Source organism: Chaetodon trifascialis, chromosome 10 (genome assembly GCF_039877785.1).
Source record: "Chaetodon trifascialis isolate fChaTrf1 chromosome 10, fChaTrf1.hap1, whole genome shotgun sequence".
NCBI classification, from domain to species: domain Eukaryota; kingdom Metazoa; phylum Chordata; class Actinopteri; order Chaetodontiformes; family Chaetodontidae; genus Chaetodon; species Chaetodon trifascialis.
Genome location: NC_092065.1, coordinates 19158953 through 19303131, shown reverse-complemented (window position 1 = coordinate 19303131; position 144179 = coordinate 19158953). Strand labels below are relative to the sequence as shown.

Below are 144179 nucleotides of genomic sequence, written 5' to 3'. Positions count from 1 at the left end.
GGGCAACGGTGGGGCTGTGCTGGGGCTCTTTTTCTGGGTTGTGGGGGTTATAGGAGGCTTTTCCAGGGTTTGGGTTAGTGCTGGGGGCCTCTCTAGGATGGACAGAGCTTTGTGGGGGGCTTCAACTGGACTGAAGAGTCGGGGAGCTGAGGCTTCTTGTTGAGCCTGAGCTGTAGAGGAGGGACACCCTGAGCCTGGGGCCTCATCTTCTCCTGGAGGGTGCTGCTTGGTTTCAGCTACTGTCCCTCCACAGCCCGTCCTTCCTCTCTCTGCCTTCAGCTCCTCCTTCTGGACAGCCTCCTTCTCCTCAGCTGTGTCACTGGCTGGGTGAACAAGACAAGAATATGTTTAGATCACATATAGGAAGATAAATGTCAAACCAAAGAATAAGAAAAACACTAAGCTATGAACATGTGTAATACTCCTCTCTCACCCTCCTGAGCTCTTTGTGCGTCCTCCCCACTGGATGGGTCTTCAGTGCAGGTGGGCAGGTCCACTCTGTTGCCCCGGAAACGGATGGGTGATCTCTGCAACACTGCCTTCAGTTCTAAGAAAGATGGAGATGGAGACCAAGAGCTCATCTTTAATTATCACTAAAAATAAACTCAAACTGGCAATGGTACATCAGAAGACACAGTCTGACACACACTCACATTTAAAGCTGCATGAAGCAGTATCTAGATATTTATAAAAGAGAAGCCAAATCTGTCAGTTGAGTCAACCAAAAACTGATTGATGCACCTTAACAACTGCGTGTCACAGAGATCTATGGACCATTGAGTTAAGGCTGGTTCACATGATGTGTTATCTGACCTCATGAGAAGGCAAATGCCACAAACGCCACACTCAAAGGCAACTCAAAGGCAGAGTATTACGCGAAAGTCATTAAAATGTGGACGACAGATTCAATTTCTCCTATGAAACGAAAAGTGAATGTTGATTTCTTTTGTACATAACTAACGTACTTATTTCAAGCCAAACCGTGATCTTTTCATAAACCTAAACTAATAGTTTTGGTACCTAAACTTAACTGCAACCGTTTCACAACCTTTACCATGAGTTCATTATGACTGTTAGGAAGCTTAATTTTGAAAGTGTAGCTGGATGTTGCTAATCAGATGTTGTATATCTATTATTGCTACCTTGACCCAACTCCTGCATCTTGAAAAATTATGCTAAAGGAGTACCCAGTGCTTTAAAATGTGACGAGTTGGGAGTGAGAACATGTTGATTATTAACAGTGAGCAAGAGGTCTTCAAAGAACCTGATTCAATGAAACCCTGAGGACCCAACCTGAAAGGATCAAGACCTCACATTAAGACCCTTCAGGGTGCTACATTGCTGCTTCCTGTTCCCTTTAACACTCAAGAACCAGCCAATTATATCTTCTGAGCTTTAGCTATAGCTGTCTTGATTGGTCTCCAGTGTATCTGACTTGGCTGAATCGATTCCCAGAGGACATTTTCCAGGCTTGGATAAAATGCAGTCTGAGTTTGTCGGGCTAACAGAGCTCAAGTTGTTAAATGTGTAGGATCTGTAGTCTTGGTAAATAAAGTGCTTTCACAGAGTTGTGGTTTAATGTAATCTTACATTGTTTTCATATTGCTGACCTCATGGTTACTGCTGTTGGTGTTCATTGTATTTAGCTTTTTTATGTCTTCATGAAACACTTCGTCAAAGTCTCACCTTGTGTCATGGCCAGAGTGTCCTCATGGACGGACACGGCCCTGCGTTGTGGAAGGGGCTTCATGTGTTGCCGTGGCTTAGGAAGACTCTCTGAAAGTATGCAAACCACACACAGATCATAATTCAGATCATATGATAACTAAATGCACTGTAAATATAACCAAACCACTGAATGCAACCTTACAAAAAAAAACAGGTAAAACAGGAATCTGTCTGTCTGTAGAGTTTAATCTCTTCCTGAGCGGTTTCACTGCATTTCACGCCTTGATTTGTGTGATTCTGACGACTCCCACACGGTGCCCATGTGGCTCGCACGTGACCGAGTCATCTAGTCTTATCAAGGTGATAATGACCCAGAGATGTTAAATGTTAACAAGGCGAGGGTACAGGCTATCGTGAGCCTCCTCTGATACACCAGAGTTAGCGGCTCCCTCTTTCCAGCTGACAGTTTCACAGTCTCCCACTGATCCCACACTGACTGGACCACACCTCACCTGATGTCTCAGAAAAGCTCAGTCAGTACAAACCTGATGTGGATGAATTATTCGGTTTTAAAGAGATCAGTCTCGCTTACCATCGGTCACTGATTGTGCTTTCTCAGAGCGATCCTGTGCGGTGGGACCCCTCCATGGAGACGGGGCTGGAGGAAGCAGCTCTTTCCTGGGAGATGAAGCTGTCCCTGCACCCCGGAGACCCTGTTGACTTCCATTCTAGGGATGAAGATCAGAGGGCGCTCAGCGGGATGTAAAATGAACAATATGACTGCTGTGTCAACATATGGTGAACAATTGTGCCACATAGCAATGGTTTGTGGTCAAACTCAATAATGTGTTTATGAGCTCCACTGAATAACATAAAAGCAGTGTAATCCAACAGTCCTGCAGTTAATCGTTTCAACTTTACGGTCAGATTGGAGGTTGTAGTTTGTGCTGCCGTTGAACTGTATTGTGTTGTGTGTGAGGGGTGTTTTAGTATTTAGTTGACCCCCATTGATATGAAAGGAGTGGAGAAAATATTAGAATCAACACCTTGGTTTACCTCATAAACTAGCAACTGAGTGCATTTGATTGCGCTTGATAATTTTAAGGCAAGCTGTTTGAGTTTTTACAAGGATTACAGAGATTTATAGTAAGATTCTTTCTATTATTCATCCAAATTTGAACATAAGCAACAACATAAGATATTCCTCCTTTAATTTTACTAAGTCTGCCTTTAACATTACTGCCACCTTGTGGCTTGTATTAGTCTCTGTACCTAATTTGTTTTTTAGAATTCACATTACAAATGAAATGTATTTATAAATTCAACCTCTTTAACTGTACATTTTAACTATATGAATAGCTACGAATTATTGCATCAAAGAACTAAAGATACAACTACAGATACAAATCTAACTGATCTGTTTGTTTTCGTATATCATTCTTACATATTCATGATCTTTTTTTTCTCAGCGGTGTTGCTCTTTTAATATGAACTTTCCAGGTTGATATGAAAACATAAATTGGATGACAGCTTTACTACTGGATGTAAAGCAGTAATGAAGGATATATGTGAGCGAGCGCTGCATTACCTGTGCTGTCGTCTCCCCTGGCCTGCCATCATGAGCGTGTGCTCTGAGCTGCACTCTGTCTGCGGAGCTGCTGGAAGGAGGAGCAGAGGAGGGGCGAGCTCCTCCGCCTGCAGGAGCAGCCGGAGTGGGGAGAGGAGGCTTGGCTACAATGGCAGGTTTGGGTGGAAGGGGACCAATGGGACGCTCGGGGAGGGCGGGCTTCAGGTGTAGAGGAGGGTCTGGTCGGATGGGGTCTGGTGCTCTCATAGGATGCCTAGGGTCTGCTGGAAACAGAGGGTGAAAGCGACAGTAGATCACTAGGAGACACTGTGAGTGATTCAGGCTGGGCCAATCAGTGACTCCAGGGAGGACAGATGTTCAGGCTGGTGCAGGCTAGAACACAGAAACCATGGCACCACAGCAGAGATCCTCCTCCGTTGTGTTGTCACAGGCCTAGAGACATCAGAAAGGGTGTGCTACACACAGACTGTTACATCACACAGCTCAGGCCAGAGGCCATGGTGATGATGTCAGTGGCTCTTTTCCATGTCACACTTGCTTTGCTTTGAGTAATTTTAGGACAACTCTGTATTGTATATTATGGTGGCTAAAAACAACATGTAACAGGTTTACCCATTACAAAACACATTATAGAGCATTTTATTCTTCTTTTTAGTAAATACCATTGATATTCTAGTGTCTAGGTCACTATTAGTTTATCCCTGCACATGGGAGTATTTTTATTATTTTCATTTAGAAACAGGCATAGGTAGCACTGATACCTGATGAAGTGGACATGGTTCTGGGCTTCATGTATGTGGGAGGTGGTTCAGGTTTGTCCAGGATAGTGCCTAAGGGAAAAGAGATAGTAGATAGTAGTGGAGCCAAAGGACGATTTGAATCCAAGCTGTACATACAATGAAAACAATATGTGCAGCGAGCTTAACTAGAAACCATTCTATCCACACAGCTGTAGGCGGTGGGCCTGCAAACAAGTGTTTGTGATGATGACTCAAATTAAACTAGAAAGAAGGAGAAGGCACCGGCTGGCACATGTGAGATCGCTTTAATTTGTTTGTATAACTGGATTTTTGCAACACTGCTCAGAACACATTAGAACTTATTTATAATTAATTTTGTTCCCACAGTCAGATTCAGCCAGTCTCATTAGAAGATGCCAACGTCAATCACAGCCTATTCACCGCCACAGCTCACCTTGGTTTTACACTAAAAGCATATTTGTGAATCACTCATTTAATTTGCAAGACACAAAAGGCATAATTGATTTATCAGGCTTTTGTTTTGACTCATTTAACACTTTTATGACAAATACAGTCCCATACTTTTTAACTTGAATTTGCATGGCACTGATTGGTGTGACTATGATGGAGACACCGTACACAATAACACACAGCGCTCACCTTCAGAGTTGGCCTTTCTCAGCTCTTCATCTTTGTTCTACAACAGACATGTTGGACAATATTAATTTAATAATCAACTTGGTGATAAAATTTGTAATGACTTACATCACAATCTTATCCTTCTTGTTAAAAAATAAAGGAAAACAGGAAAATATTACATTAGAATATGGACAATATGACAATATGTTTTTCTTATGGGAAAATTCATGAATTCTACAGACTGTGAGCTTAAAGTAATAATACACAAACATTTACCACAGGACAAAGGACAGATTAAAGGATAATTCACATGTATTTCTACTGTTACTTCCCATCAGTTAGGAAAGCATTATACACATCAAGCTATTTGCTGAGACCTGGGAACATGGAGACAACACTACAACAAAAGCCTGACAGGTCAAGAAACGTGAGCAGTCAGATGGTCATGCAGGTTGGAAACAAATAAGCTCATCTTTGTTTCCTCTTCCAAGTACATTTATCAAACCTGTCTGTTTATTTCCAACCTGGAGGATTGTGACTGCTCATGTTTTGACTTCTTGTTAGTGATGTCACTGTGTTGCCTGCCATTAGCTTGATGAGTACGGTGTTAGGAATGCTGAACAAAACTACGAAAATAAGACCAATTATTCTTTAAGGGGTGAGGAGACCCCCTCCACGTCCCCAACATTCAACCAAATAGATGTTGACTGATTGTGGTATCAAATATCCAAGAATAGCACACGCTGGTATTAGTATCTAACACAACATAAAGTGTCAGTCCCAGATCAGAGTATAACACCTCATCATGGTGTGTGTTCACTACAGTAACATCCCTTTAGTTAAACAGACGCAACCTGAATTAATTGAGAACTGGTCAAATATTCTAAAACATGTGAAGGTATTTCACACTGTGTTACTATTTATTACATCAGAATGAAGTGTGACATTTCAATCACGTTAAGGAACCCCCACAAATTTCAGGGCCAGCCAAGGCTGGCAAAAGCAACACTTTTTCAATAATCCGTATTTATAAAAAGCAACCAGTCATACCCTTCACACCCAAACCCACAGCCGTCCTACCTGGCTTGTCTTGGTGTCAGCAGGTGGAGTTTTGGCTACGCCCATTCTGTGTAGCATCACCTGAAGCCTCTGTTCAAAACTAGGTGTGCTCTCAGATGCATGTTTCTGGAAGATGACACATGAACATTTAGAACAGTAAACGTGAATGCTCTCTCTCTCTCTCTCTCTCTCTCTCTCTCTCTCTCTCTCACACACACACACACACACACACACACACACACACACACACACACACACACACACACACACACACACACACACACACACAGTTGTCTGATAACTGTGCTGGGGACACAGGGGCCCTCTACAAGAAGGCCACAGCTGGCTCTGCGTCCTGCAACAAGCTGCTGCAGATGTTCTACCAGTCTGTGGTGGTCAACGCCATTTTTCATGCTGCTGTGTGCTGGGAGATGCTATGAAGCTCAATGACCTATATGTTTAGAAAGGCCTGCTGAGTGATTAGAGCAGGAGTTGAGCTGGACTCTCTGTAGGCGGTGATGGAGAAGAGGACACTGTCCAGGTTGGTTAGCATCCTGAACAATGTTTCCCACTCTCTCCATGATGTGGCCATCAAACTTTTCAACTGATCCCTGCTCTGTCGCAGTCTGGACTGAAGAGGATGTTGAGGTCTTACTACACTCCCTAACTACACATACAACTACATTTCTGTCACACTCATGCTCTGCTGTTTGGCACTTTCCAGACATGAAAATGTAAAATCACTGGTTTAATTTATTGTGTGCATTGTTTATTATTTATTGTGTGTGTTGTCATGCAGACATACAGTGGTTGACTTTAATATTAATGATAATATCTGACAGTGCACAGGCATTGATGAAAAGAAGTTAAGATGGAATCTTCTCTTAGTTCTTACTAGCTCACTTGCTGTATGTATAGTGTTATGCTGTATAGTCATTTAATAGTCCACTTTGGCCTGCATGATAAGACAAAATATAGGGAGAGAGTGATTGGCAGATTATTACTGTGTTTGAGAGAATCTCTTCAGCAACTTAAAGGCTGTTTTGTGGTGTCTGCAAGTTTATTAAACTGATTTTGTGCATAAAAGATGATACAGTGATATGAAGAATAAGATGCATATTTCTCCTACAGAGGTACTGGTCTAAAGGCAATAATTAATTCCAAAACTGTCAGTGAAGCAATGGAGCACAGTCGGTTCACAACAGGAATTTAGTCTCGGGGTCTACCATAGGAGTGCAGGGCTTTAAGGTCATTGTGAAAATCAACACTTGGTGCAAATGCTTCACAGTAAATTTTATGTGCAGGAACTGCTGAGTTTTATTTACAGTATCTTGTCCAAGGATACTTGGCCAGGGATCAAACCACCAACTTCTTGTTCGGTGGACAACTGGCAATATATAACCTACTTACAAAACAGGGGGGCAATAGGAATAAAGGCCTGTCTTGAATTTTAAGTCTGATTCTCAGCAGTAATTAAGAATTTACAGGACTTGCTGTTTGGTGTTTGTTGGTGTTTGAGTCTCATCAAGGGCCATCCCTTCCTCTCATCAAGGGTAGCATCCTACTAGATGATCTGACTGTGTGTGTGTTCAGTGTATTGTCAGACTGACCTTACTGTGTGTGTCATCCTTGTCTTCAGGCTCTAATCCCGTCAGCAGTATGAGACTCTGGCTCTTGCCCTCCCTGAGAGACCTCTTGGTCACCTTCAATCTCCTCTCTCCGTATGGAGTCCCTCCCAACTTCATCTCCTTCATCAGCATGCCGCTCCTCTCCTGCTCAGTTAGAGGGGAAGTGACAACAGGACTGGGGATGCGACCCGGCAAGACAGGAACTGCCTCTTCTTCCAGGTTGGAAAGCGTTGCAGTGGTGAGGTCAGGGCTTGTGGCGATGGTGGGGTGAGAGGGAGTGGTCTCACTGGGAGGCGTCATCGTGGTTAATGTACTGGCAGGCGCCATCGTTCCCCTCGCATCGCCTGCAAGATGGTGGCTGGTGGCAACGGTTCCTTCTGTGGTGGTGGCATCATTAGAAACGTTAGCATCCTCCACTGACCTTGCCCCTCTCCCCTTCTCTCTCTCCTTGTCCCTCTCCCTCTCTCTCTCCCTTTCTTTGGCCTCGCGGAGGGGTCGAATGAGGTCTGCAATGGAGGTCCTTTTGACCTTCACCCCATCTCCTCCTCCCTCTCCCCCTCCTGCCTTGGTGGCTCGGCTGGCTCGAGCCCTCTTGAAGGCAAAGAAGTCGCCAAACTTTTTCTTGATGTTTTTGGTGGGAAGTGCGGTGGTGGTGGTGGTGGTGGTGGTAGTGGTGGTGACAGAAGAGAGGGCAGGGGGAGTGGAGGATGTAGAGAGGGGTGGAACATCAGTGGATGTAAGGGATGTGTCAGTAGATGGGATAGAGGGAGAGGTGACTGTGGTGGTGGTAGAGGAGGTGATATTGTCAGAGGAAGAGGAAAAGAGGGTTGAAGCTGAGGGGGTGGAGCTTGACTCTGAGGGAGTGGCTTGGGCAGGGTTTGACTCCTCCCACCGGCCTTTTCTGCAGCAGGGAGACAGCAGAAAGAGCAACAGACAAGAAGAGACACTCAGTACTACAACTACTGCTACAGGACTCAAGACACATGCTCAGTTCAGGTACACAACAAGAAAGGTCATGCAAACAGCACACAGAGCAAAAATGTCTCGGAGATTACTACTTCTTGCTCCACTAGAGGCGAGGCCTGGTATGGTGAAGGTGGTCATTTGGTCAGTCTGTCAATCTGCTCAACACACTCGTCTAGAAGCAACATCATCCTTAAAAACTAATGGCTGGACTACGGTAAAATTTGCTTGAATGAGATTAAGGCTACGTTTACACAGACGATCTGAAAAGAAAGCGCAAAATTGGCGTTGCGTTCTCACTTTTCATTCCGCGTTTAGACGAGCATTTTTCGGGGGAAATCTGCATGCATATGCAAGCCTGTGATGTAAACGTGTACGCGACGTGTGCAGATCCAGAGGATGTAAGGGACGGGCTCTGGCAGATCGGAGCACAGTTTTGCGTTTTTACCCTTTAGACGGGAACGTGACGGTGGAGCGTTTTTAAGATGTTTTCACCGAACGTTGTCGTGTAAACGGGGCCTTAATGTCTCAGAATCTTGCCTGTTATTCCACTACAAGTCAAACGTATGCAGTATAAACTCTGCATACGTGACACCACTTAATCTAAAATGAAATGATGTGTGGACAACTCATTCAGGCTTCCAAGTGATTAACCCTTTTGATTTCAATGTTTCATGCAGACTTGCTAGCACTCCGTGAACCACGTGTTTTGGTTGTCCAACTGACAGAGCCATGCCTATAACGGTGCAGGGCTGTGAGGAGATTTTTGGCATTTTGACAAGTATACAGTTCTGTAATTTTGTCTTTGTAGTGAACAGCAGCTGTTGATCTCCTGGTTTTGGTATGCGGCTGGTGTCGACAAAGGGTAAAAATGAAAATGTAAAATGGACACCAACAAAAGGCCAGTCATTGCTCATGGTTCTGTTCATACTACACTGGATGTCTGACAACTGCCCCTACACAGACACGAAAAGTATAACTGAGTTGAAATTGTCACACCACATGTGCTAGTAAGTATTCTATGTATAAACTAGGTAAGGAACCAGGTCAGGTCAACCTGCATTAATGACCATGAGAGAGGGTCACTCTCCCCCCACATACACTACAACCACCCGCTATCATGTGATCACAGTCAGACTGATGTAATGGGTTCCTGTGATGATGCTTGAACCAGTTACATTCACTGGTGAAGACCATGAAAAATCCAGTAAGGGACCCTTTGAATTGAGATTATTTTGTCACGCACCAACCTACCTGCTCCTGGTCGCCACTAACACAGCTTTGGTGCTGACCAAGAACGACGTTGAGCGGATGGATACATGATGAGGGCGATATCACAAACAAAAACCAACTTGATTGACTGAGTGGTTTCAAAATGGCAGTTCATTCATAGAACCATCTTATTCATTTTGTGTTCAGTGCACTGAAACAACAAGCTCAGACAGGTCCAGACCAGAGTTTAGACAAGGAATGTGAGTTTACATGGTGTTACACTGAAGGGACGAAGGGTTTGTTAAACACTACAAAAACATTCACCATGCGATCTACACATACAGCAACAAGACTGAAATTACAAACCTGTTTTTTACATAACAATACACCCTCGTCTCAGCAGTTATCAGGGACGCTATAAACTTTTGACAGTGGGCACTATTATCACTGTTGTTAGTGCGTGATTTTTTTTGTGTTAATGTATGTAACTATAAAGGTGGCAGGATACCAGAAAGTAAAGCAAAACTGGTCCATTCACACAAAAAACTCCAGATCAAAATGTCACATTGCCTTTGATTTCCAATTTCTAACGTCCAGACAAGTCAATGTGCTCTCGACGGCTTTCCTGTCTGAAGCGCAGATGAGGACTGGTAAAGCTTGGGGAACGTTGACAAGAAGAAACATAGTATATACCACACTGACTATACATGCTCCCTCACAAAAAAATTGAAAACTTGTTTGAAAATATTCTAAATGATCAGTAACATCAGTTACTTAGTATTGCACTTCCTTGAAGTTGGGGGTTTTCACAATAGACAAAGAATAAAATATGAGGGTAAGAATTTCACCAAGATGCTCAACCCTTCAAGAAATGCACACAGCTGGTATTCAGAAACTGTGCCTTTAAACGTGGCAGCGATACAGTCACCACCCTCAGCCATGTGGCTGCAGAAACACCTGCAGACCTGATGCAGAAGTAGGTGATGCCCGCACAGGCCTGTGAGAGCTGACCAATAAGAGCAAACTGGGCATTTCGGAGGGGGGACCTTAAAGAGACAGGCACTAAAACAGACACCTTTTCAGACAAGAGGGTGAAAAGTGGTATTGCAATGGATGGAAAATGGAAAAATTAAGTGTTTCTTGAACACCCCCCCCCCCCAGCAAAACAAACAAACAAACAAACAAACAAACAAACAAAAAACATGAACCTGAAAGTGAGTATAATGGGACCTTTAACTTCTTTTTCTGCCACATGGTCATTTTTCACTGCTGTCATTTGACACTACTAGCTGATTTTAAACAATGTTTTTCTAGTTATATTTCAACTTCTATGGACTTGTGTTTTATCATTGTGGGTTGCATTTTGTGGCCATTGCAGGGCTATTTGTTTGGACAGTTAATGGGTGATATTACAACTTCTGATTTGATCTGATGGACTACGTCACGCTATGGCTCGAAGCAGGACTCAGATGCAGAGACTTGTGTACACAATTTCAGCCTTTATTAAAGAAGTCTGAAAATCCTCTGGGCAGAGTGTAAAACGAAAAGGCTATGAAACTTTCCTGATGAGTGGTCTTCCCTACAGGAAATCACCCGGCTATGAAACATATACAAAGAAACAAGAAAACAAAAACAGGCTATGAAAATATTACAAACTGAAATCGCTCCAAAGGGAGGAATATCTATACTAACTAGAGTAATAAAGCAAAGAACAGAAAATCACTCCAAAGGAGGAAAAAACAGATCCAACAAAACAATTTAAGCTACAACCAAAATCACTCTTAACGAGGAAAAACCTATGTCTACAAGAAAACTTTACTGGTGTATAAAGGAAAAAACAAAAAAATCACTCTTCACAGAGGAAAATACTCTAAGTCTATATCTACTAGAAAACTATACTGATCTATAAAAAGTACAACGAAAAATCACTCTTTACAGAGGAAGACAACAAGACTTCAAACGTGGATCTATGGCTGTGGCGAAGAATGCTGGCATGATCATACAAAGACGAAACACACTGGCACAAGACAAGGGAAACGCAGACTACTTGAACACATGAGGGCAATGGGAAACAGGTGGAAACAATCAGGTAATCGGGAAGACAATCAGACTGGAGACATGAGGAAGGGCAAGTGACCTGAAACAAGAGGTGTGTTACTTTTCAAAATAAAACAGGAAAAGACGAGACAAAAAACCCAAAACAAGACAATACCTCACCGCGGTGTGACAGACTACTGTATTGTGTATGTGTACAGTATCCAGAATCACTCCCTCTTTGAAAATCAATAATATTTAAAAGACTGCTGAATTATACTTCGGGAATCAATGCACAGACACCTACTGAGCAAGAGCTCTCACTGGGAGGCCTGTGTTTTGTCTCTGCCAGAGGTCAGACACATTAATCTGTGTACATTCATGACTGAAACTGTCTACAAGAGAAAAGACAGAAATTTACCTTTGTGTTCTTATTTGTCAGATTAATAAAGCTGCATGTACGAAATTTTTATGATATATTATAGTAAGTTAAGTTTTAGAAGCCCATTCTCAACCACTCAGAATAAAAGCCAGCAGACGCTCTGCAGATTTACAGATAAATATTTAACTTGAGATAAACCAGGTATACAGTCACATACTGTAACATGTCGAACCCTCTGCTTGTCTTTCTCTTTCTCTCTTCTCCAGCTCTCTTTCCTTATTTTTCATATTTCTATTTCATATTTTTTAAGTAGCTTATTTTTAAGATGTACAAGGACAAACAAACATAGCAAAAAAAAAAAAGGGTTGCAGGCATTTTCATGGGACATGAGAGCTTTGTACTGTTGTGGGGAGAGAGAGCACAACCCACAGGTCTGACCCCACTGACAGGCCTTTTCTTCTGTTGTTTACATGTATACCACAGACGAGAGAGACACGTCACACATATGGGGATGTTGGGAACATGCAACGCCACAGTGGCAATCTGTCCTCCACAAGCAGCCAAAACCTGACTGTGCAAAAGTTCGCCAAGTTGTGTTTAGTCCAATTTTAGTTTACGTTGGTGGGCTCAGATTCAGTCCTGTCAGGCTGTGCTGAGGGCTGAGGTGTACCCGTATGTCTTTACGGTGTGTTGACCATGTCAAATCTTTCATTCGCTTTCTCTGACACTCACTATTTTTCTGACTGCTGAGCAGAAAAGGTCCAGAGCCAGAGAACCTGTTGTGTAAGTATGGCAGCCGGCATCTGTGAGTTATCGTGCCATTAGCTGCAGCATAACTGCATATTAGAGTTTTTAATATGGTAAATTTCATGTTTATTGCTTTTTCTGTTTTGGTATGTTTTGAAAAGGCAACATAAAATATAGTTGATCCAAATGTCGACAATTCTTTAAAATGATGTGGTATCTGTGGCCCCCCCTCAACACACTTCACAGTGTCATGGCACCCACTTTGGGAACGACTGGTTAAAAAAACAAAGAACAATTACATGCAATTTTCCATTTGGAAATTCAGCAACAGGATCAGTTCTGCTCAGTGATTGGCTGCCAGTGTCAATCACTATTGACACAGGTGTGGAGAGGAAGAGGGTTTGTGAGATTGATTGGGACTGTCAGTCAATCATAGCTTTCTGTCTGTTAAAATATATCCATGTGGTTAATTAATTTCAAGCTCTGATCTTAGTAGATATCAAAGATTTAATTCCCAGTATACTGATACCTTAAGTGCATATTTGGCAAAGAGAAAAAAAAGTGTGTGTGTGTGTGTGTGTGTGTGTGTGTGTGTGTGTGTGTGTGTGTGTGTGTGTGTGTGTGTGTGTGTGTGTTCAACTCACAGTGCATAGTCAGGGATGATTTTCTTGGTGAAGAACTCCTCTACTCCCTCATCCACTCTACCCATCCCCTCACTGGCCTCATTTTCTACCTTTGAAACCGGCTCCTGGAACAAAAAACACAAAATAACATTCAGTCGTACTTCTTGCACCTCTGTGTTCATGTGAAATTGGTCCATTCACATTTGTCGCAGGTCAGAGATATCCAGCTAATATTCCACTGCTTTCATCTCACAGCAACCTACAACCTTGTTTCCAGAAAAACTGGGACAATAGAAACAGAATGTGATGATCTGCAAAACAATGAAACCCCATATTTAACTGAAAATGAAAACATGTCAAATGCTGAAACAGAAATTTCATTGTTTATGATATCCTCATTTTGAATTTGATGGCAGCAACGCATTTCTAAAAAGTTGGGACCGTTGGGATCATGTTTATCACTCTGCTGCGTCACATCTTCTTTAACGACACTCTGTCAGCGTTTGGGGACTGAGGAGACCAACTGCTCATTTTCAAAGTGGAATGTTTTCTCCTTCTTGCTTGATGTACGATTTCATCGGCTCAACAGTTCAGGGTGTCCTTTGTCGTATTTTACGTTTCATAATCCAAACATTTTCAGAGGGTGACAAGTCAGGACTGCAGACAGGCCAGTTTAGCACCTGGACTCTCCCTACGTTTACATGCAGCAGGGTATTTTGGGAAACGGATATTTTAGCCCCTCTGTTTTCAAAAATAACATTGTGCACACAACATCGTTTTCAAAAATGTTGTCGTTTACATGAACCCGGATAAATACGCCGTGGAGCACATCATGACTATGCCAAACCTATCGGCACGAGTGTAAGGTCGCTTACATGACGTTAAGTATTTTCAGTCGCATGTTGTGACGTTTTGGAACCTAAAACGCCTTTTAACCCTGTTTACACGCCAACACATAACCGGCGTTTTCAGAAATTTACAAATGATCGTTTTCCATGAAAAAAACTCTTTTTGCGTGTAAACGAGAGGCCAAACGCATGAAAACATATGTGTTTTCCCTAAGTGTAAACTACGGAGCCATGCTGTTGGAATACGTGCAGAGCGTGGTTTGACATCGTCCTGCTGAAATAAGCAAGGCCTTCCCTGAAAAATGAATGGCATTAATGGGGCCTTCACAATATGCAGGTTACCCATGCCGTGTGCACTCATATTGTCAGCACAGACTGTCACAGAGTGGCGAACCCCTCCTCATCTTTCTAACAGACACACTCAGCCTCTGTGGGAGGCTCTTTTTATACCCAATCATGTCACTCACCTGTTGGCACTTCACCTAATTCACTGTGAGACGTTCCACCAGGTGTTTTCTTTTAGCATGTCACAGCTTTCCAGTGTTTTGTTGCAACTGTGGCAACTTTTTTGAAACATGTTCCTACCATGATTTTCTTAATGAGGATGTAATTTTCAAAAAACAATGGAATTCCTCAGTTTCACCACTTGATATGTTGTCTTTGTGTTATTTTCAATTAAATATGGGGTTTCAGTGTTTTGCAAATCATCATCTTCTGTTTGTATTTACATTTTGCACGCACAGTGTCCCAACTTTTTTGGACACAAGGTTATTTAATTTACATATTACTTTCCATACTGCGGGGTAGCTTAAGTAGTGAATTTCCTCGTATATGTGAGAAGTTTTAAGTGGCAGAGACTGAAGAATAGAGGTGGCTCAGTCTCTTGCATGCCATGGACAATCATTCTCATGTTATTCACTTTAGCCTGAGCAAATAAAGTGTGAGTAATGGCAATTGTCACCTAAAGGTGACAAGATTGCAGGTTCAAACAATACTGTGACACTTGGGAAATCTTGTTTGTGTATCTGTGTGTGTGTGTGTGTGTGTGTGTGTGTGTGTGTGTGTGTGTGTGAGAGAGAGAGATGAGGGAAATGAGGGATACAACCTAACAGCCAACATCATGATTCAGAACTCCTTTTCACAACTCTAAAAGCATGTTTTATCATGAAAAGGAATGAATTTCATTTTGTCAGACTCAGCTGCTGTTTATCCCACTTTGATATTCACCACATTGATTAGTTGTTTCAATAAAGATGAAAGGATTCAAACCTGTTGCCTCACACAATATGAGTGTATAACTAGAAAAGCAGAATATCATCTTAAATTTTAACATTTCACAATAATTCAACACAGATTCGCATCTCGTTAAAAGCTGAGAAAGGGATTAATTTAACAGAACTAATATAATACAAACATTAGGGTATTTAATTCAATACAGTGTTGTAATTTGACATCAATGAACCCTTTAACACGCTAATATTTATACTGTAACATTTCCCATCACCCCATACATTTCAGCTAATTTCTCTTTTTTGTCATTAGTGCAACTGTAGATTAAAAGCACTGTTGGGTTTTGAAATGAACGTGCTGAAGCTGCTGTGGACTAAGCAATAAGTAACTCGCATTCAGGACAGTTGTCATGTGTAAGCATTACTCTAACTGGGTCAAACCCAGTCTGCAGAAACACAGTTACAGCATATTAGCCAACTGGAGTTGCATGGATCAAGCCCTCTGCAAACCATTTACAACCAAAGCAGTTTTCATGGCTCTGGTCTGTTTCTACATGTGGCGCCACACAGTAACAGGTCACTTTAACTAATCTGTGGTATTACCCATTAAAGAAAAGTAGAATTAGCTGAGACTAACAAAAGCAGAATGATTCAAGCACCCAGGAAGGTAGGAGTTATGCATCAGAGATACAGTATTGGAAATTTCTGTCCACATATTTCTGCACAAATAACAGCAGAGTTAACCAGTTTAATGTCAATCAAAACCAAATACTGACACTATCACAATCAGTGCAGTTATTCAGAGAGCATTATATTTCTATATATATTGATAATCAAAACAAGCAATATGAAGATGTCCCCCTGGGCACTGGGACTTCACTATTATCTGCCATTCTACAGCCAAAGCGATACAGCAATTATTTGAGAAATTATCAGCGAATAATCAATAATGGAAACAGTTGTCAGTTGCAGCCCTGGTTTGTTTATCTGGTCAAACTAACTAAAATCTTGGGTGTTTAGCTCATCTGGCGCCACTGCGGGGCTTCCATCTTGGAATCAGTGTTGATTTTGTTATGAAAACTACGAAGAAATTGTTGACAACCTTTTCATGACAAACACAACACGAAAACACACACAACAAAAAACATGGATGGATGGATGAGTGGACCAAATATTTAATTATGACGTTACATTCTAATGCAAGGTGTTACTTAATGTCCTGCATGCATCTGCAGAATCACACTTCAGAGCTCTTGATTTTAAGATGTATCCTCTCCTGCCATAAAGCATCTCTTCCTCGCAACCTAAGAACCTGCTGATGGACACCAGTGGTGAAGGAAGCTGTCAAGATGAAGGAGGCCTTTCAGCCTTGGTTGGCCCAGGGGTCTCAGCAGAAGACAGATACTGGGAGGCCAGAAGGGCTGCAGCTTTGTCAGTCAGCAAAGTAAAAACTGGGGTGTGGGAGGACTTTGTTGAGGCTGTGGAGAAGGACCTTCGGTTTGCCTCAGGGAAGTTCTGGCAAATGATGCAACGACTCAGGAAAGGAAAGCATTTCTTGGCTCAGGCTGTTTTCAGCCCGGGAGGAGAACTGCTGACCCAAACTGGGGATATTGTCAATAGGTGGAAAAAGCAGTTTGAAGAACTCCTGAACCCAACCAACGCATCCTCTGCGGAGGAGGCAGAGTCTGAAGACTCAGGTGAAGCCTCACCCATATCCCTGGCAGAGGTGTCTGAGGTAGTCAAGAAACTCCTCTGCAGCAAGGTGCATGGTTGAGGGTGAGATTCACCCTGCACCACTGCAGGAGTATGGGGTACCGGGGTCATTACAAGTCAACCGGTAATGCTGGACGAGGGCTGGGCTATGTGATAGGGGATCGCAATAAAATTTACATCAATAATGATGATCAGCTTTGGACATTTTTACTCAATATAGATAGATCTAACAACCTATCACACAGCAGAAACAACAACAGCCAGTCAGTCTGCAGGGTTTGCTTTGCATGTCAAAGCCAACACCCATTTCCTAACACACAGCATTGTTTGAACTACTGATGAAGAACATGGATGTCCTCTGGAAAAGAGGAAAAACCACGAGTGGAACAGAAGGGCACAAAAGCAACATTTGGCTCTCTGCCTCTGTACCGCTGCCTGTTATCTCCAGGAAGGGGCTGATTGTGATGATATCAATACTGATCCATCCATCCATTTTCTATGCCGCTTATCCCTTTCGTGGTCACGGGGGGGCCGGAGCCTATCTCAGCTGTCTACGGGCGAGAGGCGGGGTACACCCTGGACCGGTCGCAGGGCACATACACACACCATTCACACTCACACCTAGGGGCAATTTAGAGTCACCAATCAACCTAATGAGCATGTTTTTGATCTGTGGGAAGCCAGAGTGCCCGGAGAGAACCCTTGCAAGCACGGGAAGAACATGCAAACTTCACACAGAAAGGCCCGACCCGGGAATCAAACCTGCGACCTTCTTGCTGTGAGGCACGCGCACTACCTGCTGCGCCACCGTGCAGCAGCCCTCAATACTGATCAATATGGAAAAAAAATATTGAGATCATATCTTCTGCAATATTGTCCAGCTCTGTGTGTGACTCTGTCAAGGTTGCCCCTTGTCTCAGACCCTATTTGCAATATTAATTAAACAAGATCTGAAGGTGCAGGCGGGATGAGGAGAGTCTTCAGTTTGGGAATTTCCAAATTGCGCCTCTGCTTTTTGCAGGTGACGTGCTTCTGTTGGCTTTCATCAGACCGTGATCCTCAGCACGCACTGGGGTGGTTTGCAGCTGAGTGAGAAGTGGCTGAGATCAGAGTTAGCGCCTCCAAGTCTGAGGCCATGGTCCTCTGTGGATTGCTCCCTCTGAGCTGAGAGTGAGTTGCTGCCTCAAGCGAAGGAGTTCAAATATCTTACGATCTTGTTTGTGATTAATGGTATGGACAGCATGAGATGGACAGGCAGACTGGTGCGGTGCCAGCAGTAATGCAGGCGTTGCAGCACTTCCAGAGAGTTTATGTATCATCTGCAAAATTGCATACAGTACAGCATGTTCCAGCCTCTTGTCGCTGTCAGTCTCTAATAAAGGCATAAAGAAGCCCAAAATAAATATTAAAAAGTGCATACATCAAAGATGGTAACAGAATACTTGAAAGATAAAAATGCATAACCAGGCATACACAGACTAAAACTAATTGACTAACAATAACCAAATTTGACTAGAACTTGTCTATTTCTTCCTTAGACTAAATCAAAATCAGGTGCCAAAATGAATACTTGGAGTCAAACATGAATGATAACAATGCAACGCTTTCTTGTATGACTGCAGTATTTGTATCTGTCTTTTCACTTTTTCCAGCTATGTTCATCATCCAGTGAAAATAATCTGCCTCTCTTTCATTCTCTGCCACCTCCTTTACAGCCACCTGTCTCTGTGTGCTACATGCCAGCATGGCATACAATTGTTGGCATACACACTCTCTCTCTCTCTCTCTCTCTCTCTCTCTCTCACACACACACACACACACACACACACACACACACACACACACACAACCACACACTTGTTACCAAGGGGCAAGAGAGCTGTCTCCACACACCAATCTGCACACCCACACACCCATGTTGTGGATGTGGATAGTCATACATACAGTATACAGGCTGATAAACAGAGTGACATCTACACAATTTCAACTGTATCCCTCTACCTCTGAAATCCTGTCAAAGGTTTTTACAGTTTTTACTGTTTATGGCAATAAATGTTGATGCAGTTAGGTTGGCATCTTTGGCTCTGCATTAAGCTGCTCTCTGCTTACCCAGCAAGCCTGCTGAATGAACAGCAGGGAACAAACACAGCTCCTCCCGTGGGTGCACAGACACACGAGCCAGAGCAGCAGCACACTGCACACACCACGGGCCTGACTAGAGCAGGTGGAGGCAAAGCTTTACTGGGCAGCAGATGGGGTGGAGAAGTTGGTGTTTTGGGAAACAGGAGAAGGAGAGGTCATGAGAATACACCACCTTGTTATGAAAATAACTAAGTGACCCCTGCACCTTATTTTTCATGATCTACTTGCTCAAAACAGGAGGTCGGGATGCAGGACTATCGAGTTCATAAACCCATGGTTTGATATGCATCGGATGATGTGCATTTAAGGGTAACACCCCCCCAACAACCCCATCTTTTCTGTCTTCCTTTGTGTGATTAATGTAATTTTCCAAACCTGGCTGGACCTCACCTGTCCAGTAGATGCCCTCACTGAGCTCCCAGCTTCTGTGAATCACCTGACTGGTCAGGGACCCTAGAATTACTAGAATTACTTTACCCCGTTGTGATCACTGATGGATTCGCAAATGACTTCCATGTCTTGCCCATTTGAAAATGGGAAAAATTCCAAAAATATTTTTTTTCAGGGTGGCAGAGGACTGGAATCCCTCCAAGTGTCCATGGTTAAAATGCAGGGAGACACACATGGTCAATCTCTAGTCTGTCACAGTATAATGATAATGGACAGTCTTTTATACAATTTGTCTCCAGTCCACCCAACCATGAGAGGAAAACCAGTCAAACATGGTTAGAAAGGAAAATTCCACACAGGAAGGACCAGAAATCGAGCTCTGTCTTTCTGGCTACAGGGCCACAGTACTGTGCCACATTTATGTATAGAGGACAGTGACTGCTGAGGCAGTCGGTGCTGGGTGGGGTCTTGATTGTAAACTGAAATAATGCTGTCAGTATTGCGTGTACTGGATTCTTCAGGATTGGTCACAATATACAACAGCAATGACTCCATAAAGCCCCTGTTCTGTAAAAATCCCAAAGTAAGTAAGACCTCACCGTGGTTCTTTAAAAAGTCTGGAAACTGTGTCACTGTGGAACAGTGTTCTTCAAGGCACCATAAATGTTTTATGCAGAAGCATTTGAGCATGATGCTTTATAGAACCTTTGTGAAAAGAGTTGCTTTTAGCAGCACAAAAGATTCTGCTACGGTACAAACCTGAAATGAAAAAAATCTCCTGATACAAAAATCCCTTTTTGCTAACAGCATCAGTTCATTATGCTGAGTTATCGTTTAACATTTCTTCATAAAAAAAATTCATGTTCTGTGCATACAGTATATCCAAACCACTAGCCTAACATGAAATCATTTGGAAACCTATTATTTGGGCATATGACCTGTTTGCTTTGGAGTGTGAAACAGGCTCCCTCTTTATCAAAGACATTTCAAACCCTTCAAGCCTGAGGAAAAACATGAAGAGAAACCTTTTTATGTGTGTGTGTGTGTGTGTGTGTGTGTGTGTGTGTGTGTGTGTGTGTGTGTGTGTGTGTGTGTGTGTGTGTGTGTGTGTGTGTTTTTGTTTCAGGCTCAAACCCCGTATGTAGTGTAAAGTTGATGATGTGTGTCCTAACATCAGTGGTTTGGTGATAATATTCTAACTTTAAAACGAAATGACAATATAAGAGTCATCCCAACAAAGAGAATGGAGGAGCCTGTTGGGGCTGCAGCCCCACCTGCTGGCCAGAGTGAAACACAGTGGAAATACAATCACTCTCTTCCACAGAGTCTGCCGTGTTACTCTGCAGTCGCCCAGCACCTTCTGCATTTTTTGCAAGTTTAGTGACCAAAATAGGTTCTCCTGCACACTTGAAAAGGGAGGGGTGAATTGAGGGGTATTTAGTTGGTTGCAATCTGCAACCTCACCACTAGATGCCAGTAAATCCTACGCAGTGGTCCTTTAAATTATCTGCTAAAAATTATCAGGTGCTTGTGGATGCATTATTTTATTGTGGTATGAAAATAACGGTAAATTTGAAGGATAAATACATTTACCTCTACCTCAGTGCCTTCACTGCAGCTAAACGCTTAGAGGAGCTGCCAAACATAACTGCGAACTCCAAAACAACTAAAAAATAGGCTCTATGGAAAAATGGGGCAGCCCAGGTGCATTTATGCAGAATTTGCACTGACTTTTATGCTAACTGGTGGTTTTTACCCTGTAAATTTAGTGTTTTTCTTATTATTTCTTATTTCTTATGAGATCAAAACACACTGAGCATAGAGGGTACTCACGGCTGCTGATTCTGAGGACAGGCAGGAGGGGGGACATCTAATGTAGCTGAAACATGTCACAGCATTTGTGTAAAACACGACAAAGTAAATTGTAATTAACCACTACATGTTAAGCCTGTATGTTCAAGATGTTTTTTCTTTTCAGTTTTGAGCGAGTCAGCAGCGGCTGACGTTAAATGTCCTCGATCATACGGATCACACTGTATGGATGGTGCACTACATCTGTCAGTTGTTTATTCTAAACAACAAACAAGTGTGAGTAAGCTGTCACTAACATGCACCGATCCAGGGCAGACCTCTGACTGAAAATATGTTCCTGTGTGTATGTTTCGAAAATGTCTCGGAAATGTGTTTACCTCATCAACTTCATTGATTGTTGTAAATATATCCTTATTTGCAATTTGATGCAGCAACATGTTTCAACCAAATTGGGACAGAAGCAACAAAAGACTGAAAGTTCCAGATATAATTATCACATAGTTGCTGCACCTCCACAGTTAACACAGTATAATAAAAGGCTCTTCCTCCTATTAGATGAAATGATGTCACACTCAAGCTTGTGTGCTAGTAGGCTAATGCTAGCCTATTCTAACCAAAGCTAACATGGTAATGATAGCCCATCTTGAATTAAACTAGCATGCTAACAGGCCAATGCAATCCTCTCCATTAGAATTAGTGAAGCGAAAATTCAAGCTAGCTGGTTAATTGGCAGACATGAACTGTGTAATTAGCCTTTATACTGAATGTCCAAGAACAGACACGCTAACTTTAAAGTTTCCTCTTAACTCTTCTTCTTCTCTTACCTTTAATCTAATATTGGAAAAGCCTTCCATCATGTTCCAGCCTCTTACTGTTATTTCTACAAAGGCATCACAATGTTGCATGCTGGCAACCAATGTCAGCAACGGCTAGTAGTTCTTTTGGTTTTGGGGAATAAATTTCAAAATGCATTAATAAAATCTAAGCACTGACGACCCACATCCGCTCATCACTCACTGACAGGGATGACTGATCTCTGCCAGACTGTACATCATCTACTGTAGTCATGTCTCATGGAGTAGTTTGTGAAAAGCAACACATCTTACACTGAATCACACACAAGACACAATTTATGCACACAAGGTCACCACAGATGAAGAGGAACCCTCTTTTTTTCCATTTACACAGTTACAACAGAGAGAGAGAGAGAGAGAGACCCCCATTAATCTGAAAACATGAATAATTGAGTTAGAGAGAGCATTCCCAGGAGAGAGTGACAGAGAGAGAGAGAGGGAGAAATCAGCACTGGGAACAACCCAGGGAACACCACTCCCAAAATGCATGTGCTGTTTCTATCACACACACACTCACACGCTCACACACACACACACACACACACACACACACTGAGCACGACTACATGGAGGAACAGAATGGCTACCATTATTACTACAGTACTATGGAAATGAATGCAAGAGAGCAATGGAGAGCCAAAGATAGATAGATAGATAGATAGATAGATAGATAGATAGATAGATAGATAGATAGATAGATAGATAGATAGATAGATAGATTCTCTTTCTTTCTCTCATATTGCCATCGTTTTCTCCTCGGGGATCCCTCTGTAGTCGTGCAATTAGCTTCCTACTTCAGCTACCCTCTATCCTTCATCCATCCCTCCTTTCCTTCCTTGTATCTCTCATCTTTCCTTCCTGCATCCTGCTTTCCACCTCTTCCTGTGGCTGTAGCAGGGAGCATATACGCCTCTCTAATTCTCTAACTCTAATTCCTCCAGCTAATTTTGCATGCACATGCATCATTGTATGTATGTGTAAATGTAAATGATGTGCAATTTCTACATGATTAAATATGTGTGTGTGTGTGTGTGTGTGTGTGTGTGTGTGTGTGTGTGTGTGTGTGTGTGTGTTTATGCTCATTGGTAAAGGTTTATGGGGATGTGTGTGTGTATGTGTTCTTACCTGAGGCCTGGAGGAGGGGGGCTGTGTGTGTGTGCGTCGCGGCCGTGGTCGGGAGGCAGTGTAGTGCCTTAGAGTCTGGCCCTGGGTGGGTAGAGGCTCCATGAGAGAAGCGGGGGATCCAGAGCTGGGGAGGGGGCCTGGGCTGGGGCTGCAGCCGGGGAAGGGAGCCTCTCGTCTCGGTAAGCCTCCGCGGCCGGCAGCCTCCTGCTCCGGAGCTCGAGCGGAGACAGAGTAAAGGAGAGGGAGACTGGGAAGAGGAATGAACGATGCTCCTCTCGCTCCTGATATTGCTGCTGCAGCATCCACTGCCGCCACCTCCCCCTCCCTCCGCCTCCTCCCCCTTCGTCCCGGGGGGGAGGGGGACGGGGAAGTGGAAGGGGAGGGGCTTGAGGCCTTGACTGACAGGGGGGTTGCTATCGGCAACTGAGGCAAGCCACACCTTCCTCCTCTTCCTCCTTCCTCTCCAGCACCTCCTTCCCTCTCCCTCTCTGCTCCCCTGTCCCTGATCTGCTGCTCCCAGTCTGCATCCAGGAGACCTGAGAGTGAAGCAGTATGACTGATGAGAGGAGAGATGATGAAGGAGGGAGGGAGGGAGGGAGGGAGGGAGGGAGGGAGGGAGGGAAATCTGGGAATCCAGCCCACGCAGTAAGCATGCTTTTTGTTGGAATGTACAGTATATATGTATATCTAGGGCAAGTCGAGCTGTATAGGAAATATATGGGGAGAATAAAACGGTAAGAAGGAGAAGAAGGGGTGTCAAGAGACTAGGATAGAGGGGGAGGAGAGACTAAACGAGGAAAGAGGGTGGACAAAGGGGGGCAGAGCGGAGCATACGAGAGAAATAATGAGTTAAGCACAGACATGCAGAGAAAAGAGGGGAAGCAGAGGAGCAGATGGAGGCTGCAGTCACACTGTACTGCACACAGGATCACAGTTATCAGCCTGTCACACAAACACAACACAGACACGCACGCACACAAGACGAGGGAGAATAATGTGGGGTTCAACCTACATTGTTGTTAATCTTTCAGGGACAGGGTCCCCTGCCGTCTAAATATTTCAGAGGCCTTTGAAATGCAAATTAGGAATGCATTTTAAGAAATAAAATGCTCAAATTTAGATTCTTTCTAAGATGCTTGATGAAATACTGACCTAATTACGTTCATGAGCGGCACATGTCAAACACAGATACACGGAAACACAAAAGTATAGTGAGCAACTTTTTATTATTATTATATTATTTCTATGTATTATTTTGTTTGATTATTACTTATTTTAAAGCTCCCCTCCAACAAACAAAAGGAGTGGGGCTGGGATGTTGTGAGCCAGAGCGTCCCAGACCCCCCCTGCCCTCCCCGCCATGTTTCCTCCTCCCCCCTGATCATCCCCTCCTCCACCTTCTCCCCATCTCATCTCTCCCATGGTGAAAGTCACTGGTGTGAAAGTAAACAGGCCATGCTCCAATTAGCCACACAGTGCTGTCTGCCATAGATGAAGAATACAACGGAACAAGATGAAACAAATGAGAGCAGGTCAGGGTTTATACCTGAGCCCAGTTCTTACATCCAACACCTTGGTATGGAGGTGTCATGGAGAAAAAAGAAATTACTAATCTCATTCAGCGCACTTGAACTGCTTAATAGGTACGACTGAACTAATCATTTGTGATGTCAAATGATTAAACTTCTGCTCTTTAATAGATGTTGAATCATGTCTTAATTTGTATTTTCAAAGTACTCTGTGCTCTCAAATCATTAATTTGTGATGCCAGATTATTTAGTTTGTGCTCTTGAATTACTAATTCTTGCTCTTAATTCATGTTCCCAAATTACCAAGGCATCATCTCGAAATACACATTTTGTTGCTCTTCAATTTCTTAACTTGTGATAATGAAGTATAAGAAAGGGATGAAGTTAGTATTGGTGGACATCCCCAGACGAGCTAGCCTGCCTCTATTCACCTTCATTACATCCCACTTTGTCCTCTCAACACTCTTTTTGATCCAGTTGTGATGTTATATTTGAGGTACAGTTTCAGCAATCCGAGCTAGCTTTGGCTGCCATCTCTCAGTTGCACATACTCCGCTCTGTAACCTAACGCAGTGCACACTTTACAGTGACAGTGGTCACTCTGATCTAAACCAGTTATGTTTCGACTTTGGATGAAATGACTTGAATATATTTCACCCAACTCTGCAGATCCCCCTCAGCTCAACAGAGCATTTTAGCATCTTCAGGAACTGTCTCGTCTTACAGGCCACGACTTTACTGTTTGCTTCAGTCTCTCTGCTCGCAGCAGGCAGCTGTTTTCAGTCAGCTGTACCACTGTACACTACCTGCTCAGCGGCAGACAGCAGACAGCCACAGGCAGGGGCTAGCTGCTGAACCCAGTGGAGCAGTGAGCAGCTATCGGACCTACATTCATCACATGGACACACACAGAGCTCCAAATTAATACTAATGTTGATCTTCGTAAAATCGACTGCATTCATAGTGTTTTTCTACTTCATCAGACAAGGCGCTTTACATTTCTTTGCCTCTCATTCATTCATGTTGTGGCATGTACAGGACTGAACGTTACACCATTACACCATTTTCAGTCTTTGTATACTTTTTCTTTTCCACGTTTGCCATTTAATGGCTTTTGCACCCACCCATGCAAACAAACTGAATTAAAATGAAAGGTCATTAGATTCAGAGGGAGTGAGAGACATTATTGATGACATAGTAATAGAGGTTGCATCTTACTCTTAATTGAAGAGGCAGGCCTCAGGCTCTTGGAGTGGAAACTATTTCTCCAAAATGCTGGACTGTACTGGTGAAGGACAGAGCAACGGAAGACTCAACACGTCAATGAATGAGTGAATAATGAATGAATGAGCAGGTAGGTGGGCGCGTGTCCCTTACGTCATCAGTCGGGAAGTTGCTGCCAGCCAGTTGGAGCTCTGGGACGTTGATTTTCAGAGGAAGACATGAATTTTCTTTTATAAGGCATTCCTAAACAGTCAGTAAAGAAAAGCATCAATTAGAAGCGTGACGCAATGAACGTGTTTACACACAGTGACAGCCGTTTCTCATAATATTAAAGATAATATAAATAATAATAATGTGTAATTATAATGATGATAAATAATCACTGTTGGTGCTTTCAATGAGAGTTTAACAGGACAAGATTTAAGGAGATATTCTTGTGTTTCATCTTTTTTAAAGTGACACACACAAACACACTCACGCATACATAAACCACAATACATACACATTTACCATTTTGTCCTGTGCCCTGGTCAGATCCTGCAGTACCTGTTCTATGATGCACTCAGCCAGAGAGACACTCAGTGTTTGTCTCATTTCACTGGATCAAAAGAAAAAGAATAGATGAAATAATTTGACTGCAGCAGCTCGAATTTACAGCAATAAAAAGACGAAATTGGATAATTAATATGCTTATGGTTGTATTTCAGTGCAGCGTGTATTTCTCATCTGTCTGCCTTTCTGTCCATGCTGTGTCTTGTTGTATCTTGTTAAACAGAAAACTCGTCAATGATACATCCAAGGTGCACTGAATAGCTAGCTAGCAAGGCTAACTGCTGCTAAACCAATATGTCTCTTTTTGGATTTCCATTGAAAACTGTTTTTTTGACAAAGAAAGTAAGAACAAAGATCTTTGTGTGCTTTTATGAAATTCAATACAATAATCCTGTTGCCTTTGTAAAAATGATTTTGAGCTCTTGGTGGTGTTTCAGTTGGTGTGCTGAACTGCATTACGTGGTTCAGTGTTTACGTATTTCCAGTGCAGTTGCCTTCGGAGAAAGACAAACAAATTCAGGTTGAAGCTTTTTCAGTTTGAAATGTTTTAGATTTACAGTGAGCAAAGACGTGAATAATCAGTTCATTGTCACTGAGTAGAGGCCATCTCTGATCCTGATAAAATGTGCAGTAAATAATTAGCATTCTGTTATGTCAATCTGTTACTGATATAATGTGCTGACCACAGTATTCATAGTTCCTGGTTCCTGATCCCAGTTACAACCTGCTCATCAGTCGTCAGAACGCGCAGTGTCGATGGTGATGCTGATCAAACTGACTGAAACAACACTGTCTCACAGAAATGTTCTTACCGCAGTCTGTTGCTGACGATCTGCCCTGTGTTCTCTACCACAGTGCTCCTCAGGAACATGTGTGTCTGTCTGCTTCTTTTAGACACACACTCTGACAGACACTCGCACACACTCGACCTCTGGACCACCCGTGGGCATGCTGCCTCTGCGCCCCTCATCAGGCTTTGAGCCAGCTCCTGGAACACACAGACTGGGACTTGAGCACGTCCAGGACAGACAAGAAAGAGTTTCCTCCGAACACCAAGCTGCCTGAACTGGGATTTTACACTCATTTTAGAGGCTCACTCAGGACTTTCCACGGTGTAACTGGAGCATGAAATCTCCACGTCTGTTGTAAAATAGTGACAACTAATAGAAACTGTTTTTAACAGAATTCTGCTCCAAATCCAGGAGCCTAATTAATTTTCAGGTTTTGCGCATCATTCAAAAATCTGCACGCTGAGATAATGCTCCCATACGAATGGGATTTCTATTTCTACTTTTCAGTTTTATATTAACTGTATTTCTATCAAGCGTTGAGCATTTATCAAGTTTGGATGTGCATGCTTTGGTCAACTTTTTGCATCAGTTTTGTGCAAAAACCATATATATAGAATATATATACAGAAGCACAAAATCTGTAATGCCATCCATTTTCTATGCCGCTTATCCCTTTCGGGGTTGCAGGGGGGCCGGAGCCCATCTCGGCTGTCAACGGGCGGGAGGTGGGGTACACCCTGGACCGGTGAAACGTTGCCGACACACAGCCCGCACCAGCCCGGACCGGTCGCCAGCCGATTGCAGGGCACAAACAAACAACCATTCACGCTCACACTCACACCTAGGGGCAATTCACCTAGGAGTCACCAATCAATCTAATGAGCATGTTTTTGGTCTGTGGGAGGAAGCCGGAGTGCCCGGAGAGAACCCACGCATGCACGGGAAGAACATGCAAACTTTACACAGAAAGGCCCGACCCTGGAATCGAACCTGTGTGTGCTTCTTGCCGCACTACTTGCTGCGCCACCGTGCAGCCCATCATGAACCATATCATAGTAATTGATAGACTGTTAACTGAAGACGTGCTTAACCCTCTACCCATTGTTGCTGCAAGATATGTTAATGATGTTCAATCCTGATCATTCTGTATTCATAATGTACTGTCACATTTCAGTAGCTATCATCTGAGCTGAATTAACTAAATAGGGTATATATTTCCTAGCTTTACATCTGATTGGATCTGATTGGATTGACTAATCTCGAGTGATATTTGCCGTGATCACTGAACAGTGTGCTTCAGCCTGAGTGATGAGTTGTACGGTGGGCATATTTAAATGTGTACCTGTATGCTTCTGTTGAACTCATCAGTCAGTGCAGCGGCAGTGTCGGCGAGGATGCAGTTCACCACGTCCCCATCGGAGGCACATGTCCTGCCGGCCTCGTACAGAGAGGGAAGCAGCTGCAGAGGGAGAGCCAACCAAAACACAAGCAGCATCAAGCATTGTTTACACTCACTGGCCACTTTATTAGGTACATTCACTCAATCTAAAGCGATCCAGGTGACCAGTTAACTCTCTGAGAGGTGTTTATTCAAATATATATTTACTACTGAGATCACAGTTGGTGTTAGTGTTGTACTGGACTGCATTATATGCAAATGTACCTTAAAGGACTCCCTGGCGTTGTGCAGCACCTCATGTGCTGTCAGGACGTCAGCCTGGACCTCCTGAATGTTGCAGTGGTTTAAACGTTGAAGGCTGTCCTCCAGCTGCCGACACACAGCCCGCACCAGCTAACATGGAGGATAAGGGAGACAGACAGAGCTGAAGATACAGAGCCGGGCAGACACTGTCATGGGGGCAAGAGGCTAGTATAGTTATTTAATAAGCCATCAGAGCCGTCAGAGAGCTTCACCTTTGATATGATAGGATTCAATTTGATTGATCACGTATTGATTGTATAATGAGTCACTGCTACACAATACTACTAGTTGAAGCCTTTGACGTTATTCACCACACGTCTGCATGTATGACAAGTGTAACTATTCTAAAGTGTGATTTATTTGGGGGTTGAGAGGAAAGCAACCAGCCCCCATGACACAGGCCCTGTTGCACAACTCTAAACCAACATAATAACTCCTGGTATTAATAACCTAAAAACGTGTTGCTGCAGGGCACTCTAATGTTTCTTGGTCACATGCGATGAACATTACATTGTTTACTGGAGTACCATTAGTCATTGTTACTGCTGCTGCTGTTTGCTCAAGAGCGTCCTCCGCACCACTCTTCACCTGCTTTGATTCTGCTCTGTTTGTGCGCAGCTTTAGCTCATTTGTTCCCAGTGGGCACTTGTGTGCAGTGTTCCCTGCAAGGTATCCATAATGAACCCCTAAGCTCCATGTCAGGATGCACAGCATTGCCACAGCGAGGAAACACGTATACTTCCATGTGATACTTCTTACCTTTTCTGAGTGTTGAGCTCTGAACACTTGATGAATTTCCACTCTGTCAGACTGTCTCTGGTTGTTTCTGTCTAAACACTGTTGAATCTGCACACACACACACACACACACACACACACACACACACACACACACACACACACGGTGAACACCGAATAATTATTTTGCTACATGTGGAAGCTAATAACATCTTAATCCTCATCCTTCACCACCACAGACTCGTCACTGACACAGAAAGAAAACCAGACATGATGAATGAACGCATGGATTTCCAGTACGTTATTCAGTTTCTTAAATATTTTCCTGATCGGTTCCACTGTCCAACACACTAACCACAGACTCACACACTGACCTTGTGCAGAGCCTCTTTTGTCCTGTCAGGGTTGCTACGGTAACTCTGTGTGATATCAGCCAGGGGGAGAGACACCTGCTTCAGAGTGAAGTTCCTGCACAACGTAGAACCGGCCATCAAAACTCACATGGATCCACATGGGGTTAATGGGCTGTGCATACTGTACAGCACAGTTTACTTCAGTTAAAACTTTCAGTCAGAGTGGCACAGACCCATGAACAGCAGTCCGTCTGTCCATCACTGTGGAAGCGTCTCAAAACTATTTGATGTTAACACTTTCATGATAATTGTCATAAGGATTTGTCCAATACTTCCTTTTATGACCAAATACCTGCAAAATGAATGGCATTCCCATCAGCTCCAGTTGTACTTGGTGTTCAGTGATATTTAGCAAATGTTAGCATGCTAATATGTTGAAGAAAGATGATTAATTAACTATAGCATAAGCATTATACCTGCTGAACATCAGCTTGTTAGCATTGTCACTGTGAGCTGCAGGGCTGCTAGTACGGCTGCAGAGTCTTTTTGATTGAGATTGTAATTTACATTAACAAAGAGGCCTGAAAGTGCTGAAAGATGATTATTGTTCACACAAGATGAAAAAATATCTTGCTGTGTTACAATGGTTAAAACCCACAATGTGGTCACTACGATGTGGGTTCGATCGATCGATTAGCACAGCAGGCCTTGCAAAGTGTTTGTTAGCAAAAATGCTTTTGTGGAAATCTTAGAATTAGCTGTAACTAGTAATTTCTGAAGGTGTTGACTTAAGCCAGCAATGGCTGTTTTGAGATGATCATAATCTGAGCAGCATGTTAGTCGACTACTGCTACAAGCATTAATCTTCTATTTAAGGATTAATCTACTTTTACTGTGTGATTTACAGTATACCTTGGCATGGGTGTGTACATATATATATATATATGTGTGTGTGTGTGTGTGTATGTGTATGTGTGTGTGGATGTATGACCTCTCCAAGGCATCAGCCACATCCTGGAAACCTCTGGCAGTTACATTGTTTCTGTCCCATGTTAGAGTCCTTTAAAGAGAGAGAGAAAGAGAGAGAGAGAGTTCATCTATAAGTGGTACCGCTTCCTCTAAGTCTGGTTGAAGTTGGCCTACAGTGATCATCATAGTCTTGGTACACCATGCAACATTGAACAATAGAGCGAGCACATTAAATACTGAACACTCATGCAGCCGTTCAAACGCTGAATGTTATTTTAAAACAGTGAAATGATGACATCTAGTGGCAAACAGCAGACCCACAGCTTCAGGACAATTTTAGTGAGATGTAATAAATAAATGGTTGAGCTGTGACACAAAAAATGTTCCAGTGTAGTGCTGCGTTGACATGAAGTGGAATAATTTCCATGTCAGTGTGTTCCAGAAACAGATACAACCATCGCACGTCCTCTGCTTATTGAAGGATGAGGCTGGCATCATTCAGTGAGTCACAAAATACTAGAAAACGAGATTAAAACGAAACGCGTATGTGTGTGAGCATGCACCTCAGTCTGGTGTTGCTCATCAGGGCTTTAGCCAGCATTTTGGCTCCAGTGTCTCCGATATTGTTTCCACTGATGTCCACTTCAGTCAGAGCGGCGTGACCGCCCAGAGCGCTCAGCAGGATGTGCATGCCTGCCTTCAGCTTGGAATCACACACTGATAGAGACAGCAATGGCTGTACACACACAGACACAGACACACAGAAATACATAAGAAACTGTGGAATTCTGTTCTGTTGCGGATTGGGAAAAAACATTTACATTGAGAACATTTATTCAAAAAGTTGGTTCAATAACCATCAAACTGTAAGTATAGAAATGATCCACAGAGCCCCATTTACTACAATGCAGGCTCGTATTAATGACTGAGAGAGAAAGAAATGATAGAAGTGTCACTCACACACTCTTCATCCTGAATGAGCTGAGCTATACGATGAAGAACATCAGTGAGAGCTCTGGTAGACAGACACAGTACAAGACGTATGACACAGACAAGAAAGGAAGAGAGCGTGAACTGAAGGACAGAGGAGAGGGAGAAACATGTTGGTGACAGTTCATCAAAAATTAGGCTTTGAAGCTTCCAGATACAACACAGTAAAACTGGACTTCTCATTTGCTGTCTGCTTGACGGGCTGGAGCGGGCAGAAGTATTGATATGCAAACAGCTGTTTTAAGGCATTTCTACATCCATTTATGGCTAAGGATACATCCACACGAATATGTTTTTCAAATGTTAACAACTAACATAACACAATACCCCTTCAATTCAGACTTTTAGAAAAGGAAGGTCCTTCCAAAAATGGAACAACCCATTTAAAAATGTGGCCTGTATTTTCTGTGGTTTTGAGTTGATTTTTGCTCCCACAGACATAAAGAGCTATTATTTCACTGAGTTTTAACTTTGCAGAAGCTTTGTACCACTTGGGCCTGGTGGACATACTGTAACCAGCAACTGTCCCACGTGCAGCTCAAATGACTAATCTCGAGTGAATCTTCAAGTTTTAAAGTGAAGTTGTCTCCAGCTGTCTGTGTGCAAAGGTTTCTGTGCATACATCCATGTAAAGAGCAGAGTCAGGCGCAGACTTGTTGGTAGACTAAAAGGATTGTGTAATGGAGTATGTGCAGCATGGCTGCACATGATGTTGCCCAGACCTTGACTTCATGGCAAAGTTTCTCCCCAGCGTGAGGTGTCGAAGAGAGTGACAGCGACCGACAGACAGAACCAGAGTCACCATGTCATTCTCAAAACCTACAGACAGACAGGGGAGAGAGAGGGAGCAGCACGGAGGATTTAAATTACTCCATCAGCATTAGACAAAACTGCAGAGAGGAAGTCAGAGCGGGTGGTGGGCAGCAGCATAGCAGACAATTAAGTCTAGTGCCATGAATATCACATTATAAGTGTTCTGCCTCTACGACTGCTCACTAACAGCCGTTCATTCATTCATTGAATAATAAATAAACTCACTCCACTTCCTGGTGCTGATGTAAAAACAACTTATGGAGCCAGGATGTTCTATAATACAGCAAGACTTCATGTTAATGTAAATGTACAGTCCCTCAGTAACATGAAGCCTTCGCAGCTAACCTTTCACTCCAGAGTTTGGGCAGCGTCCTTCCTCAATATGAAAGAGGTTTTTACAGAAGTAAAATGAAGAAGCTACAGTTGATAAGTTAACTTTATCACCTTGTTCGGTTTGTATGTCAAAAGGTTTTTTTTTATTTTTGTGCGTCTTGTGTGTCAGTTTGTTTTTGCAAACTTAGTCATCTAAAAAACTTTTTGTAATTGTGTATGCTATTTGTGGTGATAGACATATGTGTGTGTGTGTGGGGGGGGGGGGGGGTGTCCATGGATTGCATATGTTGTGGGGACATAAATCTGCTTACACAGTCACATTGGGGGGGGGGGGGACTCACCGCGCTTGTGAAGACAAAATGCAGATCTCCACAATGTAAATCATCACATTTTAGGGTGAAGACAGGTTAAGGTTAGGCAAAAATGTGTGTGTGTGTGTGTGTGTGTGTGTGTGTGTGTGTGTGTGTGTGTGTGTGTGTGTGTGTGTGTGGTTTTACATACCGTTGTCAGAGATATCAAGACTTGTGATGGCTTTAGCTTCAGAGATGTGCTCCTGTATCACCTGGGCCCCTGCTGAACGAAGCTACACACACACACACACACACACACACACACACACACACACACACACACACACACACACACAGGTATAACAATAACAACAACAACAACAACAACCTCTTGTTGACTGTGGCTTATGCTACAGACCATCACAAGTGAAAACAGGCTTTTTGTATTTGTGTACCTCACAGCTGCTGATGTCCAACTCTAGTCCAAAGAGTCGAGTGTTGGTTGCCAGACCCTGCAGTAATAACCTAGTTGCAAAACAAAACAATGCAAGTCAATATGTGAAATAAACAGATGTATACATGTGACAGCAACGCTGCTTTGGCACCTTTAACCCCTTAACCAGACTCAAGAACCACAGACCCCCAGCTGATGGGTTTTGTTGAAATGTGTGCAGGGTGTGTTGCAGGCGGCAGCAAAGCAAGCTGTGAACCTGAACTCCTTCAAAACTTCCCTTACGAAGCCTATCAGTGATCACAGATGCTCATCAATCATTATGGGCATTGCTGCTTTGAGTGACAGCTCGCTGCTAGGTTTCTGCAACTACACTTCATTCGGCCCACCTCAGCTCCACCCACAGGTGGAGTAGGGCACTGCCAAGGTGGTGACGGCCGGAGCCGGTGTCACCGAGCTTCTCAATGGCTCTTCAGAAACCTGTATGTGAAACAACTGGAATACGTAGCCTACTCACCGACAGTAGAAACACAAATATTGGGAAAAAAATGACCAAGTCAACAATATTGGGCGTGTAAAACACTCTGAAATGCTCTCGGGTTGCAGCCAGAATGTGACATTTGTGGTGATTCAATAGAATCATATCATAGTGGTACATGCTGACTATTTCATTTACTTTCATGTTAAACAAAACAGCTCATATTATATTGCATTTGTTGGGAGAAGACACACCTGAGAGCTTGTGGAGGTAGTTTGGTTGCAGACAGGCCCACGTATTTCAGCTCACAGCTCTGACTGAAGAACTCTCGAATGCTCCTGGTCACCTCCCGGACCTTTCTACAAAGCACAAGCAGCACATTCAAACAGTCATAGGCTGTGCCTATGTGAAGGAAAAATATGCCTATAAACATCAGTAAAAAACAAAAATGGTTACTATTGTTTAATTACAATGCAATTTACCAACCGCATCATGAAATTTTACTTTAATGGATTATAGCATCTGATTCGACAAACTGTCAGACTGCTTCCACACCTGCACGCTACTTTTCCTCAGTGTGTTCGTGACTCAGCTTGTCACTACTCATCGGCCGTCTGCACAGCTGCCCAGCGATAACCCTGTTAGCCTCGGTACACAAGGCACTCCCTCCCAGATCGTCTACATTCCAGCCTTTGTGCTGTTACAACATGTGTTACAGCATGAAAAGCATCAATTTAACCAATAAGGTTTATTAATGGCTTAATGTAATTTAGGTGTGTCCAGATCGCTGGGATCTGGTATCGTGCATGCAGGCTCATTAGCACACCTCATATAGAACAGAGGCACTATTAAAGCTATTATTTCCATCTTTTCTCCAGATGCCTGAGAGCTTGACTCAGTCATGCTATCTCCTCATTCTGTCTACTCTTGGTGTTCAGTCAACTGATGTTTTGGATTTCCTTTACTAAACGAATAAGCAGAATGACCCCGAGTTGTTTCTGTTTCTGCACAGATGTAAATTAGAGCTTTTAGATTGTCACTATGAAAATATGTGCAAATACATATGTGCAGAAGCAATGAGTCTATCTTTGCATCAACAATGCAGAGAGGATGTTAAGTTCACAGGGCTTTCATCTCAGCAGCGAACAAACTGAGGACCACTGACATTACTGAAGTGGAAGAGTGGAGCTGACCTGTGGCTGAAAGGATTCCTGGCCAGGTTCAGGTGCATAAGTTTGTAACAGCATCCAGCAGACAGGGACACAAATAACTGCAAGACAGACTTAGAGTGAGTGTTATGTATCAGAATGATAAGCACAGAAGATTAATGCACATTTAATGCCCTACTATTGTTTTAAATGGTCTGTTAACAAGTCATTCAGTCAACAGTAATAGTTCATTAGTAACAAACGTTGAAGATAAATACAAAATTAAGACTTTCAGGCAATTCCCAGGCTTGAGTGACAGGAAGTCTATAGTACCCATCACAAGTGTTTGTGTAAACTGTGTCTCACTGACCGTGTCCAGAGGGCAGTTGGTATCACTGAGGTCCAGATGAGACAGAGAGTTAGTGCTGGACAAGAACTTGAAGAGAAACTGCATCACACACACACGCACACACACACAGAGGCAAATTTTTGGTTTACTGGAACAGTTAGAGGGTCCATCCCTGCACATATAGCAGGATTTTCAGTGCAACAGTTAAACAATGTTCATGTCCCTTTAAATATTGCACAGACAGCATGTATTACAAGCCTGATTCGAAAAAAGCTGGGATGCTGTGGAAAACCTAAATAAAAACTGGACGCGGTCATTTTAAACTGTGTTTACAGACAACGGTTTTTCAAAGTGTTCTGTCTTCAATGCGAAACATTTCACATGAAACACACACAAAGCAGAACGTACCGTGGCCTCCTCTGTACCCAGGCTGCCGGGGTTACCAGACAGATCGAGGTGGGACAGAGATGCCGAGAACAGCTGAGTGGAGGACAACACCTGACTCAGACAGCCGAGACCTGGAAACAGACAGATGAGACCAGAAATGCAGAATTGGTGATCATGTGGCTGGAGGACGATAAGCGGATGTAAAGGCAGGTTTGTGGAACAATGCCATTATTTAGATGGAAATGACATTGATGGTTGACTACCCTGTCCCAAAAATCACAGTCCTCTCTGTCCTTTTGTCTCATCCTCCACCTCTGCCCAGCCTCAGTCTCTCTTCCTGTGTGTGTGTGTGTGTGTGTGTGTGGTTGAGTGGAGACAGGTGTGCTGAAGCTACAGCAGAGCTCCACCAGCAGCATCCCATCCTGTAATCAAGCCTCCATCACAGACTCAGCTCTGCCACATCCACCTTGCTAGATCATAGTTCCTACTCAGTCAGCCTGCGTTTCCAGGTCTTTTTAAGGCCACAGTGAAAACGCGGCTGTATTTCAGAGGATTTTTTTGACCATTTCACCAGATTTTTGAGCGTCTAAAGTTGCTTAAATAACTCATGAAACTTCTCTTGCTTGTCAGAAGTGGTGAGAATTTACATCTGATATGGATGCTCAGCTGGGGTTTAACAAGTCGGTTCAGCAGCACATCATGTTTAACGTAGACAGACATTTACAGGTTCTCACTTGAGCAAACGCCCCCCAGAGAATTAACCAGATTGACTTTGAATCGGGTCAGTTGCAGTCTAAAGACATTTATGATGCTAAACTGCAAAGCTTTTGACTTTTTAGTCTAATGCAATTCTTGTGGTAGCACAACAAATTTCAATGTTTGGCCATGCAAGAAGACGTCCCGGCCGGAAGCCCCCCTTGTTGTCAGCCCTGGCGCTCCCCTAGCTCGCCCCGTCCGCACACTTTCCCGTCCCATCCCGTAAGTTTTGCCCTGCAATAAATTCCTTCTTGATCCAAACTCCAGATCTCCGCAAGTGTCCTTGCCTCTTGAGTCTCACACTTGGGTTCTCATGCTAGCTTTAACACCTTGTTTACTGTGTGAAGGACGGAGCAGGAGGACGGAGAAGTCTGAGGAGGAGGTGTATGATGTCGTATAGTACGCTGTCCAGGTGACATCCATCTCTATACTGCTCTCCCCCCTGGTTTATAAAAGTACAATAAAAATACAGACCAAAATGAGTGGGTTGTGTGTGCTTGTGTGTACCTCTTGCGGTCATTGACACCCGTGACAGAGAAAGGTGTTTGAGTCCTTCAGCTAGATTCTCTAACTCCTGACTGAGAGCTATGACACCTAGAATTGAAAACACAACACAAACACAAAACGTGTACAATCCTTTATGCTTACTGATTCAAAGAAACACGAACGGAAACGTCACAGAGGACAGCAAATTTGGCTGTTTGGCTCAAGATGGATCATGGTTTAAAATAACTGGTCTGTGCTTGTGCCACTCAGCTGTGATATATAAAAAGCCCACCTTTGTCTTCGATTGGATTCCCTGAGAGGTTGATGGATTGCAAGGTAGAAGAGGGGTGCTCCCGTAGGGCAGCTGCCATTTTAATCGCAAAGTCCCTGCAGCAATAACAAGATTCCTTCTCAGTCTCAATCAATAGAAAACCAGACTTTAAACGAGATGAGACTCGACGGCCTGCTTAGACTGACATGTGAAAAATGTTTGAATCTTTCTTCAAACCCTGTGGTTTGTCTGTTGGCTATAAAGGTCACATCCTGTCCAATTAGTCGTGGGAATTGTGCAGCAGGTCTGCATTACTGGACCCCATTTTAATCATGCAAGCTCAAAGTGGTCAGTGCAAACTGCAGCAGGGCACATGCATTGTGTGGGTGTCTCCAAGCTGCTATTTTGGTTCATGAAGGTGCAGCAGCACAAAGTGCAAATAAGCAGCACGAGCGGCGCTTCAAGCATTTTCTCCTGACCTTGACGTTCTCTTTGCCCACCTGCGTGGTGTGTTGGTGCTCAGTGCGGAGCAAGAGAAAGAAGTGGGAGCTTCACAGAGCACGTTGTTTGTTTAAATGCACCTTTACAAGCCATGCTAAGGGGAGTGTTTGCCTGCTGTACCTGCCTTATTATATACCTTCGTATATGCATGCAGTCACACACAAACTCACAGTTTAAGTCCACTGGTCTCAAGTGAGAGCTCCTCCAACCTGGGAGATCTGGACAGCAGGAAGGTCAGCTGCTGCTGGACGTCCAGTGACTGAGGGGACGAAGACAGAGAGAGACAGAAGACCAAGACAAACAGGCTGGTATAACCAGGTTTCATTTTTACTGTTCCACACGATCAGTGGAAACTGTTCAGTGCAGAGAAAGGTGGAGACGCATCTCCCATAAATTCATTATCCATGAATCCAGGAACTAGGGGGGGCACTTGCAGGCTGCTGGTGGGTAATGCTCTGGAAGCAGTGAACGCAGCGTCTTCCTCTGAAGTGTCTCATTCAGTTTAAAATGCTTCATATTTTCACATTTATCTCAAGTATGTCTTCTTATATGTCTCAATTCTCTCTACCTCTTTGTGTTACTATCGCTCAGCTCAGCTAGAAACACACAAAGACGGGATTTGGAAGACACCCAGTTGATTTGTCTGACTCAGACTGCTGAGGCATCATTTCAGCTTCAGCTGATCGTCAGAGCAGGTTTTTACAAAGGTTTCTCTTATTGTATTAGATTTAGGGAGGTATTACTCACAGCCAGACAAGGGAAGATCGTAGCGACCATTAACTCTTTCAATGTACATAGAGCATGTGAGTGTTGTATTAAGAGGAGACTTTTCCATCCACTCAGCTCGGTGTCAATGTGCTCAGACATTTTCACACCAATAATGGTCAATATGGACATTACAGTGTCATAAAACCTGCTGTGCCTACTAAGCTGGCAACTGAGTTCATATAAACAAGAAAAAACCTAAAGGCAGCAGTATGAATCACTACATGGACAAAAGTCAACCATGGGAGAAAACAACTTAAAGAAAGCTCCCCGTTAAGACTGTCTGGATGTCGTGCTGTAGAAAGTCTCTTCGTAATTTAATCTGATTTTACAGTTTTTGATCAATGTCATCACTTCTGCTTGGCTTTGCAGTCTGCTGGAAGGCACAGAATGAAAGCGTGCCAGGAGAGAACTAGTCACGGCAGCTGGCCTGACTCAGCCTTTGAAAAGGGTAATTAGACCAATCGTAGGCACCCGAAACACGCAACCACCAAGAGTGCGCGTCGAACCAAGTCTGCTTTTATAAGGGACTATCTTGCACGAGTTGGTAAAACTTCTGTTTCCTGGCCCATCTAATGATTAACACTGCTGCCTTTAATTTTTTGTTGTGTGTCTATACATGGGTACATAAAGTTCAAGTACACATGGGTGTACTGTATGCAGGTAACATGTACTGTGTGTGTATGCATGCTGGTTTCTTTGCAGGTCCTGTGATCATACCCAGGAAGCTGATGAGTTCATGTGAAACACTTTTTGCTTCTCACTTTTTGTCACATTCTTTCACATTGTGCAACCTTTTCGCATTATATACATCTTGTACCTTTCTGTCAGTGTGGACATTTTTTTTCAACGAAACTTTGTTTATATCCTTCTGACATATCTTTTGAAAAGACTGGATTCAAGACTGCAAACCCTTTGACATTTCTTAAACATCAGAAGAACACATGCAAATGAACTTATAAGAGCGTGTACCAGTTTGAGTTCTTTGCAGTTGATCTTGGTGAACCACTGGTTGAAAGACAGAGCTGCGACTGCTAGTGCCAAGTCCCTGAGAGGAGAGGAGAGGAGAGGAGAGGAGAGGAGAGGAGAGGAGAGGAGAGGAGAGGAGACACAGTGAGAAACAAAGAGAGGGATTAGAACAGGGTTTGTCAGGTAAGATTGGATGAAACAGCGCTGAACCGTGTCACACCTGCTGTCTAAGTGGCTGAAGTCCTGCAGGTTGAACCGTCTCCAGTTGTTGATGTAGTAGATGTTGTCAACATCCTGCCAAAACAGTTAGCCATGCTTTATTTGGATACACCAATGCTAATATCTGGCACACACAACACAAGGCAGTGTTTCATGTTGAATTACAGTAGTGACTTACCCACTGGATCTCCTCTCTAAATGGCATCTCGTTAAAATCGCACAGAGCGGCGTAGGTATCCGAGAATCCTCCTGCAGGGCAAACATTCAAGAAATGTCTGTCAGCAAATACATTATCAGAGTCTGACTAATAATAATAAGCTAATAAAGCTTATAAAGGAGCTAATAAATGCTCCTTACATGTCAACATAGAAACTGATTGTATTTCAATCGTCTGTCCTGTCAAATAAAGCAATGGCAGCTGTGGCTCAGGAGGTCGAGTGGGTCAGCTACAGACCACAAGGTCAGTGTTGTGATGCCCACCTCCTCATCCACATGTCAATATATAATTAGACAGCTGAATATATTGCCTGGTAGCTCAGTGCCAGTGGTGTGTGTGTGTGTGTGTGTGTGTGCTTGTACGTGTGTGTGCGTGCGTGAATGAGCAGCAAAGTGCTGTAAAGCACTTTGGATAAAAGTGCCGTATGAATGTGTCCATTTACCGTTTACTGTACATACCACAGGAGCCAGGCTCGCTATTCAGCTGCTCTTCTATCGCAGCAGTCCTTGTGAGGAGTCTGTGCTGGAGCTCTGGAGGAATCATCTTCAGCAGCTTTCTGAAGGGTGAAGGACAAGAAAAACACTTAAGACGGACAGACTGCAGACAGGACAGAGAGTCTAAAGCCTGTGAGTCAATGTCGTGTTCTTCAGCATCTGCCTATGGACCCCAGAGACTGATGCAGCCTACACTGAACTTCATGTTCCTGTCGGATACGAGCGAGCAGCTTATCTGACCGTCGGTGTGCGTTCACACACGGAGCGGGCTGTGCAGTGAAACCCACCCTGGAGAGGAATCAGGGAAGATCCTCTTCAGTGAGGCAGTCATGTGACTGACCATGGCCTCCAGATCCTCAGCGTGCGATACACTGAAAGACAGAATGTTGCTGTCTGTCTCCAACACAATCTGCAACACATGTCATACATGGATGATGCTTACTCAGCAAAAACACATCAGCCAGAGCCTGATGTTGGCTTTTACGTCTATAGAGACTGAAATATTTCAACTCTTCAACTGTGTATTGCTCTCCTATTCGTTTTTTTCTGTTTTAAATTACATTGAGATCTCTGCTGAACAAAAACAAACATTACATGTAACTGGCTAAAAATGCTTTTGATAAAGACAGTGTACCTGTGTGAGGCTGTGAATGTTGATGGAGCTAATCTCCAGGTAGCTGAAAGTGCTCTCCACCTACACACACACACATACAAACACACACACACACACACACACACACACACACACACACACACACACACACACACACACACACATGCGTCTTATCATATTTATCAGTTTAACAGGTCAAAACCAGAGAGAAAACAAAACCAATACATTTCAAACGTCATCATAAAATGTGCTGATGTGTGTTGGTGCAGCTGGTTTGGTTCAGAGCAGTTTTAACATCAGCGTTGTGATTTACCCTGACAGGCTGTTTGTTTATGACCAGGAAACCTCTCCATAGACTCAGAACCTGCGACCGAAGAGACATGATGAGACAAAAAAAGACATTAGATTTGAGACCTACAGCTCCCTCCACAGGAACAGCATGGGTGTTACATGTTGACAGAGTGCACAGTGTGTGTCAGGGTCCATCCATCCATCCATCCATTGTCTATACCTGACTATCCCTTTTCAGGGTTGCTGGGGGGCTGGAGCCTATCCCAGCTGTCGTTGGGCGAGAGGTGGGGTACACCCTGAACCCATCGCCAGCCGATTGCAGGGCAACATATACAAACAAACAACCATTCATGCTCACACTCACACCTAAGGACAATTTTAGAGTCACCAATCAACCTAATGAACATGTTTTTGGTCTGTGGGAGGAAGCCGGAGTGCCCGGACAGAACCCACGCATGCGCGGGAAGAACATGCACACAGAAAGGCCCTACCCGACCTGGGGATCGAACCGGTGACCTTCTTGCTGTGAGTCACGCACACTACCTGCTGCTCCACCGTGCCACGTGTGTCAGGGTTATTGTTTTAATTAATTTTCAGGTAATTTGGGGTTTAAAGGTAAGTTTTAGCACAGGACCCCTTAACAAGGAGGAAAAGGTAATCATGCAGGTGTCACCTTAACAAACCAAGGGACACACAACGAACCTGGGGCTCTCAGGACGCTGAGGGTCTGAGGTCAAAGGGCAGGTGCCCACTTTGTGTGTTTAGTCATACAGCCTTGCTTTAAAAGGTCACAATTAAAACACACACACAGTGACACACAACACTGATCAAACAAGACCATCATCTGATTCCTGCTTGTCTGACCAACATGAATCATCTCTGTCTCACACTCAAAACTCTCACTCTTATGACTGTACCTGCTTTCTTTTGACCGTAAGCATCAATGTTAGATAGAAAGTCTTGATTAACACTCACCACAAACCTGTTGGTCGATCTCCCACATGACTGACTGGAGTTCAGAACAATGGGCGTCACCAGGCAGACCCTGTGAGGCTTCAGCAGCTCTGAGATCTGATCTGCTTACAGGACACAAACAGGAGCACTGTCACCCACACAAGCTGTAGTATCTGATGATGACAGCTGGTGAACATCTGCACAGTTTGGTCAGCAGGACGCTCATGCGGATCATAGAGCTCGTGAAGACATGAATTTGTGCTGTTTATCAGTGATATATGGATTCATGTATATGGATTCATGTATTGGTCCAATTTTATCCAGTTTTCAATAACCATGCTACTGAAAAGAGATGCAGCATATTCTGTCACTTGGAAGGAAGTCAAGTTCATATTTACTGCAAGGGAGAATTCAAAATAAACACGGCCAAAACTGTCAGCCATTGCCCAAATTTAACAAGTTTGTTTTTCTTTCTCTTGAAATGAGTGATTTAGAAAACATTTAAACTGTTGGCTTACAACCTGTGAACCCTTTAAGCCTTTATGCCATGAATGAAGCTAACTGGGAAGTGACAAAACTGCAGTTCCTCAAATGGCCACTTGGGTCAGGATCCAGAAGCGAGTCGATCCCCATAGACCCCCATATTAAAATACCCAACTTTACAGCAGAAGTAAACATGTTTACAGCCTGGTACTCTACGGCCATTCATGACAACTGCAGAGGAATATTTTTTTTATGTAACTCACTCATTTAAATTATATTACGGCTTAAAGCTAAGCATAACTATGTACACGCCCACTTTGAGTGACAGCTAGCTGCTAAGTTTCAGTGACCGTGCTTCATTCGGCCTGCATCAGCTCCACCCATGCTCCACCTGCAGTCCTTCAATTTCAGGTTTTTTGTTTTTCAGCACAACTGATGTTTGCAAATGTGTTTGCTAATTGCTCGTTTGTTCTCCTGTATTCTACTATCATTCAGTAAGCTAGCATGCAAAAGGCCTGCTCATGTTTTAACTACATACTTTTGTCTTAGGGGACATTTGTGTCAAACACCAAGAAGCTTTTAACCCAAGCCACTGATCACAAGGAACCATAATGAAATATGGTTATTGACAATGAGCAGACTGGTTGACCTGACAGGACGTTTAGCCAAAGACTGTGATCAGGCTAATTGTTCAGTTTATTCTACAGTTTAAACCCGGGGATATGTACATGATGTAATGAGATATAATGTGTCTCATCTGAGAAAAATATCACACAAGAGGATTTTCACTATTTCAAATACACAAAAACAAGCTCATGAAGTATTTTGTTAAAGTATTTGCAAATTTTGTTAAATGATTAAATACATATTTTAAATACAATTAATTGAAACACTGGCCATCTCTGGACTTAACACTGTAGACCAGTCCGACAGATGTTTGTGACTTTGGAGCAGTAAAGTGTGCTTTCTCTCTCTCATACTACACATTTCATGCAGCATTATTACATTCAGACATAAGTACTTATTTACTCATTTATTCTAAAGCCTTTCCACCTCAGTGACATGAATAGTGTGGGCAAAACATTAGAAACACCTGTCAGTAAAACAGTAAAAAGGTGAGTCAGAGCAAAGTCAGTGAACATGGCGCGCTCTATAAAGAGAAAGTAAACAGCGGAAACAGCTTACGACTTCAACACTCCATTCCTAAACTCTTACTGCATGTTGCTAAAAGCAGAGGTGATGTAACACAGAGGTTTTTCCAAGCTTTTTTGGAATGTGTTGCAGGCATCAAATACAGAATGAGTGTATATTTACAATGAAGCACTTCAGTTTATCAGTTTGAACATTACATATCTTGTCTTTCTCCTGTATTCAACTGAATGTAGGTTGGAAATGATTTGCCAATCACTTTTCAATCAGGAACCAGGCTGGCAATTGTATCACCTTTGGTCAGACATGCAAAAACAGCGGTATGGTCCTTTAAAAGCAGCTGGTTATTGGCACTGCTGCTGCTCTATTCTCATACCTTCAAAGTGACTGTAAGATAGCAGCACTGATGCTGCTGAAGTTGGCTCATCTTACCTTGCAGGTTCTGAGAGACGGAGCACATACTGTGGACCTCAGTCTGAAAACGTTGGTGTTGATGGAAAAAATCCAAAAAAGGTCAAGCTGTGATCATCTGCTGCTCCTCCTGTGCCCCACCTCCAAAGTCAGAGAGCTATCCTGACTGACAGGCTGGGTGTTTCACACCACATGATCATTACAAGAGGAAGAAATGATGGAAGGAAACGTGGATGTCAATATGTAAATAACAACTCGTGTGTCAAAAATCCTAAATTATATGACATCAGTATGAATCTGCAGTCGTCCAGTGCTGGCTGATGAGTAGAGACCAGAGGAGGAAGGTGTTGGTTCGTGGCAGCAGAGATCAGAAAATACAGGGTGGAGACAGCAAGGTGTGGACGCACACACACTCAAACCTCCACAGCAGACTTCTCTCTCATAGCTGCACATCTGCATATTACCCGCTCTGTCTTTTCCACTCATGTACACGCACGCACGCACACACACACACACACACACATACACACGTCACCGTTTCTTGCTTATTCTGCACACACTTTTTGCTCATGAACTCAGACGCACACATCCTGTTCCTCGCTGTGAGTCACTGTTGTAGTGAACACTGCTTCACCTCCCACACTGAAAAGCACACCACAGTCAGGAAATCTGCAGTTTTTAACAAAGTCCATCTTCAAACTGTTTGAGACATTGGGTCACGCTGAAGAAGAAAGATGCAGGCAAACATCAAAGCAAAGGAAGGTCGCACTGGTCGAAGAACTTCCTGTTAGAAGATCTAATCTTTTAGGCTGACAGGTGAATTTGCAGACATTAGTACTGGGGCACATGCAGTCAGTGCAAGGCTGTTTAATGCGCCTCGAACCACTAGGGGGCACTAAACTCCCCATTTAAAAAGACCCACATACATTTACATGTTCACCTCTGGTCTGAAATGTTGTACATATTCTAAAAATATTACTTCAATCTGATTTTTTATTGTTGAACCATTTTATTATTTTATTAAAATCCATGTTTTTTAAAAGAGAATTCTGTCTATTCCTTCCTCCACTCCAAAACGTACATGCAGAATGATGTGTGTGCCTGACCAGCCTGAATCCTCGCTCACCTGCTGAGGGGGAAATTTCTTTGAGTCTAATATGTGTGTGTGCAAGAAGGACTTAGGAAGCCAGTTATGGTAACTTGTGTAAGTGTGATGTGGAGTGCTCTTACACTGATTGGACATTTCAGTGAAGCAGGTGACACTGGGGTGGGGGTGGGGTGGGGGTAACACGCAGCAGATGGCCAGACTGGAGTTAAACCCATGCCAACGCGGCGAGGACTCAGCTGTGATACACGGCGTGGGCTCTAACAGGTCAACTCCTGCGGCGCCCTGGCCTCGATAGCTTTGGTCCAACACATCACACTGCCCAACCACTGCACACTGAAGAACTGAGACTAAACACAGGCATGCAGCAGTCATTAGGATGATTTTATTTTTCATCAGCTGTACAGTAGCTTATCTTCAAAATGACATGACAAAAGTTTCTTCTGTTTTCGGTCTTAAAACAGGGCGTGTTCAAAACCATCTTAAACCTGTTCTCCAAACTCTTCTGTCAGCACAAACAGGCCATGTGAAACAAAAACAAAAAGGTCGCTGTGAGAACAGCCAAACATCATCTTCCATCTGTCCGCCTGCAGAACGATACCATGGTAACAAACCACTTTGCTCTTGTTTTACAGTGACACTCAGACCACAGCAGTACATGCGCTGAACTCATGTTTCTGAATGACACTTACAAAAGTGTCCAGTTGATTCAAGAACACTGGTTTCCTCAGACACCTCTCAGGATCTTGGCACTCTTATCTTTGCATGACCATTTCTGTCCATTGTCCTTACAGCCTGTTCTTACAACACAGGGCATCTGACCAATGTTACGTTACAAATGAAATCTGTTCCATCTAACAACAACAGGTCCCGCTGTAATAAAAGGAAGGCCGTCTCACAACCTGTGGTCTGTCACTTCAGACTTTTTAGTCCTGCTGTAAGGATCAACATCTTCAGTGGACTGAAAGCATACATGATCTCACCTGGACTCACACGATAGATCTTAACCCTGTGTTTTGCAAATATAATCAGGGATAACTATACCTCAGTATTGGCTGCAAATGGACACCGACTGAAAGCTCAGGGCTAGTGGAACTGCAACACTTGGGTTAAACAGGCCTTAGTCCAGGGCTGATCTTGATTACTGAAGACACATAGTACAGCAAACAAAATACACAGCATCCAAACACTGTCATCCTTAAAAAAAGAAGGAAAAAAGAACAAAAAGGTTGTTTTGTTGTTGTTACATACCATTTACTAGCTGGACTCCATTCAGTACAAGGTTTTGGACTGGGTGCCAAACAGTTTTGCCTCTGACAAAGCTTCTGTCAAACTACTGAACTGAGCTAACCACAAAGAAATGCAAATTAAAAATGTAAAATGGTATCAAAGCAGATACAAAATGGCTATGAGCAACAGAATACAGAGAGAAAAATGATAGTGGTTCAGAATTCAGTTTGGTTGGTTAAGAGGGACTCGTGTGTGTGTGTGTGTGTGTGTGTGTGTGTGTGTGTGTGAGGAAAGCATGATTGAGAGGTCAGTTTACAAATCACCTTTACAAACTCAGGCCACGGAAACCTTGATGTCCCTTTTAGCCAACACACCTCCAAATCTGCTGTTTAAAAACATTACAAAGGTTCACAATAAATCAAAAAGCAAAGGGTTTAAAACGTGTATTTACATGCAAACCACCTGCCACAATTGGTGATCAGTGATTATTTTAGGGGGGTTTCATGACACAATGATTCACAATCTGGCCTCTGATAATAGCTCCGAGCACAGTATGAAGTGGGAAGTGAATACCTTTAAAGGAGAAACGAAGAGCAGCTAGTATTACCTTGCAAGAGATGAGATGATTCAAATGCATAGACATAATTCGTTGGTTAATGAAGTGTCTGGAATGTTCAAAATCACAATTAAAGTACAAGGTTTTACCAACTAAATCAGGAATACCTGTTTTTTCTCCAACTGGTAGGGATCAGTTGGTTAATGTGATCTACTTTCTCCTTCCAAGTGAGGAACAGGAAGAACATCAGCAATCAACGGCAAAATCCTCCATCAGTGATAGCAAGAGAAAGTAGAAAACGGCTAAAAAAACCAAACTTCATCTCAAACTATGTTGTAGCTGGGACACTAAATTCTCAAGTATTTCATTTGTATGAGCTGACTGTGGGCATGTTTCCATCAGAACAAGGCTGGCAGTGTGGATGTCATGTGACTGTGTCTGCCTCTGCCCATTTGCTCATGTATAAAGAAAAATCCTTTTGTTAATGTCTTACTACAAAAACCACCGTATACAAACTTCCAGCTAACAACACCACAACATGGACCATGTGTTTGCACAGGCCAAGAAGGAAAATCTGAATTGAGGGGGGGGATACACAGATCAAATGAATGAGCGCAAGTGGTATCTCAGAGGCAAACTTAAGTACCATATACTTTGTTTCATTGGAAAAACTACAGTTATATCCATATATACACATACAAAGGCTTGGAATTTGCAAAATCAGCATAGTTGCAAGAACAGCAAGCAGGACAGCAGAGAATGGACGTGACAAGTGAAGGTAGATCACCTAATGTCTCCTTTTGGCAGAGCAACACGGAGAGGAGAGGAGCTGAACGTTAACTGCAGTGTGTGGGTAGACACAGACACAGGATGTGGCTTTGGGTAGAAACAAGTAGCAAAATACACAATGATTCATCCAGAAGACATTCAAACTGAAAACGAATATGAAAAAAAAAAAAAAAGCATTTAAGAGCAGAGAGCAATCTGTCATTAGCTTGGACGATATCTGTATATGATGTGGGAGATGACGCATGTATGTGCAGAGGGATCTGGTGTTTTGTGTGTGTGTGTGTGTGTGTGTGTGTGTGTGTGTGTGTGTGTGTGTGTGTGTGTGTGTGTGAGACCCACAGACATCAGTGTGCAGGTTGATGTTTATGGATGTGAAGTTACTGTGTGTAAGCATTGACATGCGGCTTCCCTTCTTTGTGCATGGTTGTTTTTACTGCCACCATTTTTGCAGCCACTTCAATGGAGGCAAAATGGCTGCCGTCTGGTGAAGGCCAAGGATGTAGATGTGATTAATGTGGATTTGCCAATTTTACTCATAGTCCGGCTACATGTGCGTGGCGTGTTCACCGGTCCATCATGCTGAGGATCATCTCTGGTGTCAGATCTCCATTGGCGGCGGCCGCCGCTGTGTCCTCATTCACGGCCAGCTCAACAGTCTCCACCCCTTCCCCGTCCAGCCCCACCCCCTCCACAGTCAGGGCCACTCCCTGCTCCAGAGGTGTAGTTGCAGAAGCGTCGGCATCCTCTTTCTTCACTATAATGTTCTCCACTGCTCCGGTGCTCTCATCCTCCACCTGAATGATGGCAGCAGCTGCAAAACACAACAACTAAGACATTTGTACTTTCATGCTGCATTCAGGGGTTATGGGAATTAAAAGTAACTGCACATCACACACAGAGGAAACAATGGAATTTATCTGCAGGTTGTCTGTCAGGGCTCTTACCTGAAGCAGTCGTCTTGGCAGCCACCCGGGCTGACTTGCTGGGAGTTGGGGGCTTGGGGGCGTTCTTTGGGGGTCGGCCTCGTTTCCTCTTGACTGGTGGCTCATCGGGAGCTGGTACTGGGATGGCGGCAGGAGCCTGGTCCAGTTCCATGCTTTCTGCCTCCTCCTCTTCCTGTAGCAATGACGCTTCTTCCTCACCCTCAACATCCTCCTCCTCGTCTGGTTCAATGTGATCCTCCTCTGAATGACAAAGACAGACATCAGGTAAACTGATCAGAGCTGAGCAAACACACTCATGCCCACACTTGCATATAATGTCAAATTCTCACCGCTGTCATCATCATCATCATCTCTCCTGCTCCTCATCTTCCTCTTTCTTCCTCTCCTTCCTTTCTTAGGGGTTGGAGCTCCATTTTCGGCATCCTCCACCTCACCGCTGCAGTTCTCAGCGTGCCGAGCCATGGTGTTCTACAAGAAGATACCGTTAAGTTTGCTGACTTTTGTAAGCCCGTTTTAACCACCTCGAAGTTCACAGGTGCCCTTACCCTGCGAGTGAAGGTCTTGCTACATTTGGGGCAGACGAAGGCGGTGGGGACAAAGTTGGGGTCATGGTAGCGTTTGAAGTGCATGTCAAGCAGCTGCTTCTGTCTGAAGGTCTTCTCACACTGGCTGCAGGCATACGGTTTCTCTCCGGTGTGGGTGCGACGATGCATCACCATGTGGCGCTCCTGGATCCAACAGCATGGGACACAGTTAAAAAACACAGTTACACAGCTCTACACATCTATTCTTATCGAGCCAAGAGCAGGTTTTTTTTACTCATACGGTAAAATGACTTAACATCTAACAGCTAACAAGCTTGAATTCAGATGAAGAGGTGAACATTGTAAATATTATATCTCACAGAGCCACTAGCATGGCTTAGTCGCTTAGTCTTGTCAAAATCTAATTTAAGAAGTGGGACATTTGAATGATTTTTATCATTTCAGTGCGGTTCTGGCTTGGGTGATTAATACATAATATTTAAATGAAACTACTTATTTGCTACTATGCGTACGGTAACCCAACATATAGCTACACAAAGATATTTGTGTACACACACCTGGCGGCAGCAGTAGTCACACATGTCGCATTTGAACCTCTTCTCGTTCTTATGGGACTTCTGATGCTGGATCAGAGCGTAGCGCTCGTGGAAGACGGCATCGCAGTAACGACACTTCTTCCCAGTCTCAATAAACGAATGCTGCTTACGAAGATGGACACCTGCAGATCCACAGGAATGACAAGAAGACACATTAGGGGAATGAAACAGCGTGGCAAAGTGAACAATCTTGTCTGTCTGGTAAGTTTATGCTGTGTGCGTCTGTGTGCAAGTTACCCAAGTCGCTCTTTCGTGCGATGACAGTGTCACAGTGTGGACAGTGGAATTTGGCCACATTCTCTGTGTGTTTCTGCAGAATGTGCATCTTCATGGTTCCACTCTGGGTGAATCGGGCATGGCAGATGTAGCACTCATAAGGTTTCTCTCCTGACAAGAGGACAGAGCACACACACACAGGTTCATCTCTGTTCAATGTTCTCATTGATATTTCCCATCTAACAGAACAAGGAAAGAATACTTGATCTGAGGCAAAGTCAGTGTGTGTGCTGAGCCTGTTGGAACTGTGAGGGAATAAGGTATGTGTATCAGTATTCAGTATTGGCAAGTTTTACCTGAGTGTGTCCTCATGTGTCTCTTCAGCTTGTATGTGTCTCTGCTGGCGTAGCTGCAAAGACTGCACTGGAATGGACGCTCGCCAGTGTGGGAACGAATGTGGCGCTTTAGTTTGCTCACCTACACAACACATTCACACACAAACACACACACGCAGTCACATATCAGAACACTACAACAAAAAACGTATTTGTCATTACATGGAAATCATTTTGGGCTCTTGAAGCAGAGCAGCTGTTTATCTACTATCCCAAATAGCGTGCATTAACTTAAAAACAGAATTGTGATTTTTCTTTGTTCTTTTTCACTCCTGGAATTAGAGTAGCAAATGGAATGAATTAAACTAGACTTCAAACTTTGTAAAACTTCAGCAACATAAAAGCATACAGGAGCTTGTCTTACCTCCACACTGGCATAGTCACACATGGAGCATTTGAAGGGTTTCTCGTGTGTGTGTTTGTAGCGTCGATGACGAACCAGCTCTCCGCTTGTCACGAAAGCCATGTCACAGTCTGTGCACTTGTGTGGACGAGTTCCTGAATAAATGAAAAAACAAGACACATGTATGCTATTCGTGCACTGTATAAAAAAACGTTTTATTGAAGATGTGTGTATGTGTGTTTGTGCATACCAGTGTGTGTATTGAGATGGTTTCTGAGCAGGGTGACCGTCCTGAAGGCTCTTCCACACAGGTGACATTTGTGAGGTCTCTCGTCGGTGTGGCTCTTCATGTGTCTGTCCAGGTTGGAGCGTCGAGGGCACGTGTAGCTACACAGCTCACACTGAAACGTCTTCTTCACTCCTAACACACAACAAAGACATACACAGACCGCACATTCAATAACAGTGTTTGTACCACAATCCCACAGTACTAACTCTTACTGTTGCTATAATGTCGATAGTCGCACTATATCTAAAAACACTGACTCATGTGTTAGAGTCTCACCTTTCTTCTTGATCTTGGTGGGTTTGGGTGGTTTCATGTTGCCCACCACTTTCTCTGCGTTGACCTCAGACAGAAGGCCCTCCTGTTGTTCCTCTTCAAAGTCATAAACACTGACATCCATGTCCTTGTCTCCTTCAGCGTAACGCAGGCGACTCTTCTTACCCTGCACAAACAGCATCCAGTTAATTACAGGGAAGAGTCTCACATCCCCAATAACAAAGAGACTGACAAAACACAACTATCTTGCCTTTTTGGTCTTCTTGATAGCTCCAGATGGGGGCTGATAGTCTGGGTCTTTAGCCCAGTTTGGGTCATCATTTGGAGGCTGAATGGGCTCATCCTCCCCTTCTTCCAGCAGCTGGTTTCCCACGTCCTCATCTTCCTCCTCTTCAGGGTGAGCTTCCTCTCCCTCCTCCTGTTCGACCGTCTCCACTTCTCCATTAGCTCCAACCTTCACTACCTAAAGATCAAACGCATTAACTGTTAAGTCAGTCAAAAGAGAAATGATTATGATCATCTGATTATTGCAGATATCTAGAGCAGAGCCTAAGGATCAGTATTGGGGTTTATTTTAATAGATTGTGTCACATATTTTGCCTTTCAGGGATAAATTTTACAGATTGATACGATGTGAGCAAAGTCTCCTCAGCAACTCAAAATTCAGTGTTTTGGGGTTCACGAAACAGATTTTCTGTTCTTTGTGTATTAGAGACGTTAACTCGGGGATAAATCTATCACAATTCCTTGTATGTGTAAAACCGTACTTGGCAATAAAGGCTTTTCTGATTCTGATGCTCTTGGAATGCAGAAAAGGAAGTTAAACCGTTTTATCTTGTGCTGTTGTGGCCTTTATATTATTGTAATCGAATTCAACTCAGACATGAGCCGTGTTGGAGGTCTTACAGCAATATTTCTAGGTATGACCGTGAAAGATTGCAATAATGACGTTTACATACATGGGACTCAAACACTCAGACAGATGTGAAAAGATCTATGTAATCAAATGGATTTCTTGCAGAGGCATAAAATAGCAAATAATGCAGGTGCTAACTTTTAAAAGCACTGACACATTAGTGCTGTGTGTCTGAGTTAAAGGCTGACAATGATCTGTTAATGTACCTGAAAGCCCTCAGGCAGCGGCAGGGTGTGGCAGATGACCGGGTCGCCATCCTTTGGCATAGCAGTGGTGTCTACAAAGGTGCCTTGCTGAAGGGCCTCCACAGTGGAGGCAGAAACAGGCACCTGGACCAGCTGGAGCTCCCCCAGACCCAGAGCTGCCTGCTCCTCCATGTTTACTACCTGGGGACAGAGAGAGATCTGAGTTCAGAGATCATGTCCACGGAAACTATTAAGACAAATTGAAGACCTGAGAGTGAACACAAACCACTTGAGAACGTAACTTCTCAAAGGCTTACAGGTGGCTTGGATGCATGCCGTGAAAAGGAAACATACCTGTAGTGTGATGATTTGAGTCTGATCCACTGTTGTTACAGTGGCTTGGTGAGCGGCACCCGCTACCCCTCCAACAACACCCACTGTCGCTGATGATCCACCCACTGCAGCATCTATCACCTGGAAACCAACTTCATTTTAATGGACTGTTACGTGAAATTTTGGGGAAATCAACACTTTTAGGTTAGCATTAGGTGTCCTCAGTTCTAGATTATTTAATTTTGACAACTAGACGGAACAAATTAATCATTCTTTTGAAACCAGGCGTGCGGCTGCCAAAAGTTGGGCTACTACCACATCACATCAAACACAAAGCTCTTACAAGTGGGCTTACCTCAGTCTTCATCTGCAACAGAGTGGGATCCAGTGAGTCCATAACCATCATTTCAACCCCTGCTCCACCTTCCACACCAACCCCTACCCCAGCTTCCATCAGCTGCTGCTGAGCCTGGGTAGCTGCTACCATTCCTTCCCCATGACCTGAAACACAACATTGCCAGGAATAAGACATCTGACCACATTCTCCACAAACATATAACCACTTGCAATGGAAATCTAAACTACTCTGTAATCTGTTCACATATCGACTGTGGGAACATTTCATGTCCAATTAGTACGAACCTTGTTCCAGGACGACTCCAGCTTGTCCTTCTACCACACCCCCAGCCTCTGCAGCTTGCTGGAGGAGATCAGCCACCATGGCGTCCTGGCTGTGAACGGCCTGGATGGAGGGGAAGTCTTTGGCGGGGACCTCCACCACCCCAACACCCTCTGTTGGCCCTCCGTCCATGCTGGGCAGGAACTGAAATTTGGCATTGTGGAAAGACACATTAGCTAGAAGTGTTAAATCACCCTCCAGGCCTTTTAAGCCATCCACTGGAGTTATGTTTGCTTTATGACAGTGCTGTTCCATCATGAAAGAATATGCAGATCTTACCTGCAACTCAACATGAAACAGCTAACTGAGTAGGGCCTTCCGAAACAATATAAAAAGCTGGTATACAGACACTGGAATTATTTAACTACAAACTTTGGTATCTAGTGGAGTCGAAATGTTCAAAGGTATTTGTGAGCATGTGGTTGTGTATCAGCCTTTATAAAGCAATGGAAAAGGCCACCTGGGAAATTCAAGTTTGTGAATTGATAGAAATGACAACTCAAACTCCCAAACTTTGAAATTACACTAACATGGTAGAATTAAATACTGTAGATAAGCAAATGTCCATGTATGATAACAATCAATTTTCCCAGTATACCGTCAGATCAGTATACCACTGCAACCTCAGTACCTCACAGGGCAGACTGAGTGCAAATACTTCAGATAGTGTTATGTAGTCACTGTATTCACTCAACTCCTTTTCAAATATCTGAACTGCATTCTGGTTTGGGCAGATTGAATACAACTTGGTCAGTGTAAACTGCGTATATCACAACTGATACTGCGTGTAACGGCTGCATAGGCTTGATTATCACAATACCTAACATCTGCTTGTTTGCAGGTTCCCATGTCTTCATGTTGCTAACTGGTTGGAAGCTGGAGAGACTGAAGTTCAGGCCTTCACAGATCCTTTGACTTACGGTGCGACAAATTTAACACAACATGGCAATGACAGTGACGCCCAGCCGGGCAGCTGTCGTCTCCGCGCGCAGCATTTATACAGCGGTATTTTTGTAGCTCTCCAAGCCGAATCGTAGAGGGAGCTCTCTGCTATAATATATATCTGCGGCTATGATGCTCTAGGTGGGCTTAGAATAAGAGACAAGCGGGCGACGGGCGCAACAACAACTGCCAATTCAGACCACGGTACGATGACAGAAAAGAAGAGAATAGATGCATTATTCTACAATGGAAGATGGCTGATTTTGGGACAATACAGATCGTGTACGTGGTCTTAGTGAATCAGTGGCCACTGATCGCCGAGGATCGTTTTAATGCGAATGCCTCGTCAGTTGGGTTTTCCGCGCTGGCCTTTATGTCAGTTTCGACATGTATAACTTACTTAGCTACCTGGAAAGCTAACTGAACGGACTGTCAGATGTTACATGCGACAAATACCAATTCAGTTCAATGAAATGCTAAAAGTGGTTAGACTCAGTCGCTTTCGACCGTTTCGACACACTAAGAGCTCTGGGTGGGGAAGGGCCTTCATTCTGAGCTAACCTGGTTAACTGTTAACGGCTAACACCAGATGCTAGCTACACTACTTAATAAAGGTGTAGTTTAACGTTATGCAACGTGCTAAAACTCAGCTCAACAACCGCTGGGTGACATGCTATTCGGTTATTGTTTGTATCCCCATGTGAATGCTGCCGTGGTTGTATAAATGTTTGCGTTACTTTGCGAAACGTTGTGATAACGCTAATGCAAACAAGCTAACGTTAGCAATAACTTAAAACCGCCCGTTTCCATGTCGTCAAGGCTGTAAAGACGGGAAACAAAGAAGCGAGAAAATGGACGCCTTGGCCTAAACTCTCCCACCAAATCGTCGAAGTATTCATAACACATCCTCGACGATATTTCCACAGATACGCGTAAAATATAGCGGCTTGTGTATACATTTATTAGAACTTCGGTTATTTAAACGTATTTTGACGGGTTTTTCAATAACGATAGAGGGAGACAAACACTCTCCGACGAGCTGCCCGGACCCAGAGCCCCATCGTGACACCTAGAGGCCGATTAAAGATCCTGCAAACTCCCCCCTTATCAGAAAAGTAGTGGTACTTTACCTCTTTTTAGTGTGTTTCTCTTCCCGTTTAACTCAGCCGAAAGCAGAGAGTCTGTGCTACAAAGTTTAACAGGCTGGTAAGAAACGCAGGCTTCTTCGCAGTTTGTTTTAATCCCTCTCCCGCTTTAGCAGAGTAGCCTCTGCCACAAAATGGCAGTTGGGAGCTCAGTGCGCCTGTGCGGCCGCTGGGGGGTGGTGTCGAAGCTGCTGCAGACACCCTGATTGGCCAGGAGGGGCGCCCCGTTGGAATACATTGAAACCCATTTATCACAACGTTAGGAACAGGGCTGCGTTCACAATCCTCGGAGATATGAGAGTTACTGTCAGACTATAACCCCGACATATCAAAGTCTGTATTTAAAGTAAGCATAACAAGTGACACTAAATTATGTCAGTTCGTTCAGTCTACACTGACTGTCTACTGAATGACAATAAAGTAAAGTCTTAAGTCTAAAATAAATCAAATTCATTCAAAATGCTTTGAGTGCATCTGTTTAATGCAATGGTAACTCAACTGTGGTTGATAGTGTGGCATTTGATTTCATGTAAAGTCACATTGATCAGTCATAATGCTTGTGTGCTCATACTGAAAGTGACTAAAAGGACAAGGAGAAATTAAAGTTTCCAGAAATCTTTATTCACTACCTTTTTAGCTTTTAATTTGTTTTGAATGTTCTATAACCAAGGTCCAATGATTAATAAGTGAATGAATGACATGGCTTCAATCATGCATTATCCATTATATCATTATGTCCTGTGCTCTCTGAGAAAACTGCTCTTGTACACCGATGTCCTAAAGTACCATTCTAGACACCCAGAGATACTCAAAGTCCTCAGACAACTGATCATAAAGTGGATGCAGCAAAAAAATATGATGCTTGCTATTGTGGACTGCCAACCCGACAAATCACGTGTGTGTTCAATAGGACAATGAGCTGTTACAGCTACTGTCCCTCTCTGTAGTGATGTCACTGTTTTAGGGGATGCAAAGTCTTCTAATGCCAAACAAAACACAAACTTAAACAACTGTCTGACTCTATCTGAGTAATTCTCCTATAGCTTTATTAACATGCGTGGTTGTTATTTGTATGTGTGTGAGCAGCTAACGGTATAATTAACAAACACAACAGCACATGAGGCAATCTTTAAACACATTTTTAATTGTTTATATGATTGACACCAGAATGCCTGGAAATATATTTTTAAAAAGAAAAAAAAAAAAAAGAATAAAACATATTGTTTCCAATGCTGCACAATTTATCAAGATTGTGGAAAAAAAAAAAATACTGCGCTGCAGTGGTTTCCTACTGCTTCGCATTCTCTCAATTCTTAAATAAAGTATGTCATCCATGTCTTATCGCATCTCTGTTACTATCAAACCTTGAGGCACTTAAACACTGAGATGCTTTATGGATGCAGAGGTATAGCTGCAGGTTGCGGTCTTATAGAAACTAATAGAGCTAAATCCATTGAATACAGTGGTAGCCATCATAATAACGATCAGTGAGTTACCCCATGTGACATCAGTCCATATATGTTCCAGTGTCACCGCAGCCAACACTTATAATCTGCTGTATTACAGAACTACACATCCACATTGAACAAAACATATGAACTAGTCGTCTGACCACCCCTCACCACAATAGTACATCAGTAATTCTTTATGCCTTGAGAAGGATCAGGGCTATGTGAAAAATATATTTCAGTTCTGAGATGAATCCCTGAAGACTAAATCTAAAATTAGGCTCATAGAGAACGAAAAAGTTAGAATTTCTTCAGTGTCAGATATCTGAATGTATTTTTCTTACCAAATTCTTACATGAATATGAGCATTCTGACTTTGATCTATTCATAACGTAATACATTTTTTAAACCACGGTCCTAATCCTCTCTCAACATGGTTGCATCCTTACAAGCAGCTACGACTGATTTGTTTCTCATGAGAGTCTTACAGCAGTAGATTCTCAATATACTTCCATTTTGATAAGAACGCCTAAAGCCAAACTAAGGAAAGTAAACAGGGTTGGCACATGGCACAGGATAAATCAGGAAACTGGCCCTTCTGCTTGAAGACAAAAGCATGTGTTTCATTTCTACAACATTTCTAATTACTGTTTTATGTATCTAGCACGTTCACAGGTTGGAAAAAAAGGTAAAGTGAGGTTTGGTGGTGACTGTCAGCAGTCAGACTAACACTGCTTTATTTTTGTGTGACGCCGACAATGCCAACACACTGATGTTTGGCAGGTATAATATCCATGCTAGTTTAGCACGTTAGCATGCTGACATTTGCTAATCAGCACTAAACACAAAGTACGGCTGAGGTTGATGGGAATGCTGTTAGTTTTGTGGGTATTTGGTTATTAAAATAGACAAACTGCAAATTTGACCTGATGATGGCGCTACAGGTACTTCAGAAAATCAATCCTGAGGGGGACATGAATGTCTAAACTAAATTTAGAGGAGCCATCTATTTTCAGCATAGACCAAAGTGGAGCACTGACCAGCCAACATCGCCATCACTGGAGCCTCGCAGCTAGCGTGGCTAAGCATGACGTATTCCCTGCTAGTACCAATTTTCTTTTTTTTTTTTACTTTTTTTTTTAAAACTTGCCAGAACAGTGCACTGTCAACATTAGTATGCCATGTTTACATCATAGTATTAGTATACAGTATGACGCTGGGACATGTCTATATACTGTAGATATACTAATGATACACTATGATCAGTCTGAGCTCAGATGGCCTTCTCGTTACAGCGCCCAGGAAAGGAAAAAAGGCAGAGTGGCAACATCACTGTCAGCAGTGTCACTGTGAAACTGGTCACTGTTGCTGGACATTTGGGCATTTTCACCGATTTGTCAAAACAAAGCAAAATAATGCATGACGCTTCAATACTTTGTGTGATTCTAGTAAACTCTTTCTGCCAGTGTTTAAAGCATGATACCAGTGTTTCTGCATCCTTCTTTTACCCATTTACTGAAAACCACTACATTAATTTTGTGCTGGCCATTTTTCCAAGCTTGCTGTACATTTTTCAACATGTACAGCATCAATATCAAGTTACTGAGCTGAGCTGAAATATGCTCGAGTGTGGTAATCCATCACAGTCAGCTCTGTGTTTAAATTGAATAATTATGGAGACGTGATGTCTATCCTGTACTTAAAGAAATGGAAACCATTGGCTGCTTGAGCTTTGGAGTTAAAACAAACAGCATTCACCAAACAAAAACCGGAGACATTATCTCTCAACTATTACTAAGTATCTCATAATTATGAAATAGGTGCATCATAATTATGAGAAAATATCTTAAAATAATGAGATCCTCTTTCATTGTGATGAGGAAAGTTTGTAATTACAAGGGCGTCATGTGGAATTACAGCTCTTGTAATTAAGTCAAACTAAGTAACTAAGTCCAATGATAAGATGCACATCTCGTAATGATTAAAAAACTGAGAATTTTGAGGTCAGTAATTACAAAAAAAGGTCATCAGTGCTTTTCTTTGGTGAATGTCATTGCATTGTAATGTAATTGTATTTTAGTATACGATTTGTAGCAAATGGCTTACACATGCAAAAACACCGGTACTTAATCATTTATGACTCCATGTCTGAGGCCGCCTGAAATTCAGTCCAGTTCTATTCTGATTATTCCTATTTAGGTGTTAAAAAGATGGCAATAGCAACAAAAGAGAGACAAAAGCGAAATCTTTCTACGAGCCAGAAACCTTTTGAGGTTTGAGGTTCAACTGTTGTTGATCTGAACTTAAAGTGAACTGACCCCAGACCTGGATGGACCGACCTGTCTCCACTCAGTGATCTGTCTTTGCTTTCCCAAACCACAAAGCCCTCCACAGCAGTGTGTGACAGCAATGCAAATATTCAGTGACTCGGAACAGAGCGCTGCCCCATGTACAGCAGATATGTCGGTGGTACAGTTAAGTGCCACAGAGAGTCAGTCACTCACTCCATCAGTTCATCACACTGATGGGTTGAATGACTGAAAATATAACAGTAAAAATGCATCTCATAAAACAAAGTTTACATTTACAAATGAAGACTCTAAGATAAAAAACAATTTACAATCACAGAATATTGAATTCCAGTGGCATTGTCATATATGTATTTCCATAAAGAATAAAATATGTCATAATTGTAAAAAAAAAAAAAAAAGAAAACAAAGTAATGGCACTGAATTGCTGAAACCATTCTCCTTTTCTACAATCTCAGACCTTTATATAGAACTACAGTGCGGGTTACGCTCTTCCTTCTTTTTAACCTGTTGCCAATGTATTGACAACATTGAACATAAAGGCATGCAAGCTTTCATTTTTAACTTTTGAATTGGAAGACATTTCACAGTTAATAAGCCAGCAGTAGCAGCGTTGCAGATATGGGATAGAAAGCAAATGGTTATGTTTCAGCTCTGTGTAAGTGTGCCAGCTGAAACATGCTGCTGGTGGTTTACTGCAGCTGTTGGAGCTGCTGAATCGACAGCGTCTGCGTTCCCTCCCTGCATCAGCCACAAAGTGTCATCCTGTGAAGCCCAACCTGATCACCCATTGAAAGGGTCTTTAGAAAACAGTTGGCTTCCTGACAGATCCAGGAAGAATGTTAGATAACATACAACATATCTTTTCCCATCATATCAATAAATAAAATCCATAAAAATCTCAGGCTGTGGCTCTCCTCCAACACAGTAACACAGTCCGAAGCCCTGCAGGACGCACCAACGTCAGCCTCTAAATCTAGAATTTGGTGCTCTTTCTGTGATGAAACATGCATTAAGTTCAGCTAAGTACTGGTTTGAACTCAAAAATAAAGATCTTTCTTTTGCTTTTTTAAATATTTCTTTTTCAGGGCAGGAGCAAAAAGTGGTCTTTGCTGCTTGAATGCAGTCATGCCTTGAAGCTCATAACCATGATGGAGAGGAACGTGGATCACAGCAACCAGTACTCTCAAGTCTTATCAGACAGATTTGAGCTATCCAAACCTATCCTTTAAAGCAACACTTCAGAGTGGTGTGTCTGTCCCATTGGATCTTAATAAGTTCAAAATCTCAACAATCTGCTTGTTGCTCCTGCAATGAAAAAAATCATATTCATATGAATAGGTTCAATAAGTTTTGAATATCTAGATTTTGAGAGCAAAAAAATGCTGTTTTGTGTTTCAGTGAGTCAAGAGCAGTTTCTATGCACTGATGAGGTGTGGGGTGGTGATTCATCTCAGAGATTCTGAAGTGCATTGCACAGTGTCACGGCTGCAGTATTCGAGTCTGGTCTCAGTCTTGAGTCTGGTCTTGAAACGTGTTCAAGCGCTCTGCACTGTCATTAACAAGAGCAGGCAATAATATTTTCTGTAGTGTGTCTTTGCCACGTAACACCCAAACATCCTCCTTTTAGACGTGGGTTTATGCACACGGTATAGATGATCACACTATCATTGTTCGCTTGATAGAATATTTTCTTTCTAATACTATTTGATTATTTAGTGGTCGTCACAAATCATGGTTATTAGACGCAACATTTAGGCAGACTTACAAACAACGGTGAGAAAGAAATCTGAAGAGTTTTGACTGGGATCTGTTTGATTTGTTTGGTCTCTGTCTTGATTTGGTTTCATCTGGACTTAACTCAGCCTTAACTTGGACTTAAGTCATGTGGCTACCTGTCTGTAACCACAGTCGACTGGAAAGACTTTGAATCAACAAGCATGAGCAGGGCAGGCCTATGGTACAGGCAGAACTGAATGACAAAAGCCATTAATGTTCAGTTTGCAGGCATGTGACAGAATGAACTGCCCATCTGGAGCAAGAGGGTTCAAAAATGCCATTTAGCCTGAACTGGACACAGCAGTGTTTAAGAAAAGTAGCTGTATATAATGGTGGGGGTAGCCTTATACTGTAGAATGGATGCATATTTCACTGTGTAACCACTCAAAAACACAGTCAAAGTAAGAAAACGTGACAAAAAACTCAACATTTTGTACATTTTTGGGCACTTGGTGGTCTGTGAAAATGACAATTATCAAACAAAGTGACTTTAAATAGCTTTCAGGACTTTTGCTATCTTCTGAGAAAACAATGTATCTGTGTGACTGTGATTACAAAGCGTCTGTCCAATAATCTGACTTGAACATGCTTCAGGCAGCACAGACATGTTCCCCCCGTCCTCGTAACTCCTCCACCTCTTCTTCCTTCAGCATCGAGTTCATGCTTCCACTCCTCCCTCCATTAAAGCCTGCTTCCCGACATCTTTCCAGTCCAACTGATTTTCTCAGAGTAGTTAGCACAGGTTGGTGCACGTGGTGTGTGTGTGTAGCTTACTGGCTTTAAATGTTTGCCCAGTGTTAAGTGGAGTTGCTGTCCTTGATGAGAGTATTAGGCAACCTCCCTGACAGTGTATGTGCTGTGTATCATATATTATATACGTCTTTGTATGTTTTAGTGGTATTAAAGGGGCAGAGGAACAGCATACTGCATATTCTCATGACAATGTGTCAAAGCAGAACATTCATGATGTGTTGCTGACTTTCTGGTTGTGTTCCCACTCATTGTGTGTGTGTGTGTGTGTGTGTGTGTGTGTGTGTGTGTGTGTGTGTGTGTGTGTGTGTGTAGTGTTAGAAAGCCGTGCTGGCCATGCTTCCTGGAGCAAAGAGTCTCGGTATGCTGTCCTGAGACGTCTCCACGTGTCTGTGGGCCATCTTCCCCTCCTCGCCTGCGTCGCACAATGAATGGAAGAACAACAAAAAGATGGAAAAGGTGAATGAACGCTTTAATCCTCTCCAGAGATGTTTGTGCTGGACAAAGACAAATGGCTGAAAACAAGAAAGACGTATGTGACGTATATCTGCCTTAATTGTCTTCTGTTACAAACATATGAATGAATGGAGTTAAAAAAAAAAAAAAAGGATGAAAAAATAGAAAAATCAGTGGTTAGAGTGAATATATAAGAATCAGCAAGTACATTAAGTGCATGGTTCTCATTTTGGATCATTTTTACCAGTTAAGAGAACATTATCCTCATTGGCCTTAATGCTGAGGTGTGGATGAGACAGCTTTATAAATCATCCATGCACTCCTGCTTAGACGACTGATCTCCGTCTTTATTTAGACTCTAGCTTGTCAAACACTGAGCAGCCTTTATTATTTACCATTTACCTTCATGCCACTGATTTTAAAATTCTCCAAACCAAAATCTTTAAGATTAAAAATAAGGCTCTAAGATATAAGAGGGTGAAAAACTCCTTTTCCTTCTGCTTCTCATAGCTAACAGCTGACCCAGAAAATGAACTGCCTCGCTGTCACTCTAACGAATATGATGATTGTTATTACCGAGCACTAGCAGTGCCTGTTTGGCAGCATCGCGGACTTCCTCCTTGTCCGTCCGGCATAGATACACTAGCTGGTCGATGCTTTCTTTGGCCTGGAATGACAGCAGATGGAAGACAGGGGTCAGGCCATAAAATAGTATGTCAACAGTATTTTGACAAGGTGGAACAGCTTTGAGTAAGAGCACAAAGTCTGCATGTGTTTGTACCTTTAGACAAGCTAAGGCCTTGCATCCACAGACTCTGGTATCCACACTCTCATCTTCCAGCAGCTCCAAACAGCTGACCAAAGCCTGAGCAGGAGAATGCACACAGGGTTTACTGTCTTTGATACGTCAAGTATGAGGCTGCCACTTTTTACATGGCTGTTCATCTGGTGTGTATTCCTAATTGAAGTTTTTTGATTAAAGCCCAATTAATATTATCAGTCATGTCGACTTAAGTATAGGAATATCTGTACTGCTGTATATGCAGGCAGATAATAAGTACTGTCAGTACAGACAACAAGCCAAAAACATGTACATGTGTGTCGAAATTCAGAAACGGCCTCAGTGTTACTCTGTAAAATGTCACACTCACTCTACATCCTGCTTACAAGCTGGCCATTTTATCGAAAAATGGTTTCTTCACAGTAAAGTATTCAAATATAATCAACGTGACGGCGAAGACAGATTTGTCTTTATACAAAGGAACAGATTCAAATATTGTCGTGAATATCAAACTCATAAGAATGATACACATAAACACAGAATTTTAACAGCAATGAGTAAAACCAGTATGTCAGAATCGACTGAGGTCAAAGAGACAGATTTGAGTGACACTCAGTGTTTGAAGCACGCTGTGCACACATGCAGCGCACACACACTCTGTCCTCTCACCTGCTCTCTGTGTCTGGGCTGGGCAGCCAGGCTTCTCAGCACAGAGCTGGCAGAGGCCGACACTTTGCCTCGTGGGTCTTTCAGTAATTTGGCCACAGCATGAAGTCCTTCTCTCCTCAGGCTGCACTCTGCAGGACGCCGCAGAGCATGGACAATCACATCCTGGTCACATGAAGCCAGGCTCTGCACCAACCACACTGTTGGACAGATGTTATTGGTTACTGGTTATTTTCACTGATCAGAAGTTTTTTCTGCTTTCATTTAGTCGTGCGTGTGTGCGTGCGTGCGTGCGTGCGTGCGTGCGTGCGTGCGTGCGTGCGTGCGTGCGTGCGTGATACCTTCTTCTGCCAGCTCAGTGATGTGTGTTTCCATGTCAGTGATGCCATTGGCCTCCAAGTAAGTCCACAGCTGGAAGAGCGTCACCATCACTCTGTGTCTGTTGCCGCCTCGCCGTGGTAACCTCTGATCCAGCATTCGCTCCACCAGGCACAAGAACACTGGACAGGCACACACACACAGGTGTTAGCATGGTGCACACACTTACACGTACAGCACATGCTCGGATGCTTGTACCTGTGTCGGCCATGCTGTTGACCCTCTCAGGCAGAATGCTGGTGTAGACTGTAGACAGCGTCAGCAGGAAGCTCTCAGCATAGACGCTGTACACACTGGCCTGCCCCACACATTGTTGCCATAGTGACACAGCGCCCAGACACAGGCCGAGCTGTGGTATGACTGTGATGAAGATAAGACAGGTCAGAGTAACGGCAGAGGAAGTTAAAAAAAATTGTATTTTATTCTTTTATTGTTGGGTCAAGCTTGTTAAAGTTTACGTCATTTGTTTAGTTTCCAGCATGGAAGTTCATTCTTGTCCTCGTGTGAGACAATAATGTCAACTCAAAGGTCAATTTACTGGCTTTATCTAAGATAACGATGCAGCTGAAAGGTTAGACAAAGCCAGTTTCTTTGGCTTTTCTGAAGTCAGGATTGGTAGAAGTGTGTCATGAGTGCTCTCTCGGTTTATTTAAAGGTACGTTAGCTGGTTCTACCAGGTTCAACTTATGAGCCTTCACTTTATTGATTTGAACAGTTTCTGGTCAGCTGGACACACATCAAGGGCTCAGTGGACAAGAGGTATTAATAGATGAAGGAGGAAAAGGAGGAGACTGGCATTTCTGCATAGGGACGTGAAGCTGCGTGTAATGTTCAGACAAACAGTAAAGGCCCAGATCGACGTATACGTGCAGGTGCTTACCTTCAGCAGGCTGTCTCACGCGTCTTGGGTTGTCCTTGGTGATGCGTCGGATGATTTCGAGGACTCGAGCCTCTCTCAGCAGTCGATCTAAGGCGTACATCTCTCCACACCGCAGAGGACCAAACGTACCCAGACGCTGCAGACATAATGCCATATATCGCTTTACACAAAACAGTTACATTCACGTAGAGAAATCTTCAGATAAACAGCTTCGACACAATGTACATATTGATTGTACAGCATGTTTATCAAAAATACTGACCAATCTTATAATGTTTTTCACAGAAAATCCACCTTTCCCCCTACAAGATTTAGAGCTAAAATTATCTCCACATTAATTGCTGCAGCAGTGAAGCTATGGCTGTCACAAACCTGAGCTGGAACCTTGGCAGACTGAATTCATGGTGGTAATGTCTCACATCCATGTGCACTTTGGCAGCTACACACTTCTATATGAGTGAAGGAAATGACTTGAGGACAGTGCTGCAAGTCTCTTACCAACAGCTGTGTGCTGCAGTTCTTCAAGTGGACCACCAGGGCGCAGTCTAGAGTGGTGCAGCCTGTGGTGAGGGGGGAGGTGGGGGAGGTGGGGGAGGAGGAGCTGTCCCAGCCTCTGTCCTGCAGAGACCTAAGAGGAAAAGAGGAATTTTCAGTCACCTCCACGGTGTTACCGGAGTTTTCCATTAACACTGTCAGAGTCAGGGGTCGACTTGATAGAGATTCTGAAGACACACATCACATCAATTCTCTTCTCATTAGCTACCATTAACCCATACTATCTACCAACACCTTATAAAAAACATTTGAACCAAGCTCTAAGCATGGCTGAAGGGATGGCGACGTCATCTGTCAGTCTATCTTTTGATATAAACCTTTAAAAACAATCAAATTAAAATCTACAACAGCTGCAAATACCAGTTCCATCAATAGAGGATACAGTGATGGTACAGCACAGCTCCACTAGAGGGCAGCAACATACTACAAAACAATGAGAGTCCTCAACAGCAGGAGCTGGATGTTACTGAATAGCTGCTTCCTGTGAAAAAAAATAAGCTGTGAAATAAGAGAGAAGTTATTATCTTGATACATTATCATATATTAAGTTATTCCTGTGCTTCTAATATATTCTGACAATAACATTTAGGCAATCTCTTTTCTTTTACTAATCAAAGAAGAGTGTGACTCATCGTCTATGTGTGCTTTTGATAAATTACACATCTTAGAAAAAATGTGCAGCGTGCAAAATTTGTCCTCCAGAGGATCTGGTTTGGTTTCAGTCTGTTCACTAACAGTTCATTTGTCGGCACTGACCTGCTGACACTCCTCTTGTCGCCCCTCTCCTCCTCTTCCTCCTCCCAGTCAGACGTGTTGAGGAAGTCAAAGCTGCCCAGAGCTGTTTCCACTGTGAGGCTGACCATGCTGGGCGAACGGCTGTGCTTACCACCCTGCACACACACGCACATGCGCGCACACACACACTGTTTAAACAGATTTATGTCCCCACAACATGAGTAATATATGGCCACACACGCACGCATGCATGAACACATGCACGCAGAGATTCATAGTCACATCATAGGCCAACAGTCTGGTACAAACAAGAGTACAGATACATACACATATGTACGTCTCTGTACACACATGCTGACTCACACACAGTCACACAATAGGAAAACACACAGTCGTGGTCGGACAACACAAACCTGGTTCCACCTTAATACCAAACACTGATAACGTTGTCAGATATCAGCACGCACCAGCTGTATGTCGTGACTGACAGGACAGATGAAAATAAAATTCAAGCATACAAGTCTAAACATGCATATTGGCTGGTATGTACATGTGTACGTGAAGGTATTTGTGTATTTAAGGTAGCACACCATAACTTAAAGAGAGGTGGGAGCTTTTTTTCTTTTACTCTTTTAATACTCAATAATAAAGTATTTTGATGAGTCCTTTTACTTCCTCTTGAATGGCTGTTTTAAGAAAGTAACTTCTTACACTTGACTCAAGTTTTTGTCAACTCTACCCACCTCTGGAAGCAACATTTCTCCTTCCTCACACATACTCCATCCTCACCTTCAGTGTGACCTGCAGCAGCTTCAGCTCTTGTTCCAGTAGTTGTAACTCAGGGAACTGTCCTCTGTAATCATCCAGAGAAGAAACTACCGCTCCCAGGGCGTCTTCCAGTCCTGTGTCGACTGGACCATCGCCCTCTCTGGAGAGAGAATCCTCTCCTGCACCTGGCATATCCTCCTCCACCGACACACGCCGGGCTACATACATCACATCCCCGCTCTCTGGGAGTATGTTGCTTTCTAGCTGTGGGTGCGTGTTCATTGGTGACGGAGTGCTACGGTCCACTCCTTCAGTCCTGGGAGAGGAAGATGTGAGGACAGAGCTGGATGCATCATGTTTCATCCCATTTTGATGTTGATCTGTGACACCGTCAGCTGATGCTTTTTGTTCGACATCGCCGAGCCTCCTTGGTGACAGGTCAGCGTCTGTGGCAGCGGAGCTGGGCGGCTCAGGAGTTCTGCTGTGCATTTCCATTTCAATATCATTGATGGAGAGCCCGGAGGCCAAAGACATCACTTCCCCTGATTCGCCGACTGACCTGTCGGTCAACACAATGCCGTCAGCACTGCTTTCACTAATGTGGCTCAGGGAGCGCGAGTAGCTACGTGCCGTTTGGCTGTTGGTCACCACCCCATCCACTGCTACAGAAGACTGTTTCCCTGCATCGTCTTCCTCGCCATCAGGCTTCATCATCACAGTGGCTGTCCCCTTCTCCTCGTCCCTGTAAATCAGTTCATGTATCAGTTAATCTAGTTATAGCGGGAGCACACCACATATCAAGCATGCAAAACTCATCCCTGTGTTTATGGGCAGTTAAAAAAAAGCCATCGGTCCTAACCCTAACCCAAAAAAACCCCAAAAAACCAAACACTACCTGTTACTCTCTGCTTGCTGTTTAGAGATGCTGGGAACCTCGCAGGCAGTGCTGACTTTGTGGGCAGAGTTTGGAGTTGAGCAGGAGGAGTCTCGGAGGCAAAATGAAATGTCAGGCTGTGGGGAGGAACTTCCTGTTACAGCTGGCTGAATCTCTGGGGTCACCAACACCGCCTACAGAGCACGAGAGACATGGACACACTGAGTCCCAGGGGGAGAGGTACACAACCTACACAATCTACACAATCTATTGTTTGAGCCCACTAATGCCTGTGTGACCTTAATTACACAGTTCATATATTCCATGTGATTTTAACAGATACAAGTTTAAGCAGGAAAAATAATTATATTTCCTGTGTCCCTTCCACTGTCGATGTAACCAACAAGCCAACCCATTATATGATGATCACACCAGCACTGCAGATCACAGATTACGTATAGTGGCTGCTGTATGTACCTTATGATGCGTAGAGTTGCGAAGCCCTCCGACAGACAGCTGAGGACTGGAGGAGTCATCAGAGGACTCAGATGAGTTAGACCACGCTGTTCCATTCTCCAACTCTTCATGTCGGCGGAGCATGTTCTACAAGAGAGCAGCGCTGTTTAAAAGGTGCAACTGCTGAAAAAGGAGTTCAACATTAAGAGATACATAGACTTTGATTCAGTCGAGGAGCAGTTATCACAACTGTGTCTTTCAGATGGTGTTCGCTGGAACCAACCAGCTGCACTGTCTCAGCCTGTAGCGCCGCACATCTAGGGTTTGCTCTTTGTACGGGCACAATGACACCGGTAACATAACAACAGGACTTCAGGGAGCTGTGGACAGTCACTGCACCTTGGTTGCTCACCAAGAAATAGTTCCAGCACATCAGTCCTACATGCACAAGTTCTGCTTGTGTACCAACTAAACAAATATGAGACAAGGTGTTACTTAGTGTGCTTTAGAGGTGCTGATAGGTGTAGGCCTCACTTTCACTTCCAGCAAACTGACAGCTTCCAAATACTGGCCGACACCACACTGCAGATTCAGTCAGTCGCAGCCCAGCTGGCTGGTTCACACAGCTCACGCTCTCTTGATCACGGTCATCGCATATCAGTCTCTTTGCCGATCAGTCACACATCAACATCAAAACTGAATCTGTTGCTCAGGTTGAATTTGATCATAGTGGCAGCTTTCGAAGACTCAGAGTCCCTAATTATCTTGAGTTCTTTTAACAAGCAGTGGTCAACTCTGCTTTGTTCTCCTCTGTTCTTGTTGCAAAGTATCAAGGTGTTCATGAAGCTGGTAACCTGGTATGTGTGGAAATTAATGGATGACAGCTGTTTTAAAAGCCGCTCTACTGAGAATACAGTCAGTGATCAGACATACATATTTGGTATAAAACAATATTTAGCAGCCTGCATAGTTTTAATGGATGAGAAAGTAGCATCAAAATGCTAACTAAATGTGGAAAAAGAGATTCTGCTTTTCCAAAGTTCCACTAAATTTTGAGGTTTTGGAGGAGCTTGTGACTCACTCAGAGTCAGTTTGTCACTTTTCATAAAACTGCTTCAATCACTTTTCACGTATACAAAGTGCAACACCGCAAATTACCTCAAGGGGAGACACAGAAGACAGAGCTCTTGGAAAGGACAGCCAGCAGGAGGCTATGACAGCAGGCTTTTCATCACACGCTCTCGTGTGGCCATTCACAACAGGAAGGAACACTTTGGTCTTTAGTACTTTTTCCATCATAATTTACAGTTCAGTCAAACTACCGCTTCCAAGGTCAACAATGAGCCTTCACACTTAGCATTACTATAGTTAGTCTGGGACAATAGGATAGTTTTGACTGTAATTTGTATCACTTCATGATAACTGTTTTGTCACTCAAGTAATTGCTGAGGTCTGGGAACAGGGTGGCATCACTAGGCTGAAATTCGATGGAGCAACAAACGCGAGCAGTCAGACGATCAGACAGTTGGCAAACAACCAAACAGTTTTCAGTTTCAGCCTAGTGATGCCACCGTGTTCGCAGACCTCAGCAATTACTTCGGTGACAACACAGTTATCATGCAGAAGCACATACATATCAACAGCCAGACATCTTTTCAGAAATGTTTCCAAGTTTCCAGATCTCAGCAATTAACTTTAAAAACCCAGGTTATAATAACGAGCAAGTATCCATTAAGACTTTAGATTTTCTTTTCCCATCACAACTGATGCTAATAGATGCTTCTGGGTAGCCTCAACAGTCTCACAGGGTTTTTGTGTCTGTGTTCAGCTGGGAGCTTCAAATTGCCCCATAGACCAGTGTAGAGTCAAATGTGTGCAGCAGATTTCTAACTCCAGCTCTCATTTTGGCAAACTGGGAGCCAGCAATCAGTGAAATCAGCTGGAGAGCTGTCAAGAAACCTGGCACACATACCTTATGGCTCCATGAAACCAGGCACAAACACAGACTACCGACTACTGACGCTACTGTGCTGGGTTTCTAATGCACCACATCATTGTTGTCACTAGTCAATTCACCGGTGGACTCTGTGTTCCTACAGTCTCGGGGGGGTTTACTCCATAGTGACTTACTGCAGTGGGCTGTCTTGTAGGTGAGTTGTCACTACAGGAGCAGTTCTGGCTAAGCGTGTCTCTGAAGATTTCCAGCAGCGGCCAGTGCTGCCGCCTGGTCAGACTCCGAGGCAGAGACTGTACATCAAAGTGGCAGCAGGTGGAGCAAAAGGCAATGATGCAGTTAGGGACCTTTCATTGTCGGCTAAACTCAAATGCTCCGTCTAGACCTGTGGTTCTAAACCAGGGGTGGGGAACCTCTGGCCTCCAGATCCTATATGACCTGTCAGACTACAATCGAGCCCGTGAGGCAGCTAATGAATACAACAAAGTCAGAAATACAAAAACATCCACTGTACAGCATTTTTTTTTTTTTCAGAAAAAAGTGAGTGGTCACTGAACACAACATGCATGTAGTGGTTGAGATCACTTCAATGCATCATGGTCATCGTGTTGCACTCTCGAATGGACAAACAATTATTTTTTTGTGAAGTAAAAGGCAAGACTGTGTGCCTGCTTTAGTTTGTGGGAAGTGATGAGAAAGGCTCATCTTGAGCATCATTACAGGTACAAACATGCTAAACTGGATGAGCTGCAAGGACAAATGTGTTCGGATAGTTAATGCTTCGGCGGAGTCTGGATTTCCAACAAGCAGCTTTCGCAGACCACAGTCTGACAGTCAGTCAGTGTTATGCAGGCAAGATTTGTGGTGGGTGAACTGACAGGTAAGAGGCTGAAACCACATTCTGAAGGAGATGAAGGGAAAACCTGCTATTGAACTTAGCGAGAGTGGCTGTGTGATTTGGCCTGACATTACCTGCACCTGTCAGAGCTGAACCTCAGTAAATATCAGCACAAAATACAAGCTATCAGAGACTGCAAACCAAATATTCCAGTATGACTCCTTTGGAAAGTATCAGTGAAACTCTCTGTAGAGAACAGGGGGAACAAAGAGGCAACTAGAATACAGAGAAACTTACATAGAAGGCTTGTTCGCGTAAAGACGGCGTGTCAGGTGGACTCTGGTTGAAGATGGTTGAGAATCTCTTACTGACAGTTGGAGCTTTGTTGACACTGCTGGCCACTGACCCCTGGTCATCTTTATCAAATGGACTGACGGGAAAAAAAGGAAAAGAGAAAAAGGAAGACAGAGACAAAAGACAAAAGAAACATTCAATATAATATTTAAGCAATGTTCTGTTAATGAATAACACTTCGCAAGTTACTGATTGCAGACAGTACAATACTCATCACGCTCGACATCATTTTCAATACACAATAACAGCACGGCTGGCAAAACTTACTTCCAGGTGACTTCAAGACTCAGCTTAATAGTCCCAAGGTCATTAATATCCACGGCAACCGTCTGGGGCAGTGCAGCAAACAGGTCCTTAGTCTCGCAGGAAACACTTCCTACTACCACGTGATTGGCTAAGCTCTTCAGCTCCGTCACCTTGGAGACCACAGAAGTATAGTTTGATCATGCTAGCGAAGTTTGCTACGAGCATTATAGTCCAACAGGAAGTACACATGGGCCATTCCAGTTGACCAATCACAGCTAAGCATGAATGAAAACAAGGGACTGACCTTCACAGAGAGGAACTCACTGATGAGCGGCAGAAACACCATCTCTTCACTGTCCCACACCTGTTTGGCATTGATCTCGATTCGGCCTCGGAGCTTCCACCGCTGTCGACCATACTTCATAAAGATCTGAATTCACACACACATACACACAGTCATCTTTCCATCACTACTGGGGACGTTACATAGACTCATAGTCATTTCCTGGAGACTTACCCTAACCATAACCATTGCCATAATCACTACTTGCCTAACCACAAGCCTTACTCTAACCTTAACCTAAACCTAACCTTACTCTGACCAAAACCCAAGTCTTCACCCTGAAATTTAACGATTTACAAGACCGGGACTTGTGTTTTGTCCCCATAAGGAAGAAGAGTCCCCACAATGTGACTGTGTAAACAGATTTATGTCCACACAGCATGAGTAATACGTGGCCACACACAGACACAAAGACACACACAGAGTGAGTGTTGATCTCAGGTCTGCATGTCAGAAGAGCTGTGTATGTGTGTATACTTTGTGTCTGACAGTCATCTCAATTGTTTTTGTCTTCTTACTTTATCATCTTTTTATGTTTACATTTTTTTTTCTTTTCTATTCTTCATAAAGCCTTCACTACTAATGTACATACACAGCCATTCAAAAGTTTGGAATCACCTCTTATATTGATGTTTTTCACAAGTACAACACCAAAAGTATTAGTTACATTTAAAATATGGTAAATGGTAAGTGGACTGTATTTGTATAGTGCTTTCCTAGTCTACAACCACTCAAAGTTGTTGTACAAAGTACTTGTACAACAAAAGTCTGCATTCACCTGCTCGCACACACATTCGTACGGCAGCTAAGCCACCTGCTTATTACGAACGCTACCATTCAAACACACTCACACACTAATAGCACAGCATCGGGGGCAATTTTGTGGTTCAGTATCTTGCCCAAAGATACTTTTGCATGTGGACTGCCAAGGCCAGGGATCGAACCACCAACCTTCTGATAAGTGGATGGCCGTTCTATCTCCTGAGCCACAGCAGCCCAAAATAGGGGCTGTAAATGAGATACATAAACACAGCAGTAAAAAATGCAATTCAGAGGAGGCGACTGATGGACTAACCTCATACTGGTCACCAGCACACAGTCTAGCAAATCCAGCCAGACCTGAAAAACACACAGAAACAGAAGCAGCCTATCAGCTTCTCATAGCTACACTGTTTTATTTTTCTAGCAGAGGTGAGGTGACATTACCTGCCTTGGTCAGGGATATTAAGGTGTACTTGGGTAATTTTATACCCCCCACCTCAGAAATAATCACAGCCAAATTACCTACTGTTTTTCCCACAAGCTGAGTTTTGTGTGACAATGGAATCAAAAATGTTTTTGAACAATATGAAAGTAAGACCCCGGAATAACTCGATGGGCTGTTGTAATGTTAGCCACAGATAACAGGCTATATTTGTCTACATTTTGGCAAATGGCAGTATTAATAGTCTGCCAAATTAGCTGTCAGTAGCGCGTGTTTGCAGTGTAACCATGAGTGTACAGACCTTTATCTTTGGATTATTTTCATACTAAAGAAAACTAAAGAAAAGAAAAGTGTGATGATTCTCGGACAAGTTCTGAAGTGACTTTTTTTTCCTGTGATATCTAAGCAGATTTACAGTTGATGGACATTGGAGAAAATGATGTCTTGGACTCTGAGAAGTAGTGCAATTATTGTTGGAAATTTACCTCGCAAGGTATCTTTGCCTCACATCTCTCCCTCCACGCCTCCCCTTCAACTCTCTGGCTCTTACTTTGATATTACAATAGATAATAAAATGAAAAAGGAACTAAATCTGCAATGTTCAAGACAGCATCCATTTAAAATGTACCAAACAAATACTACATTTTGGGGCATTTTTCAGCTGCAGCCTTCATGAGGGGTCACTTTTTTAGTGTTCCTCCAGAGCTGACAAAATAACCTGTTGATAGACAGAGTCATCTTTAATAATTATGAAATTGTGTGGGGTTTTTTTTTCGCAGGTTACTGTCGATTGTACCCCGCAGCATACCAAAACTGACCGGCCAGCAGCAGTTATACCCTGATTCTTTCATGTCAGTCCAAAGATGCTGCATGCCAAATGTGAGGAAGACCGAATTAAGGGCATGGCAAGAATTCATAAAAAATGATTTACTAAAAAATTCACACACAAGCTTTCTGGTCACAATGAGTTTTGGAGTTTGTACCTTTCGTCAACTTTTTCAGAGTATGTGATTCTCATTGTTGCATGGCTGAGAAAAGGCAAAAACAAATTCAGGAGAACAAGAGAATGAAAAAGAGAGAGGGGAGAAAAAAGGAGGATGACAGGAAGGAGGGAAGAGTAAAGACAGATGGGGAACTTGTCATGTTTCATTCTTACCTTTCATCTTAATGTGGAACTCCCCCAGCTGGTTCTCCAACTCGTTCTCCAACACACACATGTTCTATAGAGAGTGGTAAGTAATTAGTGAGTGAGTTTGTTTATATAGTATCAACAACTGATGTCACAAAGTGGTTTGCAATAAAAGACAAAAGAGCAAATAACAGAGCAAAAGACATGGCATGCAGCTAAAAACATAAAGAATAAGATTAAATAAACTAAAACTAAAGCAAGACTAAACAAACAGGTCTTCAGCTGCTTTTTTAAAGTGTCCACAGTGACCACAGATCCTAAGTCCAGTGGGAGAGAGTTAGAGGTTAGGAGCTACAACCTCAAAAACAGCCTGAAGTGAGGAACAACCAACAGACCCTGAACAGAGGACCTCTGTTTGCTACAGGTGATGTCGGGCCATTGGCTCATTAATGTAAGATGGTGGTGGACCATGTCAGGCTCTACGAGTGATTACAAGAATCTTCAGCTGGATTCTGAATTTGATGGGAGTAAAGAAATCAAAATTCATGTTACATCAGACATCTTGGAGGACTTTGTCAAAAGCTTAGCATCAGCATTTTGGACAACCTGTTCAGGAGTGTCTTGCTAAGACAGGTGAAAGGGGAATCGCAGTAGTCAAGATGGTGGCTAAGGACACAATGAGTTTAGCCATGTTCCTCAGGTAGAGACGGAAGAGAAGCAAACAATGTACAAGCTGGTCCAAACTGAAAATCTGGTCCATAGATGGTGGATCTAACAGAAGAGGAAAAGACCTTCTTTCAACTTTGGAACAAAGCCAGCTGGAACGGAAATACGAACTTCTGCTTTTGTCAGCGTTTAGCTGTAGAAAATTATCTATCATCCAGTTTTTATAGAGAGGATCAGAGATGAAGGCTTTCATTTACTAATTTCTGCCAAACAGGTCTGAACTATGGAGCTGTTAATTATAAATGATGCCTATAAGTTATGTTCTATCCTATTAAACGTTAATGAATTCCCCTACTACGTTCTCGTGGCCCTATTCTCCCACAAAGACCACGACACATTTACAGCTTATCGCTCTCTCCCAGACACCACTGTTCGCTTCATCTTACCTCTGTGTATTCTTTGTATCCTTTATTGGCTTCTGCTAAACTCTCCCTGGCCTCCTTACTGCCTGGAGAGGCAGTGTAAGCCTTCACCATCTTGTTGGCTCCATCCCTGAGTCGCCTTTGCAAGCAGTAAGCTTCATATAGCTCCTCAATCTGGGAAAAAAAGGGGAAAGAGTTAAACAGCATGCTCACATCAAACTTTTTAAACTGCATATTTAAAACTGTGTGTGATGTACACTATTAAAACAACTGACCCAACTTTTCATTAGCATATTAGCACATCATAAAGTTGTTATGGTGAACGTGTTTGCTAGCAGTTGCCTATTTACACATCCAGGACATGGACAGTACCATTAGTATTTCCTGTTTATAAGTCGAATATATACAAAAAGAGAGCAAAATGGTCTTCACTCCAAGACCAATGTAACTTTTTTGCTTCGTCCACCCTCTGTACAAAAAACAACCCAAACACAGATCTAAAAACCCCACAACAAAATGAAACGTCAGGGGGTGTTTAAAGGTAATGTGAAGACAAAAATTCCATCTAAATGGAAGCAAGCAGCCTAACAGAGTTGAATCCTGAACACAATTCTGTGATTTTTCCAAAATGTTACTCACAGGTTTTATTCTCTATACCAGTGTTTCTCAACTCCGGTCCTCGGGCCCCCCTGCCCCGCATGTTTTAGATGTTTCCTGCTCCAACACACCTGATTCAAATGATCGGCTCGTCATCGAGCTCTGCAGTGGCCTGATAACGAGCCACTCCGGTCCTCCGGGGGGCCCGAGGACCAGAGTTGAGAAACACTGTTCTATAGCATTCACTGATGTGGAAAGGCATTGGTCAAGGATCACTGTGGTCTTACCTTGCTCAGGTGAAACTCCAGTCGTCTTATGTACCTCTCAGTCACCTTCACTTGCTGTCAGAGGGAGCACAGAGTCACATTCATTCACTTCAAGGCCTATCTCTAACCAAAACCTGTCTCAAATTCTCTCTGCAGTTGCGCTATTTAAGAATTTACAGATGCTCACCTTATCCAGTTCATACAGGAAACCCTGAAAAGGCAGAAAACATTGGGTCATCAGTATCTGTCACATTTTTAATTTAGTAGTAGCACAACCATATCAAGTGATACTGATAACGAACCAGTCTGGAGTTCCTCTTTGATTCTTTCATCTGCCTGCTGAGGTTGTCCAAGTCCATCTGATGAACCTGCAAGCAAGACCTGGACACGCAGACACACACACACACACACACACACACACACACACACACACACACACACACACACACACACACACACACACACACACACACATAGATAGTGTCAGATGTGGTTAAATGTGGTTAAATGGTAGGTGGTTAATCTTGTGGACTGTGGAATCTAATCACACAGATATTCTTGCTTTTACGTGTTTTAAGTTATGAGAAACTTACTGGATCTAAACAAACTGTCTGCAGTGAGAAAGAAATTGTCCTATTCTTTATTAACTTTTTCAGTGTGGCTAACATGAATTTTGTTTTTTCTTTCATAACTGCAATAGTAATACAATGTAAGAGCTTAGTAGATGTGACTACAGAATTGCAGAAATATCAGTCATTGACTAGGAGTGACATCATCCCTCCAAATTAAAGCTGAGAGTTGCTATTTGTATGTATGATGGCCGGTCTGCTGTGCATGTACTCACTGAAGGCCTTTCTTCAGCGCCTCGTAGACCTGATCCAGTCGCTCTGGTTGAGGAACTTTAGGTGGTGGGTTGGACTTGGCGGACATGGTGAACATCCTGCTGGCTCTGCTGGGCTTCCTGCTGAGACCTGGAGTGCTGAACACTGAGAGGTTCCTGTAACATAAGCATCATCAGGTCGACATGGTCCTCAAATAGCCTCACATGACATCAGATCAGTTTGATCAAACTCTGTTTTATCAATCATGTAAGACTGACACCTTCAGCATACACACTCAGGAAGTCTGTCTGTATTATAACATGATCTCTTTTATACTGCAATAAGATAGCACTGAAAAAACAATATTCTATAAATACACACAATCAAATAACCAATAATGAAATGAAGAAACCATGTTTTGGAATGACAATAATGGGCCAAATACCAGTTGTGCCAGTTGACTGAATCCACAAACAGCCCACAGGACAGGAGTGATGATGAAAATCTTACATTTTCTCTACTTTGTTTTGGATTCAAATGTACTGCAAATCTACTGATTATCTTAAATTTCTAATAATGCAAATCAGTCATCATCAGTTCATCTTTACCATGTATGAACACACACACACAGACACACAGTCAGCCTGTCTGTCCTTTGAGCTCCACCTGACAGGATGTCCTGTCAAGTGTGTACTTCCCCACGAGTATGTGTGCATGTGTGCGTGTGTGCGTGTGTGCGTGTGTGCGTGTGTGCGTGTGTGTGTGTGTGTGTGTGTGTACCTGTAGGGCTTGTCGTAAGTGTTGACTCCAGTGAAGCTCTGGCTCCTAGTGATGGACCTGGAGGTGAGGCGTCTGGCCGGGCGAACAGACAGCGACATGGTGGAGAGAGTTCGGGATGGACTCCCTGTTCAGAGCAAAGGAGAAGAACCATCAACAGACTGCTGAGACCACAGCATGACGGACTGACTGGTCACGTTATTCTGTCATTCATCTCACACACGGCAGATGAAACAGAGGCAGCATTCCCACCAAGCATTAACATTCGATTTGTACCTGGATATCTTCTTAATTATTTTTGAAGAGTGATAATTGGATAGTTTGACAGTAGAGACCGAAAGGAAGCATGGGAAGAGACCACAAAGGGTAACGTGTGACCAGGCATGTTTTTATTACATGGTATGCACCTTAGACCACAAGCTTGCAGGGATGGTCCTGTATCTGGATATTACATGGGGAACAGAAAAAAACATGTTAATCCAGGTGTAACTATGATAAATTACTTGTATGTGTTTCGTTATATGAAATAATAGTGATGCACTTTGATGGGTGCATTTGCCCCCCAAGGATTACACTGGAGCCATTGCAGTCCATTTGGCGATCTACTTGACCAATTCATTCAATTCATTTAGACCCCAACATACAGAGAGACTTAAAAATACCAAAATTACCCTTTAAGATCTCTGAAACTCTCTTAAATTTAGCAGCATTTTCAAGTTGTAAGAAATTTGATAGCTTTTCACTTTTAAGCAGATACAGGCCCAGATATCCGCAAAGCAATGTGTACGGAGCGATCACATTCATAAACCAGGAATGATACTAGATAACCAGAAAAAAAGAAAAAGAAATGAAAACCACAAACAGTGTTGTGTTCTGCAAGTCAGCATCTAACTCACTGACAAACTCATTTCCTGCTGGAAACACTGATACAAAACATTGTGTGTTATGAGAATAATCTTACATAATGGTTAGATGTAGGACCGAGCACCACAGCACATGATCCTCCTGATTTCACTACAGTGCTGGCTCAGGTCGCATATTTCTGTCCGAAACTGACTCGAGTCTGAGAGAGTACTAATTGAACCAGACCCGAATCTGACTCAACAACTAAGTGAAGTTACTTCTGACCTTAGTCAAAAGTATTTTCCTATCAACTGCAACTCCTCAGGCCTGATAGCTCCCTAAGGAATTAGCTTAGCACTGAGCAGTACAACAGGACATCTTGTTTGTTTTGGTAACGTGGTATGTCCAGATATTAGTCAAACCCTCAGATGTTACCAAGGAAACTGAACCATAGTGTAAGCGGGAAAATGCCTGTCGAGGTGTCCATTATAAGGAATTAAGGGATGATGTGACGGCTGTGTCAGAAGACAGCTGCCTTCATGGAGTCCATCGTGTACAGAAGGATTAATGGTCATGACACTTTCAGTGTGTCCTGCAAACCAAACAATTACTGTTGAATTGGCCTAATACACTCTAACGGGATGAACAATTTGGTACAGAAAATATATAAGTACATGAGTTTTGAAACCCTCTGAGAGGTTTGGTGTGACAGTTCATTCAGAGGTGTTTTTGCATCCCGCTCTATTGGTCATAAAGTCTCACTGAAAACCACAATGGTTAATATCTGGACATATTATGTCACCATCTTCATGTTGCCTAAAGCAGGCTAATCCAATGTGTTCCTGCGGTCTTAACCAACATTTTGAAATCTGTGGCCTGAAGCAGCGTTTTGTTATTGTGGCTTAAGTCAGCGGTTAATTTCTGCCAGCTAAAGCAGTGTTTCCATACTGTGGCCCATCCAGTGTCCTGTATCCTGTTTTTTCACACAGCTGAAAGGCCTTTGCAAGAAAACACCCCCTCCCACAGCACAGGAAATGTCACAATCCTACAGGAAGTCAGAAGCAACTGCCTCTCCTGACAGGAAATTTAACAAAAGGAGATAGTTCTAGGGCTGCAGTCATCTGGCTGACGAGAAAAGGTCAGTTCTGCTGGAGCGAAGTCACAAGGGATGGAAAGACTACTTTGGCAACAATTAACTTGTTGTTGCAGATAATTAAGGGACAATTTCTACCTTTAACTGAGAGGAAAAGTGTTAAAAATACCGAATACTGCTAAGTACACATAAACAAAAACAGTAAGAGGTGGTTTAGTTCCTTCCACTGAAATCATCAAGCATGTCTGTGTGTGTGTGTGTGTGTGTGTGTGTGTGTGTGTGTGTGTGTGTGTGTGTGCGCTGTGCGAGTCTGTGGTCAACCGTTTGTTGACTTAACCTAGTTTAAGTCCTCACACAGAGTCCAGAGGAGCTGGAGGGGAGTGAGAGATAAAGGAAGAACATATTTCAGAGAGAGAAACTGAGCCTGCCAGAGCTGGAGAGTGGACAAAGAGAGTAAGTGGAAAAGCTGGCTCATGCTGGATCCATCATGTTCAGACACTTTGGTCTTTAAGTTTCTGATGAAGCATCATGCTGTGCTGTCACAGCAGTTCATACAGTCTCTACAGCCAAGCGTTCAACCGCCAAGTAAATTTTAAGCAAAATTTAGACATGTCACAAAAGGAAAAAAAAAAAACAAAATAAAGGTCCATTTCCTTAAACAGGTTTGGAGCAAACAAATTAGGCTACACAAAGTATAGTTTCATCGGAAGTTGGCAGCATGAGCTACATTACTTACGGCTAAAATAAACACAGCAGAAGAAGAAGAATGTTGAAAACTGGAAAAGTCACCTGAGTCACCTGACAGAGGAAGGGAGAGGGGTCTGCAGGAATTTGTTTTGTTTGGCCAAGTTGTAATTGTTCTTATGAGTGAGCTATTATTGGTTATGTTTCATGCTGCCTGGAGATGAAGATTATGAGGATGAAGAGCGTTATGGGAATATCCAGGAAGACTAGGATGGCGGAAACAACTCCTGTTTCTTCTTCTTCTACAGGTTTTGTAGCAGAAACAGCTCAAACTTCATGTGAGTTATGTCCGCTGCGTCGGAGCTTTTTTGTCAAAGGTGTTTCTATCTCCCATTTGGTGCATTAACTCATGTTCGAAAAAGGCAAAAACCACCTCAAGTGAGCATAAAGTTTGCCATTTTCATCAAGCTTTTCAAACGCAATATTTCAAAATGTGCATGAAGACACAGCGATAGAAACATGGCTTATGAGAAAGTCTACTAAGGGTTATACAGTCTGTTATCAATGTCAGCACATAGCGGCCAATAAAGGAACAACACTTAAAACACTTTCATAATGGCAGCATCATCACTTTGTAGGTATCACAATCATAAAAACAAAAGCACTATATTCTCAAACCACAGCAGGTCCGTGATGCTGACTGAAGTGTTAATCTGGTTCTTGGCATGTTTACTTTTGGATCTGATGCACTTTCTAGGGGTGGAAGGTGGGAGGGTCAAAGTATGAGGTACATATTACAATATGATAGAGTCCAACACAATAACACCACAAATGCTCAGAATGGATTGTACAAAAAAACACAATGAAATAGGGAAACAACAATGAAAAACAACAATCGGCGTAATACATTGATGTATGAAATCTGCACTAAACCCTCACTGAGTATTAAGCCTTTAGACCTGATTGACTCAACATGCATCAAAAACTTCTCACTTTCTCAGAGTCAAAACTACACGTCATGATGTACAAGCACTGCTGGAATCAGAGGAGGTACTGTCTGTGATGTTCACAGTGGATAAACCTCCATCAAATTGGAAATAAACTAAATGTGGTTTCAAGCTGGGGTTTGTTACGTTACAGAAACCAGGAAGAGTAAGTTAGATTTTGGCAGCATCCAACCATATGGGTCAAATATGGGTTTTATCAATGAAATCTCCGACTGTCCTCTCTTGTGCTTAAATTTGATAGGGCCAATTATAGCTGGTAAGCTAACAACTCTTTTGTCACAGATTTTTTGAACATTTCTAAACCTTTAATCTTGTGCCTCGTGTATATGGCTCCACACACAACTGCAGGCACATTGTTGACTCTAGAAATGTCTCTGAATTCCCTGAATGAGACGGACTTCGTCTCCTTTGATGCACCCTTACTACCCACTACAATAACCCAGAAACGTACAATCCACTCTCACATCTTTAATGAGCAGTCTGCAGCCACATTTTCCAGCTGCTTTTCTGATCAGGTCAATCGCCCTCCTCATTTCACTAATATTAATTAGTGAGCTGGTTTAATGATTTGTGTATTTCAGCCCTTGATGCTTCTGCTCCATACGCTTCCAGGGCTGTCCCAGTTTCTTGTATGGATCAACGATGACATCAGACACCAAAGAAGAGACTATAGGAAGGCTGGGCTTCGCTCTTTAGAAAAAATCTTAACTTGAATTTCATCGCTTCCACGTGAAGGAGCTATTGCTTAAACTGAACCAGACTGTCTATACCCCTGCAGCCACTCATATGCGTCCCTCAAATAATCCTACAAAATTGGTAAAAGCCATTGTTTCTGTTTTAGGTCCCAGCTTGCTCACATCCAGGTCTGTCCCTGACTATTTTAAGATTGCCAGTGTTCAGCCACTTCTTAAAAAACCCTCTGCAAACTCAGACCACCACAGATCAATCTCCACACCAACCTTTTTTATTATAAAAAACTGTCACCAACCAACTGCTGGAGTGACCTGAAGGTCATTAAGTCTGGCTTTTGTCACATGCACAGTACTGAGACAACATTACTGAGAGTAACCAATGATGTTCTTCTGCATGCAAGCAAAGGCGAATACTTTTTTTACCCAAACATTTCTGACACGCAAACGCATCAGAGCTTTCTGCTACAGTCTGAAATAAAACTGTTAAGGATCAGTCGGTGATGCCACCACCTTACATACACACACATGTATGAAAAGTTGACAGAAGCACTTTCGTATGACAGTGACATCACGTATCAATCCTCGGGCTGATGGCGACCGTGTCTGTGCTGTGGGGGAACACGGACACGCGAGCCTGAGTTTGATAGAAATGTAGCAGAGGGTGAGACGGAGAGGAACTGATCCCTACAGTGGTTTGAGTTGAGGTATTAAATTTTGAGTTTCTCCTGCAAACCCAAGTCTAAACTGAGCATAACCACGCAAGCACAGGTGCGCACACACACATACACAAACACAAACATATATGGACACACACAAACTCTGGACACCTGCTTTTTGTTATAAGACCGAACAATATAGACCTCACACCGGTGGGGTCTATACACATACATACATACCATACACATTTTACAGTAAGAATTATGGCGAATGAGTCATTTGATCTTTACATTTTTCAGAAATTACAAAAACATCACATTGTGCATTTTTCTTGTTTCACCGGCTACATTGAAAATGTACTGAACGCACCCCTAAACGCTAAAATCACACACCAACCTTCATGGGGCTCCACGTCCATGTCAGAGTCCCAGTTCAGACAGGGCAGTGGTAGTCGGCACATTTCTCTCTCGGTCACACCCCACTGTCCTGTCTCCTATGTAATCTCCAGCCTGATTATGCGACTCCCATGAGCTTATCAGTCAGCATCTCGTTTAGTTTAATGATCCATCAGCTCCATTCAAACTTCACCTAGCTCACCCTGAAGGTGGTGAGTTAAATCCACCAAACTGAACATGTCCGTCAAACTGTGCTGTGTGTTGTTCCCTACCTGATGCAAACAGTGGTCCAGTCCTGTCCAATGATAATAACAGATTCCAGTCACACCATCTCCTCTGCTATTGATGTTCTCATATAAACACTGGGCCGTGGCTCGGTGCCACACACTCAGCCTTCCATTCGCCTCTGTGGTAAGCCAGTGTGTGACACCACACCTATTGTTTGATGCTCTCTGGCCTCTCTCTCCCAGACCATTCTGGAAAAACCCTGCCTGTGACCCAAACATGCACACACACACACACCCAAACACAGAACACCACTAAGTCGATGTCTCCCTTACACTGTTTTTGCCCCGCTAGCAATATGACAATGTTAGCTCATCAGAGCAAGATATCTCAACAACTACAGTTGTACTAGCCAGATTGTTAACTGGCCCCAGAGAATAAATCACAATGTTTAAACCTATACTTGAACTTCAACACTTGGAAAGGAAATGCAATCTATACTTCATTAAATATTGAAAAGTAAGTTTGTAATGACTCTGGTGAGCTACATGAGAAATGGCTAAAAGACTGATCTGGTGAAGTGCAGCCACTGACAGCGCTGCATATTAAGCAAGGTGAACAAAGGGTCAGTCCTTAGTATTCCTCTTGGGATCATCAATGCTTCATCTCATGTTAACAGTTTCCTCCCTTCGCAACACCACTATTTCATACCCTGTTTGTTCTCTCACACCCCCACATCATGTCCATACAGTTTAGTTTCATACCCAGGCCCTTCCCTCTGTCATATTGCTGTCTTTAGGAAAAGAAAGCTCAGGAGGGAGTAACATCCTGCAAGGAGGGCAGGGTCAGGAAAAGACCAGAGCAATTTATGGGTATACTGAGTCACAGGAATAACCCCACAGCCATCCATGCTCACTTCCAGGAAAATGATACTAGTCTCTGAAAAATTATTATAAAGCTGAAAGGACCGCAGCTGAGAGCCTGCTGTTGTAGTTTAAGGTCTGTTATTGTTGCGTGGAAATATAGTCGGTAGTTGAGCTTTCTTTCCAAGAGTGAGTTGAGGAAATTGATATTAATCTTGTGTCTGTGAGTTTAAGGGGAAGTGAGCTGATTCTACACGTATAAGTCTGTTTAGGGTTGCTGGGGAAGTACGGCTCCATATGTGAAAAAACCCGCTGGAGGCCCACAGGGAGCTGCACAAAAGTGACCTTGAATTTGGGCTTAGGAACGACAAGTTCGAAAATGAAAAAATAGAAAGAAGCGAGCTTCCTCGATCTCTGCAGCTCCACTCCTCTTGCCTGCTTGAGAGCGTAGGCTAACATAACACAGCTGAATCTCCCACCCAGCTGCTGGTGGTCTGGTTTCAGTGTGGATGATGTAGGCGCCAGCGTTTGACAAGGAAGAACAATGTGTGGAATAAAAAAGACAATATGTCTGGTGCTGCTGCATCAATTTTGGTTAACCTAGCTAATCATAAACACCAGAAACAGCCAGCCGGGGCTCGGTCCAAAGTTCAGAAATAGACCTATCTACATCTCTTAAGCTCACTTATTAACACACTGCATCTTGTTTTATAATCTTATCTAATCTGCGCACAAACAGAAATATAAAGCAAAGAGTTTATTGTAGCGGAACTACTTCTTGATGAGCAACAGCTAAAACATGCAAAAGCTCTTGAATGTGCTGAAAGATCTGCTGGACAACATGAAGCGACATCATGTTTCAGGTGTTCTCTATATGAACGTGCTTGATAATGTTTGGATTAGATGCTGCAGTTAAATGTAGTTTTATTGAATTTCACTCATTATTACCCACTTTATTATGTCTGCTACCATTCCTCCAAGAAATAACCTGCTTTCTATATTTTAATGTTTACTGTCTCCATAAAATGTTCATTAAAAGGCATCTATCTGTCTATGTCCAAAGGAATGAGAAGAATTTTTGAAATGCTTGAACTTGAAGATAATGGGCTAACAGTCTTATCTACACTGTGAGATGAAACTCAAGTCTTGAACGACCATAAAACAGTGCTAACGGTTCCATAATGTAGCCGTCACTGCTGCTGCCACACCAACGCAAATCCACCGGTGTACAGTGAAGATGGCTGTAACAGTCCTCATAAGGAAAAATGAGTGTGAAAATGAACGTAGGTCTTGACTGTAAATACATATATTGACTTTGTGCGATGAAACTGAAAAAGTGGAGCGAGTCGAGCTGAATATTCACTCTTAAATCTACCGTACTCAGGACAGAACTGTGTGTTGAGACGCAAAGCTGCATAATCCCTGCTAAGACAAACACAAGAGGACGATACGACCAGCATGGAAGGCTGATTTGAAGGATGATTTAAAGGCTGATGTTGATGTTAATCTTTTCACAGTGGAGCTGCCAACAGCTCTGCACTGATTCTACTGAAATCACTCCTACCATTTTCGATTTCTCTTTTTTTTTTATCTTGTTGTTATTACTGTTATCAAGGGGGTTTTCTTCTCCATCTTATTTTACATTCACTTTCTATCCTTGTCTTTATGGTCATTCCATGTCTCTTTTTAATGTGAAGCACTCTGCATGTGATTTATTTGTAGTTTTTGAGCTGCAATTCTTTTATGAAAGGTTCCTATACAAATAAAGTTTGTTATTATTATTATTATTATTATTGTTCATTCATTATTCATGCCAAACATACAACAATAGTTTAGTACTTCCCCCAAATTTGTATTCTTGGAAAGCTAGAGAGGAACCCCAGGAAACAACATTTAAACCACTAAAGGACACTGGTAATCTGAATTGAAATACAGGCTGTTTTTTCAGTTTGGCAGATCTTTAAAGGAGGATGTCAGGGATTTTGGATGATAAATTACAACTAATTATCATTTTTCAAGGCATGCTGTACTGTTTTAGATTCATGTATATGTTTCCCTCCTGCCAGGAACAGAGTTCATTATGTTATGTACAGTATAAAAGAAAAAACAACATAAATGGAGCACTGTGTCTACTTTTAATTATTATCCAAATTAAAGTATCATGCATAATTGCAGTTGCAATTTTGAGATTTGATCACCGACCAAATTTAATACAAAGACTTATAGTTTTGTACTTTTAACGTGCATTCCTGGAATAATTACAACTAGTCATGTGGTAGACACTTTTATCCAAAGCGACGTACATATGAATTCACACACTGATGGCACAGCATGGGGGGCAGTTTTGGGGTTCAGTATCTTGCCCAAGGATACTTTGGCATGTGGACTGCCAAGGCCAGGGATCGAACCACTGACCTCCTGATTGGTGGACGCCATTAAAAATGGTCATTATGGTCCATAATCATATCGCTGTAAACTACACAAATACTGTGTGTGTTTAGTCAGGTAATAAGTGGTGGTGAAATAATTTTGACTGAAATGTATGGCTGAAGAACAGTAGAGTGGATGAATAGTGTGATTATAAAAAAAGGACTATACTTGACACAGGACTAAGACTAAATTAAAAAAAAGGAAAACTGGGAGGAGGAACAATCACAGTGACCACAAAGTGCTTCACTGCACTGAACATATGGGCACATCAGCATTGTTGAAGACAGACATGAAAAAATGTTAAACTCAGTTTAACAAACATTTTCAACAAACGAGATATAAAATACACAGAGGCATCGAAAAGCAAGCCTGACTGTGTGTGATACAGTGTGTAGTGGCAGTGGTGCAGTGGCACGGAGTGACCAGAGGCATCTATTCATCAAGGGGAGCAACACTTCTTTGACACCGCTAAACAATTTAATGTAGTAATGAAAGGTGCTTCTTTGAAGACTGTTACTGTGCTCAGGAAGGGATCAGCACTGAAGCATATGAATACGACAAACTGTTGATCTAAACAAGTCACAGGCTTTTTTTTTTAATTTATTATTTTTTGCCGTTTAAAGTGAACTCTCTCACCATCGACTCCTAATAAGTTACAAACCTGTTAACCATCAGCTGGAATTTCATCCTGACAAACACAGAGTTAATGATTAGAAATGAGCTCATGTCACTGAGCTGCTGGCTCATACCTCCATATCCACTGTACATGGTAGCTGTGGTGGTTGATGTCTCTCTCGCGATGGGTCCACCCAATCCCAGAAACAAGTGCTCACTCCTCACTCTCAGTGGACTTTTCGTCAGCAGACTTTCTTATCTGTCGCTTTGCTTTCTCTTGTACTCTCTCACTCCGTGTGGCATCTCGTTCACTTCTCTTATCACTATCCCGGTCTATTTCCAGTTTTCTCTGCCCCCATATCCACTGTCACAGTTAATCCGGTGTCCACTCACCTACTGATCCCCCCTCTCTCTCTCTCTCTCTACCACACATACGAGGAGGGTGGAACAGGGAGGAGGAGGAGGAGGAGGAAAAGGAAAACACAAGGCGGTCCTCCCTCCTTCTTCCTCCTTCTTCCCTGCTGACATCACTGGTTTTTCCTGCCCCTCCTTCTCCCAGTTGAACATATTGTTTCTGACCACACACACACCACATAATTATTTACCCACCGTCCTCCCACCACAATATCCACACAGCTAATTGTAGGACATCACTGGAGGCTTTTAACACAATCTAAGTGTCAGAAGACAAAGTTCACACATACATACACAATACATACATTTTCAATGAATTGTTTTGAGGATTTAATGAGTCGTTACTTATGAGACAGAAGCTGGGATCCATGTGGCACACTGAACAACAAACGCTGCTAATGATCTCGACAGCTCTGTGCTGCGAGCGAAACAAAATACCACGTTCACCAACAGCATCGTAAGCAGTATAAACAGCAGGGTTTAGGGTTTAGGGTGCGATACGCAAATTAACTCAAATTTTCAACAGAATGTGAAGAGATAAGTTGTGACATTATGTAAAGATGTCTACCTACTGTGTTGCAGAAATATCTACTGAAGTTAGCATGCTAACCAAGTAGCTGCAGCCCATTACCTCTTGTAATACCTCTTTCAAGCGCTCTTACATTTTTTTGCATAATAAATAAACACAATTATTTTAAAAAATGTCAGGAAAGGAAATATTCTTACATCTGTTTTCTTTATTAAACCGAAAAATACATCCGTACATCTTCTGAAGTTTCCCTCTTTACCAAACTAAATCAAGCTTCATTGCTTTGTTAACTCATCATAAATAACACTTCATTTAAACTTGACAGAAACAAAATAAAACTCATTAAAACCGTCTTCCAACAAACACCAACTCTGGTCTGGCCAAAATCCACCTTTAATTCATCAAGTTGGATATGAAAATGTTCTGCGTTTGCAGGCAGCTTTTCCACCCTGAGGATGACTGACCCTCCTCTCGCTCTTCTTCCACCTCACGCCTTTCCTGTCCCAGCCTGCTGTGCCTTCACTCTACCCAGAGTCAGAGTCCTGATCGGAGTCAATTTAAATCACCTCTGCACCATTTTCCCTGTCGTCAGACTGGCCTCCTTTGGCCTCACGGACTGTGTTCAGTCCTGGTCCGGCCTTGTTCACTGGGAGCTGCTGAGCTGGGTTCCTTTGTCCGCGATGTAAACACTAACAAGTGCTCTGAACTCCTGGTCAGGTCAGACTCAGTCAACTCATGCACAGCTAACTGAGCTAACTCGCTAATGACAGCAAGCAGCTACAGCCATAGACAGCGACAGCAAAGAGTACAGCGAGCAACAGTTATCAGTTACTCTGGTGATATGCTGACTCCTCTTGGCTTGAAGCGACCTTCAACAGGTGGCCAATTCTGACATATTGCAAATTTCAGAGCTCAGGCAATAGGAAGCCCCAGGGTACAAGTGATTGCAGTGGAAAGGGGTCATTTGTCTGGTGAATGGGATAATTCTACATCTTGCCTTCCAATCGACGAAACAGAGGATGAAATGATTATTGTGATAACTTGAGAGAGTTGTAAAATCCTGCCTCACAGTATCATAAACCACTGTGTAAGGTTTCGGTATCTGATAAGCCTCATGAGTCTGTCAGTCAAACTTAACATCCAGGAAACAGCACGTCCACGCCCGGTCCTGGCGCCACAGTAAAGTAACTGGCCAGGCGTTCGTTTTTCATGGGCAGCCACTGACAATCAAGTTGATTCGAAGTCAAGAGATACTGTGCACAGAACACCTGCTGCCCTGGTGGTTCATCTTTCACAGCTTTAAGGCTGCTGAAAAAAACCATCAACCTGATGGTCTCTGTAGGGTTAAAAAACTACAAAGCAACCAAGTTGTGTTGCAATTTGTTCATTTTCAACAGTCAGCGTTGAACGCTCCCCTACAGCGTCCTCAGGGCTGCATTAAGCTACTCAAAGAGATCACTTCCTGCTACTATTGTTTCACATTAAGGGCTTTTCAGTGGCAAATCATATGGAAGCTGTTACTGCACCTACATAACATTTGTATGGGGCGGCACGGTGGGGCAGCAGGTAGTGCGCATGCCTCACAGCAAGAAGGTCGCCGGTTTGATCCCCGGATCGGGCAGGGCCTATCTGTGTGAAGTTTGCATGTTCTTCCCGTGCATGTGTGGGTTCTCTCCGGCTTCCTCCCACAGACCAAAAAACATGTTCATTAGGTTAATTGGTGGCTTTAAATTGTCCTTAGGTATGAGTGTGAGTGTGAATGGTTGTCTGTCTATATGTTGCCCTGTGATCGACTGGCGACTGGTTCAGGGTGTACCCCGCCTCTCGCCTGCTGACAGCTTGGATAGGCTCCCGACAAGGGATAGTCGGGTATAGAAAATGGATGGATGGATAACATTTGTATGTGAGAAGAAATGTTTGGGAAAGTTCAGTGACCTCTGCAATAAAGTCATACCCTTCTGCCAATCAAATCAAACTACCAATCTCTGCAAAACTACAAGTCCGATGATGGACTGACTGATTGTTCACCGTCTAACATTCCACCCCAATGTGAAACCAACATGAAACCATTACATGGGACTTTTAATGGTCGAAGTTGCTTAAGCATTTTAGTGGGCAGTGTGTATTGCTATCAGCTACTACTGATTTCAGTTGCAACAGTCCAACCCACCTACACACACACAAACACACCTTCTGCTTTAAATCAAACTCGCCTCCTCTCATTCAGTCACTTCTGACATTCTTGTCATCTGCACTTGTGTATTTTGCTGAAATGAATCCACATTCTTTTCATTCCTGTCATATTTCTAATACCCTGACTCGACCAACCAGGCACGCTTGTTTCCCTTCAACTTTTTCTTCCTCCACTGTTGATGTGCTTTCAACTTTTCTTTTTTCAACTTTGTGGATCTCAAAGCTCTGCATTTGTTTATGTGTGTGATGTTTCAGAATCTAAAGGTGCCTGAATGTTGCATTTGCATTCAATATTAATCACGGGAAAAAGCTCTGTGTGTCCTTGAGGTTTAACAGATGTGTCAAGCTGATTTTCATTCCTGCCTTTGTTGGCGCATTGCTGCATATTTCAGCATATCACTGCCACCTGCTGATCAGTGGAATAGTGTGAAATGATTGCCAGGACAGTGAATGGAGTCACCTGCATGTACATGCACAGGGCCAGGCATAGAAAACTCCATAGTGCTACGAGAAGTCAGAAACTCTACAGGATACATTTAACTAACTCTCACTGAGCACACAGCTTTGTTTATCGTCGTGATCTTGCATGGTATGTTCACATTGTTGTCTGAAACAATAGTCAGCCGTTCATTTCCGTACAATATGAAAACGGTGAAATGTGGGAAAATGAGTTCTGATATGTGAGAAATGACTAAAGCTGGCCCAAACAGAGGAAGTAAGGAACAGTGGCCAAATGTTGCACCTTTATCATTCTTATTGGTTCATTACGTCTGGTGATCTCAGGTAATTCTAATACAGCTCCACCCAAATTCAACAAGTCACAGGGCCTCGGACAGCTGAGGTGGCACATCAGGAAATGCACATGCACAGTGGATATTTTGGAAGAGGCCTGATCTTTCTTTTACTGTCTTCTCTCTTCTGCTTCATCCCCTTCTTCAGCTCCTACATCCATAAACTAAAGGCAGTTAATCACTTCGCCTCTACTTTCTCTTCCCCCTCTTTCCAACATCAAAGGTCGAAATGACGGTGTGGTTTTTTTTCCTTTCTCTACAGCATCTTTCCTGACTTCCATCCTCCACTTTCCTCCTTTAAAGAGGAATGTCAAATTTAACATTTAATGGGCGGAATGAAACCTGCGACAGTCCTTTGGTCAGGTTTATTATTCTCTCATTAAGACAGAGTTAACATGCAAACCTCTTTATGCACACCGACACATTATGAAGAGGAAAAACCTTCAATGACACCCCAGTTTTAATTCCTTAAAATCAGTAGACACATGATTTTTAAAACTTGGTCTACAGTACATGCTGTACAACACTGAGTGAGAGAGAGAGAGAGAGAGAGAGACAGACAGACAGACAGACAGACAGACAGACAGACAGACAGACAGACAGACAGACAGACAGACAGACAGACAGACCAAAGGGGAGGATTTCATAAACAGAGGAATCCTGAAAACTTCACAGTGAAGATGGAGACTGGCACGGCGAGAGACTGAGATAAAACACACACACACGCGCGCGCACACACTCTTGTTAAATGATTGTCATACCTCAGCTCAGAGCAGCCGAGCACCAGTCTGACACCAGCGCGCTCTTTTTCCCAAATTCAAAATCCCTCACTGTGGGAACTACTGTGGGATCATTGTGATTTTTCTTATCATCATCATGAGTCCAGGCAAGGCTGTGGGAACTGAGTCTGCAGCTCGCTGCGACAGAATGAATTTAACAGAAAGCAAAAACACCAAATTTGATACTGACACCGACCAAGACTTCAAAGTGGATCGGTTGCATCTGAACTACGCCCACTCTGATTAATAAGGTCATTATCACAACCAATTGCTATCCGATGTAACAGATCAGTGCATCCCTACTGAGCAGAACCCCCCCGACAAGTAAACCCATCGTCATGTGTCACATCAGTGTGTGTCCCTTTGGAAACAGATATTTTGAGAAATGTACTTGTTTTCTTACTGAGTTACAGTGATACTGCTTTCGTGTCTGTATGCTGAATATGACACTATCGTGAACAGCTGGTTGGCTTAGTTTAGCATATGTAAGTCACTTTTCCGGGGGTCTTGTTTTTGCAGTGTCAGCGTGGAGAGCGTTTCAATCAACCCACAGACTCAGAGTTAATGAGCTAGCAAGCTGCAGTTGATAAAATCTGCCAGCAACAGCCATAACTTCAGCCAGGTGGGGACTTAGCGAAGGGTCAGTTTAGCATGAACACATTCTTCAACACATTCTTCTGTCCATCTGGCTAATTATTTCATATTTTCTTAAATTCTCTTAAAGTCAGCTGGTCTTTGAGCATGAATGACTTTCTGACCACAGGCTTTTATAGTGCTGACTTTGCAAGCATAGAAGAAGACTAAAATTGGGAACATTTAGCTCCTTGTTGCTCATGTTCACCAGTAACACTTTGTCCTCATCTTATGCAGCCTGACTGTACAGTGCTAGATGATGAAACAAATCATTTTAATCACGCTTCATTGTGGTGGAGTGGAGTGAGCTCGGTAATGAGCTGACAGGCTGTTCGTACTTCACTAAGCGCCACATGACTGGCTCTGTGATGTGTGTGTGGACCCCTGTGAAGTAGGGACTTTCTGGTTAATCTCCAGCTGGCCAATAAGCTGCTTAACTGTCACTGGAGTGCAGCAGGCTAATTACTAGTTTGTGGCCAGTCTAATATGGTTCAGAGGCACACAGAACCATACTGAAAATACCCTCTACATGAATACTAATGCTGAAACAGACTGATGATCCTAGTTATGTCATCTGGTTAGGCTGGCACTGTGTCACATGGGACAGCTTTATTTCTTATCTAACTATAGATTTCAATGTTTCAAAAAGTGCAAGTTTCTAGACTGTGTTCAGCATTATTTTACATGCCTAATTTACTTTGGAAGTGAAAATGTGTGAGTGAGTGAGTGAGTGAGTGAGTGAGTGAGTGAGTGAGTGAGTGAGTGAGTGAGTGAGTGAGACCCTTCACTGCTGGACCAGTGAGGCGGACGTGCAGGGAAACTGTGTCATTAGGTTAACCCTTGGTGGAAGGTTAAGCTGCTGCAGGGGCAGGTAAAGAGATACACAGAGCAGATGCTGAACTGATGGTTTAATCTGTGACCACAACCTGTTGATAACGTTAAACGCGCCTCAGACCAAGACCGAGGTAGATGCTGAGAAAGCTCCAAAATGCAAGAGTGGACAGCCATGTTAGCAGCTCGGTGAAGCAGAGGTCGATCCATTAATCGGCCAAAGGCATTTTCTGCCCTAAACCATCATCATTATGGAGCCTTTAAAAATCCACTTAGCCGACCTCTACTGTGAAGCACAGAGGTGGAGCACAGATAGATGTAAAATCATTATGGCTCCCATTGTATAGTCCTACAGTAAATCTGCAAAGACAGGTTTTTATCCAGAGCCTGTTCTTTAGCTGACCTCTTAGATTAAGGTTGTTGACCTATTCTTATTGAGCGATTCAGTCGATTTAGGCCACTAACCTTGAACCCAGACAGCACTACTTTCAGCACTCAGTGTTTTTTGGCTCACATTGTCTGCACTGGACTTTTTCCAAAGTGAGCACCACATTCACCTGTTCAATGATCAGCTCCATCGTTTCAGACACCTCTACTGCTTGGCATTTACAGCCCACTACGCTACACTCACTGCAGCCAAAAACGCAGGCTTCCTCGTTCGTTTCCATCAGACCCAGGCATCGCCTCAGACACTGCAACCGCACCGACGAAGCTACCACACATGCAAGAACATATAATACAAGGTAGTATGTGCTGCGTAATTCAGCTCAAGTCACAAGAGAGAAAATTTCAGAGAAAATTATTGGGGCTGAGGTAACTTTCCAGAGTTGTATAGTCCACCCTCAAAGAGTGAAAACACCATTTGATATTTTGGCATTTAGCCTTCAAACTTAAACATCAATAATTCACAACACACACACACGCAACAGTGACAGACAAGGCGCTTCATCCACTCTTAAATCTGGTGCTTAAGGATTCATATACATATCGTATGTCTGTCTCTCGCTGTCTGTTGTCATGGCTTTGGTGTTACAGGCAAAAGACCTGGTTGGTAATCCTCCTATAATCTCTTTTACCTGAACTGTTACTAGAGGTGCAGAGGACAACACACACACAATCACTGTGGCAATCTTATCAGGTCAAAGAAAAGTTGGGAAACCTGCCTGCTTTAGATCGAACCTGCTGTGAAAAAGAAATCACTGATAACATCATTAAAAAATCATCAGCGATGCTGGAGAACAGGAACGAGCATGAGAGAGAGAGGATGAGTAGAGCATGTGTCAGTAAGTTGCCGTTATTGCAAAAATCAACATTTCCTGTTCCTGCTTTTCAAAGCAAAAGTCTTCCAGAGAAGGGGCTGTGGTCACTTCACCAGTAACAGCTGCCCAGGACCAGTGCTAAAAATAACAGCAACCCACCCACCAACGACCAAACCTCTCAATCCCGTATGCTCTTACTTTTGGAAGAAGAGAAAGACGGGAGGTCAGCAAAGGGCTAAACAGCTGTTCTAGTCAGTGTAATATATGATTACTGCAGCAGCTCTGTTATTAGTAAAAGACACTGCATGAGTCACTCAGTACAGAAAGCCACTGCACGGACACACACACACTTAGTGTGTGTGCAGCTGAGTCAGAGGTCATGTCAGGTAGAAGTCTGAGGTTTGATAATAACAGTGATCTTTTTTAAGGTTCCACCCATGTGTGCTCACAGCTGAACACTACTCCAGTGTTTCTGACAATACATGTCAATAATCAATATTTTCCCTGAATGTTGACCACTGCTGTCCAAATACGCCTAACTCTCTAAGCTCTTCCATCAATTTTAGCAAAACGATTCTCTCATTCGGTTCAGTTTGAGGGCCTTCTGTCACGAATATCTTAATTGCTACTTCTAAAATAATTATGGGTCACTCTTCTGAAATCCTTCAGCTTCGTCTCGTAATATTCTCTCAGACTCGGCTGTCTACACGGACAGTTCAATAACAGTACCCAAAGCATGAATGCTCGTGTAAAATGCTTCATTTTCATAAGCTCACTCGATCCACAGGCTGACTTATGTGTTGTCCAAAAATCAAATCAAGCGTATTGTCACATACACAATCACAGACAGTACAACACACAGTTCTCTGCATGCTAAGCGTTGGGAGCAGTGTGAAGACACTGTGCAGCACCTGAGGACCTGCTTCAACAGACATGACTGAACCTGACATACGTGTTTGTGATGGCAGGGGTGACAAGGCGACCTGCAAAAGGAGAACATGCAGACTCCACACAGAAAAGCCTTTCTAGCTGTGAGGCAACAGTGTGAACTGGTAGCTGTGTCGACCCAGTGTACACAGTTTATCAGCGTAACCTGCTAAACGCATTAAGAGTCCAATGTTCAGTTTGTGTTGAACATGTTTAGAGGTGTTCATTCAACTGCTTGATCGTTTTGGATTTGGCTGTAGTTTGTGATGCTGTTGAACTGTACTCCCCTCACTGATATAAAGAGGTTTCACAAAAACACTTCTAATAAACTGACCACTGACTGTAGATGTCACCATGCAGCAGGATCTGCTTAGACGCCGACAACCTCACATTCACAACAACGGCATCACTCTTGGGAACGAGTGTGCTTGTTGCGTGTCCACTGAAAAAAATGAATATGTGCGGGTAAAAGACGCAACATCCGAACAAGCTCTGAGGCTATGACTACCCACAAGCACAGACCGCCAAGAGGCGATCATTACTCACTTTTACAGTCGGGCAGAGAGCAGAGCGCGAGAGGAAATGACTCTCCAAGCACCGAGAGGCATGAGGGACAGTGCACAGATAAAGCAGCCCAAATAACACCCAGCCCGACAAAACACTCCATACAGTGTGTTAGTCACAGAGACACGAGAGATGTCCCATATCCTGCAAATGACAGAGCAGTTAATTGATAATCAGAGAAGTTAGAATTAAAATAAGTTCTACGTCAAACATATATTGGCTCAAAAAAATGTAAGAAATGCACATGTAAGTCTGTCTCTTTCCATGTGAACATGTGATCATTCCATTCGTTTTTAAAAGATCTCGCCGACACTCGTCCAACCGATGGTTTCACTTCAGTCAGTCCGAGACAGACTTTTCGTGTTTACAGGGTTGGCCCTGCTTTGCTGCGGTCCAGCCCACAAAATTCAGACAAACCAAATCATCAGCGGCGTCCTTTGGGAGAATATTCTCGGCTTCGCGACACCGTCTATCTGAGGAGTCATCATGTCTCATTATAACTGGAACAGCGCACTGGCACGTGTGTGTACATGTCCGTTTCACTTTGTAAACAGCATGTCCATGTTTGAGTTTGTGTGTGCGTTAATTGGCTGTTTGTCCACTTCATCGAGGAAGTCTACTCCACCAGAGGAAGTCATTAACTTCAAAGGACCTTGTGCGAGTGTACGTGTGTATGTGTGCGTGTATGAGAGAGAGCGACAGAGGCCTTAGGCTGTCCAGAAAATGGAATGCATGCTGGGTAATCCATGTCAGGTTGCTTTTTGGGCCTCAGAGCTGGTTTATTGACAGCCAAGTTGCCAACACATGTGCACACACGGTTCAAGTTGCAGCTAACGGTCATACACTGTTTAAATATGATCGCCTGTAAAGATTGCATATGTAAACACCTCCTCAACGGTTTCCACCAGCTTAAATTCAAATTAAGTCATAAATAAAGTTGAATTCAGACTGAAATCACATATTGAGGAGTTTGTTTTTTGACCACAAACATACTGCACTGGAATTTAGTTGGAATAAGACTTTTCAATCAGTGTGAAGGTGTTCATTTGGTCCCGAGCAGAGCTTGATTGACAGCTTTCACAGAGGCCGAAACAAAGCAAACAAACTGGGCAAACTAACCACAGTTTGTGTGAACCATGATGAACTGGTTAAGCTGGGAAAGGATGCTTGACCCCTCACTGACAGCCTGCTGTGTTTGTGGTGGCACTAACACACTGGACTAATGTGCACATTTAAAGTGGTGACTAGTCAAATCGATGACATTCAACAATTTATTCATACACCAGACACATCCGAGTCTCCTGAAAGTGCAAATGTGCCACAAGAAAGCCAAGTGTAGTTACACTGGGTGGAGATCAGTCTGACTTGGCCAATCAGCTGAGGTCTGTCCCGTGATGGCAGCTCTCACACTCATACGTTCATTCTAACTGCATACAAATGGGCAATGGGAGCTTGCTTCTCTGGAGCACAACGTTAAGAGGTCCTTAATAAAGGAGTCATCTCAGACCGACGGCGATCCTTTCTTTTCGTTCATCCTCCTAACGAGAGGAAATTGTGAGGGTTTGAAAAGTGTATTTTTCAACTTTGAAGCAAGAGTTACTGCTCACCCTGCGACTGCGTCACTGGCTGCAGGGTCATGTCAGTATGAAAGCAATGTGCCTTAAAGCAGAATACAAAGGTGACAGGCGTGCAATGACTGTCAGGATGTGACAACTTTTGACTGGATTACAGACAAAAACACATACGTAATGTGACCTAAGGATGCCAAATAAGTACAGATGATGCCAAATAAGTGCGCCACCATCTTTCCATATGGACGAACACAAGGCTGAATGATGTGAGAGTCAGACGAGCGAGTACCGAGCAGTGTCCGCCCGCTCTGTATCGGTTTCATGCAGCTTGTTAGCTCCAGCCTGATTATTAGCCGAATTAGGTCTTCTAACAGTGACAGCCCTGCAACAGCACAATGGACTCACTGTTCACTTGGCTCTGAGAGAGAAACACAGAAAGAGGGTGTTTGTGTTTTGGAAGGAGGATTCCCACAGTCAGCCTGAACAAGTTTGTTTTTGTCACCTATTGGAGCAACATTTGGGTTCCATGACCTGCCGCCTTGGAGCTCAGTCAAACAGGACGGCGTGTTTGTCTCCACTGGCAGAGTGCTGCGACAATATGTGGCGTATTTCAAAGCTATGCCAAGAATGTCGTCACTCCATCCAGAGACAGATAACTCGTCGGATGTCATACTATAGGGGGCGGGAGGGTGCAGAAGGGCCGACAGTTATTTTCACTCAACCAATGAATTATTTATTTGGTCTAAAAATGTCAGAATTAATACCAAAGCAATGTGACCCAGTTCTTTATTTTATACATCCAACAGTCCAAAAATATTCAAATTATACTGAAATAAAATGGAAAAAAGCTGGAACCTGATCGTGTTTGACAATTTTACTGATTGAGTTTTTAAAATAACATCCATATGCAATTCAATTCAGTCTTTTTAAAGTCTTTTTCAGTGAAATGATGCTCTTAAAACATGATTTTGTTTTGAAATTATATTCGATTTCTTATTTTGGATTGAATTAAATTGACTGTGGAGGTCAAATAGGCAACTGAAAGTAGTTACAGTCTTCTTGATATTTGGTAGTTTTCCATAGACGGGGACACATTGGTGAGAGATGGACTGTCGTTGTATCAAATGTGGCCCTTTTTACACAAATAAGACCCAACTTGATTTTTCATTTTAACTACAAAAGGATAAACATTTGCTTGATTGTTGCAGCGTTCACGGCTGTTAAATGCAAGGCTTCTGTGGGTGAATGACAAAGTCTGATCAGACTGAAAAGTTCTGGAAGTGCAGTCCATCTACTGTCTTACAGTTTAATGGAATAAAATACAAAAATGTAGACTATTTATAACAGCACAGGCCTAATATCGGACACGGTGACTGCTAAACATGACTTAATTCAATAATAAAATGGTTTACCATGGAGCTATTCAATATTCAAGGATGCAGATGGCTTTTTATAACACACACACACACACACACACACACACACACACACACACACACACACACACACACACACACAGGTCTACTGTGCACATGCTTACAGTCTGTCATGTAAAGCTTTGGTCATAAAAACATGGACACATGTTCCCATTTCCACTCCAGTCCCAAATATTCGCCGCAGTCTAAGTGCTGAGTGACGGACTGTGAACACCGACGACACAGACTGAAGTCAAACCCTTCAGAAACTTGGCACCTTCGCGGTCTTTGGTAATTCAGCCGTGCACTGTTCACCAAACGGCACTTCTTATGATGGAAACGGGGCGCTTATGGGTGCCTCGGTGCTCGCTGCCACTCAGCATTACTTTACGTTTTCTTGTGAGAACATTGCGGAATGTTCTGCCACGGGCAAACATACAAGGTGACATTCAGCTGAAACCGCCAGACTGAAGCTGGAGCACGGCTCGAGTTAAAAAGAGCAGAATTAAACGATTTTTGGAGGCGGTTTGGCGCGGTGGATTCCCCATACACACAGCAGAGAACGGGACGGTACGCGGTGACAGGACAAGACTGCAGCAGACGGAGACAGTTAGAGGAAAGCTCCTCACCAAGACAGAGAAGATGTCCTGGGCTAACGTAAGGGCTAAGCCCCCGACCAAAAATAGGAGGGTAACTATGACTAACCAAGAGAGGGTAACGAGATAAACAATATGGCGAATCAGGCAGTTAGATATGAAGAAGGGTATTTAAATACAAAACATTTGACCCAACATACATGTTCGCTGCGGTGTTCTGGCTCCTCTCCTCCCGGCTGACACAAATCTCTTCTTTGCCCAAACAACGAAACCAAAGGCTGCTGAGTGGAAGAAACAGGTGTATGTTGCTCCGAGCTCAGTTCTCCTCTCAGTCCATCAGTGTCGTCGTTAACATTGTTTTGGCCGGTATAAACTATCCACTACATTGCTTCAGTGCACAGCTTTCGTCCACGCAGCCAGCAGTGCAACGTTCACTTCAGCCAGCGTCAAGAGCCGCGCAGTTAACGAGTAAACTTCCGGTTTGCACTTTCAGTTTAAAATATCGTTTATTCAATAGGCTAATCCGCTACATTTGATAGTCATTTTACATCCGGCCAACGATGGCTGCTCATATTAATTCCCTCAATATGCACCAAAAGTACATTATGTACTTGTACAAATGTTAGGGGTTTATCTCCATCTAGTCCATTTTTACTAATCTAACTAATCTCAAGGCTCTCCCTTATCCTTTGTCAATAGTTTTAGTTTTTGACTTCAGTTGATATGACGCTGAAATGGTTCCTGTCTATAAATTAAACTAACAAACATAGCCTACTTAGGGCAGGTAGCACTCCAGAACATGTACTGGTTGGTAATGGGTCTGACGCTATTGTGTGCAGTGCACACAGGTATCAAAAACCACCAGGCATTTAATAATTAATAATAACAATTTGAAATATAGGTTATTTTTTGTTCATCAAAAACAGTGCCATTTTCAGTGTTCTAGTGACATAGAGTAAAACACTCTTTTCAAGTTGTGAAAAAGACATTAAAACAGCTCAGTTTACGGTGCTCTAGTACTGCTGCTTTATATGTCACTGTAAAAAAAAAAAAATCTAACTTATGATGTATTGCAATATTATTAATTCTAGATGAAAAAAAAAACACTTGGAAAACACTTGGATAAGGCATCTGAGGCAGACGAATTTAAGTGATGTGACCCATCAGCTGAAGGTGCAATTCTGTGATATTAGAGTTGCAGACTGCTGCAGCTGCAGCTGCAAAAGGCTGCAGGGTGATCCAGGCAACATATTGTAAATCCGGATATTAGAAACAAACAAAATGCAGCAGTCAAACAGATTACAGTGGTCAGGAGAGTAGCTCAGAGTGAAGCATTATGGGTGTGCCATGTCCCTGCAGTGAGGAGGCAAAGGAGGGGCAGCTACATCACAATCAACAAGCTGATTAGTCAGCACCTGGAAAGTCCCGCATCTTCCAATACTGGCAGTCAGTGGGGAATGGACCACTTCACTGTACACTGTGCCTCTGAACCCAATCTAGCCCCACCATTACTTACATTTAGTACATACTGAAGCGTTAAATTGAATGCCCTGTAATGAAATGTTGGTCTAATGTCACATTTCCCAGGCTTCACCTGGAGAACCCCTTGTCACACATGTGCTGGTCTAATGGATAAATAGCATTTAGTATTCTTCTCAAATGGGCAATCAGTTATGTTTAATTTACTATTATTAACAATCAGGTGGAATAGAAAAGAATGACTGTTGTTCATCGACTTCTGTTTTGGATTCAACACCATTATTTCCCATACTTTTTTTTGAGAAACTAGGCCAACTTTGTTTCCTCCCTGGTGCAATTTGATTCTGGGAATTCTGACCTCAAACAGTTTGGATGGGGTGCTTTGTCTGCAGCACCAGCACCTGAGCCCCCTGCTGTTCATCCTCATGACTCACAACTCCACTGCCAGACAGCTCCAAAATCACCTTTAAGTCTGCTGACACGACGATGGTGGTGGGCTGCGTCTCCAACAATGAAGAGACAGTGTACAGTGGAACTCTTGACAACCTGGTGTATGGAGAACGATGTCATGGACAAGACAGAGGAGACTATAGACAAATAAAGTACTTACTTCATACCAGATCATAGAGCGAGGCAGAGAAACAATAGAGAGCTTCCTGCGGCTGATGCAGCTTCTCTGCTGCTTGTGTGCTGACAGCACTTTGAGCCCCTGAGGATAAGCAGTATGACAGCAACACAGCGAGAGCCAAGCCAAACAAATGTCTGGAGGCGGCTCGATGAGTGATTCTTCATTAAGACAGCAAATCATGAGTTTCCTCACAATGAAGGAAATCCGTTGAATGGCAACGTTGCCATGTCCCACACCCCAAAGACTTTTAAAGCAGCGATTGTTGAAACAGCTGATATACTTGAAGTGTGTGGTCGTCAAAGATTAAACAGACAATACACGGCCACAGTTCATGACAGCTCACACATATTAAAATGCAATTTGGGGTCCAGTATGATCAAATGTGGTCAACTGTCATTGGTCGGTAAATAGAAGTATGATGGGCATTATGTCTAACAGGTTCTCATTTCCGGGCAGCACGGTGGCGCAGCAGGTAGTGCGCGTGCCTCACAGCAAGAAGGTTGCTGGTTCGATCCCCAGGTGGGGCTGTTCTGTGAGAAGTTTGCATGTTCTCTCCAGGTACTCCGGCTTCCTCCCACAGACCAAAAACATGCTCATTAGGTGAATTGGTGAAAATTGGTAAAATTGCCCCTAGGTGTGAGTGTGAATGGTTGTTTGTCTTGTGTGTTGCCCTGCGATCAACTGGCGACCGGTCCAGGGTGTACCCCGCCTCTCAGCTGGGATAGGCTCCAGCCCCCCTGGGATATGCGGTATAGGAAATGGATGGATGTTCTCATTTCCAAAGTGTCAAACACCCACACTTTTTGTGCCTTGAGGATAATGCTGAGATCTCCGATTTAAGGTCTGAGAGCAAAGGTGTTAAAGAACAACTATGCAATGATCACATGTTTACTACAAATTTTTTGTTTTGTGTATTCATGTCATGGAAGAATTTTGCCTACTTTATAGATTGTAGTAATGTTCTTGTCACATAGTCGATGTCCTCACAAACAAATAATAGTTTGCATGTTGAAATAAAAATGTAGCTTCCTTGTTTGACTGCGTTTGGACAGCTCTTCCCCTCGCGTAACTGTGGTTTTGCTCGTGCCACCATCAGTGCAGTCAGTACGTCTACCACTCTTGACTTTATGTGGGTTTGCCAGAAGATGGCAGCCAATGATCACAATGATCACAAGCCCTCCTTCATACAGTGTACACAGATAACTGGAGTATGGAGGGTGTTTCACATAAAAGCTAACAACTTAGTTATCTGTCCATGAGCAAAAAGGTATAAAAAAAACCGCGTCCTTTCACAATTTAATTCACATTTAAACATTTCATTTAGATTGATAGTTACTTAATTTCCTCAGTTGATGGCAGATTCAGTCCATAGCTCACACACAATTAGTCAAAATGTGGAGGGGTTAAAAAAGACCCAAAACTCAGCACACTCGTATGAAACTCAAATAATGTGAATTATTTTTCCATAGCTTGTGCGTCCAGTGGCAGCATGCTGTGAGTGATGCCTTTCACATGCCAGCACACATGGATGCAGAGGCCTCTTCACTCTCCCTAAAGCCATTTAAAATGCTAATTTTTATCCATTAAACATTTTATTATTTTCATATCTGTAACTTATTATCCAATGTGCTTTAGTCACTTTACTGTCCTATTGCTTTTCTTTGTTTGTTTCAGGTCTTATTGTGTTCACCTTCACACTCAGGGGGACACAGTTTTGATGCTGTGTATACTGAGTACTGTATATACAGAGAATGACAATAAAATCTACATTGAACCTTTAACCACACTACCAGCTCAAAGTGTTATAATATTATTATTATTATTATTATTATTATTATTATTATTATTATTATTATTATTATTCATATGTGACACTCTGGACATTTTAGTAGTTACTGTTAGGCCAAGAATAATTATTGTATTTGTTTGTGTTATTATTAATAATAATAATGACAATAATAATAAACTTTATTTATATAGCACCTTTCATAAAAGAAAAGCAGGTCTAAGTGCTTCATATAGAAAAAACAGAACGAACATAAAACCAGGGGCAGAAAATTTATGTAACATAAGATGAAGAACAAAACCCTCTTGATAATGATATTAGAAAGAAGATTGGAAGAAGGTTAAAAATAGAATAAAGAGAATGGAAACATAAGACTGAAAATTAAACCTATTGCATAACAACAATAATAAAGTTAAAAACAGAGCAAACGGAATGAAAATAGAACATTTTAAAAGAAGTGCAGCAGCGTATAGGTGCAAGGTAAAGGCCTGTATCAGGAAAGTCATAGCGAGTTAGAGGCTAAAGATGGCTGGAAAACTGGGAAATTCACCTGCTTTCATGTGAAGCAGCTCTAGGGCAATATTCGTTTTCACCAGTAGATGGCAGTAGTGACTTTGAGTGAGCAGTGCTGTAACTTTTGACTTTTGACTTAGAAAAATGCACAAGCAGCATAAACAATTACCTTAAGTTTATTCTCATTTTTGGTGCCATGTTTTTATGTTTTCAGTCTTCTTTGCCCTTCTTTCTCATTCCATCCTGCTCGTCCACCTCGCTTTTCTCTCTTCTTCCTGATCTCTTCCTTGCATACACCTAAACATTCCCATGCTGACACATACATGCACATAGCACCACTATGTACACATATTTGTTTCAAATGAGAGAAGTACCACCATGTCTGTCATCACCTTGCGTGCTCAGTAAAAAATAACTGGCAGATTGCAGCTTCCTCTGTCGGCAAGGCCTCCAGGAGCTGCCGGCACCTGTCCCGCTTGGCCATCAGTGAGCAGCTCCACCAAACTGTCAGTCCAAATGCTCTTTACACGCTCCTGCAGGTGCCACTGTTATTCCATTCCAGCTCCCAATGATACAGATGAGTGCAGGAGCTGCATGTGATTGATTGTTGCAGTATAATAATGGCCTTTATTTACATTAACAGATTTAACAGGAGTGATTTGTTACCGTGCTGATTTTTCCCACCCCTTCCAGATCGCAGCTCATTTTTGTGAACGTTGCCCTCCCCCACCGCCTGCGTCTTCTCCCGCAGTGACTGTGATGGCAGACCACACCAACAGTATGACTTTATTGGGCTGAACGTAGCAGTTACTTGGAGCTTCAGAAATAATGATAAATAATAAATAATCCTCAGTAGTTTAAGTGGCGTCACTGTGAATAACCCCAGCCGTGGCTTTTATACTGTAATCCACAGGCAGGTGGTGTCAACTGGACGCTCTTTGCCGTTATCTAAATCAACCCACAATTTTAAAGCACTGATATACCTCCTAAACATTCAGAAAGGGAGGAATTACGAAATGTAGCTACATTTTGGGAATGTTAGCTTCCTATGCTAAGTAAAAATATTTCTGGCTTTTATATTTCCATGTTCAGCTTTGTTACTTTTTAAAATATCCTTCATTTATGACTAGAGATTATTACTGAGAGGGATAAAAATAGTAGTAAAAGCAGCTTATTACTGGTAACTGAACGGCTTGAGGTGAGTCCAACCTGGCTTCCGGAAAAGCCGTTCCTCTCTGGGAGGCAAAAATTAAGCCTTAATCAAGCATTAATAAGCAGCATCCCAATTTGTTTTCAAGGGCAGATGATGTTAAATTTACATTTGAAGAGAGTCTGAAACTCCCGTTAGTGTGTACGTGGTGAACATATTATTTTAGAAAATCATTGTCTTCAGAATCAGAAAGCCTTTATTAGTCCACCGGAGGGGAAATTTCATAATCTTGCTATACATCTAAAAATGTGCTTCTATCATGTCTGTGTGAGCTGTTATATTTGTAAGAATAGCTAAATAAGAGGGTTGCTTTTATTGACTCATATCTGGGTACATTTAGAGTACATCCACACAATGCTTTCTAAATACTAAGAAAATCTGGTCATGCACTTAAAGTGAGAGCTTCCAGTTGTTATTCTGCTGACCCACAGAATGTATTTTGATTATCCAGAGAGACAGTTGCAGATTGCTTAAAGCACAAAAGTGGGCACAATACAAAAGATCTCGCTGCACACAAAGGTTAAATGTATGTTTTATTGTTACCTTTTTCAAACAATATGTTTCACTTTAACACAACGGCACAGAGATGGTGACAAGAATAAACATTTTTGAATCCATTCCTTGCACTTAAGCATGCATTTATGAAAAGGCTGAAGAAAATGACCCCACCTTAAACACTATGGATCAGAGTTTTGTAGGACACACGCAAGCACACACATTCAGCAGGAGAAGTTCTCAGATGATGCCACGAGAGGAGTGTTGAGATGTCACCTAGTCCCATTTCTCAGTTAACTGTATATAATTAATGTTCTGTGCTGTTCTGCATGTGGACCAGGTCAGTATGTAATTAATGTTCTGATATAGATAAAACTGCTGTCTGCCTATAATTACTGCATACTGGAGGTCTGATATATGTCAAATTGTGTGTGTGTGTGTGTGTGTGTGTGTGTGTGTGTGTGTGTGTGTGTGTGTGTGTGTGTGTGTGTGTGTGTGTGTGTGTGTGTACTTGGCCTTATAGTGATGTTACGTTGTTGATGAGAGTTGAGCAGATGAGAGAAGAGGAAACGCAGGGAGCAAAGTGGGAGAAGACAGAACGACAAAGAGACAAAAAAAAGGAGAGGAGAAGAAGAAAAGAAAAGAGCTGGGGAGGAGAGAGGTTGGGGAGACTGGACAGGAAACGGGGAGAGAAGAGGAGAGGAGAGAAGGAAGGGATGCAGCAGGATGTGCTGAGTGTATAATAACTGTGCACTAATACTATTTATATATGTGGGTGTGAGAGAGAGTATATATACATACACATATTATATATATGTATACTTGGTCTGAACATACATTGAGGGACCACAAACAAAGCTTGGGCACACATTTCCATTCAATGAAGTTTATTTTCTTTATTTTATACAGTCTAGATTAATGCTGAAGACATTAAAACTCTGAAATAACACATGTGGAATTACGTAGAGAACAAATAAGTGCAAGCAATGCAAATTTGTTTTATATTTCAACAACAAAAAAAGGGTTCTTTCTCACAGATATAAGGAGAGCCAGTCCAAAGCTGATACCCACCCACTGTCTGAGCCTCTCAATCCACACATGTTGGTCGACAGTATCAAAAGCAAAACAGATCTATTACTGCCAAAACATTCTCCTGCATCTCCTTGCATTAACAGATCATTTGAGACTCTGATAGTAGCTGTTTCTGTTGAGCGCAACTGATGAAAACCAGACTGAAAGGTGAAAGGAGTGAAGTGTGTTCAGCTCATCAGCTCAAGAAACAGGAACAGCAGGAGGCGAAGGGGAATAGATGGAATTTACAGAAAAAGGAGCTGTTAGGAGGAGGTGGGCGATAAATTAAAATACAGTACAGGGATTAGATCTCTATACACATCCTGTGTGTGTGTGTGTGTGTGTGTGTGTGTGTGTGTGTGTGTGTGTGTGTGTGTGTGTGTGTGTGTGCGTGCGCGCGCGGGCTTGACAGAGAGAAACTGTCTTGTGAAGATCAAGTGTCACTGTATTCCAGTGTCTGTAATTATACTGCATATCAGAATGATACACACACATGCCCACACACACTTGCACTGAATTGCTTAGTGTGTATGTGATGTAATTAACACCTGGGGAAACCTACAATTCTACCTTCAAACTAATTCAAATACAATACAAATCCATGAATATGCAAATATTTTTTAGTTTTCGTTAAACTGTTAAAAGTTAAACTGCGGGACACATTCTCCTACTTCAAGCTTCCACGTGCCTCTCCTGTAGGCTGCGTACTGGAACATGAGGCCTAGTTGTGGAGTCACAAAGTCACGTTTGTAGATACACATCTTAAACTCGGACCGAAAGCGATGACAGAGAAACTTTCCCCCGTCGGCAGATGAATGTGAAAACAGCCAACAGTATCAAACTCTGCACATTAATCATTCTGCACAGTGAAGCTCAAACATCTAACTGAAATAACAATAAGCAAAACACATTTCTGAGTGGACAGGGACCTTATGGATCACAGCTTTCATGTAATGGCTACCAGAGTATCAGGGTACCAGGGTATTTGGAGTCTTTAGTAGTAATGTTGATGTACTCTGTGTTTCTTATCTGGATCTGTTTTCAATAGATTTGTTTCCTGATTTCTTCTTCTTCTCTTTTCACTCTTTTTTCCTGGCTGCATTTGCCTCACATTTGTGTGAGGCTATCATGGGTTCTTATTTCATCTGTTCAATTTCTTCATATCTGATTATAGAAGCTTGTGATTGTTTTTTATCCCTGCTCATTCACTTGGTTTCTATCCCCCCCACACACGGCCGTTAATACTGAACACTTCCTCACTCAGCCAGGACTGACTCAGTCAGTCCTTCACGTCTTGTCATTAAATGAAGAGGCCCCCCGACAAGTATCATTTTGGAATGAGAACCCTTCAGAGTGTGTGTGGCTAATAAAGCTGCTAAAAGGACCACTTTGACATCATGAAAAAAAGCTTCCCTACACTCAAGATTGGCTGGTGAGCCCTTCAAATAAAATCATTTCTCTTTAAATTCATCTCAAACTGAACGGTGGCCTCTATCATGTAATGAAAAGCTGAGACATCTTCAGAAGCAATTACAGGCTAACATGGCATCAGCTTTCTACTGCTACACCACATCTTGACTGTGGAGTGATGAACCTCTTAAAAGCCTGAATTGACTGGTCCAAATTGCAGGTCGGACAAGCTCGACAGAAAACACGGTGTTGCTGGTTCCGTTTAGCCACAGTGTGCATTAATTCATATCTGGGTGTCCAGGAATATAGCTTCAAGAAGTTGACAACAAGGAAGACAAGTATGTGATGGAAGGACACAGTCATGAGCCAGACAAATAACAGAGTCCTTTTCCAAATCCCTTAAACACTAGCAGAAAAATAATGAGGTAAACCTGGTTGACGTTGGTGATCTGACACCAGGCTAACTCCTCTTGATGTAGCTATGTGTTTGTGAGCTGGTTAGCCGCCGTCTTGCTAAATGAACATGTGATGATATACACTGAAGATTGAGACACCAGTGCAATGCGACTTCACATAGTTCATGTTGCTATACACACTGTAATCTCTAAGGTAGCCTAAGCTAAAGCTCTTTACTCATAGTGTAAATCTGGAGTACATGGTGAATATACACCGCCAATATGGTGAAATCTGAAAAAGAAAAAAAAAAAAAAAAGTATTGATGAGAAAAAACAAAACAAAACAAAACAAACATTGTGTTATTGAGTGTTCCAGATACCCTAATTCCTTATACATGTACCCTACTTTGTCACTCTAAGGCAAAACCAAACATCCTCATATGCAAAAACGGATATCACATATTTCATGAATTTGCAAAAAGTTGTGGCAGAAATTGGTGTGGACTACATCTGGACATGTGGCTTGAACAGTGCATGGATATAAAGTACTGAAAGTGAGATGTCTGGTTTGTGAGTTACGAACACAGATGTGTTTGTTCTTACAGTAGTGACGCCTTATGTTTGACCAAGGTTATTTGTTCAGTGCGTCGTGTTGAAATATCCTACCTTTAAAATTTGACCATCCCACTTTTGATGGTTGAGCCATTATAAAAAGCAGATTTGATATGTAATACACCAAAACTCCACTAGAGGCGCCATGAGACATGAATGAAAAAATAGATTCATGCAAAATTCACTGATTCGCCAATTTGCACCAAATTTGAAAATCAGGATCTGTAGCACTCAGAGGATTTGCACACCAAAGCGGGTAAAATTTGTATATAGCATATTATTGGGTTAATGGGTGAAAAGTTAAAAAATGAAAAGATTCACAGAACCCTGTGTGGTTTGATTTACACCATCACTGGCTAAGATGCTAAACACGACACTGTACAAACAAAGAGCAAAGTCATGTGGCGAGTAAGCAAAGTAAAAAATATATGTGTTTTTAGCTAATTTAGATAGCCAGGTTCAAGAGAATAAAAACAACAACACAGACTAATGTGGAAAATGTGTTTTTTACATGTTTTGGCAGATAAGGGTGTGGCCTTGTTTGTACAGTCATCATGGCCTCAAAAATGATGTGAGGAAAATCCCTAACTGTTGTTAGATTGCTAGAAAACGCTGCCCAGGTTGTTAAAAAAAATACGCTAAAAACTGGAAAGTTCAGGAAAAGTTTCTTGTGGAATTATTCAACTCATCCAATTTTTGTGTGTCACTGAGCAAAACTGAAGGAAAAGCCATCGATGAGAAGACAAGCCGATGATTAAAGTCTTGACTTTCCCATCACTGAAGACAAAGTCTTTTTTAGCTCCTCTTCCTCTTGGGCTTGTCCTGAAACAGATGTAACTAAAAGCCTGAAGGAGCCTCCTACATACACACACTCACTCACTCACTCACTCACTCACTCACTCACTCACTCACTCACTCACTCACTCACTCACTCACTGAGACAGTGACTGAAGTGTTTGTGGATTTGGCAGAAGGCCTTCATCTCTCTGCTTCTCCCACTGTCACTCGTATTGATTGTGTGTTGAGGGTTTTTACCCTGTGATTTCTGCTCATTATTTTGACCACACATTGTTCTTCAGACAGCGATCTGATTACAGCATTTGTCTGCACTCCGTCTCGCAACAAAGTGCTTCAAAACACCTTTTCATCTCCAAGAAAAGCTCTACTCCGCCTCCGGCAAATAAACACATTTATTGACAGTGTAATCACTCAGTGCTCTGAGCCTGCCATGTGCACAAAGACTCTCTCTCTCTCTCTCTCTCTCTCTCTCTCTCTCTCTCTCACACACACACACACACACACACACACACACACACACACACACACACACACACACACGCACACACACACACACACACACACACACACACAGACAGATGGGTCAGAGGTCAGCTGGGAGTCATGAGGTCTATGATTGGATGTTTATAGAGAAGTGGGCGTCACAAGTTGTCACCCCGCTAAACATCGACCCAAGGAGACACCTTCACTAATGGAGAGGCAGGCAGACAGACAGAAGAGATGGAGACAGACAGACAGATAGAAGAGATGGAGACAGACAGACAGATAGAAGAGATGGAGACAGACAGACAGACAGACAGACAGACAGACAGACAGACAGACAGACAGACAGACAGACAGACAGACAGAAGAGATGGAGACAGACAGACAGATAGAAGAGATGGAGACAGACAGACAGACAGACAGACAGACAGACAGACAGACAGACAGACAGACAGAAGAGATGGAGACAGACAGACAGATAGAAGAGATGGACAGACAGACAAATAGAAGGGATGGAGACAAATTGACAGACAGAAGAGATGGAGACATACAGACAGATAGAAGAGATGGAGACATACTGACAGATAAAAGAGATGGAGACAGACAGACAAATAGAAGGGATGGAGACATACAGACAGATAGAAGGGATGGAGACAGACAGACAGATAGAAGGGATGGAGACATACAGACAGATAGAAGGGATGGAGACAGATTGACAGACAGAAGAGGTGGAGACATACAGACAGATAGAAGGGATGGAGACAGACTGACAGCAGAGAGATGGAGACAGACAGACAGACAGACAGACAGACAGACAGACAGACAGACAGACAGACATACAGACAGACAGACAGACAGACAGACAGACAGACAGACAGCCGGCATAGAGATGGAGACAGACTGACATACAGAGAGATGGAGACAGACAGACAGACAGACAGACAGACAGACAGACAGACAGACAGACAGACAGACAGACAGACAGACAGACGGCAGAGAGATGGAGAAAGACAGACAGACAGACAGACAGACAGACAGACAGACAGACAGACAGACAGACAGACGGCAGAGAGATGGAGAAAGACAGACAGACAGACAGACAGACAGACAGACAGACAGACAGATGGCAGAGAGAGATGGAGACAGACAGACAGACAGACAGACAGACAGACAGACAGACAGACAGACAGACAGACAGACAGACAGACAGACAGATGGCAGAGAGAGATGGAGACAGACAGACAGACAGACAGACAGACAGACAGACAGACAGACAGACAGACAGATGGCAGAGAGAGATGGAGACAGACAGACAGACAGACAGACAGACAGACAGACAGACAGACAGATGGCAGAGAGAGATGGAGACAGACAGACAGACAGACAGACAGACAGACAGACAGACAGACAGACAGACAGACAGACAGACAGACAGACAGCATGCTGTCTCACACAGGCTGACCTTATAAACAGAGCTTATACAGTTTAGTTTTTCACTGAACTGAACATAACAGCTTGAACCAGCTACAGACTGAACGTACTGCTGAACTGCAGGCAGCCAGAAACACAGCAGTGATGCGTTCACTTACCGCTGTACACACCCAGTTGCATTTCAAAGGTGATGTGACCACTTGGCTTGGAAAAAAGTTAACGCACCGCACAATCTTTGAAGTGAATTGAATGACACAACATATGCATACACTCCTAGTTTAGTTTGGTTAGTCTTAAGTGCTGCAAATTGATTTCTCTGACCATGCAACTGTAGGCTTTTGTTCTCAAATAAACATTTCTTTTTGTTAGTGTTAAGGAGTAGGGGGGAGCCAGCAGAGGACCATGCTCTGCTTCTTTATGTGCTTGTATCAGAGACAGACCTCTGCTTTGAGGAGAGCCCTTACAAGTAACTATCATTTTTGGTGATGTCAGCACATTTCCAGATATCAGCAATTGAGCATAATGTTGTCATAACGGATAGAATAAAAATTGTCAGATCTACAAAAATATAAACCAAGTTGTAATAAACTGTAGTTTTAATGTCAAACTCTTCATTTAGAGCATGCACAGATATTTTACGGGTATCTTGGTCTATGGATGATGCCGGACCGAGTCAGACTCACTGACCCCCCTGCTTCCAGTCTTTATGCTAAGCCTGACTAGGCATGTCTTGACTCCAGCTCTGTGCTTCACACACAGCCTTCCATCCTCTCAAATCACTCTGAGAAAGAAATCATCAAAGCATATTTCCCAAAACATTTAACTATTCCTTTAATGTTACCAGGGTCCCCAGCGGTTGACTGGTGGAGCGTCACGATGCTGCGAGTGGGTCTGACTGTCTAATGGTCTGAGGTTATACATTTACATTGCAATTTTAGCTAACCAAATTTAGCATTGGTGCATGCCTTCCTTATGAGGAATAATACAATAAGATTTTTTTCATAGGGCACATATAGATGATTATCTGTGTACGAATTTGCTAAAAGTTGGCCCGTATGGCCAAATTTAAAAAACAAATTAGAATATTTTCTTAAGAAGTTCCCTGAAGATGAAGAAAACTGCCGCTGGACGATGACCGATAACTGCTGTACACGAGTGCCTGATAGGACGGTGATGTCGACAGTGATGATGATGATGATGATGATGATGATGATGATGATGGAGACAGGGAATTAGTTTTCGATTAGCCACAGTGTCAGGTCATGGTGTCACGTCCCACCTTTCTGTCTGTGTGACTGATCAATACCAACATCACACACACTATTAGCAACTCTACCTCTTCTTTCTCCCTCTCTCCCTCTGTCAGACAGACAATTATCAGCTCCCCCTCCCCTCCCCTCCCCCTCCCCCACCACTCGTTCCAATCTGTCTTGATTCTTCACTTTTCTATCACTATTTTCCCTCATTTTAGATCACATTACTCCTTGAAGTTTTTGCCTTTTCCTCACTGCTCCTCTTCTGTTTGTGTGTGAACTCACTCTGTTCCCCGTCAACCACCATCTTCGTTTTTCTGACAGTAACAATCACTGAGCGCCAGAGAAACTAGCTGTAATTAAAGCCAGATTTAGTTGGAATAAACGTTTCATGTTGGAGCAGAATGTTCCAATTCCACTTCCTTTGGTACAGGATCTTACATACAGATTTTTTAGATATTCAAGGTCCTGAGATGACTTCGACCCTGCTGTCATTTAGCAAAGTCAGGCCAAAATTAACACTTTATTGTGCAATTCATCACATAAAGTAAATGCCAGTTTTGGTGAACTTTCTTCAAACACCATAATCAGGCCAAAATGTCCCCATGAACCGTCAAAATGTGATGATTACCATTTAATTTACTTAGCAAATTTTTGTTGTCAAAATAAAACCAAGTGAACTGTGAACATTTCTGAGCACGTTCAAGCTTTCAACAAGATCACCCCTTTTGATTTCAGTGACTCCAACATATTTTGTCTTGTGCCACCCTAAGGCTCTAAGAATAGTAAAACACTCAGTATGTTTGTTCTGTCACCACTAATGACACTGGAGCTTCTGGGAGCTGTTAGTGTGTCTTAAGACTTTTAGCCTTATTTGATTTTCGCAGAGCCTGACTGCACACCGCTGCTTTTACACTCACTGGCGCTAAAACTTTCTCATCTCTCAAGCTCATCTTGTCTGTGTCAACAGACATGGATTCACAGGTCATCTCACATCAGATATTTATGATGCGGCTTGTCACACAGATGACCAGCCATTACAGAGAAGGTCATACACAAAGCTTATATTCAATACAGTGTCTGCTTTCAGCGAGTGCTCATTAAACTAATCAATGCTGCACAACACTTTTGGCTTTTTCACAACACAATCCACAGAGGTCTTCTGGGGGCGGGTCCACCTCAAGGATAGAAGTCACCTGACCTGTCCTGTCGTGTAACCTGTCCTTTTCAGGTCAATGTGACTTCGCTGTGTTTACAAAACCAATGCTATGTGCAGCTCAATCAGTCTAGTAATGCCAGACTTAGGTTCTTACTAGGACAGTGCTGAAAGCCATATGTGTATTGACTGAATTGTCTGGCAGAAAGAAACATCACAGCGGCCACTGAAGACTCAGGATGACCAAAAAAAATTAACTGATTAAAATGAATGGAAGCAACAGAGACAGAGCGACAGAGCCAGAGGCAGAGAGTGTGAGAGTAAACGAGGAACGAAAAAGCTCATTAGCTAAAAGGCTCCTCTCTCACCTCCTGCTGTCAATGCGTGTGTTTGCGTCCCTGTATGTGTGTGTGCCCACGGGCTTTCATTCAAAAAGGACAAAGAGCCTTGTCAAGTCAACAAGCAGCCAGTCAAGCAAACAGCACACAGGTCACACACGCGCACACACACACACACACACACACACACACACACACACACACACACACACACACACACACAGGCTGCACTATGCACTTGGATGTGTATATTGTTTGAGGGCACTGATGCTGTTTCCAAGTCATTTAACTTTAGATGGTGTTAGGCTGTCCAATGATTACCATTCTGTCAGAAATAGGGACAGACAGACAGAGAGACAGACAGCGAGATAGATACACAGATATTTTTGTTCAAACATGTCAACATTTCTCACACCACTGGGGGCAGAGGTCCAGGGGGTCCCTGAAATCTGGGCTTCTTTATGGAGTGCTTTGACTGAAGTGGATTTGCAGACATCAAAATAAACAAAATAGAATCTTGACACAATTACTGCCGGCAGCATCCTCAGACCACCACCCAGCTAACACCACCTAAACACCATTGCACACGATGCTGCTGCCCCCGGAAAGAGGGGGATAGCTAAGCTAACCCAATTTGGACCTAAGTTTAGTCCACTACCCAACCTCCTCCTGGCTAAGGTCCAGTCACTGGAAAATAAAATGGATGAAATAAGACTGTGGCTAACACAGCATCAGAACATTAGAGATTGTTGTGCCCACATCATTACAGGCTCTAACATAACATCCTCAAGCTACTACACTTGACTGGCGGGTCCTGTTCCAGACCAACAGAGGTCAGTGACGCATTGGTTTGTAAACTAGCTCCACTGAATGTAGAGGAAGTTACAGACAAGGATGATTTTAGAGTGTTTTGGCTGACTCAGATTCAGCTGTATTTATCTGAGCCAGAGTGTATGGCTGAAGACATGCAGTGGAGAGAAGCCAAGACTGGAGCTGCAGTATGCAGAGCCGTGCATGAGGATATGGCCGGTGGGGACCACGCTCGCCTAATGCTCTGCTGCTGGCTGCCAGAACCAACAGAGCAGTCTTCACCTACCACCATTTGAGGATGTCAAGAACCAGTGGAGTGACTTAATGCTGCAAACCAGCTGAACCAGTATTTGTCATTATGAGACGTTCTGTAAAATAAAAAAGAAGCCAACATCCAACTTGTAGGTTAATCATATGCAAAATGACAACGTGATTAACATCCTTGTGTTGACGTATGTTGCATACAACATAATAAATTCCTCTGGAATGCTATTTGTTCGAGGGGTACCTTCCTTTGTACTCCATCTTTGAAGCGCAATGTCTTTTTGGAGAGTTTGTAAAATAAATCCAAAATGATAAATTTAACTCCTGAGTATGGTGCTGCTACACTCTCATTCATGAGCTCTCATTATGTTCCACTCGGGAGCTGCTTAGTCACATGCAACACCAAGCGGTAAAATTCGGTATCTGGTCCAGTATACTGTATGGCGTAATTTTAGCTTAAATTTATCTATGCTTTATTTAATGAGAAATATCCTGTTGAGATCTCTTCTGCCAGGGAGTCCTGGTGAAGATGGCAGCTGAAAAAAATAAAAAGGTTTCATATTAACTACAAACTGGGACAGATAACGTTGCAAAAACATACAAAATCACAACAAGCAGACACAAAACACTCAGGGATCAGTGACTGAAAAGAATCATGACAAATTGTGGAGCTTGTTGAAAGCAATACCTCTACTCTGTAAAACCTGATTTCAACATATACAGCTCAATCCAAGCTTGCAGGGCGTGAAAGAAAAGAAGCAGATTTACTGAGCTCTGTTTGGTTGGTTGTGAAAAAGACGAGAATTTTCTCCGATGGCTAAGTTATAACATAGAAAGAAAGAGTTATAGTGTTATATTTAATATCAAACAGGTTTGATATACATGTATGGGTATATACAGTATGTATGTAGTTGTATATATTATTTAGTTTTATTTTATCTTATTTTATTCTGATCTAATTTAAATAACATGTTATTTATTATTATGTACAGTGTGTGGCCTGAAGGGGCTGCAACCTAAAGTTCATTTAACGACTTTGTGTTGTAAAATGACAAGCTATGAATCTTGAGGAGGACAAATACCTGTGTGTGAAAAACTATACCCCCCCCCCCCCCCCCCCCCACACACACACACACACACATATGCAACAAGCCAGTTGTTCCTTATATGACCAGGAGGTGATAGTCTGAGTCCAGCGATCATCACCTCTGTATCCTCTTTCTCTTTATCTCTAGAGCTTTAATAAAATTAACTGCTGATATGTTTTCTTTCTTTCTTTCTTTCTTTCTTTCTTTCTTTCTTTCTTTCTTTCTTTCTTTCTTTCTTTCTTTCTTGACAATGGCTTTTCTGGGAGCTGTCAGGGTGAATATTCGGCTTTGTTACTGAAGCAGACAAATGACACCTTTTAAAGCTGTGAGGTGTGTGTGTGTGTGTGTGTGTGTGTCACATGTATGTGTGGCAACGGTTTCATAAAGTGCAAATTCCATTTTTGTAGCGATGGTCTGGAGAGAATATCGTTTACACTTCATTTGCTCTGTGTGTGTGTGTGTGTGTGTGTGTGTGTGTGTGTGAGAGAGAGACAGAGAGAGAGAGAGACAGAGAGGGAGGAGAGAGGAGAGAGGTGTCTGTCGTGTGTGTGTCAGAAAGTTTGTGTGTGTAATTGAAAACACCATCACTCTCGTTTGGTAAGAAATGGTCACGTCATTTGTCTTTTGCTAACAAAACTATAAAAACCACAAAACAGTATAAACTGTACGAGGAACACCCTGACTATGAATGACAAGCTCACCTAAACTTGTCATCACAACCATATATCCCTTTAACACATAATGTAAATATAATTACTCATTGTTACACAGCACTGCAATATTTCACTAAAACAAGAAACTTTTCTCATTAAAACACAATAAGTTGGTTTGAAAATAACCAGTTGATGGAGAAGACATTACATCTAGAAAAACTAGATAAGTACGTCGCAGTGATTTAGTCAAACAGCAAGTTATTATAGGAGCGTCTTGTGCCTTTAATAACAATCACAAACAGCACCTTCACCCTTTGGCTATGAGCCATCTTTTGTTTTCACAACTACAAAGTTTAATCCATCGGAGGTCTATGGGAATAAATGCAGTTGAAATATTGGGGGAATTAAAATTTAGTTTAAGTCTTCAGTCTTCAGTCACCCTTTTATATAATGTAAGATTTACAGAGAGGAGCTCAGTTTTAATTTTAGTCTAATATTAGAAACCGTTTTGGAGATAATTTTCCTCAGTTTCACAATACAGTCAGGGATTTTGCAGAATATTTCTCCTGGCTGTAAAAAAAAACTAATGAGTAAGCATCCCTTGAACAATGTGTTTGTATGTAGGCTGAAAATGTGTTACTGAATTGCTGCACTTCCTTCATATCATGTAAAAATGAATGCTTAAAGTTTGTTAAAAAGTGCAATACAGTCATATTTCCTTCACAGGTTGTATTTATTTTCTGCATATGTCTAACACAACAAGCCTTTATGGCCTCTGCATATGCTGTCTTACAGTGATACTTGTTCTTAGGTCACAACCTGCTTTTTTATATGTATTACCTGATAAATTAGACTTAAATATATATATATCACTGAGGTTCTCTGCTGAATTCAGGGTCATGTTTCACGTTTCATGTTAAAAAAATGTGTAAACTCTGTCGTTAAGGCAGAGAGCATTATCTGGGAAACATCACGTTTATTCACTTTACATGGAGCTAAAATTAATGCAGTATTATGTTTGCCGAATGTGTTCGTGTCTGTTTATGAGCTGAAAGAAATCATTTTCAAATTACCTTTTGGAATGAGTCGATGTTTATTGTAGTTCTAATCAGACTGTGAAGATTAATAAAGGAATTCTTGACAATGATTTAAGGATTGAAAGACATTTAGTTAAGTAGGTAAAATACAGCTAAGTGTTGTTACAGTATTGAGTTGGGCTGTTACTACTTTAAAAGAAAAACTTTAATGGACACAGTCAGTAATAAGTGTGTTTTTAATGTTGTGGGAACTTAAAATAGAACTAATGAAATGAGCACTGAAGGATTTCTGATCCACTTGACAGCACAAATTGATTAAATGTCAAATCGACATTTTCCACGGCTCTGCTCTCCGTGTCGTTATGATGTGAAGGCAGGTCATTCACTCACAGTAACAATATTGAAGTCAGATGAGTAATTAGAAAGTTGGACACAAACTTTTATTTGCTGCAGCTCCTATCTGAGACAGATTAGTAATTAGAGAGAGACACTTTGAAGCCACTTCAGTGAGCACAGTGATGAGACAACCAAGCAGAAAATTGCCAGTCGCACCAGCAAGATGCAATAATCTGCTGGTTGACAAGTGCTTCATTAGTTGGTTTGTAGTCCAACAGTCAATTTGAAAGGCTGGTAGATTTCAACACTTGCAAGACGGGGCCTTGAAAATCATAATCACTGTATATAAGTGATAATTTGTTGTTTGGTTGCGGGGTAAATATAGAGAGGAGTTTTGTTAGGTTGAGAGGAAATCTAAATTACACCAACAGCACAGTTAGATTAATTCTCTTCTACTACAGGCCCCGACTGAATTTATGTGAATTTAAAACTGCACTAATCAGTATGTTTATGTGTACAATGAACCAGATGAAGTGAACTCAAGTGTACTGTCTAAAGGGCAACTCTAAGTGATAAACTCCACATGGCTCTTGAGCCTGTTTTAGCACATTGTTTCAGTTTCTCAGCACACAAACTGCACTTTCATCCACTTCGTTTCCAGGCAGCTGTTTCCAGTAAAAAGTCGAAGACAGTATGACAACTAGCATCTAGGAGAGGAGATATGGGAGGAAATTCAGGCCCAACTCAGTGGATGGCATTCCCAAAGGAGAGCAGCCATTGGACTCAAGTACTGTACTCACTGGCGCCGCCTCTGGGAGGGCACTGGATGCTATGTACCCCAAAGTTAAAGATGGGGGGGGCCCTGCGGATGTCTTCTTTACGAACATTCGGCTACATTAGCGGAGGGGCTGGCAGAGTGAATAACTTAAACTGTCTCCTCACCGCATGACATCATCTAACATTACCTACATTTTTTGCCCCCGAATGTTTAATCCAAGTCAGCACCAATGATCATACTAATAAGATGTCTTGCCTAAGACAACTACTCTGAGGAGGGGGTCTGTCCCCACCAGGAACCAGGAAGGAAACTTTGGAGCTGATTCTGATGGTAGCTCAGCCGCGGAGGCCTGGACACAGCATCCTCCTTCGTGGTCATCTGCAGAGCTGGTGCTTCTATAGGCCCATGTGTGACATTTTCGGCGGTTGTAAATTACATTTCACCTATTAAATGTTGCCCACAGCTGTCGCATGTGATGAAACGATGATGTCCAGCGTCCAAGTTGTACAATCAGAGATATTAAGGTATCGAATGGTTTGTAGTAAGTGCTGACTCCTCACTTGAAGACTCGTTCTGGCTGTCAGGGGGTCCCACTGGAACGCTTCTGATGGTTTCCATTGAGTAAGAAACTCATCCTGTTACCACCATACTATCATCATCCAGTCCTTGTGCTCTGTGGCAACCTTTAATGACAAGATGTTCTGACCACTTATCTTTAATGTCCTATGTGATGGTTGGAGTTGCTGACAACTGATGCCAGTCACCATCTTTGAACAAAGACAGGGGTTACCATCTCCCCCCATGTACCAGCCATCTCTTATCACGTGACAGAAGTTCCATACTTAGTAGGGGTGTGACACACAAGTCCTATCTGTATCTGTAGCTGTTTATGTCCCTAAAATATCTGAATTCGGAATTCAGAAGTAAAAAAAAAAAAAAAATCTAATTGTTTTTCATGCTTCAAAATAATATGAAGGATCAGATGCTCCTTTATATTGTTGAGGTTAGTCATAAGCTGCAGTTATGTTTAATGAGTGTCCTGTCAGGCACTGTGAGTCCATTAGCTCAAGATGTGTATCAAATACAGCATGGTTTTGGCATTGCACTTTGATTTTTCCCACGTATCTTTAAGCAAGGCTGAAGAACGCAAAAATCTTAGAGACAGTCACAAAATGTGGATTTAAAAATACATTTTAACTCGAAGCTACAGTCCCCCATGCAAACATACAGGACAGAGAATGAAAAGCAGGACAGATGTGGCTGAAACAAGGCAAGTGTGGCCCTGCAGGCAGGGTCTTATAGATAACTGATAAACACTGTGAGGGCTTTCTGTCGTTGGTCACGACACTGATTTTGCGTGCATGTGTCAGTCTCACCTGCTTTTGTTTCTTCTTCCCACAGTGGTTGGCAGGACTGCTCTTGATGTTGCTGCCTTTCTTCTCACCTGGAAATTTGATTCTTCCTCTGCAGCTACGTTACCTCTCTGCATGGACGGTTTGATGTACAGAAAAACAATATGGAAACCTGGATCGGAGCTGAAGACGAACAAAACACTGTCCATCAGGTAATCCACAGGACCACAGTGGAGATCAGAGGAACATCTGAAATTCCTGCAGACTGAAAATGTCTTCCATCAGGCCCTGGATTAAGTTTATATAGCAAAACCCACATCTCTCTCTCTCTCTCTCCTTCTCACTCTCTCTCTCTCTCTCCACTTCCCCTTGCAGCACAGCCACACTTGACTAGGCCTGAAGACCTCAGCATTGTGTGTGTGTGTGTGTGTGTGTGTGTGTGTGTGTGTGTGTGTGTGTGTGTCTGTGCGTGCTCACTGATGTTCATATATTCACATTTATCACAGCTGATTTGGAGTTAGTCTAGTTGAAAATGTCTGGCACGGTTAGATTTGCTCCCTCTTTTTAATGTGAAGTGCATGACTGGAATGAACCGATTGCAGTCATGCACAGTCATTGTTTTCTTTTGTGCACTGATTACACAGTATTATCATTATGATGTACAACTGAGTGTACAACTAAATGAAATCTCAAATAAGGCTTTTGTTCGTGCATTCTGATATATTTTACTCTATCGCCTTATTCTTTACCTCACTCTCATTTAATAAGACTCAAAAAATGAGGCCGCTTTAGCGTCTGTATGAGACACATTGGGTTTTCAGCTAATTCCAATGCAAACCCATCCATGGTAATATTAGACACTCATACAAGCTGCTTCACCCTCTGAGATAGAAAGAGCTATAAAGTCCTTGCAGGGGGGGAAGGTGGTGGTAGAGTTGTTGGTCAGACACGTGACCTTCACCCAGGTGTTTCACAACGATGACCACCGCTTCACCATGTTAACCATGTGTTAGAAAGGCTGTCTGGCAGGAAGGCTTTGCGTGTTGCACAGACACTGAAAGGTACCTTGTGCGTCTGTATGAGCTGCTGAGAAGTGTGACAAAGCAGAGTCACTTTTGACGACTTGGATGGAAACATGTTGACCCAGCCAGCAGCATGCTGTCATAAATAACAATTCTGCAGCACTAACAGTGATAGCACTGTGCCCTGATGCAGGAAATAGTAAAACAACCATAGTGGCACAGATATTGTGGTGTTGTTGAGGCCACCTGACGAAGAAATAAACCATTTAAGTATAATGAAATAAAATCAGTTTTAGAATTAATAAGCTATATACATTAAATACAATATCTCAGACGATATAGTGCGAACATACATGCGTAGAGTGGGTCGCCCACTGATCACAGGGTTGGTGGTTTGATCCCCTGCTCACCTGGAGAAGACGTTCAACCCTCAGGTGCTTCCAGTGGTCAGGCCAACAACTTACATAGCGGGTGAATGAGAGGCAAACTTGTAAAAGGGCTATATAAATGCAGCTATTTGATTTGAAGGCTCCACCACTGTCAGTGCTTTAGCAATAATGGGCTTAAATATGTCTTCAGGGTGGTGCTAGAGGAAAGATCAGGGGACCATTAAAACTTTAAAGGTTCATCCTCTGGACAGAATGGATGTTCACGGTCAATGCTAAAACCCCTCGGGGTTTTAATAGTGGATTTTTTTTGAGCTGGGGGTTTCTACAGTCATAAAGAATCATCCTCTGAGGACCATGAATATCCACGGTACATTTTACAGTCGACTGTTCACATGTCAAGATTTCCTCCTCCAGACTAAAGTCTTGAACAGGCAGATAATCTGACATCCCCTGGCCTTTCAGTAGGTCCACAGAAAAGGAAACACATTACTATTATAGGTTTCGTTTAATCATCGCACTTCGGAAAACTACACCCACCCATGCACAACTTTTACATTTCCACTTAAAATGTAGATATTGATCTGAGTTTATCATGCAGTAGTTGGATTTGAGGAGTTGAATCTTAAAGTTTTTACTTCTTGTTAGAATTTTTATGAACTTCACCTCCACACACACACCTACAATTAATACAGAGTATGCTTCAACACACACACACTTGGAATTAATTCACTGCATGCTTGAACACATACACGTGCCCCACATTTATGCTTCAGCACACACACTGACACATTCAGAGTGCTGCTAAAGAACAGACTCAAGCCAGCACACACAAAAAGACAAACACACACACAGACAGTATACACACACTATAGTACACAGCGACGTTACAGAAATATACTCCGTGACATCACAGGGAGAAAATATAGCCAGGCTTCATTTGCAGAGGAAGAGAAGACAAACAAAGTTCAAGTCTTAATATGGGTATTGTATTTTCAGAAATCCATTTTTTTTACATACAATTAAGCTCCTCATTACAGGTTCCAGCTAAACTTGAACTTACAGTAATTGCAGCACTGTAATCCTGAAGATGAGACAGTTTACAGCATGTGAATTTCTATTAACAAAACTAGATGTTGTTAGTGCTGAATCAGATTTAAGGAATAATCCACCAAAAACCTCTACGTTGAGTATCACTGACTGCATGTTACTTAAGGTGGCTCATGAAATTTTTGTAACATGTTGCCTCATAAAGCAAAGCAGCTGTAGACATCTTTGATTCACAGCATTGACAGTGGATCCAACACCAACAGTGTCATGCTCTAAAATGTTTTTTGGAAATATATGCTTATTTTGAATTGGATACATCTCTGGCATGACAATATACACAGAGCTGGGTGTGAGCACCTCGAGTCGAACTCCTCTTTCACATGATTGACTTCACAGAAATAACTGAGTAAAGTTATTTACAATCATACTGCTTATAAATGATTAAAATCTTACATCTTATGCTGACACGTGGCCCCTCAGCATGAGCTCTTCCCTCCAGATACAGGAAACCAGAAATAAAGCACACATTTAAGTAACAAAGAAAGTTATCAATTTACCTTTTCATTTGATACACTGACAATATTAATTTGGTGATCAGTCAAAACAGGCCTTACTGACACACTCCATGTGGGCTTGATTTATTTATATATTCTAATAACTGAACTCTAACTACAACCAAATAGATCTGAAACCAATTTGAATGTAAAAAAACAAAACAAAAAAAAACAAAAGCCATTTTATTACCTTGTATTTTTGGATTGATAAATTAAACTTGGCTCATGTGGGAACAGCCCAGTCTGACATATGGAGGAGAGAGGGAGCCAGACCAAGAGCCACAATCTTGAGCTGGATTTGGGAAACATCAACAGTTTGAAGCTTGTCACAGCAATGAAGCAGGACCAGCTGAATTACATTTCACATTAAAAACAAACCTGTCCTCAAAGGCAAATTAGGTCCTGGGACAGTGTTTGAAACAAAGTGAAAATTCTTCATAAAAGCAGGGTCTGAAAGGCCTAGCTGATATTTTCTGACTGACTCTCTGAGGTGGCGTGTTTTAAGTCTGACATGAAATTTGTCTGTGGAAACAGGAAGTTTCCTTTTAATATCAGTCTGAATTCAGAGTGAACAAAGCTTGTATTTAGCAGGCTTTAATTTTGAAATTTTAACCAGAATACCCTGATTGTACTCCCTGCTATTATGGAATTTGTGTGACACAGCACAATAAAACATATAATGTTTTATACAGTACAATCCACACAAATAATAATTTGCTGTACCAATGAAGATATATGAGAGGTACGTTAAAGGCACAGAGAGAGATAATTACAGTTACAAATCAGTTTGGATTTTACGAGTCATGTAAGGCTTCACAGATTTGCAGATAGATTCTAGATATCCTTATCAGTAGTTCTCCCAGGCTTATTGTATGTTACTGTGCAGCAGTACAAGCTGAAATGTGTAAAATGAGCTGAATAAGTGTAGAAACCTGTTAAAATAGATGACAGACTTGCTGGCATTTGAAGTGTACCCAAGCTTTATTTAGGAAGCAGCTGCCTGGGAACTTCTGTTGACCAGCTGTGTTTCTCTGGCTCAGATTCACTGTGACACACACACACACACACACACCACACACACACACACACACACACACACACACACACACACACACACACACACACACACACACACACACACACACACACACACACACACACACACACACACACACACACACACACACACTCCTTGACAACTGAGTGTGTCACCAGGCCAAGTGAGGGAAGCAGGTGGTGGGCAGACAGTCTGTGTGCGTGTGTGTGTGTGTGTGTGTGTGTGTGTGTGTGTGTGTGTGTGTGTGTGTGTGTGTGTGTGATGCAGAGCTGTGGTGAGGATGAGATGCGGTCTTTTTCCACTCCACTGTGTTTACATGCACTAGTAGTTTGCAGTCGCCTGTATCTACAGTATGTGTGTGGTTGAGTCTGAGGTGGGTTGTGTGAGGGAGGGTGGAGTCAACAGGGTTTGGCAGCACACAGCATCACTGAAGAAATAGAGGTTTGGCTGGCCATGGCCTCTTGCAGCTGTGATTTACACTATTTAAAAGCCTAAATACATGATAACACGCACACATGAGCAGGGGTCCACGGGAAATGGTCCACACTCTGGACCTGTGTTCCTTACTCTTTTAATCCAAACCATGATCTTTGCCTAAACATCCCCAAGTTGCTTTTATGCATGAACCTACTGTAACCAAACCTTTAAAAAAGTGTTGTAATATCAATGATGTGCGACAGTTTTAGAAAGTGTTAACAAATGATGCAGCCTGCTGCTTACTTAACATCAGAGACAGATCATATCACTCAGCTTCTCCCATTCCCTAATCTTCACGACTGAAGTGGGACACTGACCAGCTCACTGACATTGCAATCCATTTTGTTGCTTTTTGGACTGATTTTTAGAGATATTTACTGAGATAATGTCTAATTATTAAATTATGTTACTTTATATCTTTTGCTCCAAGCTCTGTTAATTACTGACCCAGCCATTGTCATGCTGCTGCTGCACTCTGTGCTCCGCTGTCGTGTTCCCCAACATGAGAGAGGGTAAGCAAGACCGGGTGAGCATCTACCCAAATCCACCTCTCCATGGCAATCTCCGTATTAGGACTGCAGGGTTACTTAAACTAAGATAAGACTAAAATGCCCAGAATTTTAGTCAGCTAAAACAGGGCGAGGTTGACTAAATATGAGGAAAACTAACAAGGACATTTGATGCAAGGCTACGACTAAATGGAAGAATGCCAACAAAACGAGCACAAATCTGTAGTCATGTCTTTTCTAAAATATTTTGTTTGTTTGAGGTAGTTTGGACTGGGGTTGTATTTTCAGCAGCACAGATGTTACTGAATGACCATAGATATATTATAGGAATAGTAGAGGCAGCAGCGTGTCTCTATGATCCTCTCGCTCTTTCATGGCTACACGTTTCTACTTGTCACTTTGATCTTGAAGGTGACTCTACTCTATAAAGAATATAGGCCAGAATATAGTATAGAATTGAGTATTTACGTAATATAGTTTAGAGAATATTAGACTGTAGATTCAAGACTGACAGAAGGGACAAAAAAATGAGTAATTCCAAATCTTCTCTGCTACTTCAGCACCACGGACAGCACCATGGATTTACAGCTAAATCTAAAGTATTATGTACTGTTCTCTATTTCTGAGCCGTGGTCGGGGCCATAGACTCTAACTTACACAAACCTCAGTCAGATAAAACGATTAAATAGTCAGGCAACCTTTTGCACTCTCTCTGCTACCAGGGCATGGAGAGAAGGCATGGCAGAGGGGGTTGCATTTTAGTAACGCAAGTAAGCAACGATGCACATTGCGCCCATACTCTATTTCTTTCATTTTAATCTATACAGCTGTCTGCACTGACTCCCTGCAGGCTTGTGTTTCAGCTGTGTCTCATGAGCGTAATAGCAACCTGAAGCATTTATTTATGCTTCCAATCTGTTTTTCTGACAATACTTGATGCCTGGCATTGAATAAATGTGGCACAGAGAGAGTTTAGAACTGTTTAATGACGTGACAGATGGAAAAAAGAATTTGTAAAAGCACATTATATGCCTGGCATTGAATAAATATATGTATGTACATTTTGCAACTTAAGTGGAACACCTCTTTTGTCTGACTTTGCTTAGAGCTGGAGCTATAGGACTGAGGAGTTTGTTAAGTTTGCTGTTTTATGTTACAAAATGCAAATGCAACTTTTTGTTTGTAAAGTGTGTGTACAGAAAATGGGGGTTTGTGTCACTAAGCCTGTGTCACCTGTGCTACGTATCATGAAAGGACCGAGCACCTGCTTTAGGTGAAGTGGACCAGTATAAGTAATCTATTGCTGTGTATCACTTTACCCCCAACGCTGCTCGTCAGTGGGCTTAACTCTTCTTGGATGTTGGGGTTTAGTGTGTGGTCACTGTCTGGTTTGTCTATCAGAGACAATAACAGCAGCTGTGGCTTCAATTAATGAGATAGCTCTTCATGTACTTTTTTTTTTTTTATTGTTGATTATTATTATTTTAGTTAACACCTTCCAATGAGCAGCTGTTCTGCATTGGCTGTGTGTGTGTGTGTGTGTGTGTGTGTGTGTGTGTGTGTGTGTGTGTGTGTGTGTGTGTGTGTGTGTGTGTGTGTGTGTGTCCTTCAGTCTGTCTGTATGTAATCAGATGGGCTGCAGAGGAAGAATCTGATGTGTAGGTCAGTGATTTTGACTGACATGTTGTAGCTGCTTGTATTATCCTGCTTGTTTATCATGTTTTTATTGTCTTTTGTAATTAACTACAGCTTTATGATCACGAGAAGGTAGACTGGCCGGTTGTTCTTTTCTGTCTTTAATGAGGCAGAGATTGCTGTTATTATCGTCTGTGTTGTTTCTTCAAGCTCACACATTTCTAATGAACAGCTGCTCTACGTCTGAGAGTGCAAGTCGGCACACACGCACGCACACACACGCACACACACGCACACACACACACACACACACACACACATAAGTTATTTAACGACCATTCCAGTTATTTACATGTATTATTTACTACAAAACACATAATTGGCAGGGTGCCATCTATTTTTCAAAAGACTAGATTTTTTATTTATTTATCCCCATTCTGTTCAAAATACTGTACACATGCAGTCTGATTGGGTCGTCATCCCCTCTTGATTCAGCTGATGCACATGCTTGCAAACTTCACTTCCTTCTCTCTCCTCACCATCATCATCACTAGTTCCTCTCTTTGTCTTAATTTGACTCTTTATATTATATATTAGTGGCATCAAAACTATAATACTTATACACAGGTCAGAGTCAAAAAATACTGAACTTTAATATAAGAGACTTTTAGTGGTTTTAACCCAAAGCTTGTTTCCTCAGACAAGTGATTTTTATGCCCAGACCAAACAAAAGCTTAACCACAGTGTTTTCCAAAATGGATTTATTTTCCAACAGTGATTTGTGACAGACTCTAGATATAAAGCACTTCTGTGTGTTATTCTAGAGGACAGCGACCACATATTTTGTCATTTAATTTGGAATACATGTTGCTCTAAGTACCCATTTCAAAGTTTCCTTTTCAAGATGAATGTTTTTCACACAGACACACGTGATTCCTCCAGACTCACAGACAGTGTAACAGCTCCATAAGATTATTTAAAGGTCATCAGTTTGAATTACAATATTTCATCTTCTTGTTTGAGAAATCCTGCTTTTCTACAGCCCCAAAATGAGCACAATATTAGAGCAACACCTCTGACACAGTGTGTGCAAAAAGCTTGACAAAGTCAGGTGTTACTCCAGGACAGTTGTATTTAACTGCATGAGTACTGCTTGTACAGACATGTGTATTTAATAAAGTGGTAACTATGGCACCCAATTTGACGATGAATATTTTGTCACTTGACTAATTGAGCCTTAATTCACCCAAAATGAAGAAATAATGAACTGCACAACAATGTCAGCCACCCTGTCTCTCATCCCCTCTGCCCTCCCTCTGTGGTCTCGTTAAAGAGCCATAAATGAGCGACAGACAGGAAATCAGATCATAAGGGTGTCATGGTGTCACCTCATCTCTTCTGTTCCCCTTTCAATTAACAGATCGCTCCTGCTCTGTATTGTTTGGAAAGATTTCCCAGCATGTGGTCTGATGCTGCTCTTTGCCAGCTGCTGGTTTGACAGCGCAGTTCATCTATGATCTTGGCTTTCATACTGATCACTTCCCATAGTTAGAACATATTCCAATCACATGTTATCTATCTATTGTTATCAATTCTGGCCTACAGTTCCCAAAGAACAGTGGTGGTCGCTGCCTGAGGATGGCAGCATGCACGGATCAGTTTAAGTCTGACTGCTGCATTCCCGCCAAGTCAGGCAACTTCATCACTGTCTGGCTTTGCACTGTTTTATTTTGAACAGTGCTGATGAAACCAAGAACAAAAGCATATGCATCACTATGAATTCCAGTGTACATATTGTTTGTTGCCTCATCATTCTTTGTATGTATTGTTTATCTTATATTACCACTTAAATTATTGTTCAGTCTTCTTTTTTTTGTCTTTTTGTCATTCATTGAGCTGTATGTCCTTTTTTCCTATGCAAGTACACAGTTACAATACACAGTACAATGTTAATGTTCCATTCCATGTACAGTATGTGCCCACATACCAATCAAGCTGATTCTGATTCTGATTTTCAGTGAAATCAAGACTTAAGTCTGAGCTTATGGTTACAATGTTTATGTCACTATGTGGTCGTGTAACTAAAACAGCAGGTGGAGAGAACAGGTATCGTGCTGTCCTGATGCTTATTTCCATCAGAGGTGTGTAAACTTTTGATAGTCATATTGACATCATGCAGGCAACCTTTCACAACAGCTTAAACATCTGCATCTGTAGAATATTTTATGTCTATATCTATAGCAAAGTGTTTTTAGTCAGCGCTTTGCTTCTGAACCTTTTTCTTTCTAAACTAAATAAAAGATATAACTTTATTAATCCCATGGGGAATAAATAAATAAATAAATAAATATATATATATATATATACACACACACACACACACACACACACACACATATATACACACATATATACACGTATATACAAAAAAATAATCTATAAAATAAAGTTGCTTTTAGGTTCAGTTTCTCAATGTAGAATTTTTGGATTGCACATGGTAGGCTATGGATGATAAAAAATGCAGTGTAATGTATTATTGCACAGTAGAAAAAATATTAACTATGTAATATTGCACAGGATATTTGCACAGATGTAGTGGATATTAGCAGAATGTTAAAAACAGAATTAATGCAGTAGTGCAAAAGACAGCAGAAGGTTTTTGAATCAGTGTTATGTTAAATGATGATTGACAGTTGTTGGGATGAAGGACCTGTGGTAGCGAGTGGATAAAGCAGTCCGTTGCTGGATGAGATGCTTGAGGCCACCACCGTCTCATGCAATGCGGGAAAGGGGTCGTCCATGATTGATGTCAGCTTGGCTAACGTCGTCCTTGAGGTGAACACCCAGCTATCTGTACTCACCCACAAAATCAATGTCCAAACCTTGGATGTTCACCAGTGTAGTTTGTGGCACCTTCCTGCAGAGGTCTAACACCTGCTTCTTTGTCTTGCTGGCATTTATGTGCAGGTGGTTCAATTCAGTTCAGAGTTGGTGATGACCTCCCTGTATTCCAGTTTGTTCCCCTGTGTGACATAAATATGAATTCACACACCGATGGTGCTGCATGGGGGGCATTTTTGGGGATCGGTATCTTGCCCAAGGATACTTTGGCAAGTGGACTGCCAAGGCCAGGGATCGAGCCTCCTGATTGGCAGATGACCGCTCTACCTCCTGAGCCACAGCATGAAAACACAGCATAAGTGCGCTGTCTCCTTCTGAACCGTCTCTGGTTTAAGCCAGAAGAAGATAATAAATTGTAATAGTGGTCATAGTTTGAATGAGGTGAAGCTTGCAGAGTCTGCCAAGGGTCTGGACCTATATCAAGTCTATAGAGTATCGACTCATTGCAATGAAAGGCCCCCAACACCCAGATGTAAACATATCCACAGTAATAACTGCTGAAATACTGACATAGCATTACATAGCATGACTAATGCTTTCAAAACTTCTTTGTGACTGAAAGTTGTTAATTGTAGCTACTGGTGATGGTTTACATGTGTCTCATAGGAACACTGGAATATATAGGGTTATGGCTTTAGCAACAGTTAAGCTTTCTGGGTCAGTGGACCAAAAACATTTTCACCGTTACATAAAGGCTGTGTGCTTCACTATAAGTACAACTGTATGCTGGAGTGCCCTAATGCTCAATTTATCAAAGTTATCTCAACAATCAGCTATTGAGAATTTACATTGTCCGGTATGTGTATTTGGCTTTTGTTGCTTTTTCGTCTCCCTCACAGTTGTCGTGATGACGCTTTTATTAAAAAAGTAAAAAGAAGAAAGACCGGAAGTACTCGCCGGCGGAACTCAGGCGGACCAGATACACAGCTTGTTTTCAGGGGAACTCATAACATCGTTGGACAACATGTCGTCTCTCGGATGACAGCTTTCTCTGGAAGGTATGTTCAACGCCTTACACCGAGAACACAAACAAGTGTAAAGAAAGACCTTTGGTTATTAGCAAAATGAACACATTAGCGGAGTCACGAGCCGTTTGTTCAGCTCGGTCCTCCCACGAGGCTGGCGTGGAAATGACGTCGCAGCGTGAACCAACAAAAACAGCATTAGCAAAGATTTGAAAAAGTCTTCTTCGTTTTTTTTTCACTGTCGTGTTTAGCTCCATAACACGCTGCAGATAATAGTACAGTATGGAGGAAGACAGACATAATCGTAGCGTAGTGGTAGAGAGTTTCTTTCTCCGTTTAATTTATGAGTTCACTGTAACGCCATAACGTGTGTCGGTATGTAATAATAACTTAATAATAACAGCATGTTGTCTGCAGCTTTTCTGTCATTGTAACTCATGAAATCAGCGGGTGTTACTGAACTGCTCGCTAGAGAAACTTAAAAATCTATGGGCTATTAATCACTTCTTACGGAAAATACCGATTGAAATGCAACCGAGCCTTGCTGAACAACGTCCAAGTCAGGATGCTTATGAATTTACTGTAGTAAAGTATAATTGTATAATATAACAGGCCTGTAACAAACATCAGTTTCATTAGGATCTGTTCATTATTTTCTTGATTATTGTTTAATCGTTGGGCTGCACGGTGGCGCAGCAGGTAGTGCGCGTGCCTCACAGCACGAAGGTTGCCGGTTCGATCCCCGGGTCAGGCGGGGCCCTGAGTTTGCATGTTCTTCCCGTGCATGCGTGGGTTCTCTCCGGGTACTCCGGCTTCCTCCCACAGACCAAAAACATGCTCATTAGGTTAATTGATGACTCTAAATTGTCCGTTTAGACACCTAAATTGTCCGTAGGTGTGAGTGTGAGTGTGAATGGTTGTTTGTCCTTGCATGTGGCCCTGCAATCGGCTGGCGACCGGTTCAGGGTGTACCCCGCCTCTCGCCCATTGTAGCTGGGACAGGCTCCAGCCCCCCGCAACCCCGAAAGGGATAGGCGGTATAGATAATGGATGGATGGATGTTTAATCGTTTAGTCTATAAAATGTCGATCACAATTAACCAAAATTCAAGATGTCTACATATGTTTTCTTCTATGGTCCAGCCAACAGTCCAAAATGATTCAGTATTATATACAAGATTATACATTATACAGAAATAGTTAATAGATGATAAATGTATAATGATATACGATGCTACTGTAGAAATAATGGCTACAAAATAAGTTGCATTGAGTACTTCTGCGTTTTTTAACACTTAGATCTGAATGAGGCTGTGCACAGCAGAGATCATTACAGTCCTCACACGTCTCGCTGACGCTTAAAGTTCCTAAATGAACGCTGAAATCACAGCTGGAGGATCCTCCCTGAATGAGTATGTTGGACATGCATGCGTGCATGAACCTGATGCGTCTGTGCAAAGGCCAGTGGGAAGTGCATCGGCTCTACCAGTAGAGGTGTGTGTGATTGATCCATCCGTCTGATGTCAGTGCTGTGTTGGAGCAGGGATGTGTGAGGCAGCAGAGAAGGACCTGTATGCTGTCCTGGGAGCCAGCTCCTCAGACTCAGTCCAACAGCTCAAACACAGATACCAGCAGCTGGCCTTACAGGTAAACACACTGCTCTCTCTGTGTCAGCCTGAGGCAACACACAACACAACCACTAGATTATATGACTGTCACTTTGTCCATCTGCCTGCACAATGCTGGGCTGCATTAGACAACAGGTGCAATCCTAACAGAGGGTACGTCTAACTGACATAAAGCATGATGTATTAATGCTAATTCAAGAAACAGCAGCTCCTGTTAAAGCATAAATGATTAATACTAAATATTTAGTTGAATCTGTTAAACATCGAGTTCACATTTTAAGTCTGATGCAGAGGAAGTTGTGGGTCTCTGCAGTCATTCCCTCCTGTTCTTACGAGCTGTAGAGGGTTCCTTTCCTAACAGAACCATATTTTAGAAGTTGGGGGACAACAACACTTTTTTTTGTTAAAATAGACTCTAAAGTTTATAATATGAGGCTTCAGCAGTCTGAGTTTGACATATTGAGTCAGTATCATCCAAAGCTGCAGTCCTTTTAGTATTACATTTCCTGTGTGTGTGTGTGTTGTGTGTTGTGTGTCTGTGCACATGCACAGTACCACCCGGACCGTCTTGGAGGTGAGGCTTCTTCAGAGGTAGAGTCTGCTGTGAAGAAGTTTCTAGAAATTGATGCAGCCTGGAGGATCCTCGGTGACCAGAACACCAGGAGACAGTATGACCTGCAGCGGAGAGGTAGGACTTCACATTGACATGTTCATTGTTTAGTTTATAAGACATTAAGAACTTCAGATATAGTAATATTTATGATTCATTCTTTATTTTGTGGCAGTGATCAGGATTTGTGTAAAACAATCTGGAACAATAATGGAAATTTGTGACTGTGTTGAAAATTGTGTCTAACTTTTAGACTCAGTAAAATGATATGATGCAGTTCTCTGAAACCTCATCCAAAGCTTAACTGGAGTGTACAAACTACTACAGAGGAGGCGCTAATTGGACTAATTGGACCCATTTCAGCCACATCAAGAGTTTGATTTTGTCATTCCTACATTGGCTGCTACTTACCCCTTTAATGCTTCTTGAAGTACAATAATAAATCTAATGATATGTACACAACCAGTCAGAGTTTTCTGTGTCCTGCCCACATTGTGATGATACAAAGCTACGAAGTTTCCCTTGAATAATGTCAGTCTCAGCACTGGTACTGATCCGGTGTGTTGAATTGATTTCTCTCTGCATGTTTCACTTTGTGCTTCTGCTGCCTTTATGTTATTTTGACAGCATTCATTTCACTCTGGTGTTGAGCTGAAAGGTCTGGCCTAACAAGATTGCCCTCAAGATGTTTATGTGAAGTGATCAGGGCGCTTATTCAGACATGACACTGACATATCAAACTGCCATCAGATGAACATAAAGGGGTGCATGTATTAATCAGCCTCACTTATTCTGAAAATAAAAATATATGACATGCCGAGCTAAGACATGTAATGACTGTAAATAGAACATGAAAGTTTTTGATGCTCAGTGCTGCAGACACATTTATAAATGTGTAAAGATTTGATGCCCAACCCCACTTTTAAGTGTTGTAGGTTGGAAAGGTGGCTCTGCAAAGTTTGTATCCTCCTCTCAATAGAGGGCTGTAGTCAGCTTGGATGCATCCAGAGTCACTGTGGGAACAAAAGTGGTATAACACGCATAGAAACTCCTCAGATGTTCATTTCAGTTATAAAACTACAAGAAATAAGAGGTGGTTGTTTTCTGTTGGTGTCTGTGAGTATATCCCCCCTGAAAGCCTTTTCCTTATCATTCATCCTATTTTAAATTATCACTGGCTTAGCAGCAATTATTCCTCACAGTGTAACACTAATTAAAATCCAAGCAAAGTTTAGCACTAATTATTCATGGTTCAAAGTCATTATCACTGTCAAACTGCAAAACTTGATAATGACTGTTTCCTCGAGAGTGAACTGTAAAAAGCTACATGTGTGAACATCCATCTGTGCACCTGTCTCCCATCATCAGTCTATCTGTCAGTCCAGCCATGTCTCCGTCCTTTCAGCCATCCATCCATTGATGACTGAGGCTCTGAGCTCTGTGTTTGTTTAGGGGATGGGGGCTAAAGATTCAAATAAAGGCCTGGTTCTCTTTGAAGTTATGCGCCTCATCTGCAAACAGAACCAGGCCTTTATTTGAATTTTATTTCAAATTTAATTTTAAGTATCTAGTTCTAGTAATTCTGAAAAGAATGGCAGTTAGAGACTGGTCCATCATTTTTAAGAGACTGGATCTAGGTTTTCTTAGTTATGTAGAGGCTTATCCATCGCAGTCCTAAAGCTAGTGGGAACAGTGCCGGTCAAAATAAAAAACACCAAACCACCTCTGGATTTTAGGGGAAACATGATTACAGATATGGTTTTTACCATAGGGTCATTGCCCCCCTGTTAAACATGAACAAATCTCCTGCTTTATACAATAATAATGTATCAATGCTTCTCCAGCACAGGAACTGAAACAGGATTGGCCAGTGGATTCTACAGTCTATCTGGAGGACATGACCTGGGACCAGGGTAACTACACACCAAAACAACATACCCATAAATCGCAAACAAAAAAAACTAAAAACAGTTGTAGGGATGCTCACATGATTCACTTCTCACGTGCAGTCAGTCATTTTCTGCCTTAACCACAGAATATCCAGCAGACTGCTGCAGCAACTCAATGCACGTTTGGCAACAAAACACTCTTCTTACTGCTGCACTACAACTTAACTAAGACATCTGTGAGCCAGACTTTGTGACAGAGTGACTGTTGAGTACATTATTCAGGTAAAAGGGGAGAGTAAGACACTACTGACTAGTGATGCAAAATAAAGCACTGCAATAAACTGCATTATTAAACAAAGAGAAAGGACAGCATCACCTTGTTGTTACCTTATTTGATGTTAGGAGTATAGTTACAAATAGTAACTTCAACAGAGATTTCTGGAAAACATCCATCCTGGTGTTCAATTCAATTCAATTCAATTCAATTCAATTTTATTTGTATAGTGCCAAATCACAACAGAAGTTGTCTCAGGACACTTTCCATATAGAGCTGGTACAGACCAAGCTCTTTTATCTACAAAGAAACCAACAATTAAAGATTCTGACAAAGGGCTAGGTTTGGATAAAAGTTAGGGTTAGGGGTTGCAGACAATGGCCACACTTGTGCCCTCATATTTTTCAAGAAAAGGTAGTACATCAAAACACTGAGCACGCTCAGTGTCCACAGGTAAGAAGGCATGCGTCAATTTAAGCTCTATCTTAACTACATAGCAACTAACTTGCGTGATACAGCTTAAAGTTTACTTCTGTCAGTCTCAGTCGTTGCTCAGATCTTCTTTTCATCTAAATGCAATTGTATGTTGTTTCAGATGAGTGTGTGTATACATACAGCTGTCGCTGTGGAGGAGGCTTCACTGTGTCGGAGGAGGAGGTGGAGGAGGAGACACAGAGGAGGCAGCAGGCTGACGAAGAGGAGGAAACAGAGGACGAAGAGCACAGAGGAGTGGTTGTTTGCTGTGATACATGTTCCCTCAGTGTGTACGTGACGTGGTCGTTACAAAATAAGAGTCAACTGTTAAAATGCCAACAGTAATACTAGTGTGGAAACCTTTCGTCTTTGACACAGTTGGGCCTTGCTGCTCAATAATTGGGTCAACATTTCCTCTCTGTGAAGAGGCAGCCAATCAAAGTGTGGTGTTGGTCTGTAGAAGCGGACAGTGTGAGAGTAAGTCAGAGAGTTTATTTACTGTATGGAAGATATTGGAAGAGCAGATGTCACGGTGGCACGGTGGCACGGTGGCATCACTGTCGCATCACAGCTAGAAGGTCCCCGGTTCGAATCTCACTGTAGGCGTTGGGCGTGTCCTCCACCATGCCTTTGGTGCCTGCTGCTCGAGGAAAAATAAGGGGCCTTTCTGTGTGGAGTTTGCATGTTCTCCCCGTGTTATCCTTAAAAAAAATACCCCCACTAAAAACATGGTGACGACAATGGAACTGGTCCCCGGGCGCCGGTCTCCTGGTCTGCCGTGGAGGAAGGACTGACCATGAATGGGTCAAAAAGTGGGAAAGAAATTCACAGATGCATGGCGTGTGCAGTTTCCCCCTCAACTCTGCATGTTGTGTGTAAATTGTGACGAATAAAGGAATTATTCTTCTTCTTCTTCACAACGTGCTTCACAATAAAAGACAAAAAAGCAAATAACAGAGGAAAAGACATGAAATGCAGACATCAAGCTAAAAACATAAAGAATAAGATTAAATAAGACACAAAAACAAGACTAAACAAAACGGTCTTGAGCTGCTTTTTTAAAGTGTCCACAGTGACCACAGATCTTAAGTCCACGGGGAGAGAGTTAGAGGTTAGGATCTAAGACCTCAAAACATCTGAAGACCCTGAACAGCACCTCTGATTCCTACAGGTGATGTCGGGCTGCTGGCTCTTTAACGTAAGAAGGTTCTACATAAAGATGGTGTTAGATCAGAGCTCGTGGTGGACTTGGCAGGAACATGTTCGACCACTTGCGGTCTTGCTAAGGAAGATGAAAAGCGATTGCAGTAGTCATGATGGGAGGGAATAAAGGTATGAATAATGATCTTCATCTCGGCTCAGGGCACAGTGAGTCTGCATTAACTGAATTCAACACGATTCAGCTCATTCGGTGTTCAGCATTCATATGATTGGCTGGGTGGACTTGCGGCCCCGTCAGTAGAATTTTTACCATTAGCTCATAGTATACCAAAGTGAGTTTGAATTGGTCTTTCTATGGAGTGTATTGATATTTTATTGTTTATATGTATTATGCTGGTGTTTAAATCATTATTATTAACATTTTATTTTGATGAATACTCCAGATGTTTTGTCTATTGGTGCTTTTAAGGAACAGATTCATCCATAACTGTAAAATGTATTCATGTTTGTTCTTATGGAAATTAAAAAATGAAGAGGAGCTCATTGTAGCCAAAAATGTGTCTTTAGTGTCTCTGTTTTGTTGGAGCTGTCTACCCAGATAGGATAAATTCTTATGTGATGATTATTCCTCATCTGGCTGTTTTCTGCAGTTCTGCTGTTGCTGAGTTTCCTTCAAAATGTTTCACTGCTGGGAATGAAGTTCCAGCAAAGCATCAAATCAGGCTCAGAAAAAACACAACAATAAGCACAAACTGTACAGAAGCACTGAGATAAATCATCATCAGTCTACTTTTCTAATGAGAGCTCATCTGCCTCCTCAAAAACTCAGTTTCATTGTTTGTCTGAGAACTGGCTTTCGATTTTGTGACGTACCAAATATAGATATGCAGATTTTGGGCAGGTGCACCTTCACCTCTTCAGACATTTAGTAAAGAGCAGTGGTGAAATGCAATTAAAAATATGAATGTACAATTTATATACTGTCTTAAAGTACAATGTTTAGGTACTTGCACACTGTAACAAATTGCTGTAAATACGGGAAATTTTGAACAGTAATAAACTAAATACAGTGAAATACTGTAAATGTCGATGCCTCTGAGGAACAAATTATTAACAACAAGCTTTTGTTGTGTCTTTTCTGCAGTTCCAGGTTTGTTCTTTCACTTGCTTTCTGTTGCACATGATCATAACTCATGAAAGATGGATACTGAAGACAAGGTGCATTAAGTTTGGTTCGTAAGTTGTATACAAATTGTTGAGAACCTGTTTGATTTGATTAATTGTTCTCATGGATATTTTGTCTTATTATTTATTTAAGCGCATTGGCTACTGAATGTAATGTGTAAACTGAATGTGATATCGGCATCTCTTGTCAGTTCAAGAAAAAAAGAAAGTGAATTGAGGGAACGTGGATGAGGACATGCAGACTGAGAACCTGTTCAGCATGAGGAAAGGTGTTTTTATGCATTGTGTTTTACGTATTCTATGTAAAACACAATGCATAAAACTAAAAACTAAAAAACAAAAAACAAAAAAAAACTAAAAAATTATTTAAATGTGTCAGTTACTGAATGCGTTGGATACTGCAATGAACTGTGGAGATTACAGTAGGAACACTAAATTAACAGTATCATGCAACCAACCAGCTGACAGTATTATACTGTAAAGCTAAAAAATTGTACAGCACAGTACCGTAATTTTTTACAGTAATAAACTGTTGTTATAGATCATGGTCGGTACACTGTGGATTAACTGTTTCATGCTGGCAGCTGTAGCTGCAAGCAGTTTACTGTACTTTAACAGGGAAATTTCTTACAGTGTACTTAACTTGAATCTCTTTGTTTAATGCAGCTTTATGCTTCTACAGCTGAGCTGCAATTGCACACGGCCTCTGACGGACGGAGGCCCGCTTGATGACAGTACTGAGTACTCTGACTCAGGGAAAGATGACGACATTACTCTCATGTGAATATTTGAATATTATTTTCTTTAACAGATTTTTCTTTTCTTGAGCTGTCAACACCAAAGGTGATCATTTATACTTTATCTGCTGTGTGTGCTGTCAGGCTCTTAGCAGTGATAATATCACCTTTTACAGAACTGTGCATAGAGGTTGTCAGGAGGACCTGTGACACCACTGTGGGGACTGTTCTGAGGTAATGTGATGCTAAAGTACAAGAGGGTGATGGTCTATCCCCAGAAGAGTCCACATGTGAGATTTTAGTCAGGCAGAGTGAGGGGTGTGTGTACACCCTGGGGTCCTCGCTACATGTCTGAACCTGCCTTCTCGCTGACATGATGCCGCTAAGCCTACCTGATGCTCATCACACTCAGGTACACATGGACAACCAGCAGATACCTGTCTCTGTTCAAAACCAGATGGCAGATGTGGTAACGTAGACAATACACATGTTCTTACCGGGCTCATTTCTTCCTGTAGCGTAGATCACTGAATCACTTTTTGTATGTCGTGTTTAACAGTTTCCTATATTGCCTGAACTGAGATCAAACCTGCGCTCCTGGCAGGTGTTTGTGCAGGCGCACAGCCGAGTGTCCTCAGCATCATCATCAGGTTTACTCCCCGAATGCTTGATTGTTTTGCACCCAAATAATAATATGATGAAGAATAAACTATATGAATACTATGAACTGTTCTCTCAAAACTGTGCATTGTATCAAGATACATCATTAGGTTGCCCCTTCAAACAGAAAATTCAATATTGTAATCCCCCCAAAAAGTATCAACCTGGATTCCAGAGTAAAAACCATATTATTCTTAATCACCAACAATACACCAATGTATATTTTCCTCATGGCCAAAACAATGATTTTACATAATATCTGCAATGGTGAACAGTTAAACTGAAGCATGAGATTCCATCTTTCATGGCGTTTCATATGATTCATTATTACAGAGGACTGAGGCAGAGCACCAAGAGACAAAAAAGCAGGAATTAAAATCAGGAAGAAAGCAGATTATTTGTATAATAAAACTATATCCTATGACCCTGAAAAATTACCCTGTGTCTGCCTAGGGGTCCTGACCCCCAGGTGGAGAGCTGGTGCCCTAAATGACAGAGCTATTCTCCTCTCTGCGGGGCTGCGACAGACACACAAAGGAATAAAGGCTGGTAATGACTCTGCTCTCTCTCTGGTCACTCAGCCTGTAAAGGTCACAGCTGACAGAAGCTCCAAGTGATGATGATCTCTCATCTATTATCCCCCTAATCCATCCATCCATCCATATCTGCTCTGCTCACAGAGAGGAGGGGTGGAAGAAGGGTGGAGTTCAGAGAAAGAAAGTTGAAAGTTGACAAAAAAAAGGGGGGAGGCGGTATTGTCTGAATTCTCCGCTAATTATTTTCTCAGCGTTGTCTGAATCAGCAACAGTGGTCAGCAGTGTTCAGCAGTGTCGGACAGTTTCTACTGACACACTGATAGTGGGGGTGGGAGGATGGTGTGGGTGGGTGGGTGTTTGGGGCGTGGGGTGACAGCTGATGTTTAAATGAGGGGTTGGAAGAATATTGATGTGACAGACGCAGAGACGTGATGGGATGCGCTGGGACACAAAATCACTCTCACCAGCACACCACCCTCAATTAGAGCGCTTTAGATCACTTTCTACCAAGCACCCACCCCACCCAGAACCCCGCCCCTCTCCTGTCCATACACTGTAAAATCTTCTAATCAGTTTAATTAAATCAACTCATTATAGTTAGTTAAAGGATACTTACTGTTCGTTACAACTTGGTTGTTATTTTTGTGGAGTTCTGGTCTAATAAGGCCTCAATGTGCTTCAAACAAATAACTTAGAATATCATGTGATCAGGTCTAAAGTTTCATCCCGCTCTGAATGTCAGCACTGGAAGCTGTGGTGGAAGGTTTGCTGCCATGGCCTCCCCGTGGCTTCATCCCACTGCCTCCCATCTCTCATTAAGAGATGTGGGAAATCTCTCACTAGTTTGTCTTTTGCCTGTCGTTGTAGTCTGATTGCTAAGAATCATGCAGGGATGGAAACAATACAAGAGTTTTTTCTCAAATAAATTTGATAATATTTGATAGAACTGTTAAATGAAAACATCTTTGGGCTGCAAATTAAAGCGCATCAATATATCATTGGATACACTAGCAGAACAGCACACCACTGAACCCTTATATGCAAACCACCAATAATTTCCTTATGCATAGCACCTGTCTGTCAATATTTTATAACTCGTATGTCCCTCCATAGTCAAGCGGACACATCAGCGTTCACACCTGTGTCTATCATGTGGCTCCAAGGTGTCCAGCTGACCACTTGCGTTTGTTACTGCCTACGTCACTTCGGCTACGTGGTCAAAGGGCCCCACAGTTAAGACGTGTTGCCATGTTTGTTTCACACTGGCTAACAGCCAGCTAAGAAAACACAACTGTGTCAAGAACTCATTTACATGTAGTAGCAATTTACGACTTGCAAATGAGCTCAGGACAAGACGAAAAAGGAGCTTGTGCTCCACGTGTATCAGCGCTCCTCTCAAAACAACCACCACGGCCCGTATTGATGGTCGTGTGATCTTATTGCGTTCTTGTCAGGGATGCTTCAGAATGCAGTAGCCTTTTCAGTACCAATGTGGTCACGTGTTCCAGACCACCTCGGCAAGTGGTTTAAGTGATCATCTCACGATGCGTCTTGGTGGTTGTTTACACTTGTATGTCCACCTGTGATCCAATCACCAAGGCTGCCTGTTAGTACAAAGTGTGAACAGGGGTCTAACTGTGCTTGCTTGGTGGTGCTTTACTTTTGTGATAAAGATAGATGCAACCTTTAATAATGCTAATGGAATACAGATTTTCTAGACATGTTTTGAGAACCAAACATCAAATAGTCACAGGCAGGCAAAGATTCAGGAAGTGCAGAGCAAGACTGGTCAGAGGGTGCTTTTCATTACGTTTAATTGTGCCTCCTCGTCTCCTCTCTCCTTCGTCGACCCGGAAGTCGTTTCCCCTCCGCCATGATGAAGGATCTCCCAATTGCTTAAATGCACCTGAAGGAGACGAGGAGCGAGGAGAGAGGAGGCTTCTGAAGGAGATCAGAGTGAGGATACACCGGTGTAGCCTACGCGGAAGTCTTTTGTTATTTAAGGGGCGTGTCGTATGTGGCACGCGTTTGAATCATGGCGGGAGCAGGTCTTCACAAATGTAATCTTGATTCTTGTTTCAACT

General features: G+C 42.5%; 4 protein-coding genes across 9 annotated transcripts in view; 1 reads left to right on the top strand and 3 right to left on the bottom strand.

Moving 5' to 3' along the window:
• The window catches only part of carmil2 (capping protein regulator and myosin 1 linker 2), a 48277-nt gene extending 3141 nt beyond the window's left edge, over nucleotides 1–45136 (bottom strand). The window contains exons 1-41 of the mRNA XM_070972471.1: nucleotides 45093–45136; nucleotides 43050–43150; nucleotides 42097–42147; nucleotides 41805–41864; nucleotides 41458–41579; nucleotides 41135–41232; nucleotides 40638–40708; nucleotides 40461–40534; nucleotides 40244–40319; nucleotides 38677–38765; nucleotides 38027–38121; nucleotides 37756–37842; nucleotides 36514–36623; nucleotides 36127–36204; nucleotides 35802–35878; nucleotides 34863–34967; nucleotides 34135–34204; nucleotides 33891–33972; nucleotides 32966–33062; nucleotides 32214–32268; nucleotides 31817–31989; nucleotides 31276–31344; nucleotides 30306–30399; nucleotides 29954–30040; nucleotides 29156–29284; nucleotides 28835–28951; nucleotides 27514–27689; nucleotides 26660–26747; nucleotides 26303–26392; nucleotides 26144–26210; nucleotides 23397–23932; nucleotides 13305–13408; nucleotides 7305–8223; nucleotides 5716–5820; nucleotides 4657–4693; nucleotides 4018–4086; nucleotides 3257–3519; nucleotides 2261–2396; nucleotides 1687–1776; nucleotides 434–547; nucleotides 1–323 (exon numbers count right to left, since the gene is read on the bottom strand). The exon at nucleotides 1–323 is cut by the window's left edge and continues 3141 nt beyond it. Of these exons, the coding sequence (XP_070828572.1) occupies nucleotides 1–323; nucleotides 434–547; nucleotides 1687–1776; nucleotides 2261–2396; nucleotides 3257–3519; nucleotides 4018–4086; nucleotides 4657–4693; nucleotides 5716–5820; nucleotides 7305–8223; nucleotides 13305–13408; nucleotides 23397–23932; nucleotides 26144–26210; nucleotides 26303–26392; nucleotides 26660–26747; nucleotides 27514–27689; nucleotides 28835–28951; nucleotides 29156–29284; nucleotides 29954–30040; nucleotides 30306–30399; nucleotides 31276–31344; nucleotides 31817–31989; nucleotides 32214–32268; nucleotides 32966–33062; nucleotides 33891–33972; nucleotides 34135–34204; nucleotides 34863–34967; nucleotides 35802–35878; nucleotides 36127–36204; nucleotides 36514–36623; nucleotides 37756–37842; nucleotides 38027–38121; nucleotides 38677–38765; nucleotides 40244–40319; nucleotides 40461–40534; nucleotides 40638–40708; nucleotides 41135–41232; nucleotides 41458–41579; nucleotides 41805–41864; nucleotides 42097–42147; nucleotides 43050–43150; nucleotides 45093–45120 (5412 nt within the window). The 5' untranslated portion in view covers nucleotides 45121–45136. The remainder of the gene's footprint in view (nucleotides 324–433; nucleotides 548–1686; nucleotides 1777–2260; nucleotides 2397–3256; nucleotides 3520–4017; nucleotides 4087–4656; nucleotides 4694–5715; nucleotides 5821–7304; nucleotides 8224–13304; nucleotides 13409–23396; nucleotides 23933–26143; nucleotides 26211–26302; nucleotides 26393–26659; nucleotides 26748–27513; nucleotides 27690–28834; nucleotides 28952–29155; nucleotides 29285–29953; nucleotides 30041–30305; nucleotides 30400–31275; nucleotides 31345–31816; nucleotides 31990–32213; nucleotides 32269–32965; nucleotides 33063–33890; nucleotides 33973–34134; nucleotides 34205–34862; nucleotides 34968–35801; nucleotides 35879–36126; nucleotides 36205–36513; nucleotides 36624–37755; nucleotides 37843–38026; nucleotides 38122–38676; nucleotides 38766–40243; nucleotides 40320–40460; nucleotides 40535–40637; nucleotides 40709–41134; nucleotides 41233–41457; nucleotides 41580–41804; nucleotides 41865–42096; nucleotides 42148–43049; nucleotides 43151–45092) is intronic.
• Nucleotides 45137–46539: 1403 nt separating this feature from the next.
• On the bottom strand, nucleotides 46540–56708 carry ctcf (CCCTC-binding factor (zinc finger protein)). The gene is made up of 16 exons (XM_070971581.1): nucleotides 56538–56708; nucleotides 54429–54609; nucleotides 54142–54287; nucleotides 53808–53927; nucleotides 53475–53654; nucleotides 52603–52815; nucleotides 52356–52518; nucleotides 52041–52211; nucleotides 51812–51945; nucleotides 51409–51529; nucleotides 51074–51223; nucleotides 50798–50958; nucleotides 50241–50423; nucleotides 50025–50163; nucleotides 49696–49935; nucleotides 46540–49562 (listed from the first exon to the last, which is right to left on the bottom strand). The coding sequence occupies exons 2-16, from the start codon at nucleotides 54595–54597 to the stop codon at nucleotides 49315–49317; spliced, it is 2538 nt and encodes an 845-aa protein (XP_070827682.1). The 5' UTR covers nucleotides 54598–54609; nucleotides 56538–56708; the 3' UTR covers nucleotides 46540–49314.
• Nucleotides 56709–57677: 969 nt separating this feature from the next.
• On the bottom strand, nucleotides 57678–101476 carry ripor1 (RHO family interacting cell polarization regulator 1). 3 transcript variants are annotated; one of them, XM_070971579.1, is made up of 24 exons: nucleotides 101211–101436; nucleotides 79008–79131; nucleotides 78251–78403; nucleotides 77709–77787; nucleotides 77594–77617; nucleotides 77428–77481; nucleotides 76568–76717; nucleotides 75483–75546; nucleotides 74198–74241; nucleotides 73084–73209; nucleotides 72801–72949; nucleotides 72477–72609; nucleotides 69409–69534; nucleotides 68953–69125; nucleotides 68079–68799; nucleotides 67311–67444; nucleotides 66498–66627; nucleotides 66000–66135; nucleotides 65318–65479; nucleotides 65083–65241; nucleotides 64745–64941; nucleotides 64076–64159; nucleotides 63871–63961; nucleotides 63091–63253 (listed from the first exon to the last, which is right to left on the bottom strand). In XM_070971579.1, the coding sequence occupies exons 2-24, from the start codon at nucleotides 79103–79105 to the stop codon at nucleotides 63156–63158; spliced, it is 3285 nt and encodes a 1094-aa protein (XP_070827680.1). In that variant the 5' UTR covers nucleotides 79106–79131; nucleotides 101211–101436; the 3' UTR covers nucleotides 63091–63155. The 3 variants fall into 3 exon arrangements, with proteins under 3 accessions (XP_070827681.1, XP_070827680.1, XP_070827679.1); XM_070971578.1 differs by lacking the exon at nucleotides 101211–101436 and adding an exon at nucleotides 88643–89165; XM_070971580.1 differs by lacking the exon at nucleotides 77594–77617 and having other exon boundaries at nucleotides 57678–63401; nucleotides 77683–77787; nucleotides 101211–101476.
• A 31431-nt stretch (nucleotides 101477–132907) lies between these two features.
• Nucleotides 132908–139528, top strand: dnajc24 (DnaJ (Hsp40) homolog, subfamily C, member 24). Of its 4 annotated transcripts, none has more exons than XM_070972426.1 (5): nucleotides 132908–132975; nucleotides 134485–134588; nucleotides 135122–135257; nucleotides 137024–137092; nucleotides 137938–139528. In XM_070972426.1, exons 2-5 carry the CDS (start codon nucleotides 134487–134489, stop codon nucleotides 138159–138161), a joined length of 531 nt encoding a protein of 176 aa, XP_070828527.1. In that variant the 5' UTR covers nucleotides 132908–132975; nucleotides 134485–134486; the 3' UTR covers nucleotides 138162–139528. The 4 variants fall into 4 exon arrangements, with proteins under 4 accessions (XP_070828527.1, XP_070828526.1, XP_070828528.1 ...); XM_070972425.1 differs by having other exon boundaries at nucleotides 134469–134588; XM_070972427.1 differs by having other exon boundaries at nucleotides 132924–132975; nucleotides 134241–134588.
• Nucleotides 139529–144179: the final 4651 nt, after the last annotated feature.

Excerpts from the sequence above, each read along its gene's own strand:
- ripor1 (XM_070971578.1), bottom strand. Across the intron at positions 66,136-66,497 it reads ACTGCAGCACACAGCTGTTG|CGTCTGGGTACGTTTGGTCC; the intron begins GTAAGAGACTTG and ends TTATGTCTGCAG. Across the intron at positions 64,942-65,082 it reads CACTGAGCTGGCAGAAGAAG|TGTGGTTGGTGCAGAGCCTG; the intron begins GTATCACGCACG and ends TCTGTCCAACAG.
- ctcf (XM_070971581.1), bottom strand. The coding sequence starts at position 54,597 with ATGGACGGAGGGCCAACAGAGGGTGTTGGGGTGGTGGAGGTCCCCGCC. Across the intron at positions 52,519-52,602 it reads CTATCAAGAAGACCAAAAAG|GGTAAGAAGAGTCGCCTGCG; the intron begins GCAAGATAGTTG and ends CTGTTTGTGCAG. Across the intron at positions 49,563-49,695 it reads TGCCAAGACGACTGCTTCAG|CTGCTGCCATCATTCAGGTG; the intron begins GTAAGAGCCCTG and ends TGTGTTTTGCAG.
- dnajc24 (XM_070972426.1), top strand. The coding sequence starts at position 134,487 with ATGTGTGAGGCAGCAGAGAAGGACCTGTATGCTGTCCTGGGAGCCAGC. Across the intron at positions 134,589-135,121 it reads ACCAGCAGCTGGCCTTACAG|TACCACCCGGACCGTCTTGG; the intron begins GTAAACACACTG and ends GCACATGCACAG. Across the intron at positions 137,093-137,937 it reads GGACATGACCTGGGACCAGG|ATGAGTGTGTGTATACATAC; the intron begins GTAACTACACAC and ends ATGTTGTTTCAG.